This window comes from Entelurus aequoreus, linkage group LG03, assembly GCF_033978785.1.
Source record: "Entelurus aequoreus isolate RoL-2023_Sb linkage group LG03, RoL_Eaeq_v1.1, whole genome shotgun sequence".
In the NCBI taxonomy this organism is placed as follows: Eukaryota; Metazoa; Chordata; class Actinopteri; order Syngnathiformes; family Syngnathidae; genus Entelurus; species Entelurus aequoreus.
Window position 1 is genome coordinate 55,538,283 of NC_084733.1, and position 144,179 is coordinate 55,682,461.

General features: G+C 40.9%; 8 protein-coding genes across 13 annotated transcripts in view; 3 read left to right on the top strand and 5 right to left on the bottom strand.

The window, feature by feature from the left end:
* The window catches only part of prima1 (proline rich membrane anchor 1), a 60,155-nt gene extending 44,811 nt beyond the window's left edge, over positions 1–15,344 (bottom strand). Inside the window, 4 exon segments of the mRNA XM_062040579.1 lie at positions 2,309–2,441; positions 13,772–13,802; positions 13,804–13,914; positions 14,945–15,344. Of these exon segments, the coding sequence (XP_061896563.1) occupies positions 2,309–2,441; positions 13,772–13,802; positions 13,804–13,914; positions 14,945–15,043 (374 nt within the window). The 5' untranslated portion in view covers positions 15,044–15,344.
* A 38,009-nt stretch (positions 15,345–53,353) lies between these two features.
* LOC133645722 (protein FAM181A-like) lies at positions 53,354–57,342 on the top strand. The gene is made up of 2 exons (XM_062040580.1): positions 53,354–53,708; positions 56,347–57,342. Exon 2 carries the CDS (start codon positions 56,409–56,411, stop codon positions 57,144–57,146), a length of 738 nt encoding a protein of 245 aa, XP_061896564.1. The 5' UTR covers positions 53,354–53,708; positions 56,347–56,408; the 3' UTR covers positions 57,147–57,342.
* A 107-nt stretch (positions 57,343–57,449) lies between these two features.
* Positions 57,450–86,971, bottom strand: LOC133646641 (ankyrin repeat and SOCS box protein 2-like). 2 transcript variants are annotated; one of them, XM_062042223.1, is made up of 8 exons: positions 86,691–86,971; positions 77,657–77,826; positions 77,414–77,569; positions 71,621–71,866; positions 71,381–71,552; positions 66,210–66,771; positions 65,986–66,139; positions 57,450–57,654 (listed from the first exon to the last, which is right to left on the bottom strand). In XM_062042223.1, exons 1-8 carry the CDS (start codon positions 86,798–86,800, stop codon positions 57,524–57,526), a joined length of 1,701 nt encoding a protein of 566 aa, XP_061898207.1. In that variant the 5' UTR covers positions 86,801–86,971; the 3' UTR covers positions 57,450–57,523. The 2 variants fall into 2 exon arrangements, with proteins under 2 accessions (XP_061898207.1, XP_061898206.1); XM_062042222.1 differs by lacking the exon at positions 86,691–86,971 and adding an exon at positions 80,345–80,597.
* On the top strand, positions 78,673–101,056 carry si:ch1073-416d2.4 (coiled-coil domain-containing protein 42 like-2). 3 transcript variants are annotated; one of them, XM_062042224.1, is made up of 10 exons: positions 78,673–78,902; positions 94,625–94,827; positions 94,906–94,948; positions 96,268–96,444; positions 96,525–96,682; positions 98,013–98,095; positions 98,168–98,340; positions 98,411–98,521; positions 100,568–100,684; positions 100,758–101,056. In XM_062042224.1, the coding sequence occupies exons 2-10, from the start codon at positions 94,724–94,726 to the stop codon at positions 100,944–100,946; spliced, it is 1,155 nt and encodes a 384-aa protein (XP_061898208.1). In that variant the 5' UTR covers positions 78,673–78,902; positions 94,625–94,723; the 3' UTR covers positions 100,947–101,056. The 3 variants fall into 3 exon arrangements, with proteins under 3 accessions (XP_061898208.1, XP_061898210.1, XP_061898209.1); XM_062042226.1 differs by lacking the exon at positions 78,673–78,902 and adding an exon at positions 89,154–89,172; XM_062042225.1 differs by lacking the exon at positions 78,673–78,902 and adding an exon at positions 93,703–93,778.
* Positions 101,057–101,283: 227 nt separating this feature from the next.
* On the bottom strand, positions 101,284–112,222 carry ddx24 (DEAD (Asp-Glu-Ala-Asp) box helicase 24). The gene is made up of 8 exons (XM_062042221.1): positions 111,196–112,222; positions 109,284–109,706; positions 108,987–109,140; positions 108,373–108,879; positions 105,725–105,800; positions 103,051–103,239; positions 102,841–102,970; positions 101,284–102,766 (listed from the first exon to the last, which is right to left on the bottom strand). Exons 1-8 carry the CDS (start codon positions 111,977–111,979, stop codon positions 102,492–102,494), a joined length of 2,538 nt encoding a protein of 845 aa, XP_061898205.1. The 5' UTR covers positions 111,980–112,222; the 3' UTR covers positions 101,284–102,491.
* An 11,994-nt stretch (positions 112,223–124,216) lies between these two features.
* serpina10b (serpin peptidase inhibitor, clade A (alpha-1 antiproteinase, antitrypsin), member 10b) lies at positions 124,217–129,808 on the bottom strand. Of its 2 annotated transcripts, none has more exons than XM_062042229.1 (5): positions 129,766–129,808; positions 129,026–129,655; positions 124,825–125,098; positions 124,613–124,757; positions 124,217–124,542 (listed from the first exon to the last, which is right to left on the bottom strand). In XM_062042229.1, the coding sequence occupies exons 1-5, from the start codon at positions 129,785–129,787 to the stop codon at positions 124,351–124,353; spliced, it is 1,263 nt and encodes a 420-aa protein (XP_061898213.1). In that variant the 5' UTR covers positions 129,788–129,808; the 3' UTR covers positions 124,217–124,350. The 2 variants fall into 2 exon arrangements, with proteins under 2 accessions (XP_061898213.1, XP_061898212.1); XM_062042228.1 differs by having other exon boundaries at positions 124,613–124,760.
* Positions 129,809–133,820: 4,012 nt separating this feature from the next.
* atxn3 (ataxin 3) lies at positions 133,821–143,811 on the bottom strand. 2 transcript variants are annotated; one of them, XM_062042231.1, is made up of 11 exons: positions 143,685–143,811; positions 143,210–143,374; positions 143,086–143,130; positions 142,919–143,004; positions 142,768–142,834; positions 142,612–142,699; positions 142,404–142,533; positions 142,153–142,316; positions 140,744–140,885; positions 135,881–135,936; positions 133,821–135,796 (listed from the first exon to the last, which is right to left on the bottom strand). In XM_062042231.1, the coding sequence occupies exons 1-11, from the start codon at positions 143,706–143,708 to the stop codon at positions 135,750–135,752; spliced, it is 1,014 nt and encodes a 337-aa protein (XP_061898215.1). In that variant the 5' UTR covers positions 143,709–143,811; the 3' UTR covers positions 133,821–135,749. The 2 variants fall into 2 exon arrangements, with proteins under 2 accessions (XP_061898215.1, XP_061898216.1); XM_062042232.1 differs by lacking the exon at positions 143,685–143,811 and adding an exon at positions 143,567–143,657.
* Positions 143,812–144,056: 245 nt separating this feature from the next.
* Positions 144,057–144,179, top strand: part of ubr1 (ubiquitin protein ligase E3 component n-recognin 1) — an 82,271-nt gene continuing 82,148 nt past the window's right edge. Inside the window, exon 1 of the mRNA XM_062042230.1 lies at positions 144,057–144,179. This exon is cut by the window's right edge and continues 99 nt beyond it. The gene's annotated coding sequence lies outside the window, so the exon portion shown is untranslated.

Below are 144,179 nucleotides of genomic sequence, written 5' to 3' on the forward strand. Positions count from 1 at the left end.
CCCATCTCCCTTGTGGAGGGGGAGTTAAACAGGTCCGGTGGCCATGGTTGAAGTGCTGGCTGTCCAGAGTCAGGACCCGGGGTGGACCGCTCGCCTGTGCATCGGTTGGGGACATCTCTGCGCTGCTGACCCGTCTCCGCTCGGGATGGTTTCCTGCTGGCCCCACTATGGACTGGACTCTCACTATTATGTTGGATCCACTATGGACTGGACTTTCGCTGATATGTTAGATCCACTATGGACTGGACTTTCACAATATTATGTCAGACCCACTCGACATCGATTGCTTTCGGTCTCCCCTAGAGGGGGGGCGGGGGGGTTACCCACATATGCGGTCCTCTCCAAAGGTTTCTCATAGTCATTCACATCAACGTCCCACTGGGGTGAGTTTTCCTTGCCCTTATGTGGGCTCTGTACCGAGGATGTCGTTGTGGCTTGTGCAGCCCTTTGAGACACTTGTGATTTAGGGCTATATAAATAAACATTGATTGATTGATGTGAGAGTACCTTGCCACTAATCTCGTTGTAACCCCCTAGAAGAATGACAATAAAGGTTTATCTGAATCTCAATAAAAAAATACTAACTTGCTCAAATTAGAAACAAGCATTTTGTGATGATGTGTTTAAAAGCTGCACACTGATATATTATTGATTATTGATTAACTTTTGGCATTTTTAGCACTCTAACAGACTCAACGCATATAATTGTATCATTAATACATTTTTAACATTTTAGCTATCTAATAGATTGTATGTTTAATTTTATAATACTGGTGCATTGGTGCCTAATGTTTAGTGTGTGTGTGTGTGTGTGTGTGTGTGTGTGTGTGTGTGTGTGTGTGTGTGTGTGTGTGTGTGTGTGTGTGTGTGTGTGTGTGTGTGCGCGCGCGCGCGTGTGTGTGCATGCGTGCGTGTGCCATTGCGTTTGTTATTGTGCCTTGCTTCATTGCATTGCAGATTGACGCTCCTTTAAAAAGTACTTAAATTGATTTAGACAAAGTTTAGCTGACCAACTTTGGCTAAAATGATAGTTAAATCTATTTTTCACACAACTTTACCTCATACTTGTTAGCTGGCTAGCAAGGCTAACAATCTTATCGAGTTGAGACCGCATTCTCCAGATGTTTGACATTCCTCCGCTTTTAATGCTCCTGTATTACAGATATAGTGTCATTAAACGAAATTTGCTTTTCAAAATGAGCAAGGTATTCCAGTTTTTAACAAGAATTGGAGGAACTATTCCCACACTTTCCAGCAGACACCAAAACAAATACATTTCTGTTTACCTGTTACAGGGGGCGTATGCTTTATCAGTATTATGCAGTAGCATGGATCCAAATCTGTGCACTACAAAACATGTTTATTGTAGCCATTAATCCTGACTTCCTCATTTAATATTTAAAAAATCAGCACAAATTGTTTTATTCATTTTTGTATTGTAGGTATAAGTTTGTTATATTTTGTGCTCCTGAGTTAATGCTGCTGATCAACTTGAATTTAATATTATTTATTGAGTTTATTTAATTACATGTTTTAGTATCAAATGGTTTGAATTGGTCAACATTTTTTATAGTTTATATACACTAATACTTTTTTTTAATTTAAAGCAAATGCATGCACTTTAAATATTTTCCATTACACACTAAACATATGTTAAAGTTATTGTTTGTTGTAAGTTGATCTATTTTACCTTCTTTTATCTTTTTTTTTTAATGTTAATACGGATAAAATGTTATGCAGGGGTGTACTTGTACCAATTTTTTAGACAATTAATATTATTTATAGTCGTGGCGGAGGCGTGAAGTGTGTTGTTCTTCCAACGGGGGCGTAACAGAAAACAACTGAGAAGCACTTCGCCTGTTATGGTTCAACTTAATGTAGACCTGATAAAGTTTTATGTTTCCAGGATTTAACTGCTGGTTCGCTTTGGATTCAGAAAGAACAACTTTCCCCATCGTTATGGTTATGTAGCGGCTCTGAGTTGTGTATCGATCTTCCCTTACTGCCACCTCTCCGAGTGGGGCATGAACCCACGTCACCCGATTGACAGGTAAGTGTGTTAGCCACTAGGCTAAAAGCCTAGCACACTCTTTGGAGTTGTCACGGAGTGAGGTTTTTTTAGTAACGTACACCTGGCGTAGCCTTGAGTGCTGGCCGCCGATCAGTTAGACAAAGAAACACAAATATGACAACCCACTTTTTTCCCTTCCGATTTTTTGGCCAGCTCAACCATACCAAAGGTCTGCACCCTACATGATTCTAACAAAAGCATGACGACAAGTTTGGTCAAGAAGAAGTGACAACCAACCTCTTGATGGCCTTGTAACAGATGATGATAGCTGAGAGTAGGAAGAGGGCTGAGGCACAGCCTACTGTTCCTAGCACTATAAAGTCCATGTCCGTCCACCAGGGTCTCACTAAGGGCACCATAGGTTCTGCCACTGGGGAGAAGAACAGAAAGAGTTCATCAACACAACATCAAGAAAAAACCCCAGAAGATGATTCAATGATATCCAATGCTTACAGAAGCACCCTTACACCACAACAATTACTGGTGCGTAAACCTGCTCTTTCCACATTAGATGTATGCTGGACGAGCCACTCTGATGTGATGTTGTGTGCTCCAGCAAATTCAAAAGTGTAGTCCAGCAATCATCATCCTATCTGCCTATCTACAGTGGCACCTACGTTTCCGTACGACCCATTTCAAGTATGATGCGGTTTTCGACGAAAGTTTGTTAATGCTGTATTTTGTTACACCCTATGGGGTTGATTCCAGTTTTGGGCAAGACTCAGGTTTTTTGGAAGGCTAGATAAGTTCCCAGCCAGTCATTGTCCCAGATTTCTTCTGAATTATCCATGCATACATATTCATCACCTTTTAAAGACTTCCCTTTAGAGCAAAACCTCAGGCCTGAGATAAAAGAATGGGAAGATAATTATGTAGTTATGAAGATTAAAGTAAAACTCAGTTACATGAATCATTCATGACGTCTCACCTTTTTGTAAACAGTCTTGTGAAGAAGTTAAAATGTGCTAAATGGGTCTGCTTGTCATACAGTGCATCTAGAGAGTATTCACAGAGCTTCACTTTGTCCACATTTTGTTATGTTACAGTCTTATTCAAAATGGAATAAATTCGTTTTTGTCCTCAAAATTCAATACACATAATGAAAATGTGAAACTTTTTTTTTGTTATTTAATTTTGCAAATGTATTAAATATAAAAAAATGACATGTACATAAATATTCAGAGCCTTTGCTCAATACTTTGTTGATGCACCTTAGGCAGAAATTACAGTCTCAAGTCTTTTTTAATACGATGCCACAAGCTTTGGACACTTTCTGTCATGGCCCATTGCCCGAGTCATGTTAGTGATGTTTAGTTTGGTAATATTATCCTTTACTGTCCATTTCTGTTTCAGTGCCCTCTTTAGTTTTTCTTGTTGCCATGGGTGTTTATTTCCTTCACCTGCTTCTGATTAGTGGTCGGGACGCTTACCTGCTCCTGATCACTAATCAGAGAGATATTTATACCTACCTCGCGCCATACTCTGCCTGGCAGTCTTGTTCGTTACACGCGACAGTTGGTGTTTGACTTTATGCTACTTCCTAGTTTTTGTATTTTCACTTTCCAGGCTAAAGACTCTTTTCATTGCTATGCTAAGCTAAAGCTAACCTCAAATATCACATATGTTGCCTATTGAGAATAAATCAGCATCTTACCTGCACACTGCTTCCTGACATCCTTTTGCATCTTGGGGAAAGGACCACCGCAACATGCCCATTCCTCTTTGAAGTATCTCTCAAGCTCCATCATGTTGAATGGGAAGGGTTGCTTTTTATCCAGGATGTCTCTGTACATTGCTGCATTCATCTTTCCCTATATCCTGACTAATCTCCCAGTTCCTGCCACTGAAAAACATCCCCACAGCATGATGCTGCCACCACTATGCTTTACTGGAGGGATGGTATTGGCCTGGTGATGAGCGGTGCCTGGTTTCCTCCAAACATGATGGCTGGCATTCATGCCAAAGAGTTAAATGTGTGTCTCTTCAGACCAGAGAATTTAATTTCTCATGGTCTGAGAGTCTTACAGGTGCCTTTTGGCAAACATTTTTTTGTAAGAAATGGCTTCTGTCTGGCCACTTTACCATACAAGCCTGATTGGTGGATTGCTGCAGAGATGGTTGTCCTTCTGGAAGGTTCTCCTCTCTCTACAGAGGAATGCTGTAGCTTTGACAGAGTGACCATCGGGTTCTTGGTCACCTCCCTGACTAGACTAACAATGTGCAGAGACATCCTGGATGTAAACCAACGCTATCCATCCAACTTGATGGAGTTTGAGAGGTGTTGCAAAGAGGTATGGGCAAAACTATAAGTTGTACCTATCTTAATGTTTAACTACACTAAGATAGGTGTACCAAATTTGTGGCATTGTTTTCAAAATGACTTGAGGCTGTAATTGCTGCCAAAGGTGCATCAACAAAGTATTGAACAAAAGCTGTGAATACTTATGTACATGTGTTATTTTTTTGTCATTATGCGGTAATGTCTGTAGACTTTTAGGCCAAAAACTGTTTTTTTATTTATTTTGGAATAAGGCTGTAACATAACAGGTGTACACCGCCTTCCGCCCGATTGTAGCTGAGATAGGCTCCAGCACCCCCCGCGACCCTGAAGGGGATAAGCGGTAGAAATGGATGGATGGATGGATAACAGAATGTGAACAAAGTGAAGCCCTGTGTGTAAATACTTTCTGGATGTACTGTATTTCCTCACAACACAGCACAGCTCGTCAAAACTTGAAGGCAGGTGTGTGGAAGCTTTTTTCACCAAAGGCCGCATGCTGAATAATCAAAAGTTGCTGGGGCTCATTTTGATATTTTTCATATTGCAAATAGGCTTAAACCAATCCAATATGCTAAGAAGTTATTTATATTGTAAGATGACAACAACCTGAATATCAGTTGTTGTCTTAGTATTAACATTTCAACATTTTCTGGATAGGTAAACCCGTCGCTCTATAAGTTGGTGGGAAGCGCCGTGCGTGTGATTGTGTGTGTGCTGGTCACGTGGGCATTGATGTGGGTGTGTGTATACTTTTAGGGAAGTGTTTAAAGAGTGTGCACTTTATCACTGTCACTGAGATTTCAAGGAGAAGAAAGAAAAGGCTGGAACTGCACTTTTGTCAAATGTCTATATTACACTGATATCAGATGTGACGCCACTCTACTCCTCGATCGCTACACTCTGTTTGTATGCTATGCTACGCAACTTTATATGATCATACTTGCCACATCCAAAGCATCTGTTTGCTATTCTGGTCACATGGTTCCATATATTGTACATCTGCTGTGATAGCCTAGTGTTCTAATTAAATCCACCACAAAACAGATACTAGATTTTACAGTAAAACATGTCATCAAACAACAAAATGCCCATTCCTACCCTCCCAGCCGCTACAAGGAGGAAAAAAGCCGCAAAAATACCACTTTGTGCAGGCAACAAAACAAAACAACATGTTTGCCAAGGTCTTAGCGGAAATTTTTTTCGAAAAGCCTTTGTCGACATACTGAACATGTTGCTTTACTTCCAGACAAACATAGTTAACCATTTTTAATTGAGGTAGTGCACATGTATACTTCTCACGTCTCAAAAGGATAGGAAAAAGCAGATATTTTTGCCCCTTCTCGGTGTTCTCATTTTGTTCACTTCCTGTGTTTAACATACATTACCATTGTTCAATAGGGAAAGAAAGGATAAGGAATGTGGTTTAGAATTTAAAGCATGCACGTAATATGTTGGTGGTTAGCTCAGGCGCAAACATTTTAGGAAGAAAATGAAAAATAAGAATACATTAGTAGTGGAAGTGGTCATAATTTGGGAAAAAGTCTCAGTTGAGTGAGAGTTGTAACAGGCGACTTGACAGTGTTTGTCTCACCCCTCCCACCTCTGTAAGAGTCCATGTCAATCATGACGGTTGTCAGCAACGAGGTCTTCGGGCCTGTACCGCTGTCATTTTCTCCCTTCTCAGACTGACGTGTGTGTGAATATAAATGAGTGATGAGAGCATGATGCAACACACGTGATGTGCTTTGGTAAAGAGGCCAACATAACTGAAATAACCAGTCACAGGTAAACTAGGCCAACAAATTTGGCTTATGCCATCCAAATGCAACATCAGCGTTGTTATCGGTCATAGTTGTTTTGTCCACGATGGACTTGTGCATGGTTACTCACAATGATGTACACACGCGTATGTCCTCTGTTTTTAAAGATGATAGTTTTCAGTGTTTCAGGAGACTTGTTCAAACTGCCACCAAAGCCTCGTTTTGACGTTTTTTACCATGCGTTTGGCCAGCGTGACAGATATAGCCTACTTTGTCTTGTTTAGAATGATTGGAAGAGGTGGTCTAGGGCCCGTTACGATTCCACACATACTGTTATGTTTCACTAAAGGGGAGGTGACGGCTCAGACACCAGGGGGCGGTATATACAAAGATTTATTATATATATATATATATATATATATATATATATATATATATATATATATATATATATATATATATATATATATATATATATATATATATATATATATATATATATATATATATATACATGTATATATATATATATATATATATATATATATATAAAATAAACAATACTAATAAACTATAGAATGGTGTGTGACAAAATCCAAGAGTGTATGTGTGTGACTATGTGTGTAGATTAGCTGAAGTGTGTGTTACCAAGTGTTGACGAAAGCGAAGGAACTTGAGTCCATGGGAAGAGAGAGATCCGTCTCCAAGCGGAAGGTCGAGATCTAAGGGGGCAGTCCGATAAGCAGGGGAACGACGACGAGGAAATGACGAGACACACAGCAACGTCAAACACGGGAACGGAGGTCTGCGGTAGGATGAGACACAATGAAACACGGAAGGGAAAACAGACAGAGAGAGCAGGATTGCATCAAGCAGGATGATCGCTTACTGTACACCATAGAGAAACTAAGTTCCCGCGTGGATCCATGGGTCCGCTGGTCCTTTATCCAGCTCGCCCTCATCAGTCCCAGGTGTGCAGATAGGAGATTGCGTGCAGGCTTGTCGCTGCGTGGGCGTGCTGCGCACAGCGTGAGCAGGGGCGTGTCCGAGCGCACTGTCAGCGGAGAGAGAGCGCATGTGGGCGTGGCCCGCGGTGCGCTCGTCAGGACGAACAGATGAGGGCGCATTGGAATGGCCCTGGCCGTGACAGTATCCCCACCCTTAGGCGAGTCACCCGACGAGCGCCGGGGAGCATCAGGATAGTCACGGTAGAAAAATAAATAACAAACTCAAAAGGTAAGGGAGGGCGGAGGGGAGAAGTGGTGGTGGGTCGCCGGCCCAAGTGTCTCAGAAGCCATCGGGGACAAGTCTGGTGGCGGCGGCGAGTACACCGCTGCTGCGGCCGGCGAGGTGGACGACCAAGGAACGGTCGACTTCTTGGCCGTCGGTAAGGCGGACGCAAGTGGCGCCGTGGTACGGCCCGCCGGACACGAAGAGGAGGGCACATCGTCATCTGAAGCGAAGAGGAACAGGAAGACGCCGTCGTGGAAGCAGCGGACGTCATCGGCGTGGAAGCAGCGGACGTCATCGGCGGCGTGGAAGCAGCGGACGTCATCGGCGGCGTGGAAGAAGACGTCATCTGCAATGCAGGCATGGAAGCAGCAGACGTTGGCGGCGCCGGAGACGAGGAGGACGGCTGAGGATCAGGCCGAGGTGCTGAGGTCGGCGCTGCAGCCCGAGGTGCTGAGGTCGACACTGCTGGCCGAGGAGCTGAGGTCGACGCTGCTGGCCGAGAGGCAGAGGTCGGCGCTGCCGGCCGAGGGGGAGAGGTCGAGGCCAGCCTGGAAGCTGGCGGAGACACAGGGGTCAGCCTGGAAGCTGGCGGCGACGCAGGGGTCAGCCTGGAAGCTGGCGGAGACGCAGGGATCAGCCTGGAAGCTGGTGCTAGCTCGGAGGATAGCTCGGGGACAGGTGCTAGCTCGGAGGCTAGCTCGGGGACAGGTGCTAGCTCGGAGGCTAGCTTGGGGACAGGTGCTAGCTCGGAGGCTAGCTCGGGAACTGGTGCTAGCTCGGATGCTAGCTCAGGGACTGGTGCTAGCTCGGACGCTAGCCCGGGGACTGGTGCTAGCTCAGACGCTAGCCTGGGGACTGGTGCTAGCTCGGACGCTAGCCTGGGGACTGTTGGTGGCTCGGACGCTAGCCTGGGGACTGGTGGTGGGTCGGACGCTAGCCTGGGGACTGGTGCTAGCTCGGACACTAGCCTGGGGACTGGTGCTAGCTCGGACGCTAGCCTGGAGACTGGTGATGCTGGTGCTGGTAGCGGGGTTGGTGAGTGCGGCCAGGCAAACTGAAAGACCGAAGATAGCGGTCTTGCTGGCCGCAGCTGTGCTACCTCACCAGCACGGCTGTCGGTACCATTCCCCCCTCCAAAGGCGGATTCCAGACGCTTCCAGTAGACTGAGGAACAGACACTGAGGGTGGAAAGAGGGTGTCCAGGCGGTGAGAAAATTATTTCTTGCCCATATTGCTACTAAACATGCCTTTCCACGACATGTCGACAGAACAAGACAAATCCTCCCGTGTGGAGCGAAAAAAGAAAAAGACATCGTGAATGGGGCAAAAAGAGGAGAGAAAAAAATAATGTCACTGGGGGCGGGGCTAATGTCACTGGGGCGGGGCTAAAGTCACTGTGCCGTCAGGTCCCTAATCAATTTTGGCGGGAACTTACTGTTATGTTTCACTAAAGGGGAGGTGACGGCTCAGACACCAGGGGGCAGTATATACAAAGATTTATTATATATATATATATATATATATATATATATATATATATATATATATATATATATATATATATATATATAATAATAATAAACAATACTAATAAACTACAGAATGGTGTGTGACAAAATCCAAGAGTGAATGTGTGTGACTATGTGTGTAGATTAGCTGAAGTGTGTGTTACCAAGTGTTGACGAAAGCGAAGGTACAAGGCAGTCCATGGGAAGAGAAAAATCCATGTCCAAGCGGGAGGTTGAGATCCAAGGGGGCAGTCCGAGAAGCAGGGGAACGACGACGAGGAAATGACGAGACACACAGCAACGTCAAACACGGGAACGGAGGTCTGCGGTAGGATGAGACACAATGAAACACGGAAGGGAAAACAGACAGAGAGAACAGGATTGCATCAAGCAGGATGATCGCTTACTGTACACCATAGAGAAACTAAGTTCCCGCGTGGATCCATGGGTCCGCTGGTCCTTTATCCAGCTCGCCCTCATCAGTCCAAGGTGTGCAGATAGGAGATTGCGTGCAGGCTTGTCGCTGCGTGGGCGTGCTGCACACAGCGTGAGCAGGAGAGTGTCCGAGCGCGCTGTCAGCGGAGAGAGAGCGCATGTGGGCGTGGCCCGCCGTGCGCTCGTCAGGACGAACAGATGAGGGCGCATTGGAATGGCCCTGGCCGTGACACATACTGTGCATACATGCATGCACATAACGTAGCTGAGTCACAGAATGACTTGCAAGTGCTTACTAATGATCACCAACACAATTCAGAATTCCGCATATAGACTCAAAATGATCCAAAAGTCAAACACTTGGCATGTGGCCTCATCCGTGACTACATTAGTGTGCGTCATTCAGGCCTAATCCCAATGAACCCCCTCACCCTACACTTTAGCCCTATCCCTACATTTTGTGCGTTCCCGTAAAGGTAGTGGTGTTCCAATGACTCTTTGAATGTAAGGGTAGTGGGCATAACGAGGAGTAGGGGGTATGAATCTAGCCCTTCAGAGTGAGGCGTTTCAAATGCTGACTTGCTCAGGTAGGGCCAGAGACAAATGCACAACTTCTGCATAAGTTATATAATATATTACATGTTATTTTGGAACATTAGTTTTTAATTTTAGCCAGCCAGCCACGCTAGCAAAAGTTAGGCTAAAATACTAAATAATAATAATAAAATACTAAAACTTAAACGCTTGTGAATGTGAAAATATTAACGTTACATACCTTCAAAAAATTCACAAGAGATAACAGTCGTAGATGACGGCTTCTTCCCCGTGTAGTTCTTCGTTTATTCATCAACCGAAGCATGATGAATGTAAAAAAAACAACAACAACGATTTCAGCCGTTCTCTCCACTGCTGTCAGGTTTATTGTATAATGGTGGGGCAAGAGGGTTGTACATTACACCACTACTAATAAAGTACAGTGGTTCTATTGAATTTTAAAAGGTACTACTGCCTTTGGAAAACATCCACAAGTGCTGCCGTGCGGCACTGACATTGCTGAGCCGAGGTGTGGCGCATTCGTGTGTCAAAACGCACACACTGAGCGCACACAAACAGAAAATATGTCCAAAGGAATAATGACAAAACAACAGCAATTCTACTCGTAATAGAAATACTGCACCATTCACACTAACTTAAATATGGTGGTATGGGGCTAAACTCCTTACTCATGGTAATGCTTTGCGCTTAAAATGTATCTTTGGCCCGCAGTTCATTGGCACATTTACACATTTTCAAAATTTGGCCACACCTGCCCTAGATAGTTTGGTTGGCTTTTTGGTGCTCACTAAAACTTTGTCATGTCTGTGATCATGTTTTGTTTAAGTTATGTCCTGTTTGGTTTTTGGACTCTTTTTGGTTCCTGTTTTCACTCCATTTTTTTGTCACCATAGCAACCATTAGTTTCACCTGGTTCACATTTTCACTCACGCACCTGTTGCCAATCATGTCAATACTATTTAAGCCTGTCATTTTCAGTTGGTCGTCCTGGCGACATTGACATTATTCATGCTCTGCTCTAAATGCTTCTGTTCACTCTGCTGTAACCATAGCTCATGCTTCATACTATACCACAGTAAGTCCTTTTGTTTCATGTCCATAGTTTTTGCCCAAGTGCTAGCTTTTGTTTCATTAGCCAAGTTTGTATCTCCGCCTTGTGCGCACCTTTTGTTTGTACCTTTTTATAGTCATTATTAAATCATGTCCTTACCTTCACGCCATGTACGCTCCTTCTTCTCTTGCATCTCGGGAAAACAAACCCCCCACAGTCCACGTCTTGACAACCTTAGCATGTTTATTTGTTTATCTGAGTGTTTTAGCCTTTTTGGTGAAAAAAAGTCACAATGGAGATCTGTTTATTTTTGGATGTCCCCATTAGCTGTGCTCTCAAAAACAAAACAAAAAAACTATGCCATAGGGCTTTGTGTGTAACAAAGTACCGTAATGCATTTGCCAGCATGTCACTCCGTGTCATCAAGTGCCCAGACAAACATTTCCATACAATATTGACTCCAATGCTGTGCTTTTTTCATAGAGTACGACTGCAAAATACAGTGATACTGCAAATAATGAGTACCTTAACTTACAAGTAATTTGAGGTGCGAAATGTCTTTAAACATGTTATGCTTTAGGTTGTGAGCATACCTCGAGTTACAGTAGGTAAGGTTGTATTTTAGCCTCATTCCAACGTGTGACTGAAGCATTAATGAGTGGGACTTCCAGGACTAGCTGCTGTGAGCAGATGATATTGTATCGTCTCTTTGTCTTTCTGACTCATCAGGTCTTATCAAGTTGGTACATTCTTAAACGTATTCTTCACTCACGCTTTAAGTTAGGGATGAGGCAAAAACTAACCCAGACCCACTGTACAAGCGTTACAGATTGAAGTAATGTTTGTAATAAGTCTGTGCCAATTCAGCAATAAAGAGTTAATATATTGTTACACGTTGTTGTTTCTGCTTCGTCTACACAAGAAATAAAAATAAGTTTTAATTAGACAGTTGTGAAGTGAAGTGAACTATATTTATATAGCGCTTTTTCTCTAGTGACTCAAAGCGCTTTACGAAGTGAAACCCAATATCTAAGTTACATTTAAAGCAGTGTGGGTGGCACTGGGAGCAGGTGGGTAAAGTGTCTTGCCCAAGGACACAACGGCAGGATGGCGGAAGCGGGGATCGAACCTGCAACCCTCAAGTTGCTGGCACGGCCACTCTACCAACCGAGCTATACCGCCCCCCAGTTGACACCTACATTTGAGTGCCGTTCTGAGATAGACACAATCCTGCCATTCAACTACCAGCACAAAGACAGAGAGGAAGCGTAAGACCAAATCAGAGAAACAAATAATTAAAAATATGTTCTACTGTACATTTTAGCAGGCTACCCGATGAGTCAGTCAGCATTGCACAATCTGCAGCCAGCCTCTGCAGCATGCGTCCACAAACAATGAACATTTATCCATAAAAATATTGAGAAGCTGCATATACCGTGGTTCAATTTGTTCTGTCTACTCCTGTCTCAACAACCTGAGCGGTCGGAAAATTACTTTTGGTACACAGACATACATATCACTTTTGTCAACTTCACTCAACCAAATAAAACAATATTACATGTTTGGATTGTGGTGTTTTGGAAGGGCCAAGCACAGATGAAATTGATTTCAATTAATTTCAGTGGGTGGGGCTGATTGGAGATATGCTTGTTCTGAGTTATGAGCTTGGTTGTGGAGCGCAAAGTGCTCGTAAATTGAGGTACCGCTGTAATCCACTATGGGGCCAAAAGTGACACTATTTTGATAAAGAAGTGAGAAACACAACTCTCTGCCTCTTTGTACTCTTGTTGTTTATTTGTGCAAGTATTAACATGTGATTCTCTTTAATAATAACTCCTTGATTCCTCCTGTAAAATGTATGTTTGCCTATTTTAAGCCGATGAGGTTTGAAATAGGCCTCAAATAAAAAATGAACCGGCCAACGCAGGTTTACACAGAGGCCTATTTCGCACAGTTTATGCCCGACTTAGGAGATGCATTTTCTAATGTTAGTGTTTTGTAGGCTCACTTGCGGTGTAAACAAACCATCAGTTGTCAGTTTAAAATGTTGTTTCCTAATTTGAGCATTGCCATTGTCAGCATCACTTGAGCCTACAGTCAGATGATTTTGGCAGCATTTGTTCGGTGACCTTGACGACAGTCACAACGTGGAGGGTGGGGGCTTCCATGACTCCCACTGGGTGTGTCAGGGGAAAAAAACAAACAGTGTTCCAAAAAAATCATTGTAGCAGATTGATGAAAACCTTTCCAGTGCTGCCTGCTGATGATGAAGTACTCGTCCCTCCTCGTATATAAAAGGGCTGAGGGTGAGTGATTCTAAAGAGTCACGGTAATAGCTCACAATGGCTGCATCATCAGCAATGCCTGTCGCCCATATCTCAGCGCACTGTTCATTAAGGGGCTCAAGACCAGGTACAAATCATACCCACTTGCAGCGGGCATGCAGGCAGGTGAAACATGTTGGTCCATCAGTGGACTTCAGAGACGCTGCAACAACAAACACTTATCGCTGCCAGCTCCAAACTTCAAAACAAAAAAAAGCTGAAACAAGCATGCTGCCTCATTAGTCTCTTATCTCAATCGAATTATAGCTCATTTAATGAAGTTATCTGTGTTTTAATCAAGGGGTCCTCAGAGGGAAACCCTTGCGATGAGCCAGTGAGCTTGGCGGCCCAGCAGGCTTGGATCTCACAGGCAGCTGGGTACTCCCCAAGGTCAGGCCACGCATAAATTAGCTCTGCTGTCAACATTCTGCCGCCTCTCCTCACATGCATGGGAGTACACGTGCAAAACTCAAGAGGACGGATGACGCATTTTTGCACGAACAAAAGCCCTTCACATGGAATTCTGGGAGTGAGGCGGGTGCTGGATTCTTACCTGTAGCGCCCTGTAGCCGCGGGGGAGGTGGGCGGAGGCGGCGGCGGGGGAAGGGGCGGGTATCTTCTACATTGGCACGCCAGCTGGCACTGTTGGCTAACTTTCTCTGCCACGGTCCGCGAGCATGACCTCTGAAGTTCTCCCTTTTTGCGGAATGAGGAAGCACATGAAAAAGACTTGAGAGGCTGTCCTCACGCACAGCGCCAACGTTGTGACTGTAGCACATCTCCAGCTGCACATCCCTGTAAGAAGCCACCCACCCACCACCGAGTGGGCTGCAGGCCGCCCCCCCGAGGAGTGTGAGTGGGTGGACTTGCAAACTCAAGCAGATCATATTACACGTGAACCCTGCTAACAGTGTGTGTGCGTGAGCAACAGCTCATCTGTAGGCAGCAGTGTGCAGGGGCACAGGTTACACTACTCAGCACTAGCATATGCCTGCTGCACCTTCGTGCTGGGATAACCCAATCGTGTTGGCAGAAATAACTAGTGTGTGTCTACCATGCACATGAGTTTTGTCTCTATTCATGTGCATGAAATGTGTACCACCAGCAACCCAAGCATGCATTACGGACACACCATTAGGTACACGTGCACTTAAAGTGCTGCTTTTGTAAATGTATTGATTTAACTATAAGCTTTTTGGCATAGATGCACATGCACAGTACGGGCACTGCTGACTTTAGAAAGACAGAACAGTGCCATGTTCTGACAGTCTTGAAGAGGACTTAACGTAACAATGTGTATTATTTTTGTTGATGTTGTGTAATACAGGAGTTGTATGCTCAGTTTTGACAGTTTTAGAGAGGTGTTAATGTAAAAATATGTTTATTATCGTATCATACGGAAAGGTGTTTCCGAATTATTTCTGTTGGAGACACAATACACAAGCTGACGACTTTAGAATGACACTAAATTGCTCAGTTTGGAGAGGAATTAATTATTATTGTTGACAATTCATAAGTGTACTGTATCACACTTGGTGTTTTGTTTTGTCCCCACAATGTAATCCCAATATGGCTGCATATATTAATTGTAGTGTACACTAGTGGGCAACAATCATAAAGCTGGCCGTCATTACACAGTCAGACCAAACTGATGTGTGGTGTAGAATGATGCACGGCTGTAGTTTGTCATGCGTGGGGGAAAAAGAAGAAAAGTGTCGGATCTTACCTGGCAAGAGAGTAAAAGAAGCGAGAGAAGGCAATGACCGAGGAGAAAAGGCCAGCAACTTAAAGTGAATGGCATCAGATCTTGGAGCAACATTCCCATTCGCGCTCTTCTCGGTGATCCAAGCTGCTGCTTGTCCGACTAATGGATGCAGCATTCATACAGGCGTCAAGGCTTCGGGAGGCAACCTTCCTCCACCGTGGGCTCCGATTCCAAATCGGCGGCGATGGAATAGTTTTACGCCACAACAAGCATTCCCTCTGCCGTTGTCGGTCGCGTAGGACAACAAGGTGGGATGAGCGGCCAGTTCCTAAAATAAAGCCACATCTCTAAAGTTGCTCTCCCTCTCTTTTCATCCTTTTTGTTTTCGTATTGTTGTGATGCCTTACATGATCCCTCTTCGGCTGCGAGCAGGAGTGCAAGTGGGCCACTCAAGCCATGGAAGTTGAAGAGAGCAGCGAAGAGAGAGAGAGAGAGAGAGAGAGAGAGAGAGAGAGAGAGAGAGAGAGAGAGAGAGAGAGAGAGAGAGAGAGAGAGAGAGAGAGAGAGAGAGAGAGAGAGAGAGAGAGAGAGAGGGATTGGGGGATTGGGGGATTGAGAGAGAGAGAGAGAGAGAGAGAGAGAGAGAGAAGAGAGAGAGAGAGAGAGAGAGAGAGAGAGGAGAGAGAGAGAGAGAGAGCTGGCTTTGACAATGTAAACGTATGTTTCCCATGTCCAATAAAGCCCCTTTGAATTTAATTTAATTTAAAATAATTTAATTAAAAGGGACAAGCGGTAGAAAATGGATGGATGGATGAATTGAATTGAGAGAGATAGAGTACATATATGCATCTATATTGAAAGGTGTTGCACAATTATCTAGTTTATTTTATTGTATTCTATTATTATTTTTATTTTAATTAGTGTTAACATTTTTTTTAAGGTGCGATGTGAAATGACTCTGTTAACATATTTCTTTATTACAATAGACCTATATTTTAATTGTACATAGTTTTAATTTCGATAGGTGTTTAAGTTTGATACATTTTAATTGTGGTTGATTGTGTTCTAATGCTGGCTTTGGCAATGTAAACGTATGTTTCCCATGTCAATAAAGCCCCTTTAAATTAAAATTGAAATTGAGAGAGAGAGAGAGAGAGAGAGAGAGAGAGAGAGAGAGAGAGAGAGAGAGAGAGAGAGAGAGAGAGAGAGAGAGAGAGAGAGAGAGAGAGAGTTAGAAGAGGACAGAGAGAGGGAGAGAGAGAGGGAGAGAGAGAGAGAGAGAGAGAGAGAGAGAGAGAGAGAGAGAGAGAGAGAGAGAAATTGATTTGAAATTAAATTGAAATTGAAATTGAATTGAGAGAGAGAGCTAGAAGAGGAGAGAGAGAGAGAGAGAAGAGAAGAGGAGAGGGAGTGAGAGAGAGAGAGCGAGAGAGAGAAAGAGCTAGAAGAGGAGAGAGAGATATAGAGAGCTAGAGGAGAGAGAGAGAGAGATCTAGAGAGAAAGAGGAAGGGAGAGAGGGAGACAGAGAGAGAGAGAGCGAGGGGTAGGGTGCGAGAGGAGAGAGAGAGAGGAGCGAGGGAAAGAGAGAGAGAGAGAGAGAGAGAGAGAGAGATGCTGCAGGATTCCTCTTAGAACTTATCTAGTGCATGCAGGGCAGAGCTCGTGCACCCATTCTCTTCCCTACTTCCAGAAAAAAACCCAACAACAACAAGCATCTCATGCATGTGTGAGCTTCTCTCCAAAAAAGTCACCAACTCATCAAGAAGGCCCTCGTCTATGTGGTTGTTTTAATGCACAGTGCTGAGTCCATAAGGATGACGAAAGCCAATTAAAGTCAAGTGGAGAGAGAGAGAGAGAGAGGAGAGAGAGAGAGAGAGAGAGAGAGAGAGAGAAGGAGAGAGAGAGAGAGAGAGAGAGAGAGAGAGAGAGAGAGAAGAGAGAGAGAGAGAGAGAGAGAGAGTGGTGGTGCTGATGCTGCTCACACTCCAATGTCCCAGAGCATGCTGGGATAAACAGCACTGATGTAACCTGGCATCCAGCTGAAAGACACTAATAAGATATTTATAAGAGATTTATTTTTGAAAAGCCACACAGCTCAGTTTCTGAGAGAAGGTGATGGGTCAAAGCATGTGGACAAAAGTCTTGGGACACGATGTTAATGAACGCTAACAAGTCTATTTGTCCACGTATCATTCCGCACACTTTTTTATTTTGAGTGCAACTGCAATACGAGGCACCACGGGGCCAAAGAAAGTTGTGAGTGTCAGCACTTTGATAAAGAAGGTAGTACGGAGACAATCGCTTCCGGATGCGCCGTTTTGTGGGCGGTCTTAATTACGTGGCTCACCTTCGGCAAGTGCATCTACAATGGAACTCACTGTAAGATGCTGGCAGGAGCGTCTGTTCGAATGCTCCAGAAGCAAGAAATGCACAAATATGCATATTGCAAAACGTTTTTAAATATATACAGTACTGTTACGGTACAGGGAGAAGAAGATGGCACAGAATGCAGGGACGTAGTTTTAGCTCTATTTATTATATGTACAAAAGTATGGAGTGTGAAAACTAATCCAAAATGTGTATGGTGTGCGACTATGTGTAGCAATTATCTGATGAGTGTTACCGGAAGTGTTGAGCGAGGTGCGAAAGTCCAAGGGGGCAAGGCAAGCTCGGAGTTCCGTGGGCAGGCGTGAGGTTAAGGGCAGGGGGCAAGGCGTCAGAGTCTGTGTCCAGGCGGGAGGTCGAGATCCAAGAGGCAGCCAGGGAACCAGAGGATTAGGGGGACACGAGACACACAACTCGTGACGCGGGAACAGAGAAATGCTGCTGGAAGACGACAAGGGACACGAGACAAAGGAACATGGAGGGGGGAGAAACACAGAGAGAGAGAGTGTGCATAGAGCTAGAGATATTCGGCTTACTTTAATGGAACAGGTCGCTACGTTCTGGCCCGGAACACAGGTTTGAAACTGGCTTAAGAAACCAGGGAGCTCATCAGCGGCAGGTGTGTTCAGTGCTGACTGATTGGTGATTGAATGCAGCCGCCTGCTGCAGCTGGAGTGTTGCGCACAGGCGCGCACAGGCGCACACAGGCACGCACAGGCGTGCGCAGGCGCGCGCAGGCGCACGCAGGCGCACGCAGCACAGCACACAGATGAATGCGCACTGGAGTGCGCCCGGGCCAGTACAGGCCAAAAGTTTGGACACACCTTCTCATTTCAATGCGTTTTCTTTATTTTCAGGACTGCTGTTCTTAATGTGTCCACTGGATGTCGCAATAGCAATTCTGTTAGGCAAGCAAATAGTTTATACCGGGTACAGCAAGTATACCAAGCAATATGTACACGGTAAAGCGGGGCTGTGACTCTTCCCCTCAACCCAACTTAAAACAAACAGGAGTAAAATAAATGATTGATAACGCCACTTAAAATGCTGCATGAGACACTGCGCATTGAAATAGTTCTCTGAAAATGATTGTCTTCTGTGCATATTTAAAGAAAAGTGAACAGTGGGAATGAAAAATGAGGTAGTTGATACACAGAAGAGTTTTTATTTATGCTTTATTTATTCTGTCTATCTGTCTTGGCCCTGTGATGAGGTGGCGACTTGTCCAGGGTGTACCCCGCCTTCCACCCGAATGCAGCTGGGATAGGCTCACGCACCCCCACGACCCAGAGGGGAACAAGCGGTAGAAAATGGATGGATGGATGGATGGATAGTTTTTTGTTTCAATCCGAGATGGGCTGTGACTGTGTTTAATTGCTTTAAGAGATTAAGTCTAAATTCATTTTGTTTTTCATGGTGTTTTTGAAACTGCACCATTGTTGTTCCTCAGAGTTCCTCAGAATTTTCAACTAATTTGAAGTGTTTTGTCAAGAGGATTATTTGTGATTTGTACATTTTCAGAATGTGTTTGTTCTATTTTGAGCCAAAGTAAAACAAAGAAAACAATCTCAAGTTACTGTAGTTGTATTTTTAAGTTAATATATATATATATATATATATATATATATATATATATATATATATATATATATATATTATATATATATATATAATATATATATATATATATATATATATATGTATATATATATATATATATATATATATATATATATATATATATATATATATATATATATATATATATATATATAAATATAAGTTGGAATAGATTTTCCTCCATGCGGCCGCTGAGCTAAAATGAGTTTGACACTCCTGTTGTAAACACTAATAACAGTACTTTTTTTACTTTTTCATATACATTACATATAGCTGACGTGCAAGCTGTTTTTTCTTCAATTTTATATACTGTAACTTCTTATATTGAAACACATCGTATGTTATTCAATCGGGTTGTTTGTGATATCATTACGGTTGTTATTTGTTTGATTACATTGAGGTACATCACATATGTACATTTTAAGAATTAACGTTTGGAGTATTGGGTGTATTATAGCTATAGTTACACACTTAAGGATGAACTTGGGTTAGGGACACTAAAAGTATCAAAGAAAAATTAAGATACCACATCTGCATGTAAAAATAGCCCCGAAGAAAATGCACTAAATTCACGTAAACAGTATCCGGGATCTTTTATATTTACCTCGGTTTTAAGATTTGGCTTGAAAATAGCCTGCAGAAAAAGGAATAAATAAGCATTAAGGAGTCAAAGTCTGTAGAAGATCTTAGAGTTGAAATAAGAGAGTAACATTTTTGCAGAAGAGTCCTGTAAACACTTGCACTCTGTCATATAAAGCTTTTTTGTAGTAAGTATTTAAAAACATAAGAGTGCGCCTGGTATATAGACAGGGCTTTTTTTTTATAAATTGACAAAAATCCAATAGGTTATCAGGAATATACAAGATAGGAGTAATAGTCCAGCCACTAGCCCTTAGCTTTCTAGAAGTGTGACCCTCAAAACAATGTAGTTTAATACCCCCGCTGTATCTATTTTTTTTACTGTAATGCAGGGTCATTTGAACACGTTGGAGAAAGTGCTAAATATTGGCGTTTTAGGTGTTGCAAGATCAACAAATATTACCCGAGTCGAATTTTCATACCTTAACTTGACAAGGCCAAGCCCTTTGAACGTTTCATTAGTGATCATGATTGACTGCAGCTGACAGTTTCTCTTTAGCAGTTCAAAATTATTTGTTTGACAGCACTCCCATTATCACAAGGGAACTACCATATGTTCTCTTCTATCCCGTTTAAATACTTGTCCGTAAATTTCCCGTGTTTGTAATTTTTCTTAAAAAAAAAAAAATCTTCTGCAGCTAACAATGGTGACAACATCCACACTTGTGCCACATAATCTGCAGGGCATTGGCAGTTGGCAGTCAGGCCTTTCCACCATCCCCCAAATTACCTTATTTGTATGTCCCAATGTTGATAAGTATAACCAATACTCAAAAGGTGAAAGTCCAAGGAATTCGGTGAACTGTAGATTTACACTCGTTGGGGAAAGTCTTTTGGAGATTTTTCTGAACAACTGCAGATTCCAAGATCATCTGGACAAAGACTTCGATGTTCAGAAGCAACCAGGAAACCAGCAATGCTCAAACCTGCCATGAACTGGAAACTGCTGGAACACCAGTGTCTTTGTCCACAATGAAGTCAGTTTTACGTGAGGGTACAGACTAAGAAAGAAGCTCCTTGCGCTGCATGTAACAGAGGCGATAACCTCACTTCATTGCACTGTGCACTGAAGTGATATATTCTATTCTGGTCTATATTTTACATCCAGTCAATATGAGGTTTCCCAACACTTTTCCCATACTTGGATTCATCGGGGTTAGTTGCATAATAAGGCCGGTGGTCTTACCAAGGCCCAGTTATGAAATGATCCCACAGCCATGTAGTGTATGTGACATTCACAGTTAACTGGTAGTGAGAATCAAACCTTGGTGGTGGAGCTCATTGTTGTGCTGTCACAATAACACAAGAGCTGCTTGTTACATTTCTGTCTTCATCCTTGTTGGACAGCCACAGCTCTCACTATGCCGTGTTACATGTACCTTCTACATTCATTCAAAGAACATTAACAATAAACCTGTTGTACAGCAGTTCATCTCAAATGAGCTTTACGGGGTTGGTCTTCCACACCAAACTCCCCCCACAAAGTTGGAAGCATAAAATATACTTAGATCTGAATAAAATTAAAGATTCAGAGGGAATTTTTGAACATGTGTTACATCAATGTACAACACATTTTTACACTTGCACAATTCAACATGTTTGAAAGGGAGTACGAAAAGGCAATGTTTTCACTTCTTTTGTTGAACATGTTATATCAATCAATCAATCAATGTTTATTTATGTAGTGTCTCAAAGGGCTGCACAAGCCACAATGACATCCTCGGTACAGAGCCCACATAAGGGCAAGGAAAACTCACCCCAGTGGGACGTTGATGTGAATGACTATGAGAAACCTTTGGAGAGGACAGCATATGTGGGTAACCCCCCCCCCCCTCTAGGGGAGACCGAAAGCAATGGATGTCGAGTGGGTCTGACATAATATTGTGAAAGTCCAGTCCATAGTGGATCTAACATATCAGCGAAAGTCCAGTCCATAGTGGATCCAACATAATAGTGAGACTCCAGTCCATAGTGGGGCCAGCAGGAAACCATCCCGAGCGGAGACGGGTCAGCAGCGCAGAGATGTCCCCAACCGATGCACAGGCGAGCGGTCCACCCTGGGTCCCGACTCTGGACAGCCAGCACTTCAACCATGGCCACCGGACCTGTGTAACTCCCCCTCCACAAGGGAGAGGGGGGCAGAGGAAAAAAGAAAAGAAACGGCAGATCAACTGGTCTAAATAGGGGGTCTATTTAAAGGCTAGAGTATACAAATGAGTTTTAAGATGGGACTTAAATATTTCAAATTAGGTAGCATCTCTAACTGTTACTGGGAGGGCATTCCAGAGTACTGGAGCCCGAATAGAAAACGCTCTAAAGCCCGCAGACTTTTTTTTGGCTCTGGGAATCACTAATAAGCCGGGACATATGGTACAATACAATCGGCAAGATAGGCTGGAGCTAGACCGTGTAGTATTTTATACGTAAGTAGTAAAACCTTAAAGTCACATCTTAAGTGCACAGGAAGCCAGTGCAAGTGAGCCAGTATAGGCGTAATATGATCAAACTTTCTTGTTCTTGTCAAAAGTCTAGCAGCCGCATTTTGTACCAACTGTAATATTTAATGCTAGACATAGGAGGACCCGAAAATAATACGTTACAGTAATCGAGACGAGACGTAACGAACGCATGAATAATGATCTCAGCGTCGCTAGTGGACAAAATGGAACACATTTTAGCGATATTACGGAGATGAAAGAAGGCTGTTTTAGTAACACTCTTAATGTGTGACTCAAACGAGAGAGTTGGGTCGAAGATAATACCCAGATTCTTTACAGAGTCACCTTGTGTAATTGTTTGGTTGTCAAATGTTAAGGTGGTATTTTACATGTAATATAGTAACAAGCACATTCATAATAACATCTGACATTTACGTATGTTGCTCATTTTAAGCATTGGGCGGCGCATTAATTTAAAAAATGCATCACTGCTTTCATTTTTTCTTTCTACAAAAACACTGACTACAACTAATGTAGACATGAGAACCAACAACCATAATAAAATATCACTTACTGTACAATATCTGCTGTCACTAGGATGCAGACTGCTAGGATGTTATAGTAGTCATGTTTAGAAGGGTGGAGTGCCATCTCCAGGTTGGGGAGGAGATCTTTCCCCAAGTGGAGGAGTTCAAGTACCTCGGAGTCTTGTTCACGAGTGAGGGAAGAGTGGATTGTGAGATCGACAGGCGGATCGGTGCGGCGTCTTCAGTAATGCAGATGCTGTATCGATCCGTTGTGGTGAAGAAGGAGCTGAGCCGGAAGGCAAAGCTCTCAATTTACCGGTCGATCTACGTTCCAATCCTCACCTATGGTCATGAGCTTTGGGTTATGACCGAAAGGACAAGATCACGGGTACAAGCGGTCGAAATTAGTTTCCTCCGCCGGGTGGCGGGGCTCTCCCTTAGAGATAGGGTGAGAAGCTCCGTCATCCGGGAGGAGCTCAAAGTAAAGCCGCTGCTCCTCCACATGGAGAGGAACCAGATGAGGTGGTTCAGGCATCTAGTCAGGATGCCACTCGAACGCCTCCCTAGGGAGGTGTTTAGGGCACGTCCGACCGGTGGGAGACCACGGGGAAGACCCAGGACACATTGGGAAGACTACGTCTCCCGGCTGGCCTGGGAACGCCTTGGGATCGCCCGGGAGGAGCTGGACAAAGTGGCTGGGGAGAGGGAAGTCTGTGCTTCACTGCTTAGGCTGCTGCCCCCGCGACCCAACCTCCAATAAGCGGAAGAAGATGGATGGATGGATGGATGAATAGATGCAGAATGACTCATAATCCTCAGGAAGAAAAAAGGGGGGTGGAACCAAACGTCTTTTTGTGTCTTTCTCGCCATTTTCGAGTCTAAATTGAATGCCAAAGTGTACCAACTTGTCGGATTATGTTCACATCTTTCTAATATCAAGGTGAGAGGCATTATTTATAAACGAAAATGAACATCCACAAGCTAAGAGGCGAGAAAGCAGCTTTCGATCTCATGACGTTATTATAGCAGCAACAAGCTAGTTAGCTGTCTGTGACAATGCGCCGCTATAAATAATATGTCTGCATTAATCCCTCTAATAACAATATAACAAATACTTGTTCAAAATTCAGGTCACGAAATGTAAATGGAGTATTGTTGCCACTTTTTAGATGTCTTTTTAGGGGGCTTTATAGGCAGAATAGAGGACCTCCCATTGACTCCACTGTATGCGGAATTTTATTTACGTTTATTTACGAATAGGAATTATTGTTGCAAACAATAGGTAAAATTACAAAGAAGTGCAGTTCTCTTTTACCTATATTCAAAAAATATAATAAGAATGTGTGTTTGTGGGCTTAATGACACAGTGGTATATACATCAGGTAAGACCTGTACTCTAGTTGCTGAGAAGTTAAATGCTAAATTAAACAAAATAGCATCTTGGCTGGCATCATCCTGTTTAACCCTAAACACTAAAAAGACTAACTCTGTCTGCTTCTCCATAAAAAAGCTACCTCAAACAAACCTGAATATAAAAATTAATGAGGAGCTCATTGAACAAGTATCTGAAGTCAAATATTTGGGCATAATCATAGACTATCAGCTGAATTTTAAAAGTCACATTAAAAAAATGTGTAAAACCCTGAAGGCAAAACTAGGCTGTTTTAAGATTATAAGACACTGCTTAATTCTTAGCTGTGCTTTTACTTTTATGAATTCAATGATTCTTTCACACATATTTTATGGCTTAACTACATGGTCCCAGGCACACCAGTCATCAATCAAGACCGTTGAGTGTCTTTATAACCGCGCCTTGAAAGTTCTAGACAAGAAGAGTATACGATATCATCATTGCCAAATTTTAACCAAATACAATATTTTAAGTTTTACCAATTTTATTTTGTTACACACAGTCAGACTGGTTTTTAAATGCTTGGATAACTCTGCTCCCCAATTGCTCTGCAAGGCAATTACAAGACAGCAAAGTGGTACAAGATCTACCACCCGAGCAATGTCAAAAGGCAACTGTTGCGTTCCATTAAGTAGAACATCTTTTGCCCAGACTGCCTTTTCAATAAAAGGACCACAACTATGGAACTCTTCACCGGACACTTTGAAAAGTATACCTGCACTTGTCACTTTCAAAAAACAAACAAAATTATGGCTAGTTGAGCAACAATCGTGTTCCCATGTTTAGTTTTTACTAATTTTTACTAATTGATTTTTATCTAGTCTGCACTTTGTCTGTGTTATTATTATTATTGGCTTTTATCTAGTTTGCACTTTGTCTGTATTATTACTATTATCATTATTATCGACTCATTCTATTTTTTATTTTCCTATTTTAATGATGTTGGATCTGTGTTGTTGTTGTTGTTGGGGACAAGTGTTGTAAATTAGCTTTGGCTACAAACACTATGATGCATACATTGGATAACTGTTTCAGATGTCTATGTTTTTGTATCTGTCCCTATTTCAAATAAACCTCTATAATAATAATAATATTGTTTGTGGGTGGCTTATTCTGACATGGAAAAATACATACATAAAGACAAATTTAAAGAACATATACAGTACATTGAAGAAGCAAAACATATATTAAGTAATTATGAAAAATATGTATTATGATACAACAATAATTCGATAACAATAGAAAATAAGCAGAAATAAATAAAAAACTGGCCAACTTTGGGTACAGACTCAATCAATGCAAGATATAGTACATACATTCAAGGTATTTGAGGTATTATTAACTAATGATAAATTGATGAATGCAGGATAAATTATATCAGATGCTGTGGAATTCACTAAATAATAATAAATGATGAATCAGGATAAATGATATCAGACACATTAACTAATAATAAATTATGAAATTAAAATAAATGATATCAGACACTGGTATTCACTGAATGATAATAAATTGTAACTTTAGGTTACAGTGTAGTCACTAAAAACAAACAATGAACAAATTCAGGATGAATGCTTGCAGACGCTGTGTATAAATGATACATTTGGGATAAATGATAGTGAAGGTATTCACTCATTGATTGTAAATGATTAATTTGGGATAAATGATTTTAGACACTGTGGTATTCATTCAGTGATAATAAATGATCAATATGGGTTACATGATATCAGACACTGTCGTACACAGACTTCTTCTTCCATATACAGTATATACAGTACCAAGTGTGTTTCAACAGAGAAGATGTGCTTCTTTTTTTCATTTTTCTCCATCTATCTACATGTTAATCTTATAATATATTTATTTCCTGAACCTGACCTTAGACTTAGACTTAGACAAACTCTAATGATCCACAAGGGAAATTGTTATACGCAGTAGCTCAGTTACAAAGGATGGAAAGGGATAATGCACACAAGGGCACAAAGGAGGACGAAAATAGTAGGTATAGTAGTAGACCAAAAATGTACCATAATATATAACAATATACAATATAAAAATATAAAATATATATATATATATATATATATTTATCACAACAACCTTACAGCAAGCTATCTATCTATCTATCTATATATATATATATATATATATATATATATATATATATATATATATATATATATATATATATATATATATATCACAACAACTTTACAGCAAGCTATCTATCTATATAGATAGATAGATAGATAGATAGATAGATAGATAGATAGATAGATAGATAGATAGATAGATAGATAGATAGATAGATAGATAGATAGATAGATAGATAGATAGATAAAATATAGAACAATATAACAATTACCATTACAAGATTACAAGACCTGCCAAAGAAAAAGACGGCTTTAAGGAAATTGAGGTTGGATTATTCTCTACTTGTGTCACTTCTAATAAAGCAAGTGGATAATTGCAATGTGCAGACTCCTCTCAATGGGGAAGTGCAGTAAATGTTCAAAAGAGTGCACAGTTTGCATGACTTCATTTGTAGATTGCGTTAGTGCCTTCAATAAAAAGAGGCACGCTGTGTGACATATTCTGCCTATTTTAGGCAGTACATACAACTAGCAATAAGTTGTGTAGTAAAACATGTTCCTGTAAAGCAATATATGATGCAACAAGGAGCTGTACTAAGGATGAAAAAGCTGCTTTTGCGCTGCATATTTAAGCATACACAAGACTTTCAGAAGTACAAAATAGGATGGTGCAAACCGTTGACCCAGCGGTTCCGCTCGTCCATCCTTTCCTTCAGTCTGTCCCAATATTGATTATCTGACAAGCAGCAAAGCACTCCATCCTTCCTGGTTCCTTCCTCCCTTCTAATCTAACAAGCAGCCTCAGAATATACATCACATGAGGAAACCTGTCTTAATAAATTGGTTCGCTATACATTGTTGCCAATTGGACTTTCCATCTCCTTGCACACACTTATGCCAAAAAGATCATTTGAAACTAAGTCAATCAATAAATATCAGTGTTAAAGGCCACAGAAAGTGATTGTTGTGGCACCATTTTGGAGGTGAGAGTGGAAATAGAGTGCCATCTAGTGTCACCAAAAGCACATGATTCCTAAACCCTGCACAATTTGTGATTTACAGTTTTTGATTTCTAAAAACTACGCTGAAATAGCTAAATAATAATAAATAATAAAACAGCCTATTATGGGTGTAACGATTAATCGATGTATAGATATTTCTATGTATATCCCTTAGATTTAACTATATCGATCTGTGCTTGGCAAGTTTGCTTTCCGGAAGACAGGTATAGATCCAATATCGTTTTGAAAGGCACAATCGATCGATTTTATTGATATTAGAAAAAGGAAAATATTGGATATTAGAACGGCAGTCTTTATATGAAGTTCAGCACTTTTAATGAAAAGGACATTAAACGTTAAGTCTATTTGCCCTTCTGTGGCGTCATCGAAACAAAAATGGCGGATAGCTATGGTGGTCGAGAAAAGTCATAACAAATGCAAACACCACAAGACAAGATCATTAATTACAACATAAGGACTTTCAACTACAGCAAAATTGCAAAAGCCACAACAAAAACAATTGACAACACAGTAATATGAAGCCACAACACAACTTTAAGCGACAAAAGGATGCGACAGACAACGGAAGTGACAGCGGAGAAAGTTTTGACGGCGCTTCGACTTTCGGAACACAACACTAAGCGACAACAACTGTCAGCCGAGGAGAAGTATTTCATTAGAAACACATACAGTAAATACAAGAAATGGATCAAGAGGCTATGGAATTTAGGAATTGAGAGACCAACATCATCAAGAGGTATGAGGTAGCATACATGCTTCCGCACAACTGGGATGTGTCCTTCAAAAAATATATTGTCTCTGAATCGTATTAGTAACCACAAACACTGAATCAAATCAGATTTTTTTTAATGTTAAACTGTTCACATTCTTCCTAGTTTCCAGTCAGGGTGATTCACATTTTCCAGTCATTCCATCCTGTATGCATCCTATCTCTTATATGTCTAATTTGATGGAATTTTTCCAAAAGATAAGCTCTGCAAAACCTTTTTTCTTATCAATCTAAGAGCTTAATGTCCTAAAATAAGCTCATAACCTAAAATGTCTTTGGCAACTTGTCTTTTTTCATTGTTTTAATCTTTATCTGGGCTGCTTCTTGTGCTGCAATAACACCTGATTCACTCTCAGGGGATCAATGGAAGACTATTTTAGGCAAAGAAGATGCTGTGACAAAGAAAAGTTGTTCACATCAATGGATGTTGGAGGATAAGCAGAATTTAATGTCTGTGCATAATTAACAAGGTCGGACGTTTTGCATTGGAACAGTACTATATTGTATTTTAGCAGCAGAATAATTTGTAGAGTTGTATGGGTCTTTCAATGCAATTACTGTAATCTAAAACATTAACATTGGTTACAGCTGCAAAAATACCTAAAAAAAACTATGCAGCCACAAGGCTGCATGAGTGCTGCCGGCAGTGGGGAGCTGTGGTTCATGAACAAAAAACAAGTTAGACAATTACCATGTTGGCCATTTGGTTATCTCAATGTGGACTTTGTATGAATGTTCTTTTGTGTGTTCTAGAGTTTTTTGAAGGTACTATGACTTGCTCTCACATTCCCAAAAAAATGCACGTTAGATTAATTGTAATGTACCGCCCCCCTGGGCCTTATTCTGACTTTATTAACAAATTTTCCAAATTTGTTGCTGACCTAGTGACTTATGCGGATAAAATAATGACCATGGATGAATTTTAATATCCACATAAATACCCCGTTTCACCCTTTCCAGTGTGGCGCTCCAAACAATATTTGACAGTTGTGGTCTTCCACAAATAATACATGAACCCACGCATCGTAACGGTAATAGTCCTTTTAGAGGTATCACCGCCTCTAAAGTAATAGTACTGCCTTACACCAAAGTAATGTCCAATCACTGCTTCCTAAAATTTCAAGTTCGGCCTGCCAATATTATCGGCCGATAAGTACTTTAAAATGTAATATCGGAAATTATCGGTATCGGTTTCAACCTACCGATTTTCCCGGGAGACTCCCGAATTTCAATCAAATCAAATCAACTTTATTTATAAAGCACATTTAAAATTTACCGCAGCGGTAGCCAAAGTGCTGTACAATGGGCAGGTTAAAAGATAACACGAGAGAAACGAGCAAACACAACACAACACAACACAAACAGAGCACGATAAAAAATAAATAACTAAAATAAATAGAACATAAAAATAGGTTCACAGCAGGTGTATTATGGGGCGCCATAGCAGGATGGAGATCACTCAGTGTTAAAAGCCATGGAATAAAAGTATGTTTTTAAGAGACATTTAAAAACAGGAAGAAAGGATGCCTGTCTAACACTCAGAGGTAGGTCGTTCCAGAGCTTGGGAGCAGCAGCGGCGAAAGCTCTGTCACCTCTAAGCTTCAGCCTTGTGTCAGGGACCGTCAGTAGCAGCTGATCGGCTGATCTTAGGGATCGGGTGGGGCAGTAAGGCTTAAGGAGGTCGGTGAGATATGTTGGAGCGAGGTTGTTTAGACATTTAAAAACAAACAGAAAGAGTTTAAAATTGATTTGGTAATGCACAGGGAGCCAGTGAAGGGACGCCAATATAGGGGTGATGTGCTCACGTCTGCGGGTCTGTGTTAGCAGACGAGCAGCAGAGTTCTGCACGAACTGCAGGCGGGCGAGGGAGACCTGGCTAATGCCTACATACAGGGCATTGCAGTAGTCTAGACGAGTCGAGATAAAGGCGTGGATTAATTTCTCGAGATCATGTCCTGATAGAAGCGGTTTCACTTTCGCTATTTGGCGTAATTGATAAAAGCTTTTTTGTACGACACTGCTGATTTGTTTTTCGAATTTAAAATCTGAGTCGAACTTTACCCCCAGGTTTGTGACACAGTCGCTGAGATACGGGGTCAGAGTGCCGAGGTCAACGTTGGGGGAGGGAGAGCGACTTGGACCAAACAACATAACTTCTGTTTTGTCTTCATTTAGGCTCAGGAAGTTAGCTGAAAGCCAGGCTTTGATGTTGTGCAGGCAGTCAATGAGACGTTGAACCGTGTTATTTTGTGCCATGGGAAAATAGATCTGGCAATCATCGGTATAAAAATGAAATGCAATACCGTACTTCCTAAAAACAGAACCAAGGGGGAAAAGGTAAAGCGCAAATAAGATTGGGGCAAGGATTGAGCCCTGGGGGACCCCATGTGGTAAAGGAGCTGTGGAAGACATAAAACTGTCTATTTTTACACAAAAACTCCTGTCGGTTAGGTACGACCGGAACCAGTTGAGGGCAGCGCCCTTAATGCCCACACAGTTCTCAAGACGAGTGATTAAGGTGGCGTGGTTGACGGTGTTGAACGCAGCAGACAGATCTAAAAGTACCAGGACAACATAATTACCAGAATCAGTTGACAGGAGGATATCGTTAAAAACTTTAAGAAGCTCTGACTCTGTGCTGTGGAGGGCTTTAAAACCGGACTGGAACAGCTCAGTGATACCATTATCCTCTTAGAAGGGCAACAACTGACTGTAGACAACCTTCTCTAATATTTTAGAAATGTATGGAACAGTAGAGATAGGTCTAAGGTTAGAGAGGAGAGAGGGGTCGAGGCTTGGTTTTTTAAGTAGGGGTCGTACCACTGCATGTTTAAACTCTACTGGAACTATTCCAGAAGAGAGGCTACTATTGATAATGTTAAGGACACTTGATCCAATAGTAGCAAGTACCTCCTTAAACAGGCGGGGTGGGAGGGCATCTGCAGGAGAACCAGAGGGCTTCATATGACTAACTGTGTCATTTAAAAAAGAAAAGGACACCGGCTCAAACTGATGAAAAACAGAAGAGAAATGCAGTGGAACAGAAGGGTCATATGAAGGGTGAGATAAACTGGCTCTAGTTGACACAATTTTGTCAGTGAAAAAATGGAGACAATTTTCACAGAATTCAAAAGAATCATCTAAACCAACAGATTTGGGAGCATCAATGACAGTGTTAATAGTTTTGAACAAAACTCTGGGGTTGTTACAGTTAGAAGATATAATCTGAGATAGATATATATATTAATCTCTGCTTTTACAGTCATCAGTGGGGCGGTATAGCTCGGTTGGTAGAGCGGCCGTGCCAGCAACTTGAGGGTTGCAGGTTCGATCCCCGCTTCCGCCATCCTAGTCACTGCCGTTGTGTCCTTGGGCAAGACACTTTACCCACCTGCTCCCAGTGCCACCCACACTGGTTTGAATGTAACTTAGATATTGGGTTTCACTATGTAAAGCGCTTTGAGTCACTTGAGAAAAAGCGCTATATAAATGTAATTCACTTCACTTCATCTGAAAAGAAAGCAGGCTTTCTTTAAAAATGGCAAAGGACACATGCAGCCTGTCTTTTTTCCATATTCCCTCTGCTATCCTACACTTGCGCCTGGCAGCGCGAGTGACGTCATTCAACCAGGGCTGAGGCGTGGTTTTAGAGCGGCGGCACTTGAAAGGAGCGATCGTTTCCTGTGTTTGTAAACAAATAGAGTTGAACCCAGAAACCAACTATTCAGTATTCAGACATACAGAGGCTGCAGAGTTATCATCACAAAGAGTCGAAAAAATTGAGGAGAACAGAGCAGGAGACGAAGAATTAAACATGCGAGAGCGTTGAGGTGGCGCGCACAATTTAACCGGACACCGAGTGGGAATATCAAACAGGATCGGCATATGATCAGGGAACACAGTGTCGCAAATGTCCAAATTAAAAACACACAAATCATACGAGAGCACTAAATCGAGTGTATGCCCGTGTTCATGTGTGGAACCAGACACAGACTGTACAAAGTTAAATGAGTCAATAACATTCAGGAAGCTCCTGGAAAGCGACTCGTCTGGACAGCAGGTGTGGATATTAAAATCACCAACAATAAGGACTTGATCATATTTGGGCAGGATTTCAGCCAGAAATTCAGAAAAGTCCGTTATAAAGTCTTTGTGGTACTTGGGTGGTCGATAGACGACGGCACACAGGACGACATCAGAAAGACCCAGTTCAAACATGCATAGTTCGAAGCTTGAAAAGGAGGATTGCAGGCGGATCTGACGGCATTTAAAGTCATTTTTAAAAACGACTGCTAATCCTCCTCCTTTTCGACCGGATGACCGCAGAGAATTAAAGTAGGAACACTCCGGAGGCAGAAGATCATTAAGAGGGGCGGACTCACCGGCTCTCAGCCATGTCTCCGTCACACAGAGGAAGTCAAGTCCGTGGGAAGTGAAGAAATCCTTCAGGATAAACGTTTTGTTTGTCAAAAATCTTGCGTTCACAAGACCAAACCTGGCGGGGGCCAGCACGTCCGCAGCTAATCCGGGTGGGGCCCGACACAGAGCCCGCAGGTGGCGGGAATCCACCCCGCGCCTCTGGGGGCGGGGACAGCAGGAGCAACGGCGGCAAGCCTCTTCCTCCAAACCAACGATAGGAACAAGCCAGGAACCGATGGGATCCAGCGAGCGTGGGTGCAGGAGGAGACCGGATACCGCACCATTCCTCCTTCGGGAAGCCACGGGGAGTGCCCTAACTTTCACCAGCTGGCCGCCACGTTTACCGCGGCGCCGGAGACGCTTCCGCCGGGGGAGAGAAGCCAGGAGGCGGGAAAGGAAGGCAGGAATCCGGCCAGGTGAGAAAGCTGACTGGGACGTCGAAAAACCAACGTCGAAGTTGATCATATCCGTGGGAGAGGGGCAAAGATCCAACAGCATTTGGCGGTCATACACAAGCAGTGAGCTGACAGAGACGAAAATAGACGCAAACAGCACAAAAACTAACAGAGCTGACAGTGAGAGACGGCAGGCCAAAGCACATTCTGGCGCCATCTTGGAAAATGGGCGTGACAAAAAAAACAATCAATGCCCCACACAAAAATCTCCCGGGGCAGCCATTCTCCCGATTTCCACCCCGACAACATTATTGGGGGCGTGCTTTAAAGGAACTGCCTTTGGCATCCTCTACAACCTGTCTTCACGTTCGCTTTTCCTCCATACAAACAGCGTGCCGGCCCAGTCACATAATATATATGCGGCTTTTACACACACATAAGCAGGCACGTGCACACATAGGGCCCTATGGGTGCTGGAGCCCCTGCCCTTTTTTGCCTCATCTTAAAAAGTGCCCTCTGGCTGTGTGTGTGTGTTTTTTTTTTTTCTTTGTTTTTTTTCTTCTTTAAACAACATTAATAAATTCCTGTCAGGGATGTAAAAAAAAACAACAACAAAAAACAGCGGTACAAAAACTCCACGTTTTCTTGTAATACCGGGTTGTTTGAGCTTGCCGCTTCCGCCAGGGGGCGAGTGAGTGAGGAGAGAGAGCCAACTGCGCCCTGCGAGTTATGCATACTTGCCAACCCTTCCGTTTTTACCGGGAGACACCCGGTATTCAGCGCCTCTCCCGATAACCTCCCGGCAGAAATTTTCTCCCAACAAACTCCCGGTATTTAGCCGGAGCTGGAGGCCAGGCCCCCTCCAGCTCAATGCGCACCTGAGTGGGGACAGCCTGTTCTCACGTCCGCTTTCCCACAATATTAACAGCTTGCCTGCCCAATGACTTCATAACTGTAGAATGATCGAGGGCGAGTTCTTGGTTTCTTATGTGGGTTTATTGTTAGGCAGTTTCATTAACGTCCTCCCAGCGCGGTAACAACACACAACAACAGCAGTCACGTTTAGTCTACCACAAAGCAGTTCGTCTGCCGTAAACAGCAATGTTGTGACACTCTTAAACAGGACAATACTGCTATCTACTGGTTAGCCTCCAGAACTGTTGTGTTTACTAAGGGGAGGTGACGGCAAACATACACCAGGGGCAAGTGTGAACAATGATTTATTATATATATTAAATATATATATATATATATATATATATATATATATATATATATATATATATATATATATATATATATATATATATATATATATATATATATATATATAATAATCAAACTATACAAATAAACAATAGAGTGGAGTGTGAACTAGATCCAAAAGTGTATGTGGTGTAAGGCTATGTGTGTAGTAGTGTAGGTTCTGCGAGCTTATGAAGGCAGGTCCTTCATTAAGTGCAGGTGTGCAGAATGCCGGTGATCGTTTGCAGCTGGCGGCTGCTGCGGGGCGGAGACGCGCATGGCGTGCTCCTGGATGTGCGCGCCTGTGGGCGTGTCCCGAGGTGTGCACAGACGGATGAGAGGCGTTGGCAGGAGTCTGAGCCGTAACAGTACCCCCCTCCTTATGGACAGCTTCCAGATGTCCTACCGGTCGTACCACAAACAAAAACACAGGAACAAAAGTCAAGGGTGGGCGGAGGGGTGAACTGGTGGTGGGTCGCCGGCCCAAATGTCCCCGAATCCACCGGGGACGAGTCTGGTGGTGGCGGCGAGTAGAATGCCGCTGAGGCCGGCGAGGCGGGCGACCAAGGTACGGCCACCATCTTGGCCGTCTGAAAGGCGGACGCGAGTGGCGCCATGGTGCGTCTCGCCGGAAACAAGAAGAAGACGTCATCGGCGAAGAGGATGACGTCATCGGCGGCGTGGAAGAGGCAGACGTCATTGGCGGCGTGGAAGCGGCAGACGTCATCATAGCCGGAGACGAGGAGGGCAGCTGAGGAGCTGGCCGAGGTGTTGAAGCCGGCGCTGCAGGCCGAGGTGCAGAGGTCGGCGCTGCAGGCTGAGGTGCAGAGGTCGGCTCTGCTGGCCAAGGTGCAGAGGTCGGCGCTGCTGGCCGAGGTGCAGAGGTCGGGGTCAGCCTGGGAGCTGGTGGAGAAGCGGGGTCTACCCTGGGGACTGGTGCTAACTCAGGGGATAGCCGAGGGACTGGTGCTGGCTCAGACGCTAGCCGAGGAACTGGTGCTAGCTCAGACGCTAGCCGAGGGACTGGTGCTAGCTCGGACGCTAGCCGAAGGACTGGTACTAGCTCGGACGCTAGCCGAGGGACTGGTGCTAGCTCGGACGCTAGCCGAGGGACTGGTGCTAGCTCGGACGCTAGCCGAGGGACTGGTGCTAGTTCGGACGCTAGCCGAGGAACTGGTGCTAACTCAGGGGCTAGCCGAGGGACTGGTGCTAGCTCAGGGGCTAGCCGAGGGACTGGTGGCTGCGGCTGGGAAAAGCGAAAGACTGGGGGAATTTGTCTGGCAGGGGGTAGCCTGTCTGGGTGCGGCTGTGCCCCCCCATCAGCACAGCCACCAGTACTATCCCCCCCTCCGAAAGCGGATGCCAGACGCTTCTAGCTGGCTGAGGAACAGTCACTAAGGGTGGGAGAAGGGTGTCCAGGCGGAGGGTAAATTCTTCCCTGCTGATATCGCTGCTGAACATGCCTTTCCATGACATTCAGCAGGACACGACAACTCCTCAGGTGTGAAGCGAAAAGAAAAAGCCGTGGTGAATGGGGCAAAACGGAGGGGAAAAAATAAAAATGTCACTGGGGCGGGGCTAAAGTCACTGGGCCGTCAGGTCCCTAATCAATTGGCCGGAGTATACTGTTGTGTTTACTAAGGGGAGGTGACGGCAAACATACACCAGGGGAAAGTGTGAACAATGATTTATTATATATATTAAATATATATATATATATATATATATATATATATATATATATATATATATATATATATATATATATATATATATATATATAATAATCAAACTATACAAATAAACAATAGAGTGGAGTGTGAACTAGATCCAAAAGTGTATGTGGTGTAAGGCTATGTGTGTAGTTAGCTGAAGTGTGTGTTACCAAAGTGTTGAACGAGAGATGAGGAAGTCCATGGGGCAGGCAGGTGATCAGGGGCGAGAGAGAAGCGTCAGAGAAGAACGTGTCCAAGCGGGAGGTCAAGAATCCAAAAGGCAGTCCGGGGGAGCAAGGGGAACAACAAGGGATCACAGGGGAACACGGGAAGCGCTGCGGGAAGACAACAGGAATATCAGACACAACGGAAATATGGAAGTCGCAGGGGATCGCGGGATGGCCAGACACTGGATGCTTACACAGGTACGGAAGACTATACTCCGGCGCCGCCTGGCAGGTTCTGCGAGCTTATTAAGGCAGGTCCTTCATTAAGTGCAGGTGTGCAGAATGCCGGTCATCGTTTGCAGCTGGCGGCTGCTGCGGGGCGGAGACGCGCATGGCGCGCTCCTGGATGTGCGCGCCCGTGGGCGTGTCCCGAGGTGCGCACAGACGGATGAGAGGCGTTGGCAGGAGTCTGAGCCGTAACAAGAACACTGAAATTCAAGTATTTCTTTTATTTATATTTTTTAATAAAATAAATAAATAAATAAATATATATATATATATATATATATATATATATATATATATATATATATATATATATATATATATATATATATATATATATATATATATATATATATATATATATATATATATATACAGGAAGTAGTGTACAAAATACAAAATAAAACACTGGGTTAATTTTCAAAATAAAATGCACTGTGTTTACGGCGGATCACATTTCTCTCACAGTAGAGGTTTAGATATAAAGTTTATTGTGACTTTGCTATTACTGTGTGGGTTAACAAAATAATAATAATAATGATAATAATAATGATAATAATAACAATAATAATAAGAATAATAATGATAATGATAATAATAATAATAATAATAGTATTATTATTAATAATAATAATAATTTCAGCATTCTGGGGATATAAGATGTAGGTTATCTGTTAGGAATATTACCATCTCTATTTAAACTTGATTCATGTTGATTATGCCTGCAGGACAATGCCAAAAAAAGAAAGGATACATAAAAGGAAGGAGAAGGAGCGCCAGGAAGCAGCTAAGGGTAGCAGACCTCTTAATGCATGGCTAAAACCAAGTACTAGCACCAGATTTCAAGAAAGACCACAGACCTCAGAAAGTGTCACACCTGAGAGAGAGGCAGAGACCTTAGAAGCAACACCTGAGAGAGAGGAGGAGGAGAGTGTAGAAGCAACACCTGAGAGAAAAGAGGCTTTAGATGCAACTCCTGACACAGAGGAAGCCATAGAAATCCCGGTAAATGTTGGGGAGGAAGAATCCACAGGAAGGGAGGCAGATGATACTACTGCAGAGGAAGCCATAGATGAGGGGGAAGTTGAAGGAGCTACAAGTGATGTAGGAGAAGAGGTCTTATCTAATATTGCACTGTTAAAGTATCCTACAGATCCTGCCCACCAACAAGCTTTTAATCTAAAATGTAATGCCAGCTATGTCAAAATGTGTGTTGATAGAGGACCATATCAACTTGTACTTAGATGTCCCAAAAATGCAGATGGACTAGGTTGGAGTTCAAATCCCAGCCAAGTCATACCAAAGACTATAAAAAAATGGGACCCATAACCTCCCTGCTTGGCACTCAGCAACACGGGTTGGAGTTGGGGGTTAAGTCACCAAAATGATTCCCGGGCGCGGCGCCGCTGCTGCCCACTGCTCCCCAAGGGGATGGGTCAAATGCAGAGGACAAATTTCACCACATCTAGTGTGTGTGTGACAATCAATGGTACTTTAATCTTTAATCTTTAATTTCAAAGAAACTGGTATAACACTAGGCCGTGGTTGGAATACTCACCAGACAAGGATGGTATGTTCTGCTTCAGCTGTCGTCTTTTTCTTAATGAAGAAAAGTACAGCAAGTCTGCTTGGAGAGTGGCTGGGTTAAACAACTGGAGAAAAGGGCTTGAAAAAATGTAAGAGCATGCAAACTCAGAGGCCCACTTAACAAGCATGGTGCGATGGAGCACTTTCAAAAAGAGTGCATTACAAGCAGCTCTTGATGTATCAGACATTCAAGGCAAGGTGATGAGAGAGCGAGAGAAACAAAGAAACAGGGAAATTTTGACCAGATTGATTGACATAATTTTATTAGGGATGTCCGATAATGGCTTTTTGCCGATATCCGATATTCCGATATTGTCCAACTCTTTAATTACCGATACCGATATCAACCGATACCGATATCAACCGATATATGCAGTCGTGGAATTAACACATTATTATGCCTAATTTGGACAACCATGTATGGTGAAGATAAGGTACTTTTTTTTAAAAATAATAAAATAAGATAACTAAATTCAAAACATTTTCTTGAATAAAAAAGAAAGTAAAACAATATAAAAACAGTTACATAGAAACTAGTAATTAATGAAAATGAGTAAAATTAACTGTTAAAGGTTAGTACTATTAGTGGACCAACAGCACGCACAATCATGTGTGCTTACAGACTGTATCCCTTGCAGACCTTATTGATATATATTGATATATAATGTAGGAACCAGAATATTGATAACAGAAAGAAATGGGGGGAGTCAGGTTTTTTGGGTTGGTGCACTAATTGTAAGTGTATCTTGTGTTTTTTATGTTGATTTAATAAAATAAAATAAATAAAAAAATAAAAAACCGATACAGATAATAAAAAAAACGATACCGATAATTTCCGATATTACATTTTAACGCATTTATCGGCCGATAATATCGGTAGGCCGATATTATCGGACATCCCTAAATTTTATATCTCGCACGACAGGGAAAGGCTCTCAGGGGTGATGATGAGTCTTCTGCAAGCTCAAACCAGGGCAACTTCCTTGAACTTGTGAAAATGTTCAGCCAATACGATAGTGTTCTCAAACTACATTTAGATAGTGTAAAAGAGAAGAAAGTTGGTAAGAAGAAGAGTTGGGTTTCATTACTCTCAAACAGAACACAAAATGATCTTATAACAGCCCTGGCCACATTCACAAGAACAGAGATAAGAAAAGAAAAGGAGGAAGCAAAAATCTATTCCATACTTGTAGATGAAACCACTGATGTATCTCACTGTGAGCAGGTCTCCTTTGTTGTACGTTATGTGTCTGAAATGGATGTCAAAGAGCGCTTCCTCCAGGTTTGTAATGTGTCAACCACAACAGGTGAGGAGATGGAGAAAACAGTCTGGACCTGTTACAAATGAATGACCTACAGATTGAAAACATGCGTGGTCAAGGCTACGATGGCGCTGCCAATATGAGTGGTCAGTACAAAGGACTTCAAACAAGAATACTGCAACACAATGCCAAGGCTCTATATGTCCATTGCCACGCCCACTGCCTGAATCTAGTCCTGGTTGAAAGTGCAAAATCAAGCCTGCACTTTATCACCTTTTTCAACCTTGTAGAGAAGCTCTATGTGTTCTTCACTGCCTCTTCAAAAAGACACACAGCATTTGTAAAATGCCAACAGGACCTGCGCCCTGGAGAGCGTGTCATTCAACTACAGAAGCTCTCTGACGCACGCTGGGCATGTAGGGAGAAAGCCCTGAAGGCCCTCAACAAGGTGATGGATGCTGTAGTGAAGACCCTCACTGATCTAACAGTCCAAGAGCCTCCAGATACTGCTGCTGGTGATGCAAGAATGTACCTTAATGCCATCGACTTTGAGTTCTTACTGTGCCTTGCAATAGCCACACCAGTTTTTGATGTCACTGCACTTGCCTCTGATGCACTCCAGAACCAGAGTATTGACCTGTCCACGGCATATAGTGTTGTTGGAGGAGTGATGGATACATTGTTCAATCTGAGAACAGAAGAACAGTTTTCCAAACTGTTCAAGAATGCCACAGAAAAGGCAGAGGCTTCTGAAATCAGCATTCCCACAGTCCACCCGGGACAGAAAAGGCAGAGGAAGGTTCCTGCAAAGTATAAACACAGTTCTACTGCAGCCACAGAGAGCCACTCCTTCAAATCAGTGGAAGAGTACTACAGAGTGAAGATGTACTATCCATTCCTTGATGTTCTTTCTCAGGAACTACATAGGATATTTAAGGGAGATGGGAAGACACAGTCCTTCAAAATACTCAGTGCACTCCACAGTTTGACGAAGGCCAGCAACTGGGTAGGTAAAGATGCCATGGGTCCTGACTCTACTGAAGCTGTTCGCACGCTGTGCGAATTCTATGGAGGAGAAGAAGAGAAGCTGAAGACAGAGCTCAGAGTTTTCTATGCATCATTCCATGACACTCTCACACTGAAGGGGATCTTAAGAACACTAAGAGACAACAGTGGACATGACATCTTTCCAGCACTGGAAGAAATGATGAAAACATATGGCACAATTCCAGTGTCCACTGCCACAGTAGAAAGGTCTTTTTTTAAACTGAAGCTGGTCAAAACCTCACTCAGAGGCCTATGCACAGAAGAGAGGCTGTCTGATCTCCTTCTCCTCTCCATTGAAAAAGACATAGTCATAAATCACAATGATGTGATCAACATCTACAGGGACATGGCCCCCAGAAAGTTGCTGCTTTAAGGCCCCCAGAAGGTTTGGCTACTGATTGTGCACTGATTTCACAGCATTGCACTGTTCAATGTTCAATATTAAAGTGCTTATCTTTAACAATAAATAGCCTAATAATAAACCAGTGTTTTGTTGCTTTGCATGTCTTCCAAGCCTATGATAATGTGAATTAACTCATTATGACAATAATTTGTTGACACAAAAGAAATGGCAATTACTTTTACCTACAAAGGACACACAGCTAAGTAGTTAGCTTCCTATTAGCAAATTTAATTTTACATTAATTTCCATATTGTGTAAAGGACCAAAAAAAAATGTCCTGCCCTTTTCTGACTTTGAGCCCCTGCCCCTCTATAATCATGTGCACGTCCCTGCACATAAGTGAATGCAAGGCATACTTGATCAACAGCCATACAGGTCACACTGAGGGTGGCGTATAAACAACTTTAACACTGTTACAAATATGCACCACACTGTGAACCCACACCAAACAAGAATGACAAACACATTTCGGGAGAACATCCGCACCGTAACACAACATAAACACAACAAAACAAATACCCAGAACCCCTTGCAGCACTACAATACACCCCCCCCCCCCCCACCCCCCACCCCACCCCGAATAAGTTTTTCAACTTGTTTAAGTCGAGGTCCACGTTAATCAATTCATGGTAAAGTTACATTGTTTAATGCATCCAGCGGGGCATCACAACAAAATTAGGCATAATAATGTGTTAATTCCACGACTGTATATATCGTATCGGTTGATATCGGAATCTGTAATTAAGAGTTGGACAATATCGGAATATCGGATATCGTCAAAAAAGCCATTATCGGACATCTCTAGTTCGGACCCATTGTCAACAAATTGTTAATAACCAATTATTTAACAGCAGTAACATTATTGCTGCTACAACTACAACTATCTTCGGACTACTGCCCTCGGTAATAGCGGTGTTTCCAAATTATATAGCCCCTATTGTCAGTGTCACTAACAACTCTAATGACGTCATTGATGGTATAGAACCGTTCAATCTAAAAAAGGTCTCTAAGAGACATATCTCTTGGCTTGCGAAGAAACCAGAGCTCCTAAATAATCATGTAGAAAGCTGCAACGCAAATGGCGTGCAACGAAACTAGATGTCTTCCATCAAGCATGGGGTGACGATTTAATAAGCTATAAATACGCTCTTACCTTAGCCAAAACTAATTAGTACTGTAATTGTATTTGCCTAAAAAAAAATGATCCAAAATTGTGTTTTAACACCGTAGTATTGCTAACCCAACCAGGGTCTTCTTCCAGTAGTTCCACCCACTCGGCTAATGACTTTATGCAATTCTTTACTAAAAAATGTTAGCTCATTACAAAGGAGATTTAAGATAACACGACCCAGCTCAAACTGGGTTCCATAAACATAGATACGAATGTATGTGTCACGGCCAGGGCGCATTGGAATGCGCCCTCATCATTGCGCTCTGCGTGTCACACCTCGGGACACGTCCACGACCGTGGCGCACATCCAGGGACTCGCCGTGCGCGTCTCCGCCCTGCAGCTGCCGCCAGCTGCAATCATTTACCGGCAATCAGCATACCTGCCTGGAATGAAAGAGCTGCATTCATAAGCCTGGACAACTTGGAATGCCGGCGCCGGAATATAGTCTTCTGTTCGCGTATAGTATAAGCCACGATCCTGCTTGATGCAGTCCTGCTCTCTCTGTGTTTTGCCCCTCCGTGTTCTCAGTGTGTTTTCTTGTGTCGTCCCCGCAGTACCCTCCGTCGCCTTGAAAGTGAGCTGTGCGTCTCACTTTTCCCCGGATCTCCCTCTGGACTCTGACTGCCTCCCTCGATCCTTGACTTCCCTGGCTTTGGACTCTGACCTGTAGACTTCTCTCTCCCCTGGACCTCCTCGTATCTCGTTCAACATTTACGGTAACACTCAACAGCTAATCTACAACACATAGCCTTACACCATACACACTCTTGGATTTTGACACACACCATTCAATAGTTTATTAGTGTTGTTTATTATTATTATATATATTAATGATATACATATAATACATCATTGTACATTACTGTCCTCTGGTGTCAGTTGCCGTCACCTCCCCTCCAACAACCATAACAGTATGCATTACGGCAAAATACTTTTTCTCGTTTTGAAGAAGTAACATTAGAGGAACTCTTGCAACTCATTCATTGTCACGGCGCGGTCTCAAACCCGCATTTCATCAGCAGCTAGTTCTTCCAGCTCTAAGGTTGGCAGTATGCCAGGACACGCCCCTTCTCGTGCTGGGTGCTTCACGCCAACGCAACGACGAAGCTGCAGGCAATCTGTAATCAACACACTTGGAACTAATCAAGACAGCAGCATAAAGACCAGTGGACCCTTGGAGCCTATGCCAAAACGTCGTTAACTCATCGCAATAAGCATTCTGTCTCTGACTTCCCTCCCGTGTACATGCTCTCTTCTTGTCCTCCTTGTTTCCCGCGTCTCATGTCACTTTAATCTTTAATCTTAATCTTTAATTTGTGCCTCCCGCAGTATCCTTCCTGTTCCGTGTGCTCGAGTTGTGTACCTCGACCTCCCTCCGGACTTTGGACTGCCTTCCTCGATCCTCGACCCCCGCTTGGACACAGACCTTGTTGCTTCTCTCCAGCCCCCGACCGCTCACCTGCCCATGGACCCCCTCTTTGCCGCTGGACTGACGAAGGATCCATCCAACACGCACTCACAACAACCCTTGGTATCATTTACATTGTTAAATTTACACATCGACCTGCACCAAACACTTAAAGTAGCATACACCTCCCATGCACTCATCAAAGGTTGCAATAAACCTGTTAACCTGATCTTCCTCGTGGTGTCGTCTCCTTCCACCCCTCACGTACATAACATTAATGGGACAAAACAAAAAATGATGTCTACTTGACCCGCTTCCTGGGAAGCTCATCAAGGAGCTGTTTGTAAAATTAGGACCATCAGTGCAAAATATTATTAACTTATCACTCTCCTCTGGTACTGTTTCCTTAGCATTTAAAACAGTGGTTATTCATCCTTTGCTTAAAAGACCTAGCCTCAATTCTGACCTCATGGTAAACTACCGGCCAGTGTTTATCTAAAAAATTCTGGAAAAAATTGTTGCAGTACAGCTAAACGAATACGTAGCGTCTAACAATCTTTGTGAACCCTCAGGACAAATCACTCTAGTCAGACAGCCCCCGTAAAAGTGACTAATGATCTATTGCCAACTATGGATGCTGATGCGTCTTTCATGTTGCTGCTTTTTGATCTTAGCTCTGCTTTCAATATCGTCGATCATAACATTCTGTTAGAACATATCAAAACACATATTGGCAGAGGTGGGTAGAGTAGCCAGAAATTGTACTCAAGTAAGAGTACTGTTACTTTAGAGTTTTATTACTCAAGTAAAAGTAAGGAGTAGTCACCCAAATATTTACTTGAGTAAAAGTAAAAAGTATGTTGTGAAAAAACTACTCAAGTACTGAGTAACTGATAAGTAACCTGTTCGTTTAATGAAGACAGCAAAAAATAATGCACAAAAACAAATTCAGAGCCAGGAATATCTCTTAAGCAACTAAAACAATTATATATCAAATAATAATACATTAAAATTAAAAAAAATTAAGGCAAATTGAGCCACAATAACTTAACAGCCCCATAGGCTCATTAGGCAGAAGAAAATAACAAGTTCTCCTTTACGCAAACCATAAACTCTGATAGGTGTGGGCTGCACCTGAGAACACACTGTGCACTTCTGATTGGTGTTTGTATGCATGTGTGAGTGTGTGCGACTGTGCGTGTGTGTGTTTGTGTGTGTGTGTGTGTGTGTGTGTGTGTGTGTGTGTGTGTGTGTGTGTGTGTGTGTGTGTGTGTGTGTGTGTGTGTGTGTGTGTGTGTGTGTGTGTGTGTGTGTGTGTGTGTGTGTGTGTGTGTGTGTGTCTGTTTGTCTGTCTATGAGGCTGCAGTGCGTTAATAAATGTCCCCACACGATGTACATTTGACAGTGATTCATAGCAGGGAAGCTAACATCAGCCTACGGTGACAGCCAAAATATCTACTAACGTTACTTACCGCAATGTGCTTCCTCAAATTTGAGGAAAAAAAAAAGTTTATCAGTTTGAACATCAAATATGTTGTCTTTGTAGCATATTAAACTGAATATGGGTTGAAAATGATTTGCAAAAACATTGTATTCCGTTTATATTTACATCTAACACAATGTCCCAACTCATATGGAAACGGGGTTTGTATACACAGTATATATATATATATATATATATATATATATATATATATATATATATATATATATATATATATATATATATATATATATATATATATATATATATATATATATATAAATATAGTACAGTACACAGTAATGAAAACACAGTTGTTTTACTAACAGTACTGTACTTGATGCTTACTTAAAAAAAAAAAACACTTACCTTTCACTATTTGAGTAGCCTTTGTTCTGCCATTTGAGTACTGGCGAGCGATCTCTGAATCCGGGAACATATCCTTCACGGATTAGTTGAAGACATCCGCAAATGAGAACGGTATGTTGCTTGCAGCTATCAGCATAGCCATTTTTGTCTCGGCATATGTTACACCATCGGGTCTCCATTTAGCAAGGTGGCCCATAATACTGGGCTGTGACCGGTGCTGCGTTGCCGCCGCCTTGTGCTTCTCTGACCGTTCATGAATGAATATATCCATTCGGCCACCGAGTTCAATGGAGAAGTCTGATCTACAAAATTTGCAGGCAGCATACCCCTTCCCCTTCGAGCTGTCCTGGGTGAACTGAAATTCTTGTTTCCAATCATTTTGTAACTTGCAAGCGTACTTCTTCTTCTTACTCGTCGTCGCCTTGACTGTCTTTTCTTCGTTCGTCTGCTTCGTCTCTGTTATGTTTTTGAACATCACTACTTGCCGTAGTTTTGAAGCAATGCATGATGGGAATCCGGATGTTGTGTGTCAGTGTATTATCGTGCCGGCTGGAATAAACACACGCTGGGAAATAGCTCCGTGCCTGCCTACTTTATGGGTTATAGATAAACCTACGGATAACGGAGACATATATAATAGTCTTCTTTTCAGGTGAGAGAGGACGCTAAAGGCAGTGCCTTTAAGGCACGCCCCCAATATTGTTGTCCGGCTGGAAATCGGGAGAAATTCGGGGAAATGGTTGTCCCGGGAGATTTTCGGGAGAAGCACTGAAATTCGTGAGTCTCCCGGAAAATACGGGAGGGTTGGCAAGTATGGAGATACTACCTCAGTAGAAGCATTTAAGTTGCTCCTTAAAATTTATTTATATATTCCAGCTTTTATATGGACTCTGTTTTAGACCAGTTGAGCTGCCGTTTCTGTTCTTTGCCCCTCTCTACTGCAAGGAGAGTTTACCAGAAGGCCACAGACAATCCCTAAAGAGATACCAGTCTGGAGGAAATGCTACCTGTCATGACCCAGTGTGGACCACTCCACTATGCACTGGACGGAGACCTCCTACAATCCTCTTCTTGCCGCCAATGGACTGGACTCTCACATTGTCATGTATAATTTGCAATAATTGTACCCACTTGGCATCTCGTGCCGCCGGTCACCCAGGATGTGGGTTTAGACCAGTGATGTCATTGTGGTTTGTCCAGCCCTTCCAGGCACCTGTAAGGTCTCTACAAATAATCATTGATTGATTGATTGATTGATTGATGAATAGGACTCTAAATTGCGAAGTGGTTGCATTTGGTTGGCGAATTGTGTGTCCAGGGTGGACACACAAGTCAGCTGGGATAGGTTTCAGCGTACCCAGGACCCTCGTGACAGTATAGAAAATAGATGGACGTCTTGCTAAATCTATATAAACTCTACACTGACTACTCTAATCCAAGTTTGATTTCTACAGATACAACAAACATGTTGCTGAACTACTATATTAGCCCTTGTGTTCAGGCTACACAAATATTCTGAATGGTGTTGTTAGAGTTGTATGAAAAAAAGCTGCATAAAATGCGTTCAAGTTACACAAATGAAACGTGAAAGCCTATGTGTCTCCACATATCCACTTAGATTTATAGATGCCATTCTACTTCCTGTCATTCTCTCCACTTGAAAAGCTGAAGCGTGAGGAAGGGAGGCAGGGAGGGGCAAGCGAGAGGGGGTCCTATTGTCATTTGTACCCTTTTAGAAAAACACAGAGGAAGAGTAAGGAGAAGAAGAAGAGAGAAGGACAATGGTGTCACACAAAGAAGGATGTGGGTCCTAAAGGATATAGACAGTCTGAGGACACGTATTGACCTGATGGGAGTGTCTTCACACCAACAAACAGGGACTAAGAGGACCAATCAATCATCAATCATCATCAATGTATTGGGACACCACTGCAGCGTCTCCTCTTTGGGGAGAACTTTCTACAGATTCTAGAGCAGGGGTCACCAACGCGGTGCCCGCGGGCACCAGGTCGCCCGTAAGGACCAGATGAGTCGCCCGCGGGCCTGTTCTAAAAAATAAAAAAAATAAAAAATAAAAAATAAAAAATATATTTTATTTTTTTTTTTTTAATTTTTTTTAAATTAAATCTACATAGAAAAAACACAAGATACACTTTCAATCAGTGCATCAACCCAAACACCCCCCCATGCACACTCATCCACACCCACTCACACAAAAGGGGTTATTTCTTTCTGCTACCAATATTCTGGTTCCCACAACATAGACAACACATCTGCAAGGGACACAGTCCCTGAAGCACACATGATTGTATAGGCTGCTGGTCCACTAACATTTTCATTAATTACTATGTTTTATGTAATTATTTGTATATTGTTTTACTTTCTTTTTTATCCAAGAAAATGTTTTTTATTTATTTATCTTATTTTATTTTATTTTTTAAAAAAGGGCCTTATCTTCAACAGACCAGGTTGTCAATGAAATTAGATTTGTTTAAAGGGGTTTTTAAACCAGGCCCAGTCCAGATAATGTCCAAGTCGGACTCAGCAACACACACCTTCATTCATGTACACAGAAAAAAATTAGGGAACACAACAGATTGCATATAATTTATAAACAAAATTACATTTTCAAAATAAGCATTTATGTACAGTCCAGATTATGTCCAGATCACTCAAATTAGGGAACACAACAACAGATATCATATAATCTATAAACATAATTATACTTTCAAAATAAGCCTTTGAGGACTTCTCATCTTTTTTTTAATGTTTTTTGGCATCATTATCGTTTTCAACCATGTAACTTTCTAAAGTTAGAAAATACTGAATAAATGTTTTAAAGAAAGTAATACTAAGTGAATATCTGTTTTTGGCCTTAAAAATAAAAATTTTACCGAGTACTATAATTAAATTGACTAAATCATGATTGTCAATGAACTCTCCTAAAATAACAGAAACCACATTAAGCTTCATAAACAAACCAATCCTTAAACACATTTTTTCAACTTCCACCCAAAACAAAGACACAATATGACAATACCAAAACAAATGCAGGGTGGATTCAGGCTCCTGACAACAAAATGGGCAATCATCTGACTCTGTCATATTCCATAATTTTAACATTTTCCCTGTGGGTACGAAGTTATAAATAATTTTAATTTGAAAATAACGATTTTGCACATCGATAGTGGTTTTATAGATTAGTTTGAATATGGCATCCCATGGCAACGGGCAGTCAAAAAAGTCCTCCCATTTTCCATTTGTGTTGTATGAGGCAGCCTTCAAAGATTTCTTTATTAAATAAAAATTATATATTTTTCTATTTATTTTAGTTCTTTTTGCCAACTAGAATTTCTTATTAAAGGTTTACAAACTAATAATTTAGTAGTTCCATAATTAATTATTTGTTTCCATCTTTTCCCAATTACTCCAGTTAGTTGGTAAAATGAAAAGCTTGAGCAAGCATCACCATACATAGCTCTAAATTCATCATACTTCATAATTTTACCATTCTCATTGATAATATCATTGACAAAAATGATTCCTCTTTCAAACACATTTTTCCAAAAGAAAGGCTTTCCATCTATAACAATATTAGAGTTCATCCATATTAACTGCTGCAAAATATTGTCTCTTTTTTCTGGCACATAAAATTGAAAACACCACTATGAGTGGATTGTTTCCTTTATGAACCCCGCCATGTTTCCCAGCAGACTCTCTGGGAGGGGATCACTTGTAAAAAAGGATACAATTTCTTTTGATACAGTACATGTTTTTTGTCCAACAGGACATTTGTGTACCACTCAATGTTTAAATACATCTTTAGAACAATTGATGCTTTTAAAGACAGACACATAGCTTCAAGGTTGAGAAGTTCCGGCCCCCATATTCATACTCTTTCTACAAAACCTTTCTTTTAATCTTTTCTGGTTTGCCGTTCCAGACAAAATCGAAGACCCTCCGCTCATAAATCTTAAAAAAGTTTTGTGATGGAGCTGCTAATGACAAAAACAAATAAATAAATTGAGGAATAATTAACGAGTTGGCAATAGACATTTTACCATACAAGGTTAGGGATTTCCCTTTCCATAATTGCATAATTTTGTCCAGCTTTCTTAGTCGATTATCATAATTTACTGAGCCTAGATCTTCCAGATTTTCTGGGACAACAACACCAAGTATGTTAACTGGTCCATCTGTCCACAAAACAGGCACTTTGCATTCCATTCGAAAGGACGTTCCCTTTAGATTTCCGATCCTTAACATTTTACATTTATCATAATTAAGCTTAAGGCCAGATTGCTGTGAAAATATGTCCAAAAGATTAAGAAGGTTCCGCAAACAATGAGGAAAAATCTTATCTTTGTGAATCAGCCTTTTCTGACATGAACTTCATCAAGAACAAACACAGAACACGCCTCACTGATGCACATCTGCAAGACTCACTCAGAGTTGCAGTGTCAAGTTACACACCAGAGTACAACACACTAGTTAACAGCATGCAATGCCAGGCTTCCCACTAACTGACAAAGAAACAGATAACAGATTTGGTGTCCAGTTCAAAGTGTGACATGATTTAAAAATTTGAGAGTTTACTTTTGTATTTTACATGAGTTATTATTTGTACAAACATGGTGCAAAGTAATTCATGATTTGTTAAAAAAAATGTTAGTGGCTAGCTAGTTAAAATGGGATATTGTGATTTCACAAGACTGTCTTAGAAGTGATCATTTGAAAATGTTCAATTTGAAAAATGTGCACTTAGAGAAAATATAAAAATAAAGTGTTGCATATTGATATTTATCTGTTTCTATATATATTTATTGTGAGAAATCATTAAGATGATCAGTGTTTCCACAAAGATAAATATCATTAATTATTAATAATAACAGAGTTAAAGGTAAATTGAGCAAATTGGCTACTTCTGGCAATTTATTTAAGTGTGTATCTAACTGGTAGCCCTTCGCAGTAATCAGTACCCAAGAAGTAGCCCTTGGTTTCAAAAAGGTTGGTGACCCCTGTTCTAGAGGAATTGTTGTCATTTTTTGGGGTCAAAGGTCACCCATGTTAGTGCAGGGAGAGGGTCTGGGTCACTATCTCTGTTCTTCCACACCAGAACTAATCAATTGGTGGCACGCGGGTAAAAATGTTGTATTTAAATCCAGTAATAACCTCATAAGATCTCCTCAGAGGATCTTTGACTGGTATTTTTGCAGTACATTGTTAAAAATAGCAGTGAGATAGAGGACCTTTGACTAGTGTTTTGTATTAGCTTCTGTCATATAGATCTTTGACTAGAGTTTTTGTTGTTGTGTTTGTTTGTTTGTTTGTTTGTTTGTTTGTTTGTTTGTTTGTTTGTTTGTTTGTTTGTTTGTTTGTTTGTTTGTTTGTTTGTTTGTTTGTTTGTTTGTTTGTTTGTTTGTTTGTTTGTTTGTTTGTGTGTTTGTTTGTTTGTTTCAGAAAGCAACAGAAAGCTCCTGTCATATACTACAAGTTTTTCAGCAGGTCATGAAAAACAGCATAGAGCTCCTGTCATAAAGAGGATATTTTACGAGTGTTTTTCAGTAGGTCCTTAAAAACAGCAGAGAGCTCCTGTTATATAAACCAGTGTGCCGCGAGATACAGTCTGGTGTGCCATGGGAGATTATGTAATTTCACCTATGTGGGTTAAAAATATTTTTTGCAAACCAGTAATTATAATCCGCAAATAATGTGCCGTTGTTGAGTGTCGGTGCTGTCTAGAGCTTGGCAGAGTAACCATGTTATTCTCTTCCATATCAGTTGGTGGCAGCCGGTAGCTAATTGCTTCGTAGATGTCAAGGAACACGTCGTGTGACACGATTATGGATTGTCGTGATCACAATATGCAGGTGACAGCGGGAGGCAGCGTGCAGGTAAAAAGGTATTTTACACTTAAACCAAAAATAAACAAAAGGTGAGTGCCCCTAAGAAAAGGCATTGAAGCTTAGGGATGGCTATGCATAACGAAACTAAAACTGAACTGGCTGCAAAGTAAACAAAAACAGAGTGCTGGACGACAGCAAAGACTTACAGCGTGTGGAGCAGAGTACATCCGAACATGACATGACAATCAACAATGTCGGCACAAAAAAGATAGCAACAACTTAAATGTTCTTGATTGCTAAAACAAAGCAGGTGCGGGGAATAGCGCTCAAAGGAAGACATGAAACTGCATCAGGAAAATACCAAAAAAAACAGGAACAGCCACCAAAATAGGAGCGCAAGACAAGAACTAAAACACAACGCACGGGAAAACACCAAAAAACTCAAAATAAGTCACGGCGTGATGTGACAGGTCATGACAGTAGACATACTTTGAGACAAGAGCTATAGTGATGCATGGTTGGTTATGGTTTGAATTCATATTCAACAATTGCGACTTTTTATTGTCTACTGAGTTTTATTTTTTAATGATTTCTGCTGGTGGTGTGCCTCCGGATTTTTTCAAAGAAAAAAATGCGCCTTGGCTCAAAAAAGGTTGAAAAACACTGATATAAAGGATCCTTGACTAGTGTATTGTAGTAGGTCATTAAAAACAGTGGAGAGATCCTGTCATATAGAGCAGTGGTCCCCAACCTTTTTTGCACCACGGACCAGTTTAATGTAGGAATTACTTTCAGGGACCGGCTTTCCACTTGTGCCAGATAAATACAGCAAAAAAAAAGTGCATGACAAATACAACTCACTATAACGCTGAATTAGTGGGAGCCTGGGACTTGTTTCTTTGCAATGAGATGCAGATGGAAATCAGCCTTTGGCTACAATCGGTCACATGTATATTTTATATGTTCATTAATGTGCATTGTATCATGTCACAAAGTTATCAAAAATATAACAAATGGAAAATTCCTATGAGGAGTTTTATTGTACATCTATAAACAAGCTTATTGGTGTGTCTCGTGGGACAGGCGAAAGTTAAGTCGGAGAAAATGCAGTTGTTTATAAATTATTTAACGTTTCTCTGCGGCCTGGTAGCAAATGTGTCACGGACCGGTACCGGTTCCCGGACCGGTGGTTGGGGACCACTGATATAGAGGATCTTTAACTAGAGCTTTTTTTCAGTAGGTAAGTAAATATAGGATATTTGGCTAGTGTTTTGTTGTTAGTCATTAAAAACATTAGAGAAGTTATGATTGATCTAACAATGTATTTAGTGCAGTTGGCAACTGCACTGCATCGTCGTTATGAAGTGTTTATAATATCTTATTTAATAAATAAGTGTGATATTTTGGTAACTTGTTGAGCGACATGAGGCGGGTGAAACTATTAGAGTGTTAATTTTATAAACTATTTCATACAGGCCCTGTATTGGAGCTTTTTGATATCGTGCATGGTGTGGTCAGGAAAACCTTTGGCAACACATATTTTGCCCTCCTGTTCGTGTAAGAAAGTAACATTTATTTGCATAATACCTTTCACAGACCAAAAGCCACAAAGTGCTTCACAATACAGTTAAAATATCTGAAATTACACACAATAAATAGGTCAAAATAAATATACCATATAAAAACAACAATATAAAAACAAAATAAAATACAACGTAAAATCATAGCAGCCCAAGAGTAACTAAATAAAAGCCTGAACAAAAAAAAGGTGTCTTAAGTTTGCTTTTAAAAAAAGCAGCCAAGCTCCCATTCAATTCGGCATAACACATCCTGTAGCATGTAAAGAGGTTACAGACATGGTGCTGGAGGACATGTTTGTTTCTACTATTTTTAAATGCAAATGTTGCCAGGTATGGTCAGGACTCCTGTTTTTCTTCTACACCAAACTCATCCTACTATGCCGTGGTGGGGTCCGGGGTCTATACTAAGTCCTGATTGATTCATTGATTGATAAGGCGGTGTGTCCCGAGATTTTTTTATCCCACGATGCAAAATTTACTGGAAGAACACAATCCTAAGGGGCTACACGTGCACACACACACACACACACACACACACACACACAAACCCACACACACACACACACACACAAACACACACACACACACACGCACACACACACACACGCACACACACACACACAAGCCTTCTTTCCTCAGCCCCCACTTGAATGAGGGGATGAAGACCAATTAGCATTTCACAAGTATCCCTTTCCTCCTCTATTGCCACCTTCCCTGCAGAGTCCGAAGCTTTTCTCCTCTTGTCCTGAGTTGGGCCTTGTTGTTGCCGTTGGCAGGGTGACAGTATTCGAGTGTGCAAACTTGTGCTATTGTCCGTTGGCCAGAGGGAGCCATGGAGACCCTATAATATGACACAGGAAAATGTTTGCTGATGGCAATTCTATGGGCTTTGTCCCCACTCTTTCTCCTTCATGACGACTCGATTTAAGTCTCTAAATGTTTGACTACAAATGCAGGAGTGCTATCCAGGCTCCTTCTGCCTTTGTCCCGTCGGGTTTGAATGAGTAATTCAGCCTTTGTGTGTCTCGATTGAGGGGGCAAATAGAAAGACAAGATTCTTCAGCGTTCAAGCCCCTTTCCATGGTTATGCACTCTTTAGATCGCACCCCCCCTTCCTCCCTTCTTCTCTTCTTGCTACAGCTGACATCACTTGTAGATCCCAACTTCATTCAAAAGCATACATATTTACTACTATGCATGCATCATAGTGCAAATCAAGCCTATTTCCAAAAATCTATACAAGCATAGCCAGAATGACAAATAGCATCGCTTAAGTGCTGGTTTTATTTATCTTGAGATCTCTATGACAACAATTTGCAATGGTGAAGAATTTGATAGCAGGACGCTCGCAGGCTGATTGGGGTCCATTGTGAGGGCCTGAGGTCGCTGATTGGTTCAAGGGAAGCGCCACAACTACAAGGAGTTTATATTCATTCAACTTGCTGAAGTACCCCCAAAAGCAGGCTGGGCACTGCCAGAGAGCTGCATCTAACGCCACTGGTGAGTAATATGATTTATACATGATCAATCATCTTTTTGCATTAATTATAAAATATTTGTATCAATACAAGGGGTTTCAAAGTGTGACGCATGTAGTGAGCTTCCTCTCAGAGAATAGAATACTCCTAAAGTCTCCAAAAAATGAATTTCAGTTTCCCAGCATTTTATACTCTCAGATTCTGTGTCCTCTAACCATAGGAACTAAACAATTTAATATTGCTTGACATACTATTGCATCCAGTATTCACAGCGCTTCACTTTTTCCACATGTTGTTATGTTACAGCCTTATTCCAAAATGGAATAAATTCCTTTTTCTACACACAATAAATACCTCATAATGACAATGTAAAAAAGTTGTTGTTTTTTTTAGAAATTTTAGCAAATGTATTACAATAAAAAGACTAAGAAATCACATGTACATAAGTATTCACAGCCTTTGCCAAGAAGCTCAAAAGTGAGATCAGGGGCATCATGTTTCAACTGATCATCCTTGAGATGTTCCTACAGCTTAATTGGAGTCCACCTGCGTTAAATACAGTTGGTTGACATGATTTGGAAAGGCAAACGTGTGCACTTGTGTGTATATACATACTGCATATATATATATATATATATATATATATATATATATATATATATATATATATATATATATATATATATATATATATATATATATATATATATATATGGTGCCACACTTGACAGTACATGGGAGTGCACAAACCAAGCATGAAGTCGAAGGAATTGTCTGTAGACCTCCAAGACAGGATTGTCTCATGGCACAAATCTGGGGAAGGGCACGGAAAAATATCTGCTGCCTTAAAACTCCCAATGAGCACAGTGGCCTCCATCAGCTGTAAATAGTTGAAGTTTGGAACCACCAGGACTCTTCCTAGAGCTGGCTAGCCGTCCAAACTGAGCGACCGCGTCACTCTGTCAGAGCTACAGCATTCCTCTGTGGAGAGAGGAGAACTTTCCAGAAGGACAATAATTTTTGCAGCAATCCACCAATTTCTTAGTAAAAAAATTGCCAAAATGCACCTGAAAGACTCTCAGACCATGAGAAACAAAATTCTCTGGTCTGATGAGACAAAGATTGAACTTTTTGGCGTGAAAGCCAGGCATCATGTTTGGAGGAAACCAGGCACCACTCATCCCCAGGCCAATACCATCCCTACAGTGAAGCATGGTGGTGGCAGCATCATGCTGTGGGGATGTTTTTCAGCAGGAGGAACTGGAAGACTAGTCAGGATTGAGGGAAAGATGAATGCAGCAATGTACAGAGACATCCTGGATGAAAATCTACTCCAGAGCGCTCTTGAACTCAGACTGGGGCGACTACAGGTGGGAGAAATAATACATTTTTAGATGCATTGCAATTTGGACATGGGCAATGATAAAATTGATTAGTAATTAAAAATGGATTTATTGTAAATAAAGTAATGCAGACGGTTCTAAAATTTGACTGACTGCAGCGAGCCACCTCACCGAGAGATCCGACCAGCTCCTTTTTATTAAAGTGCACTTATGTTCCAGTTTTGCATACATTTTCATTAATTTAATAAATGTGATGGGACTTTCTTCTTACATATTCACTATTTTTAAAAGTTGCCAGTGATAAACGGTTATTTAGTGAAATGAAAAGAAATGTAAAATTGCATCAACATGCATTAATTAAAGATGCATCAATAATCGATTTTTAATGGAATTGTAGTTCCTGAATGGTAATCGTAATCGAATCATGAGGTGGCCAAAGATTCCCACCTCTGGAGGCAACGGTTCATTTTTCAGCAGAACAATGACCTTAAGCACACAGCCAAGATAATAAAGGAATGGCTTCAGGGCAACTCTGTAAATGTTCTTGAGTGGCCTCGCTTGAGCCCAGACTTGAATCCGATTGAACATCTCTGGAGAGATCTGTAAATGGCTGCGCACCGACGCTTCCCATCCAACCTGATAGAGCTTGAGAGGTGCTGCACAGAGTAATAGGCGAAACTGCCCAAAGATAGATGTGCCAAGCTTGTGGCATCAAAAAGGCTGTAACTGAGGCTGTAATTGCTGCCAAAGGTGCATCAACAAAGTATTGATTAAATGTTGTGAATAATTATGTACATGTGATATCTTACGTTTTTCTTTTTGATAAATGTGTAAAAGTTTCTTTAAAAAATATAAATAATCACATCGTCATTATGGGATATTGTGTGTAGAATTTTGAGGACAAAAAATAATGTATTCCATTTTGGAATGAGGCTGTAACATAACAACTTGGGAACAAGTGAAGCGCTGTGAGTACGTTCTAGATGCACTATAACTAAATATAACTTAATAGGTTTAAAACCCAAAAAAGATTTGTTCTTTATTTTTCCTTAAATCGCTGCCTCTCCTGAAGTCATCTGCCACCATTTGCTGTACCGCTTGTCCACATTAAAGGTTCACAGGGAAGCTGGATCCTATCCCAGCTGACTTCAGGTGAAAGGCAGGACACTGTGCCCGGTATTATTGATTTGCAATGGAAGGAAGGAATACTTGCACAAAATCCCTTATCTACAATGTTTTTAAGTGGATTTTAAGTGCACCTTGTGCCATGTGGTTTTTATTGTGATGATCTAAATACAAAAATATTACCACCTGCAGGTTTTGATGATGGACTACAAGTTTTAACATGGATTGATACATCCCACCAACAAAAGGATAAAATGGCGAATGCAGACAGCGAGGTGAGAACTTTGCTCAATTTTGTAAATCTGGCGTCCAGCGATATCAAGGCAGCCTTGGATAAATCGGCGCCATGCAGACGCTCCGTGGACCACAGGAAGTATCTGCAGAAGCAGCTCAAGCGCTTCTCTCAGAAATACTCCCGGGTGCCAAGATGTCACTCACTCCGGTCTGCACAGTGCGCCAAGCCCACGGGCGGCGCTGGCGTGCGGGTGGCAGAAAAGGGTGCGGGTGCTGTAAATACAGACAACGTGGGTGGTTCTGTGGAGCAGGTGCCCATGAGGAAACGCCAACTACCAGCTTCTTTCTGGGAGGAACCCAAACTGCACTCTCAGTCGGGACTGAGAAAAAGTCAGCAGGCCTCGACGCAGACGAGAGAACACAGGAAAAGTCACGACGAGGACGGAAAGGTCTCGAAAGAGGCTCTCAAATTGGAGCGTCTCGCTCACCGTGTGTGCGCCTGCTGCTCTTTCCAATTCCACCACCACCATCATCATCATCATCATCATCATCAGCAGCAGCAGCAGCAGCAGCAGCAACAGCAGCAGCAGCAGGTCATCCAGGGTAACCTCATGGTGCCGCATCCTGCTATCGGACTGTGGCGCAAAGCCGAGCCCGAGAGAGCAGAGCAGAAGATTCACACTCACGTTGTGGTCAAACCTATACCCACCAAGCCCGCCATCCCCTCCCCCATCTTCAGCGTGTTTGGCTTCATTTAACAAATCAGACTAACTATTAATAACGAGACACGTCCTCAAGCACTTCATGGAATACTATTTTTTGCTCACGTCTAGAGGACTAAAATGCACTTCTTCATGTTCTGTTTCTCTGATGCCTCGCAGTAAGTTGACAGGTTTCTACTTTTAGGCTCAAGGCAATGTTTGATACGACTGCTTCCGATTCTTAAATAAACGATTCCCACAAGAAGTCCCGTGGGCTTAAGTTCATTTTTACCCAGAGTCCCTGTGAAATCAAAGGAACAAAATCATCTTTAAAGAAGACAAAGTCATATCTTAGGAGTTTTTAAATAGATAGAATGCTTTACAGATACATTTGATGCAGTCAAAATAGGTATAAATGTATTTGATGAAAGGTATCAGTCCTTCACTGTGAGGTATCTGATCAGGCTTCCTGGCAGAGGTAAGCTTGTGAGGGATCTCAGTCTGCTTGGACTCACTTGGCTGCGAATACTTAATCTGCAAAGGTGCCGCAGTGGACGAGGTGACACTACAGAAACACACACAAAAAAAATATGCATAAATAATATGAATGTGTGCAAAGAAAAACTCTTAACTATTTCCATTCAACATAAGAGCTGTGTCACATATGAAGGAACAGCTCTCTCTACTGCCTCTAGTTGGTCACTGCAGCACCTGGTCCCAATGCTTGAGGAAGAAATATTATTTAATATACAACACTTAAAACCTTTAGTATATCAGTATGTGGGATTAAATTATGGAATGGACTAAACAAAGAAGACAAACAAAGTACTAATATGATCAAGTTTAAGGAAGAGGTACAAGGAAGAGGAATTTTGATAAACGTCTTGAAATGTATTGAAAATTAGATATTATTGATCCCATATGTGAATCGTTATATTTAGAATTCATTGATGTAAACTGTGTTACAAGTTGAGAACAGGGAGTGAATACATGAAACTGCTATGAAGTGGAAAGGGGTAGGATTAATACATTTTGCTTCTTCCTACTCTTTTTTGGAGATGCTGTAATAAGAAATGAAAATATGTGTAATATGGGATGCATTATGTTGAAATTGTATACATATTCAAAATAAACCTTCACCTTAACCTAAACCTAACATTTAATAATTTAATTTATTATTACAATATTATTTAATACTGTACAATACAAAAATACTTGATTTTCAAATTGTTCTCATTTCATTAGGATAACCTTTATTAAGTGTAAAAGTCATGTTTTACCTAACTTTTTAACATTCCCTAAATGCCGTAAGTATTAAGAGAAGTTAACCGCTGTATACCAAAATTAAATTAAAAAATTTTTTTTAACTGAACTAAAACTGCTACCGTCACCCAATGTCATTTTATAAGCTCTATTGGAAGTCATAAATATGGTCTGTCACATATTGTGTGCTCAAAATGATTGGTTATTGAATATGACCCAAAAATCCCTTTATAGTTCAGATTCTATGGTTACCATCACACTTTGACTCTTAGACAACTGGTACACTTCTGTGGTGGAAACGCAAAGAGAATTGCTGTAATCATTGCTGAAAATGGTACGGTCTCACTGAAGTGATTATGCGATGATTTATATTATGCAGAGCAAAAACAATTATGATCCATGAACACAGGCACATTTTGAGAAACTGTCTTCTTGCACATCAGGCAAAATAAGTATTTGATTATACTGATTTCATAAGTTTACCACATTTCAAAGAGAATTTGCATGGCAGGTTGATTTTAACAAAGAGCACGGATTGTACAAAAAAACCCCGGAAAAAATAATATTAAATTAACGCTATTATTTTTTCTGTGATTGAAGCAAAAAAGTATTTGATCAAGAATTATGACCTCTACAGACCAGTTACTGTATGTGCCCACAGAGCCTACAAATAAGTTATCTTAAAACACTCTTTTATCTCATTAATAAGGTAGCATAAAGTGCTTTGAAAAGTCTTTTATAAACCAAACCCACATTCAATCACAATAAAAACTCACTTCAAAATATTAAAGCAGAATTTCTAAGTACAATATTAGCAAAATTAACTTTAAAACGGCACATGCCTAGTAATGGGTGAATATATTGTTGCTGTATCCATTCTGTGTGAGATGTAATATAATACTGATATTTATCCCTACTCAATCCAATGCAAGTAGACTGTAACACATTAATTACAGACGATCACCACATATTTGTGGTTTAGTCTTTTCTCTATTTACATATTATTTTCTCTGCTTTGTAAATAATTACTGTACTTTTTGTATGGTAACTTCAATAGAATGTGCTAAATCTATGAATCCAGTATAGGGTGCTGTATTATAAGTCAATACAAAACATTTTGCAGCAGGAAGCCACTTTGACAAGTGATGTGTGTTTGAGTTAGTGCTGTGCGATACCACTGATTTTGTTTCCGAGTAAAATTCAGGCTGGTATCGGCAATACCGATCGGATACCGATACATATGCAAAAATACTTATATTGTGCCTGGTAAAATTTTAAATGTATTAAGAATTGCTGCTTTTGGGGAATCATCTTCAAACAATATAAAATCACAGGGCATAACAGATAATGGCGTTATTCTGCACTTAATACGTTGTTTTGCCTGTATTTATATTCAACTCAATAGTGTCTCCAAATAACCTACTTAGACAAACTTTATTGATCCAAAAGAAAACTTGTTCCAATAAAATGATTAATACACTTGCTGATTTATGATACTGAGTGACTCATAATAATAACTCATAATAATTGCCAGTATTTTTCTTAAATAAACAAATGACAGACAGAATGACTGAGGACAGCACACTGTGCCGCCAGCAAAAGAAAAATTGGTTCCCAACAATCTTGTTTCATTTAGATAAGATCTCAAATATTTAGTTGTGTTCCTGTTGATAATATACATATTCTTAAATGCCTTGAGCATCAAAAGCATAGATATTTTGATTTGAGAATTACAAACCCCGTTTCCATTTGAGTTGGGAAATTGTGTTAGATGTAAACATAAACGGAATACAATGATTTGCAAATGATTTGCATATTCAGTTGAATATGCTACAAAGACAACATGTTTGATGTTCAAACTGATAAACATTTTCTTTTTGCAAATAATCATTAACTTTAGAATTTGATGCCAGCAACACGTGACAAAGAAGTTGGGAAAGGTGGCAATAAATACTGATAAAGTTGAGGAATGCTCATCAAACATTTATTTGGAACATCCCACAGGTGAACAGGCAAATTGGGAACAGGTGGGTGCCATGATTGATTATAAAAGTAGATTCCATGAAATGCTCAGTCATTCACAAACAAGGATGGGGCGAGGGTCACCACTTTGTCAACAAACAAATTGTTGAACAGTTTAAGAAAAACCTTTCTCAACCAGCTATTGCAAGCAATTTAGGGATTTCACCATCTACGGTCCGTAATATCATCAAAGGGTTCAGAGAATCTGGAGAAATCACTGCACGTAAGCAGCTAAGCCCGTGACCTTCGATCCCTCAGGCTGTACTGCATCAACAAGCGACATCAGTGTGTAAAGGATATCACCACATGGGCTCAGGAACAGTTCAGAAACCCACTGTCAGTAACTACAGTTGGTCGCTACATCTGTAACTACAAGTTAAAACTCTCCTATGCAAGGCAAAAACCGTTTATCAACAACACCCAGAAACGCCGTCGGCTTCGCTGGCCCTGAGCTCATCTAAAATGGACTGATACAAAGTGGAAAAGTGTTCTGTGGTCTGACGAGTCCACATTTCAAATTGTTTTTGGAAACTGTGGACGTCGTGTCCTCCGGACCAAAGAGGAAAAGAACCATCCGGATTGTTATAGGCGCAAAGTTGAAAAGCCAGCATCTGTGATGGTACGGGGGTGTATTAGTGCCCAAGACATGGGTAACTTACACATCTGTGAAGGCGCCATTAATGCTGAAAGGTACATACAGGTTTTGGAGCAACATATGTTGCCATCCAAGCAACGTTACCATGGACGCTCCTGCTTATTTCAGCAAGACAATGCCAAGCCACGTGTTACATCAACGTGGCTTCATAGTAAAAGAGTGCGGGTACTAGACTGGCCTGCATGTAGTCCAGACCTGTCTCCCATTGAAAATGTGTGGCGCATTATGAAGCCTAAAATACCACAACGGAGACCCCCGGACTGTTGAACAACTTAAGCTGTACATCAAGCAAGAATGGGAAAGAATTCCACCTGAGAAGCTTAAAAAATGTGTCTCCTCAGTTCCCAAATGTTTACTGAGTGTTGTTAAAAGGAAAGGCCATGTAACACAGTGGTGAACATGCCCTTTCCCAACTACTTTGGCACGTGTCGCAGCCATGAAATTCTAAGTTAATTATTATTTGCAGAAAAAGGATAAAGTTTATGAGTTTGAACATCAAATATCTTGTCTTTGTAGTGCATTCAACTGAATATGGGTTGAAAAGGATTTGCAAATCATTGTATTCAGTTTATATTTACATCTAACACAATTTCCCAACTCATATGGAAACGGGGTTTGTAATATTAGAGCATATAAATTTGGTATTGACCGTATCGTTCTTTCAGTAACGATCTGCACATGATTAAAGTGTACGTTTTGTACATACACTATTCTATATTGTATGCCTATAATCGTTTATTAACGTGTTAAACAGAATTTAAGATATATTTAATAAAGGAATATTATAGGGATTAGAGGTGTCCAACTTGTTTTTATAGAGGTCCATATGGTAAATATGGCTACTATTAAAGGGCCGCTTGTAACAGTGAATATTAGGGCTGTGAATTAAAGATTAAAGATTAAAGATACCAATGATTGTCACACACACACAAGATGTGGTGAAATTTGTCCTCTGCATTTGACCCATCCCCTTGGGGAGCAGTGGGCAGCAGTGGGCAGCAGCGGCACCGCGCCCGGGAATCATTTTGGTGACCTAACCCCCAACTCCAACCCGTGTTGCTGAGTGCCAAGCAGGGAGGTTATGGGTCCCATTTTTATAGTCTTTGGTATGACTCGGCTGGGATTTAAACTCCAACCAATCTTTGGGTGTCCCACGATTCGATTCAAAATCTTTTTTTTTTTCAATTCAACACGATTCTAGATTCAAAAACTATTATTTCCCGATTCAAAACGATTCTCTATTCATTCAATACATAGGATTTAGCAGGATCTACCCCAGTCTGCTGACATGCAAGCAGAGTAGTAGATTTTTGTAAAAAGCTTTTATAATTGTAAAGCGCGATATAAAATCTAATCCATTATTATTATTATTATTATTAAAGGACAATGTTTCATCAACTGATTGCAATAATGTAAATTTGTTTTAACTATTAAAAGAACCAAAAATATGACTTATTTTATCTTTGTGAAAATATTGGACACAGTGTGTTGTCAAGCTTATGAGATGCGATGCAAGTGTAAGCCACTGTGACACTATTGTTCTTTTTTTTATAAATGTCTAATGATAATGTCAATGAGGGATTTTTAATCACTGCTATGTTGAAATTGTAACTAATATTGATACTGTTGTTGATAATATTCATTTTTGTTTCACTACTTTTGGTTTGTTCTGTGTCGTGTTTGTGTCTCCTCTCAATTGCTCTGTTTATTGCAGTGTTGCTAGGTCGGGTTTGGTTTTAGAATTGGATTGCATTGTTATGGTATTGCTGTGTATTGTTTTGTTGGATTGATTAATTAAAAATATATATATATATTAAAACAATATATTTTTTTTAAATTAATTTAAAAAAATCGATTTAAAAAAAATGAGAATCGATTCTGAATCGCACAACGTGAGAGTCGCGATTCGAATTCGAATCGATTTTTTCCCACACCCCTAGTGAATATATATGACCATAAGTGTTTAATGGCCTCCTTACACAATTTGCATAGGCACTTGTGTTTGATTATTATATTTTTTAAGAAGAGATTGATGGATAATTTGAAATTGTAAGACAAGCAGATATTTGCATTCATTTTGTATAACTGAAAAAATGCTTGGAATATCTTGTATGTATATATATATATATATATATATATATATATATATATATATATATATATATATATATATATATATATATATATATATATATATATATATATATATATATATATATAAATATATATATATAAATATATATATATATATATATATATATATATATATATATATATATATACATATGTATATATATATATATATATATATATATATATATATATATATATATATATATATATATATATATATATATATATATATATATATATATATATATATATATATATATATATATATATATATATATATATACACATATATACAGTCGTATTGTGTCTCGTGGCGCACATTGTTAGTACCGGCCTGGTAATTTGACGTTCAGGTATCGCATTGGGGTTGGGTACGTTTCAATTTGTTACTTTGCACAAAAAACATTAATTATTAAACAATTTATTTCCAATAAATATGTTTTAGTACAAAATAATGCATGTAATTAAATTCAAGTTTGATTTTTTTTTTTTTTAAGTACAAAAACTGTTTGACCCACTGTCAAATGTGATTTTAGCTTTTAGTCAGAAGAACTAATGTTGTCTAGTTGACAGAACAAATTGCCCATCACAACTAAGTAAGAGTTATGACAACTTCAGCTAGAAAAAAATAAAATAATAATAAGTTCAGTTACTTTTAGAAAGTAAGTCACTGTGGGACTTTCAACTAACACCCATGCGCCAGCAATGTGACATCCCTGTGACAGGGATGCAGTATCATCCCTGCAGTGTCGAACATTGAAAATCTGATAAAATAAGTTCAACCAACATCGTTTTTCGTTCTCTTAAGTAATGTTTCCCAGTGAACATTACATGATACAGAAACAAATTACAAGTAGTATCAATTGCCTCCATGGGCGGCATGGCTTAGTGGGTGGAGTGGTCGTTTTATAGATTGCCAATTTGTAAATGGAGGGCCTGGTCAACCTCATGTTGAGGTTCCCCGCTCCTGATAGCTTGAGGTTAGTGATTTGTGTGTGAATGGGTGAATGTGATAATGTATGTTTGTATACATATGCTGAGGTACAGTGATGCGCTATGTAAGTACAGACCATTTACCATGTTGAGCCAACTTGACTTAGGGTTGTAGGAACTTGATAAACTATATTGAGCCAACTCATTTTAAAGTTATCACAACTAATATCTTAGAGTTCATCTTACATCAGACTAGGGTTGTACGGTATACCGGTACCGGTATAGCATCGTGGTACTAATGAATCAAAAACTGTACTATGCTCTGTTTGAAAAGTACCGGTTCCCTGGCATGACGGTTCGTCGTCACGTCATGACATTGCTGGTTTTGCGAGCAGAGGAGCATGTTCGACAGCGCACAATCACAGAGTACTTCCAAGCAGACAAGGTGTGTAGACAGAAAAGGGAAACGGACGCATTTGGCCTAAAAACTGATGATAAAGGTGAAGCTATAACACTGAAACGCCCTCAGGAAGAGGTGCTTTAAGACATGGCTCGCTAGCTAGCGGCAAACGTCCATTCGCAGTTGGCAGTGTTTTAGCTACTTCTAAAACACTAATCCTCGCCTCCATGGCGATGAATAAAGTACGTTTCTTACAAGTATCATCCCTGCAGGATGAGGAATAGTTAAACATGCTTCACTACACACCGTAGGAGGATACGATAGCTAACTGCTAACAGCAAGCTAGCACCATGAATGTAAGCAAATGCCATGGGTGGATCTACACCTGACATCCACTGTAATGATACCAAGTTCAATAGCGTATTTAGTCGATACTAATATGATTACATCGATATTTTTTATCGTCACAAACTCTTTTTTCCTTTTTAAAAAAATCATATTGTGTTTATAAACTCAGGAACACATGAGGACTTTGAATATGACCAACGTATGATCCTGTAACTACTTGGTATCGGATCGATAACTAAATCTGTGGTATCATCCAAAACTAATGTAAAGTATCAAACAACGGAATAATAAGTGATTATTACATTTTAACAGAAGTGTAGATAGAACATGTTAAAATAGAAAGTAACCAGATATTAACAGTAAATGAACAAGTGGATTAATAATACATTTTTACAGTTTGTCCCTCATAATTTTGACAAAATAGAATGATAAATGACACAATATGCTACTGCATACATCAGCAGACAAATTAGGAGCCTTTGTTTGCTTACTTACTACTAAAAGACAAGTTGTCTAGTATGTTCACTATTTTATTTAAGGACAACATTGTTCTTCAATTGTAATAACAAACATATGTTTAATGTGCCGTAATATTTTTTGTTAAAATAAAGCCAATAATTACATTTTTTGGTTGTCCACCTTATTTAGAAAAGTACCGAAAAGTATCAAAATATATTTTGGTACCGGTACTAAAATATTGGTATCGGGACAATACTACATCAGACTGAATGTCAAATCATGTTTTTAGGTGTAATATACTTGACACTATAAGTTGACCCAACTTAACTCAGCCAACGCAACAAGATGACCTGACTGAGTTTAGATGAGTCAAAAAATTTTTTTACAGTGCATAAATAAAAAAGTGTGAAAAATTGGTATTATGTGTAGTTGGAGGCCTGGAAAAAAAATTCTGCTTTGGGCCCCAATGTAGCCTGACTCTACTTTATCTGCACCCGTATTGGTATCCTTTGCCAAAATGTAATAGGTCTACCCTGAACTCATGTTTATGATTGTGACTTGATGTTTCTTTAACTTTTAACCTAAAAATGTGGTTCTACATGACAGCAAACTACATGCACAATAATAAACACATTGCTGTATACATCTCCTGTGCAGAAAAATTAACTTTGTGAGTGACCTACATGACTTCCTCTTTACAGCTCTCCATTCGTGCTGGCTGTCTAGCAGTTGAGTGAGTTTGCCGCACAGTTGAACGTGAGCGACGTGCTCCAGCAACAAGTCTACGATCGGTCCAGCACATTTTCTCATAAGGGATGTTGACATCCATTCACAAAACTGAAAAGCGCCAGAAAAAAAGCAATAGTTACATATACTGAAGACATTGCACACGTGTTATTTCTTGCACCTGTGTCACTTCATGTGGTGGTTCAGTGCAGCTTATGGTGCCAATAGTTCCCATATGGGATTCTTCTGGATGATGGCTTGAGCCGTGCGTGCATGTGAAGCAGGAGAGGGCATCACAGCCGTTATCCAGAAGGCAGCTGAGTAGAGGCAGGTTATCCTTGCAGAGCGCAACAACCGCAGGGAACGTTGCGGCCCAAGATGGGATTGTGGCGTTGACGTCAGCCCCTCTTTGCAGCAACAATGTCACAGTGTCCATGTTGCCTCTGTGCACAGCCAGCAGTAGAGGACAGACAGGGTCCAAGTCCAGGCTGGCACCTGCGTTCAAGAGCAGCTCTGCGGTCTCCGTAGAGCCGTTGGCGACGGCAAAGTAGAGCGCTGTCTTGCGTCCGTCAGCATAGAGCGCGGAGCGAGAGGGGGTCAGCGTGGAGTTGATGTCTGCACCTGTCTTGAGGAGCGCAGCTGCTACTTGGGGCCGATTGTGTTCAGCTGCCAAGTGCAAAGGACTGATCCAACTGTGGCGAAGTATGGTGCGGCTCGTCACAGGGACAAGAAGAGACACGATCCTGGAAACAAAGAAACTAAGTTGAGACAAATGGTAGCGTGACTGCTGCAGTTACTCTGCATTAGGACAGTTGTACTTTCCTAATATAATGAATAGCTTGGTCACAGAACAAATGTTACAGTTATTACAGAGTTGTTATAACCCAAATCCTAATCAATTGTTAATTGATTAGAATATGGATTAAAATAAAAAAACGAACCCTGACAGGGAAAATCCAATACAATTTAAATGTGCGCTATTTTCCTAACCCTTATTGTCTGTTTTTCTGTCTGTCAAAGATCCTCTATAGGACAGGAGCATTTTGATGTTTTCAAGGACCCACTGGAAAATGCTGTTCAAAAATGCTTATATAACCGGAGCACTTTGCTCTTTTTTTATTTACTTAAAAGTCACAAGTCAACAATCCTCTATACCAGTGGACCCCAACCACTGGCCCGGTACCGGTCCGTGGATCAATTAGTACCGGGCCGCACAAGAAATTAAAAAAATAAATAAATAAAATAAAATAATTATTTTATTTTTTATTTTTTTTATTAAATCAACATAAAAAACGCGAGATACACTTACAATTAGTGCACCAACCCAAAAAACCTCCCTCTCCCACAAGCGTTAACCGGTCCGCAGTTACAAAAAGGTTGGGGACCACTGCTCTATATAACAGGAGTGCACAGGTGTTTTTAATAAGGTTCTAAAAAAACACTAGTCAAAGATCCTCTAAATCAGGGGTGTCAAACACAATCGCACAGAGGGCTAATCTTACATCATCGGTAGGGTAAAACTAACCTGTCTCACGACGGTCTAAACCTATCTCACGTTCCCTATTAGTGGGTGAAAAATCCAACGCTTGGTGAATTCTGCTTCACAGTGATAGGAGGAAGAAACGCGACGTCGCTATGAGCGCTTGGCTGTCACAAGCGAGTTTTCCCTGTGGTAACTTTTCTGACACCTCCTGCTTGAAACACACAAAAAACAGAAGGATATACAGTTTGTGTGCGTGTATGTGTGTGTGTATGTGTATACATACATCAGTGGTTCTCAAACTTTTTTTGTCATCCCCCACTTTGGACAAGGGGGAGTTTTCAAGCCCCACCTGCCCCAACAGAACGCTAATGCCAAGCTTAACATTTTCAAATTTATTGAACATCAAGTAACATCAAGTTGTATACATTCAAACTCAATAACATAAAATAACATCAAGTTCAATAATAAATAAAATAACTGTGCAGCTGTGGTATAACTTGCATCAAGTTCAATAATAAATAAAATAACTGTGCAGCTGTGGTATAACTTGCATCAAGTTCAATAATAAATAAAATAACTGTGCAGCTGTGGTATAACTTGCATCAAATTCAATAATAAATAGAACACAAGTGTTATAACTTGCATCAAGTTCAATAATAAATCAAATAAAAGTGTTATAACTTGCATCAAGTTCAATAATAAATGAAATAACTTGCTTGCATCAAGTTTAATAATAAATAAAATAAAAGTGCCACTTTGCAATCTTTGCAAAAAAAAAAAGGAGGAGCTATGCATTTGGCAAGACAGGGCAAGTGAACATGAGTTTTACAGTACTCCAGCATTAGTGGCTGCAATGAGCCTGTTTTGCACTGCACAGCTTTTCAAATCAGGGTTGCAGGCTTGACACTGCCACTCTTAAGTCATGCTCAATGTTCAGCTGAGACCTGTACTTCGTTTTGAGTGAAGCAACAGCTGAAAATCCTATCTCACACAGATAAGATGTGGCAAAGGGGAGAAGAATGGACACAGCTCTCTGCCCGATGAGTGGATATTGATTAGCCTGCCACCCATCCACGCAAAAGTTTGTTCCGCTTAGCCCGGCCCCCATTAGTTACTGCTGCTATGTCTGTCAAACTTTCGCTCCTACCTAGAAATTTAAAGCCTACAGGAAAAATAAGTAATTTACATTTATTTATATAGCGGATTTCACAGACAGAATCACAAAGTGATTTACAGTGTGTATAGAAAATGAAAGCATAGTAAAAAAAATAATCTAAGAATATAATTTAAAAAAAAAAAATTTAAAGTGACATTTCCTCCCGTTCCTCGCGCCCCACCTGTCATGTCTCTATTCCCCACCAGTGGGGCGCGCCCCACACTTTGAGAAACGCTGACATACATATACATATATATATATATATATATATATATATATATATATATATATATATATATATATATATATATATATATATATATATATATATATATATATATATATATATATATTTACAGTATATAGTAGAGGCCAAAAGTTTGGACACACCTTCTCAGTCAATGTGTTTTCTTTATTTCCAACCCCATTGATAAAGCAAGAAATTCCACTAATCAACCCTGATAAGGATAAGTGAAAACCATTTCAGGTGACTACCTCTTGAAGCTCACCGAGAGAATGCCAAGAGTGTTCAAAGCAGTAATCAGAGCAAAGGGTGGCTTTTTTGAAGAAACTAGAATATAAAACATGTTTTCAGTTATTTCACCTTTTTTCTTAAGTACATAACTCCACATGTGTTCATTCATAGTTTTGATGCCTTCAGTGACAATCTACAATGTAAATAGTCATGAAAATAAAGAAAACGCATTGAATGAGAAGGTGTGTCCAAACTTTTTGCCTGTACTGTATATGTGTGTGTGTGTGTGTGTGTGTGTGTGTGTGTGTGTGTGTGTGTGTGTGTGTGTGTGTGTGTGTGTGTGTGTGTGTGTGTGTGTGTGTGTGTGTGTGTGTGTGTTTGTGTGCGTGCGTGCGTGCGTGCGTGCGTGTGCGTGTGCGTGCGTGTACTGTCTATACTGTCTAGCCTACATACATAGATATACTGTATAAGTATAAATACATACATACGGATGCCTATATATACATAGATATATTTATATACATGTATAAATTAGGGGTGTAACGGTACACAAAAATTTCGGTTCGGTACGTACCTCGGTTTAGAGGTCACAGTTCGGTTCATTTTTGGTACAGTAAGAAAACAACCAAATTGGCAAAATCTTCCACCAAAAATATTTTTCTTAGTGGAATATTTGATGTGAAGTAATCGGAACCTTGGATAGGTCAATAATTCATAATAACATTGATTTTGATTCAATATTATGTTTTGAGCAATGACAGTTTGAAAGAAAAAAAAACAGCTTTGTTTTATTAGTCAACATTGCAACTTTTTCTGAATTACATTTAACCTTTAAGCTTTTTTATTTCACTTTTGTTATGTTTTTGTTTATTTTAACAGTATTATTAGAATGTGCCGTGGGCCTTTAAAACATTAGCTGTGGGCCGCAAATGGCCTCCGGGGCACACTTTTGACACCCCTGCTATAGATAATAGAAAATGTAATCTGATAAATCTATGGATAAAAAGCAGAGCCTGGCGACGCATGCGCGTTTATCATAACTCTCTCGCTCTCTCTGTCTCTGCCCCTCCCTCACCAATGCTGCTGCGCGCACAATTTGTTTTGTTTTTAACCCCTTCTTAACCCTGAACGTACATTGAAAATACACGCAACCCTAACTCAAAATGCCGGACATTTGAGGCATTTAAGAAACTCTGCCCTGACAGCTCCGCAAAAGATGACATGTCCGGTGAAAAGAGGACGTATGGTCAGTCTATCGTAGCCCGTTAGCTGCTAGATGCCGTGTGTTGTGCCTCGGTGTGCATTGCTTAAACAACGTGCGTTACGCTACTTAATATGTCCGTGTTGAAACTCGTTCGGTACACCTCCGAACCGAACCGGAACCCCCGTACCGAAACGGTTCAATACAAATACACGTACTGTTACACTCCTAGTATAAATATACTGTATATATATACAGTATATATGTATATATTTTTTTATATATATTTATGTATATATATATATATATATATATATATATATATATATATATATATATATATATATATATATATATATATATATATATATATATATATATATATATATATATATATATATATACATATAAATATATAAATATATATATATATATATTTATACATGTATATAAATACTATATATATACAGTATATTGCCCATCCCTAATAGCACTGTGGCCTATGTCTACTCTTGCATAACATAACGTGTTTATATGCGAGATGAAAGGGATAGAGAGACGAACGTTAGTTCGAGTTCTTATTTAGTGATATTCGCCATGCTGGCTGGATGCATGTGGATTTTCAAATGGTTTCGCAAGCCGGATGAAATACTTCCCCAGGCCGGGAGTTTGACACCCGTGCTCAAAATAACAGAGTGCTGTGCTGTTTGGAAGGACACGCTACAATTAACAGTAAAAAAAAAGACCCCGTACAATAAAAAAGTGCTTTGCTGTTTTTAGGATTCAGCTGCAAAAATGTTAGTTAAACTGAACTGGCGATGCAGTCTGGTGTTTTTCACAAGCTGGATTTGGATCTATCACTTGCCAATAGGATACAATGATGCTCCATTAAATTAAACTCTACCTAGCAACAAGTTGCAATGTGAACAGGAACAGGGATCTCATTACATCGCTAACTTTTAAAATTTCAGTTGTAAAGTATGTTGCCATGAAAAGATTGTATTAATATGAAGATATGTTAAAATTAATGAACCTACTTTTGGTGTCCATTTTGAGCTGCAACATGCAGAGGCAGCAGTCCTGAGACGGCAGGTTTATTCGCGTCTGCATTTTTGGACAACAACAGTGCGACAATGTCTTCGTGGCCATTTTTGCTGGCCTCATGCAGCGCCGTGACACCATCACAAGTCTGCAAGTTTACATCGGCCCCTATAAGGAAAACAAGTGTGCAAACTATAAAGTTTCATACCAACAACGAGCACGCCAGCAATTGTTACCTTTTCCAATGAGGTAACTGACGGCCTTTGAACGTCCTAGTTGAGCTGCTACAATGAGCGGTGTGACGCTGTACGTGTTAGACGGGTTAATCGTGGCTCCGGCGTCTATGAGGATGTCACACATTGTTATGTTGCTATGGGATACGGCCTCGTGGAGCGCTGTCCAACCCTGAGCACATCGCTGGTTTACTGTGGCCCCGAAGGAGAGAAGGAGGCTCACTATGTCCACGTTGTCCAACCTGCAGGCTGCCGACACACAAATATTACCATTAATAATAAATGTTTTTATAGTCAACACTTGAACACACATCACATATCCAATAAAAAGGCTTTGGACGATGATGCAGAGTTTTAATTGACAGTTTTGGAAAGGTATAGATCAGGGGTCGGCAACCCGTGGCTCCCGAGCCGCATGCGGCTCTTTGATCACTCTGATGCGGCTCAGCTGCATATTTGCCGACCCCCCCGATTTTTCCAGGAGACATCCGAATTTCAGTGCCTCTCCCGAAAATCCCCCGGGGTAACCATTCTCCGATTTTCACCAGGACAACAACAGTGAGGGCATGCCGTGTTGGCACTGCCTTTAGCTTCCTTTACAACCTGTCGTCGCGTCAGCTTTATCACCATACTATCTGCCTGCCGGCCCAGTCACATGTTGTATGGGGCCTCTGTCTACACACGTAAGTGACTGCAAGGCATACTTGGTCAACAGCCATACAGGTTACACTGAGGGTGGCAATATAAACAACTTTAACACTCTTACTAATATGCGCCACAATGTGAACCCACACCAAACAAGAATGACAAACACATTTCGGGAGAATATCCGCACCGTAACACAAAATAAACACAACAGAACAAATACCCAGAATCCCATGCATCCCTAACTCTTCCGGGCTACATTATACACCCCCGCTGCCACCAAAACCCGCCCCCCCCAACCCCGGCCACCTTAACCGACGCACAGAGGGGGGGGGGGGGGGGGGGGTTTGGTGGCAGCGGGGGTGTATAATGTAGCCCGGAAGAGTTAGGGATGCATGGGATTCTGGGTATTTGTTCTGTTGTGTTTATGTTGTGTTACGGTGCGGATGTTCTCCCGAAATGTGTTTGTCATTCTTGTTTGGTGTGGGTTCACATCGTGGCGCATATTAGTAACAGTGTTAAAGTTGTTTATATCGCCACCCTCAGTGTAACCTGTATGACTGTTGATCAAGTATGCCTTGCAGTCTCTTACGTGTGTAGGCAGTGGTCGCATACAGCATGTAACTGTGCTGGCACGCTGTTAGTACAGACTGTAGAGGGCGCTAATGGCAGTGCCATCACGGCACACCCTTATTAGTGTTGTTTGGGTGAAAATCAGCAGACATTCGAGAGAATAGTTGTCCTGAATTACGGGAATCTCTCGTAAAAATCGGGAAGGTTAGCAAGTATGACGCTGTCAAGCGCCATTCATATAAAACTTGCGAAATAACGTCTCACTGGCTGCGTGTCTGAGACCCCTGGTTTATACATAGCACAAAGCAAAAAAAAACTTTGTATGCAGTGTTATTTCATTTTAAATTTCAAAAGAGTTTTGTGGCTCCCATTGTTTTCTTTAATTTGTGAAACGGGTCAAAATGGCTCTTTGAGTGGTAAAGGTTGCCGACCCCTGGTATGGATCAAACAATACTGTATGTTTATTATTGAGCTTGTAGTTTGTAGCGATGTGTGATCCTTTCCATCTGAGGCATTGATTTTCAAACTGAGGCACGGGTACCACGAGTGGTATGCCAGGCTCCATCTACAGTTGTGCCAAAGAATCACTTAATTAAAGTACTATGTTTTATTTTCCCATATTCAAACACATTGTTACTGTTTAAATTGTGTGTAATGTCACAGTGGCCTAAAATACTAAATATACTTGATAAATTAAAGGTCTGCCATGATTTCAATGAATACTTAGGCCTACTATGCTACTGTATTTTATTGTTAACCAAAATATTAGGTTCTTAGTATGATGCAGTGCAGTTCTATAAGCAGAGCAATCAAACAAATATGTTTTTGTCATACAAAGAACTAAGCAATTGTTCTGGGCGCCATTCTCTATAGGGCGTTTAGAATAAGAATCAGAATCAGAATCAGAATCAGAATAGTTTTATTGCCATTGTTTGAGAACGGGTTCACAAACTAGGAATTTTTCTTGGTGCAATCGTGCAACATAAAACACATATAACACATATTTGGTAATAAAAAGAGCTGTAACTGAGCTATCAGATCATGTTATAGACTTAGAAGGAATTCAAGGAATTCAAGGAGCTACTGTTAGGAGTTATTGTTCATTTGGAGTTTAGATAGGAAAAAAAGATACATTTTTGGGGACGCCAAGCAAAAATAAGCTAGAACCTCCACCGGATACAGGGGGACGTTGCTATATTTAGCACTTTACATATAGTAAAAATAATCAAAATTAGGTCAATCTATGCTAAACTATCAATTCATGAACATTAGAGGTGGGCTGTATCGACAGTATCGATAAGTGTAGTATCAGTATCAGACTAATACTAGAGTGATAAGATCAATAGTTTTTTTAGTTGTTGTATATGTCTATTTTCCTAAATATCTTTATTTTATGTGTTGTTCTTGTTGGTAAAAAGTGCAGCAGGGATAGGCTCCACCATTCCTGTGATAAGCGGTAGAAAATGGATGGATGGATTTTGTACAATTGACTTTATTTTGCTGAAACAATTGAATGTACTATTGCTTGGATATAGATACGACGTCACGTCCGGCTCACGTAAGATGCCTGTTGGTCAAATGTGTACTGTGTGCCATTTAGCCTTTTTCAAAGAAAAATCCCTTATGCTTGCGTCGTTTTTAGATTTTTTACGAACCGTTCAAAATGAGAAAAGCATAAACGTTTCTTCAGAGTTCCTCGAGAGGTAAACAAGAAGGGTGTAAGAGTGCAAGATTTTACGATAGACGACCAGAAAAGTGGCACGCACTTCATTCCAAAGGGACCAGAGAACACGCGAGTTTGCACTGATCTCTTTGTTTAAAGGCCTACTGAAATGAAATGTTTTTATTTAAACGGGGACAGCAGATCCATTCTATGTGTCATACTTGATCATTTCGCGATATTGCCATATTTTTGCTGAAAGGATTTTGTATAGAACAACGACGATAAAGTTCGCAACTTTTGGTCGCTGATAAAAAAAAGCCTTGCCTATACCGGAAGTAGCGTGACGTCACAGGAGGAAGGATTCCTCACAATTCCCCGTTGTTTACAATGGAGCGAGAGAGATTCGGACCGAGAAAGCGACGATTACCCCATTAATTTGAGCGAGGATGAAAGATTCGTGGATGAGGAACGTTAGAGTGAAGAACTAGAGAGGCAGTGCAGGGTGTATATTTTTTCGCTCTGACCGTAACTTAGGTACAAGGTCTCATTGGATTCCACACACTCTCCTTTTTCTATTGTGGATCACGGATTTGTATTTTAAACCACCTCGGATACTATATCCTCTTGAAAATGAGAGTCGAGAACGCGAAATGGACATTCACAGTGACTTTTATCTCCACGACAATACATCAGCGAAGCTCTTTAGCTACTGAGCTGACATGATAGCATCTGGCTCAAATGCAGATAGAAACAAAATAAATAAATCCCTGACTGGAAGGATAGACAGAAGATCAACAATACTATTAAACCATGGACATGTAACTACACGGTTAATAATTCTCAGCCTGGCAAAGCTTAACAATGCTGTTGCTAACGACACTGAAGCTAACTTAGTAACTTAGCAACCGGACCTCACAGAGCTATGATAAAAACATTAGCGGTCCACCTACGCCAGCCAGCCCTCATCTGCTCATCAACACCCGTGCTCACCTGCGTTCCAGCGATCGACGGCGCGACGAAGGACTTCACCCGATCACAGATGCGGTTGGCGGCTAGCATCGGCTAGGCGTCTGCTATCCAAGTAAGTACTCCGTGTTGTGTTGCTACAGCCAGCCGCTAATACACCGATCCCACTTACAACTTTCTTCTTTGCAATCTCCATTGTTCATTAAACAAATTGCAAAAGATTCACCAACACAGATGTCCAGAATACTGTGGAATTGTTCAATGAAAACAGAGCAGTTTGTATGGTGACACATTGGGTACGAATACTTCCGTTGCCGTCGTGACGTCACGCGCATACGCATCATACATAGACGTTTCCAACCGGAAGTTTAGCGGGAAATTTAAAATTGCACTTTATAAGTTAACCCGGCTGTATTGGCATGTGTTGCAATGTTAAGATTTCATCATTGATATATAAACTATCAGACTGCGTGGTCGGTAGTAGTGGGTTTCAGTAGTCCTTTAAGGTTTGTTTGATATACTTTTAATGTTTAGTATTTCCCATTTAAGTATTATCTTAATATTATTTGTATTTTATCTTGTTTCGGAGTTGTTCAAATGCATTTTTGCTACGAGTGTTGTGTAGCGCACCAAGTCACCGAGTCTAAATAAAATAAACAAAATGTGAACAAAAACTAAAAGAGTTAAGCTTTAACCAAAGACAACAATCATAATTGAAGCGTTCAGCACATAAACAACATTGAGATCCATAGTTATATTTTGATAAAGATGGGGAAACGGCGAGTGCAACAACAACAAAGCAACAAACCCGACTGTAGACGCATAGTTAAATCATCAATTGCAAACTTACTCGAGGAAAAATGATGCATGATTTATCCTAGAGCATCTGATACCAATTTCCTTGACCCATCCACATACAAAGAAGTTGTAGACCTCCATGCTTTTCCAAGTTTTCACCTTTTTTGTCATGTAGAATGACGTCTGGAGCACAAAATAGCTCAATATGTCTCCTTGGGATCACATGACAAATCTTTTGATAACGTATAGGGATCTATTACATTGCATAGTTGGATTTTATGCTCATATTTGTTTTTTGCAGGAAGATCTAGGCCCCTTGCATACTCAGATAGTTCACGCGCTGCTTGTTGCACAACAGCTATATTGGCTTGGTTGACCACCACTGTTTTTCACTTCCGGGAAGAAGTCACGTGACGGAATACAAGCAATAGAATAGAATGCCTTTAATTAATATTATTTGTTAACCACGCTATACTGTTGGATAAGCTCAGAGCAATCAGATTTGACAAAACCTCATCAAGCTGGATGCAATCTTACTTGGAGGAGAGGGAACAGGTGGTAGAGGTGAACGGCATCGTGTCCCACCCCCCCTCTCAGTAAGCTGTGGAGTCCCCCAAGGCAGTATATTAGGGCCAGTATATTAGGAATTGCTATCTCTATTATACCCTTACTACTAGGGAATAATTGTATTATTTTGTTAATATTGTTACATTGTCCTAAAATGCCATATTTATATTTTACAACATTTTTCATAAATAAGCTTGTATATCTATTTATCTTATTGGTTTATTTTAATTGTATTTAAAATAGTTTATTGTTTTACTATATTCAACAACATAAAGACGAAATCACAAAATCATTCTGTGATCTTAAAAAATCTTGAGTGAAAAAAGGTTGATTTCAGTGTCGGCAATACTGTCTCTGTACTTACTTGGCATTGGATCAATACCAGACTTTTCCCACCCTAATGTCCATCTTAGCTTTGTGGTATAAGTGATCAAGCAAAACTGTGTGATAGCGAATACATCTCATTAATAATGTTCAAAGTATTTTGTGGGCCAATGCAAATGATCTGCTGCTGGGCCCACATTTTGGACAACCTTGCTTTTGGTCATGATATCAACGATGAGCGTATAATCCACAAGTCATACCTGCGTACAAAGGGGTTTCTTTATTCTTGCCACTGATGTCAGGATCAGCTCCAGACTCCAGAAGACATGTCACACATGATAAATGTACACCAGATACCGCAAGCAGCAAAGCCGTTTGTTCCTGCAAGGTGCGCTTGTCTGCAGAACTTAGATGCACTGGAGCGAGAAACATCACACAATGCAGGTTATGAAGCAAATACGTCTGTTTGAAAGTAGGAATACTCGTAATTTGCAGTAAAATACATTTAAGTAAGGTCCTCAAGCACTCAGCCTGCCCTCTATATGCAGCATGATGCAAAGGGATCCAGCCTTCTGGGTTCTCCCTCATCAGGCTATGAGGAGATGTGGCTGCTAGCTCATTAACAGCCTCCACATCGCCCTCTCCGATGATAAGGACCACTGGGTCAACATCCCTAAAAGAGGGAGGAAATTAGACTGATTTACATGCAGTTAACCAAAGTAAACAGCACATAAGCCAATCTGAATTGTCCAATGTTCCAAATAGTTATTGAAAATATAAAGCGTGCACATCTAAATTGACTTCCACGTAGTCAAAACATTTTTATTTATGTCAGTGTTTTTGGCCCTAAACAACTGCATACCATATTTTAAACATATTTGATTGCTCCAAACTGCTTGTCACTTTCAGCTGGTATTCTGTGTGTACATCATAGCTGGACCTGTATGTCTGTAGCTACTGGAAAATGTTGTTTTATGTCAAAAACTAGTCCCTTTTTGAGAGACAGACTACAAGTGCTTTTCAATAAATTACTATATTGTGCAAACTTTATTTGAATTCGGGGTTTCACTTTAGATTAAGACCAGTTCATTTTCTGATTACAGTGTAAACTAGTACTGTAGTTTACAGTAAGGCACTTTTTGACAAGTTTTCTATTTTCATGAGATAGTGAATTTGGGTATTTATTAGTTGTAAAATGTGGTCATTCGATTGGATATTGTCACGGCCCGGGCGGATTCCAATACTCACTCATCTGTGCGCTCTGCTGAGTGTACCTCCAAGAGCGCACCTGCGTGCGTCACTCCTGCAGAAGCTGCGCCGGTGCACAGCTGCGATCAATCAGCATTCAACGCACCTGTCGCTAATGAGAAGACCTGCCTTCTTAAACCAGTGCAAACCTGCATCCTGGGCAAGAACGTAGTCATTTGTTCCGGTACAGTAAGCCGATTATCAAGCTCTATGCATTCTCTCTCTGTGTTTCTCCCGCCCTGTGTTGATTGGTCTTGTGTTCCCCTTGTAGTTTCTAGCAGCAAACCTTTGTTCCTGCGTGACGAGCTGTGTGTCTCATCTCCCTGTGTTCCCCTCTGGTTCTCTGGCTGCCCCATTTGGATCTCGACTTCCCGCCTGGACACGGACTTTGACGCCTCCCTCCTCCTCTCGACCTCACGTCTGTCTCTCTGATCTCCGAGCTTGTTTTGCCCCCCTTGAACTACCGCACCTCGCTCAACACTTGCGGGTAACACTCTTCAGGTAATCTCCACACATACTCGCACACATACACATTTTGATTATTTAAACACATTTATATATATATATATATATATATATATATATATATATATATATATATATATATATATATATATATATATATATATATATATATATATATATATATATATATATATATATATATATATATACTGTATGTATATATATACTGTATATATATGTGTATATATATTAATATATTACATATGAACTTAATATATATGTATATGTATATGTATATATGTATATATATATATATATATATATATATATATATATATATATATATACATACATACATACATAGAGTTTAACGACGTCCCTCCTGTCTGTGCCGTCTCCTTCCTCCTGTACCACATAACAGATATACATTCTAGAATGATTGCTAAACTTGATAAACTACTAAAATGAATTAACTTTTCAAAAATATTCAAATTTAATGGGATGCAGCATATGTCTCGATAGGACTCAGTGTTGGTAAATGTAAAAAAAAGAAAAAGAAAAGTGTACTTACAGTTACCATGATGGAACCAACTCTATTCTTCCCCTTTTAGCCAGTAACACATGCACAATTCACAACCTAATCTGACAATTTATTGCACTATTGATTGGACTTGTTAACATTGGGTTAGATTTGTTGATGATTGCTTTAAATGAATTTTCAATTTTGAATGTACAAAACTATATTTTAATTCAAATATCTGACTAACATAATTTTAGTGTTTCACCAAATTTCAATTATTATTATTGTTGTTATAATAATAATAATTACTATTATTATTATTATTTCATAGTTTTTGTATATACAAACTTGAAGTCTTTTCAACTAAAAATATAAATATTTTAGTTACTTAGTTATATTATATTTCCAATGTAAAAATGAAAAAATACATATGTCTTATTAACTTTAAATTGTCATTGTATTATTGTTATTTTGATTATTTTATGTATATTTGTTTCATTAAATTAAAATATAGACATATTTAAAATACAAATATTTTATTTATTTTTACTTCATGTATTGATATCACTATTAATATTATTGCACATGTACTTAGTAATTTACTTTATTTTTCAGTTAACAATTATATTCTAATCAATGGCAAAAACTATCATCAATTTTTTTTCTTTTCATTATTTTTGGGACATCAACATGTGTGCATTATGACTAGAAATAATGTAAACAACAACTCAGAAACAACAACAACAAAAAACACAATCCCTGCGTCATTAGCTGTAATAAACCGGAAGTGGCACTCAAAATGACCAATAAGCTAAATAACAAAGGAACACAATACTACATAATAAAACCACCTTTTTGGCAGACATAGTGCGGTTATGAATAATAGGATGAATATAGACACTTAAATAGACATGTTATATGTCATCGCACGTGTATCATTTAATAAGGAAAGACTCACTCGTCCTTTGATGTCACGTGATTCACTCCGCGGCTGTCTCCTGTCAGTCTGGACGTTACCTCATCGTCGTTATTACATTTACTTCCGCCGTGACGAAACTGGGATAAATATTCCGAATAGCTGAATTTGGTCATGATTAACTGGGAGGTGGTGGCGGTGAACAAACGCGAGCACTGAGGCTGTTCAGCAGGCAGGCGGGCGGTGAGACTGTGGGCTGTCAGCTGTGTCTGCTCACATTATTTTGGGAGTTTATTGTGAGGAGACACACTGCAGGCTTCATCCCTATATGTCGCACACGCATACACCGCACCCTCACCCACACCCACACGCACACACACATTCAGATAACGTTGCCTTGTTGTTTGCATATACGTTTGCTATTTAAACGAGCTGATTAGATAGGAAAATAATATACCCTTCATACACTACACATAAGGAATTGTCAATTTGTTGCATTTCTGATTAAATGTTAATAATCATTACTTGGATGATCTTCTCTTTAGAGCTGTGATTATTATTATTATCCATCCATCCATCTTCTTCCACTTATCCGAGGTCGGGTCGCGGGGGCAGCAGCCTAAGCAGGGAAGCCCAGGGGCCGTATTTATCAAGCTTCTTAGAATTACTCCTAAGAAGTCTGCTAAGAGTTGACTTATGAGTAAAGAAATTATTCGCTGAAAGCTGCACTTAAAAGTTAGTTATCAGCGAAGTGTAGGACTGAATCTTAAGTGTCACACTCAGAGCTGAATTACGACATTACTATGTGCCGTAAACGGAATTTTAGGTGACGTCATTTCTGTGTCCATAGAAATGACCAATCACGGAAGGGAATCCCTTGTCTAAGAATAAAGAAATATCTTAGAAGTATTTAAGTGGACAATGGGAGTGTATATTTTGACAATAAACTACAAAATATTACAAAACAAACAAACAATATTGGCAATGAATCAAAAATAAATGTTTCCTTTTCTTTTTAATTTATTAATTAGGCAACTAATTTGAAACTAGTGTTGTTGCTGATGAGATGACGCCCCCTATTAAATCTGTGACAAAAATAATACCCGCTCTGTCTAAACGATACCGTTTGATCAGCTGCTCGTCATCAAACAAAGCCAGGACATCCTTCCGCTCCCTGAACGTTTGCGCACGTCTCTCTCGCCTCAGTGCCATCCCCCGCTGGCAACTCCTAACCACTTAGGACACCTCTGAAGGTCTCTTAAATATCGTGGAGAGTAGGAGTGATTCTTAGACTTAAGAAAGTTGATAAATAGCTTTTATTCTTAAGTTTGAGAGTAGGACTAAATCTCGCAAATTCTCAGGACTTAAGTGTAAAATGGCACTCTAAGACGCTTGATAAATACGGCCCCAGACTTTCCTCTCCCCAGCCATTTCGTCCAGTTCCTCCCGGGGGATCCCGAGGCGTTCCCAGGCCAGCCGGGAGAGATAGTCTTCCCAACGTGTCCTGGGTCTTCCCCGTGGCCTCCTACCGGTCGGACGTGCCCGAAACACCTCCCTAGGGAGGCGTTCGGGTGGCATCCTGACCAGATGCCCGAACCACCTCATCTGGCTCCTCTCGATGTGGAGGAGCAGCAGCTATAGTTTGAGCTCCTCCCGGATGACAGAGCTTCTCACCCTGTCTTCAAGGGAGAGCCCCGCCACCCGGCGGAGGAAACTCATTTCGGCCACTTGTACCCGTGATCTTGTCCTTTCGGTCATGACCCAAAGCTCATGACCATAGGTGAAGATGAGAACGTAGATCGACCGGTAAATTGAGAGCTTTGCCTTCCGGCTCAGCCCCTTCTTCACCACAACGGATCGATACAGCGTCCGCATTACTGAAGACGCCGCACCGATCCGCCTGTCGACCTCACAATCCACTCTTCCCTCACTCGTGAACAAGACTCAGAGGTACTTGTATTATTATCATCTTCATAATTATCATTATTATTAAATCGTTATGGTATCTATTATTCCTGCACTCTTAATGCACACATAGGCACTACACACACACACACGGTCTCGGCAGCAAACCTGATTTTAAAACGACTCTGTATTTATTTTTACAATTTTTTAAATATATTTTTAAATATTTTATTTTTTAATATTTTTATTTTTATTCATTAAAAAGTTTAAGTTAAAGTACCAATGATTGTCACACACACACACTCGGTGTGGTCAATCAATCAATCAATGTTTATTTATATAGCCCTAAATCACTAGTGTCTCAAAGGGCTGTACAAGCCACAACGGCATCCTCGGTGTCGAGTGGGTCTGACATAATATTGTGAAAGTCCAACACATCAGCGAAAGTCCAGTCCATGGTGGGGCCAGCGGGAACCATCCCGAGTGGAGACGGGTCAGCAGCGTAGAGATGTCCCCATCTGATGGACAGGCTAGCGGTCCACCCCGGAGCAGAGTAGAAAAGAAAAGAAAAGAAACGGCAGATCAACTGGTCTAAAAAGGGAGTCTATTTAAAGGCTAGAGTATACAAATGAGTTTTAAGATGAGACTTAAATGCTTCTACTGAGGTAGCATCTCTAACTTTTACCGGGAGGGCATTCCATAGTATTGGAGCCCGAATAGAAAACGCTCTATAGCCCGCAGACTTTTTTTGGGCTCTGGGAATCACTAATAAGCCGGAGTTCTTTGAACGCAGATTTCTTGCCGGGATATATGGTACAATACAATCGTCAAGATAGGCAGGAGCTTGACCGTGTAGTATTTTATAGGTAAGTAGTAAAACCTTAAAGTCGCATCTTAGGTGCACAGGAAGCCAGTGCAGGTGAGCCAGTATAGGCGTAATATGATCAAACTTTCTTGTTTTTGTCAAAAGTCTAGCAGCCGCATTTTGTACCATCTGTAATCTTTTAATGCTAGACATAGGGAGGCCCGAAAATAATACGTTACAGTAATCGAGACGAGATGTAACGAACGCATGGATAATGATCTCAGCATCGCTTGTGGACAAAATGGAACGAATTTTAGCGATATTACGGAGATGAAAGAAGGCCGTTTTAGTAACACTCTTAATGTGTGACTCAAACGAGAGAGTTGGGTCGAAGATAATACCCAGATTCTTTACCGAGTCGCCTTGTTTAATTGTTTGGTTGTCAAATGTTAAGGTGGTATTATTAAATAGATGTTGGTGTTGAGCAGGACCGATAATCAGCATTTCCGTTTTCTTAGCGTTGAGTTGCAAAAAGTTAGCGGACATCCATTGTTTAATTTCATTAACAATTTCATTAATTTCATTTCACCACACTCGGTGTGGTGAAATGTATCTCTGCATTTGACCCATCCCCTTGGAGGTGAGGGGAGCAGTGAGCAGCCGCAGTGACCACGCCCAGGAAACAGTTTTGGTGATTTAACCCCCAATTCCAACCCTCGATGCTGAGTGCCAAGCAAGGAGGTAATAGGTCCCATTTCATAGTCTTTGGTTTGAGCTAACGACCTACCGATCTCAGGGCGGACACTCGAACCACAAGGCCTTTGTGTGTTGCTATTACAGTATACTCTACAAAATGCTAAGAATTAATCAGCCCTTCTAAATACAATTGCAAATAAACTATAGTTTATAAAGTAGTTTGCAATAAACCAACAAAACATTTAGTTTTTTGTATTACCATTTATTTAAAGTTTGTACTGTCATGGCGGGGGGGGGGGGGGGGGGGGTCGCAGCTTACTGCGGGTTTTGTTCCCCCGGGATGCAGATGGACAAGGCGTGCAGGTAGGAACATGATTTATTCCTCAAAAATCAAAGAAGTACAAAAACAGAAAACAAGTCGAAGGGACAACGTGCCGATCGCACTGGACGCTAAAGCTAACACTTGGCATTGACTAGAGATAAGAAATACTCACGTAACTGTGGCATGAAGCAATCAATGAAGCCAGGCCGACTGACCGGCAAAGGCAGGATTAAATAGTCCCTCTGATTAGGGCTCGGGAAACGGGTGAGCTTCCCGAGCACCAATCAGAGACAGGTGGAAACAATAAGCACCCATGGTAACTAAAAACAAACAAGGGTGCACAAAAACAGGAACTTAGGGAGTCCAAAACTAACAGAATATAACAACACAGGATCCGGGCCACGGATCATGACATGTACATTATAAAAAATAAAGCTGGGGTCAATTTTGAGTCCAACTGCATATACTGTACGCATTCTTCATATCCTATATTTGTTATGTTTTTATACATGTTTGTAAATGTAGATTTGTTAATTTTTTTTGCATATATAATTATGGTCCAAGCTATGCCAAGCAATTTGATTTTGCACCATAATGTATTTTCTGTGGGAATGTGCATTTTATATATAACACAGAATATAGTTATTAAGTCTGATTGGCCACTATATGTAAGTACTGTACAGTAGAAGTGCCTTGGATGAAACCATTGATCAAAGTACTGTAATACACATTTAAATAATACACATAAAAGTACACATTTGCATAATACACTTATAAATAATGCACATAAAAAAGTACATTGCTGACCATACCACAGCCTCTAAACTGACATTTATTTCCCAATAAACAAATAAAATATTAAGAAAGAAGCTATACATGAGGTTTAATTATAATTTATAAATAATGGAGGTTTCTATGAATTGTTATTAAGCAGTTATTATTACATGGATATCAGCTTTTGAATGGAAGTTGCAATGCAAATAGACTTTTGAACACATCCTATTCCTATAGTACAGTAGCGCATGCAGTAAAGTCATAATTTCTGCATTTTGTTGGTTTCCACAAAGAGAAAATATCAACTTATGGTTATGGCAACATCGTTGGCCCTTGTGTGACCTTTTTTTCTTCCTGTTATCTGCTGCAGGGTTTGCATTGTCATTCTTATTCGTAGTACGTGACCATAATGCCTGTCTGCACAAAAAGGTTCCATTTCCTCAAAACAAGTGTGTAGAGTTCTGTTACGGCTGTTGACTCACTGCACACTTCTATCACCACATATACATTGTTGTCTCATCTTCCTACTCTTAAGTCTAAATAGCATGCTTGAAAGAAACAACAAATGTTGATTTGGACCGTTTCCGTTAAGTGAAGTTTTTCGATAATACTTTCAGTATCGTCTCATGGGGCAATACTACAAAAAGGAAACTTGGATTTAAAAAAAACTAAGAGTAGTAAGCGTAAAGCCTGTATAGCAATATAGATTTTTTTTTTGTCTTAACAATTACCTTCAGCTTCTTCAGCAATGCCCTTGTTGTTGTGGAGGTGTAGTTGGGAGTTTCACAAAGGAGAGGATCATGCATTGCTTTTTCGTGTTATCCTTAATGAACCATAGCGCCTTGTGCTGGTAGCGCTCGTGCAGCACCATACCCCAGACACATCTTTCTGCTACTCACTTGTGTTGCCAGCTATTTAGACAATAATGGCTAAGTGTTGACTCATATTAAGTATACATTGGTCCCTCAACGTATAATGTTTTTTTAGATAAGAGCTGTCTCTCAGCTAACTGTTTTTTTTTTTTAATTGAATTTTGCTTTAAGTTGCAAGCAAAATTTGAGTTACTAGCATCCCCGCCATTAGTTGGCGAAGCGAATGTCACAGTGAACCCTGTAAGATACGCCCCAAACATCGCTAGCATTCGCTTATAGCTGGAGATTGACATAACTTGGTTGTCCAACCATGGGAATGAAGAAAGTACTGAGAATAAGTCAATGACATTCATTAAATTAAAGAAATAAATCATCAAAACCTTGACTAAGCATGTCGCCAACTTGGCCAAGCAATTCAATTCTATCAGTGTTAATCTGCACCATACTTAAGCGGAATTAGGAAATGCCAGCCAAAGATGTTAAAATAATATCCATACGGCAATACCAAATAGATTTATTGTAATTAATTTCACTTGGAAATGTTGATTTGACATATGAGTGCTTTAAGTTAAGAGCTTTATCACAGATCCAATTGAACTTGTAAGTTGAGGTATTACTGTATAACACATTTGCTTTACAGGCTGCACACAGACTACTTTAAAGTGTGCCCCTTGATAAGATACACTGGAGTGAAAATGGCTGCTAAATGTGAGGTTGTGTAAATGTTTCTGATTCAAGAAAACATCTGGTTTAAGGGTTATATTTAAAAAGATAGTTAGTAAGCAGAATGTCATAAAGACATGAATTGATTGACTTAAACAAGTTGAAAAACTTGTTCGGGTGTTAACATTTAGTGGTCAATTGTACGGAATATGTACTGTACTGTGCAATCAATCAATCAAAGACACATGAGGAATCCAGTTCATTTATCTTCTCCTTCAGATGAGTGTTTCTGAAAAGTATAGAACTAAAATCTCAGTCAAGAAGCCAAGACGTAGTTAATTGTCTTCTCACCTGATCTGGTGAGAGCGGCTTGCTATAAAAAGAGGTTTCAAGTCCAGTCTGTTTTTTACGTCCACACTCAGTCTCTGGTAAAGAGACTCACATCTGCCGACTGCGATCATCCCAGAAGACGGTTTGTAGTCCACTACGAGGTACAGTGTGTCCGGATGATGTGCTCACAGATGCAGCTGATGAGCCAAAATACGAGTTAAGAGTAAAAAGATGATGTGCACGCTGAGTTAAACAGTTATTGTATCAAGAGGCCTGTCATGGGGGGTTTGTGCATTCTGTGTCTAAATCAGGCCAAGCTAATGTGAAAGAGCTGCAAAGTACAGCAGCAGCTCAGGCGATGAGGACAAATACCTTTTAAGGGCATGTTGAGCACTGTTTGCTCCAACTTGACTCTGAAGCTCCAGAGGGAAAGCTGACGGGAGGTTGTGTCCTTACTGAGAAGGTGATTGGACTGTAATATGTTATAGCAGGAGGGTGATATGCATTAAACCAGGGGTGTCAAACTTGTTTTCATTGAGGGCCACATCGCAGTTATGGCTGCCATCAGAGGGCCGCTTGTAACAGTGAATAATGTATGAATACGCCTCTAGATTTAATTATTAATTATATAAATTGTTTTAGGTAGACTGACAATTTTACAGTAAAAACTTTACATTTACAAAATTTCACTGTAAAATATAGTGTTTTTTTGTTTTTTTTAAAACATTTTACAGTAAACGGAAAAACAGTACCGCTGTTTGTTTGTTTGTTTGTTGTTGTTTTTTTGGGGTGGGGCGGGGGGGTTATGGAAAAAGCTGACAGCTTAGTTGCCAGAATTCTTGTGTTAAATTTACATTGTTTTTTACAACATTATTTTGTTAATGTTGCACGATGGGACAGGGGTTAGTGTATGTGCCTCACAATACGACGATCCTGAGTTCAATCCCGGGCTCGGGATCTTTCTGTGTGGAGTTTGCATGTTCTCCCTGTGACTGCGTGGGTTCCTTCCGGGTACTCCGGCTTCCTCCCACCTCCAAAGACATGCACCTGGGGATAGGCTGATTGGCAACACTAAATTGGCCCTAGTGTGTGAATGTGAGTGTGAATGTTGTCTGTCTATCTGTGTTGGCCCTGTGATGAGGTGGCGACTTGTCCAGGGTGTACCCCGCCTTCCGCCCGAATGCAGCTGATATAGGCTACAGCGCCCCCCGCGACCCCGAAGGGAATAAGCAGTAGAAAATGGATGGATGGATGGATGGATGGATATTGTTAATGGAAAAACAGTACAGTTCTTTTTTTTATTCTGGCAACTTAGCTGCCATTTTTTTTACCGTTAAAAAAAAAAGTACCGTAATACACCTTTAAAAACAACAACCGTAGATTTTACAGTCAAAAACTGGCAGCTCAGTCAACATAATTTTGACGCAAAAAACAGTAGAAGTTTTTTTCAAGTTACAGTAATATGCTGTAAAGAACAACGTGAAATTTATTGTCATTTTTATGAATTTGATGGGTAGTTTGCTGTAAAGTTAAGTATTTTTATTTATTTTTATTTAGACAAAAACATGATTGGAAAGTATGATAATATACTGTAATATTTGTTACAATATTGGATACTATAAAGTTTAAAAGGTATGCAATTTCAAGCAGTATATATTTTTTTTCTGTCAAAATGAAAAAAATCAATTACATTTAGTGGGCCAGATAAAATGATGCTGCGGGCCAGATGTGGCCTCCGGTCCTTGAGTTTGACACCTGTGCCCTTTATATATCCTTAAGGCCTGTGTATTTAGAAAAATAAATAATTAGTTATGCAGGGCTTTTACACTGCTGCAGGGGTCTGGCGGAAATATGAAACGGTTTCTTTTATGAATCCGATTGCGTTTCACAATCATGTCTGCAAAAGTGTGTGCAATGTGCTCTTCCTGCAACTAAAGTGGAAGTGGCTGTATGCGGTTGTTGTGTGACACAGACAAGTCCTTCAAGCGTGTCTATTTAAAGCTGGAGGAACTAAACCAGGGCAGCACGGTGGCGCACTGAGTGGTTAGTGCTTGTGCCTCACAATAAGAAGGACCTGGATTCGATTCCCAGGCTTGGTGTCTTTCTGTGTGGAGTTTGCATGTTCTCCCCGTGACTGGTTGAGTTCCCTCCCGGTACTCCGGCTTCCTCACACCTTCAAAGACATGCACCTGGGGATAGGTTGATCGGCAACACTAAATTGGCCATAGTGTGTGAATGTGAGTGTGAATGTTGTCTGTCTGTGTGTGGCAACCGAGTGAAGCTGGGATAGGCTACAGCCCCCCAAACCACCTACACCCATGCCCCAAAAAGTGCACTCAAAAAAGAGTGAGGAAAAAAACAACTAAAGACACACAAAAGGTGTGGAGAGGAATAAGTAAACACCACAGTTTACTTATTCAGCCGTAGCAGAGCCACAGGAACAAGGAGCGGGAGTGGAGCCAGAGCAGAGGAGATGGACATGACTGGAAGGGTGAAGCATCAGGTATCAACTGGCGCTGAGTGAGAGTGAATGTACTGGAGAGCTTAAGTTAGTAGTGGCCAAACTTTTTGACTTGGGGGTCGCATTTGGCTAAAAAAATTTGGCCGGGGCCGAAAAGCCGACTGCATGTAAAGTAACAATACATGTACACACATACTGTATAGCCTATACATATATATGTGTACATATGTATACATATTATATTGATATATTATATACATACATATATATATATATATATATATATATATATATATATATATATATATATATATATATATATATATATATATATATATATATATATATATATATATATATATATATATATACATTTACTTCTGAAATTATTGTACTTATATAGATATTAAACATGTGTAATGTATTTGAATAAGCATCTAAGCAAATTTGATATCAAAATCACTACACTAACTTCAGTTTTTATTCATATTTAATACAGTCATGTGTGCTGTCTCAGAGTGATCTGTGATCAGGTTTACAAAGCTGTTTTAATAACACATAATACAATTTTGATTTATTACCAAATTTAAGAGGGAAGTTTGTCAAACATGTAAGAGTACAGTACAACATGCGGTAAAGCCATATTTTTTAGATTAATCGCCAATACGTTGTTATATGGATGCACACGCGCACACACACGCACACACATAGACGTACGTTCACAAATACTTACTTCACAACGCTTTTTTTCGCCACACAGCAGAGCGTTGACTGTGACGTAACAACAACCATTTGTACCATAACACTTCAGTTTGCATTGATTCAAGCAAACTAGAACAGACTGTACAACAACACGTAACTTCAACTACTTCAATTTTAACACCCCCACACCGCCCCCCACATCAGACCCTGACAACAAAGCAATATGAAGTATAAACAATAAACCGTTTGATATCAAGAGTATGTGAAATTTCGACTCCAATTTTGTTTACTTCCGTGACGACCTCCTTAAAGTCGTGTAATCAATCAGAATTTTCAAACAGCTACAATGCGCAAAGCATGGGGAAGTGTGGAGAGAGTGTTTTGCATATCTTATATATGTGTGATATTAAATTACACGTAGTGCTTGAACATATTTTATATTGTCCACAAAGTTCACTGAGCAGGAAGCAGTTATGTGCGACAGTGTGTTGACTTTATTTGTTGGTTATAGTTCATTTATACCATGAGTAGGAGAAGTTGTTTGAATTAGGTCATATGAATTGATGCTGTGCTCAAGTCCCTTCTGAGCAAAATTCATGGTTACTGTCCATCAAATCCTATCTACTCCCACTAGGAGGCAGCAATATTGCTCCAATTCAATTCACAGGCGGACAAAGTTTGGGCAAAAACCCTCCTCAGGCCAATCTCCTCGTTAAAACTTGTGATATCTAGTAGGCTGCACTGAGGACTCCATCGGGCCGTAGTTTGGACACCCCTGGCTTGAGTAGTCATGTAGGAAATGGGTATCGGGTGTCCACGAAGGCCTCGTAGCCCGAAAACCAAGCATTGCAACACAAAGCAGAGCTGCCAGATCATGGTAGTTGGTGGTGTACTAACTCATGTGCTAATAAATATTATAATAAAAAATGCATTTTTTCATATCTTAATTCACACCGATTACATATAGTACTGATAAGAGTACCGATGAATACCGGTATTGATAAGGAATATCGATATTGGCATAGGTATCGATAAAATCCTAACAATATAAATCCCTAATTATGAGGACGTGTTAAATTGTTGTAGTGGTGTTATACCTTATGGCTGTTATTGGCGTGTTAAGGTTGGCATCAAAGTTTAAAAAGAGCATCAGAGTCTGTGTGCCTCCGTCAGGACGCTACCTTTTACTCACGAGACGTTAGCTGTACAATATCACCTTCAAGCATGACTTGTTGCAGGTGGCGGTCTGCATTCATTTAGCCCCAAAACTGAACATCGATAGCTACCCCCTTTTTCCAGTCTGGTTACTACTGATTACATTGGCACCGGTGCCATTAAAGAGGAAGTTTCGGTACCCATCCAGCACCAAATTCTGGCAACTGATTCACAAGACACCTAAAGATCCCCCATCCCACACGAAGTACAATGTTGCTGCCCAACACACACAGTTTACATGCACTATAAAACTATTTATTGCATGGGTTTGGTTAAAATTGTTTTTTTAAAAGGCATGTAAAACATTTTATTTTACTTTACTTTTTTAAAATGGGATTAACATATCTACAAAATAAACCCCCTTAAATAATTTGGATTTGTTAAAAATAAGTTTTTTTGCATAGAAATACAAACAAATTCAATATAAAGTGGCCAGAATATGACCTTAAATAATCATATAACCTGTCATTATTAACTTGAATATGATTATATATATGTCTAGTTTCCTTTAGAGTGTAAAGTAGAGATTATCTGATAGACATAGAATTATCATCAATTAATAATACAAATCATAGTAACACAGGATTATTATTATTATTATCATTATCATAAATGCATTTCCTAGGAGTTAAATCTCCTTCTGTCTTTATAAAGTAGTGACACCTCTGGTCAACCAATGAACAAGATTTCGCTACAGAATCTCCTCTCTGGTCAATAAAAGCACCATGAAGATTCTAGCGGGAACTCTCTTTCAACCCTTTCTCCATTACGCTTGCACCTCCTGGTACCCCAGCACCTCCAAAACCCTCAAATCTAGACTCCAAACATCCCAGAACAAGCTAGTCAGGTTACTTCTAGACCTCCACCCCCAGATCACACCTCACTCCTACCCACTTCTCCAAAGTGGGCTGGCTCAGGGTGGAGGACAGAGTAAAACAACTTGCACTGAGCCTAGTCTATAAAATCCGCTACACCTCCCTGATACCGAAGTACATGTCAAACTACTTCCTTAACGTAAATGACCGCCATAACCACAACACCAAGGGGAGCTCCACAAACCACGTTAAACCCAGATTCCGATCTAACAAAGGTCTTAACTCATTCTCCTTCTATGCCACATCAATATGGAATGCGCTCCCAACAGGTGTAAAAGAAAGTGCATCTCTATCCTCCTTCAAAACCGCACTAAAAGAACACCTCCAGGCAACTTTAACCCTAGACTAACACCCTCCCCCCTCCACATCCCACCTCAACCCTAGATTAAAACCCTCCCCCCTCCACATCTCACCTCCCCGGATTGTAAATAATCAAATGTAAATAATCAAATGTATATAGTTGTTCTTATGCTTTCTGAACTTACTATGTTCACTGTTCGCTGTACATATCCTACCAAGTCAGACCTATACACTGTTACAATGTCCATTTCTCAGATGATATAATTGTTGATGACTGAAGTGCTGATATCAACCAAATCTAACCTCCCCCCTCCCTCTACAACCCACCCCCCGGATTGTAAATAATGTAAATAATTCAATGTATATACTCTGATGATTAACTTAATTGTGTATTATGCTGATAGTATATATTTATACCATGAATTGATTAACGTGGACCCCGACTTAAACAAGTTGAAAAACTTATTGGGGTGTTACCATTTAGTGGTCAATTGTACGGAATATGTACTGTACTGTGCAATCTACTAATACAAGTCTCAATCAATCAATCAATCAGAATCAGAATCAGAATCAGAATCAGCTTTATTGTCATTACCCAGGGTAACGAGATTGAGGCCATTCCATACAGTGCGATAAAACAAGTGTACACTCTATACAGAGGGTGAAATGAATATGTACATGAATATCTACATGAAACAGGGTGGTTGGTGGAATGGGTTATTGCACCGAAGAGAAGGCAGTTATGAGGGTCAATGGGGAAGTCTGTTCAGGGTGGTTATGGCCCTGGGGAAGAAGCTGGTTTTTAGCCTGTTCGTCCTGGTTTTAATGCACCTGTAGCGCTTCCCAGAGGGCAGCAGGTGGAACAGGTCAGAGCCAGGGTGGGTGCTGTCCTTGATGATGGCACTGGCTCTGTTGAGGCAGCGGGAGGTGTAGATGTCCATCAGAGAGGGGAGAGGGCGGCCGATGATCTTTTGAGCCATCTTGACCACTCTTTGCAGCCTCTCCCTGTCTGCTGCAGTGCAGCTGCCGTACCATACTGTAATACAGTAGGTCAGCAGGCTCTCGATGGACGAGCGGTAGAAGGTCAGCAGCAGGTCAGGCTTCAGGTTGTACTTCCCTAGGACTCTCAGGAAGTGTAGCCGCTGCTGAGCCTTCTTGATGATTGCTGTGGTGTTGACTGTCCAGGAAAAGTCGTTGGAGATGTGGACTCCAAGGTACTTGAAGGAGTGGACCCCCTCCACACGCTCGCCGTTGATGTAGAGGGGGTCAGGGTCGGTGCTGCTCCTCCCGAAGTCGATGATGATCTCTCTGGTCTTGCTGGTGTTGAGAGCGAGGTTGTTCTCCGAAGACCAGGCCGTCAGCTTCAGGACCTCCTCCCTGTAGGCAGCCTCGTCACCCCTGGAGATGAGCCCGACCACTGTGGTATCGTCAGCAAACTTGACGATAAGGTTGTCACTGTGGGCTGGACTGCAGTCATGGGTGTAGAGGCAGTAGAGGAGGGGGCTCAGCACACAGCCCTGTGGGGAGCCGATGCTCAGCGTGCGGGTGGATGAGAGGTGGGGGCCAAGTCTCACATTCTGGGGTCGGTCCGTTAGGAAGTCCCTTATCCAGGCGTTTGTGAGAGGGGGGAGGCCAAGAGTGTCCATTTATTGCAGAGTCTGTCCGGGATTATTGTATTGAAGGCAGAACTATAATCCACAGAGAGCATCCGGACGTAGCTCTGCTGCTGCAATCAATCAATGTTGCCAACGTTAATCGAGTGTCTTGGCACGCACCACAGTTATGAGCAATGACATGCAAAAGTGAAACTCAAACATAAGTATATTTCTTCATCGTTGTTCAGAAAGGCTGGTTCTGTGTGAAAGCTTAAAGGTAAACTTCGATGACGTCATGATGCGTGTTGAGAAAGTATTCTTAAATTTGCCACCCAGGTGGAACGAACCATTTCGTATTTTTGATAGGGGTGTAGTTAATCTTAGACATTCTTCAATTAAGCAAACTTAATGTTGAACTTTATCAACCCTATTATTTAACTTCATCATTGAGCTCTATTAACTTTACACTAACATTCATGGCGTTTTTTCTTGTAACTTAAACATTTAAATATTAAAAAGCTCTCCTTTACTTTTAACTCACACACTTCCGTACTCACCAGTGAACCGCCAGTACCCGGATGTTATGATGGCGATGAATGAAGGTGTTTAGGGTCTATCCACGACGCACTTGTGTCCTATGTGAACGCACTTAAGTGCTCTAAATGCTAAGTGTAATTATGGAAGTGCACAAATTGAAGCACATTTCCACACGGCAGATTAAAAACAGACTTGCCTCTTAGGCAAGTCGCCATGACAACATAGAAACGATTCCAGCACATTCCCAGTCGTTTGGTGTTTGGTTTCTAGGCAACCGAGACACAAGTCCAAGAAAAAAAGACATCCGGAACGACCCAAATTGACTACTTAGCACATCATCCGGACTTGTGGAGAATAAACGATCTCAGCATGATGACCTCCTCGCTGCCTTTCTTGGTCGACCATGACCGTTTGAAGCTCAGGGTGGAGAAGAAGATGAGGAATATTTTCATAACGCAGCCTGATGATATCAGGTACGTAGGTCTTGGATTTGGTGTTAAAGGACCGTACTTTTATTTTTAAAAAGTAATGTTTTGTTGCTATCTTCTCAGGCCGAGAGAGGAGAATGTTAATTACATACCAATTGTGACTGAGGTAAGTTATTACATAACTTTATTTCTATGTATCTTATAACCCCTGTGACGTCACATAATGTTCATTTTAAAGCATTATTTATAACATTCGGTGCTTTTTGGACTGTTTTAACCAGACAGTTAAAACAGCAAAGACTCTTTGCTTGCAATATCACGTTTTCCCTCAAGGGACAACAATGAGTTAATAGTGATCAATTATATTTTTTGCAAATATTTGATCGAGTGAAATAATGTTAACATTAACACACCTAAGTAAGTAAGTAAGTAAGTAAGTACATTTTATTTATAAAGCGCTTTTCACAGATAAAATCACAAAGCACTGTACAACACATAGGTGAAGTAAAACAACAATTCAATTAAAACAACATGGGCAACATCATAAAAAGGATACAAAGTGGATTAAAAATGATAGTTAAAAGGTGCATTATCTAAAAGCATAACTAAAAAGAGAAGTTTTTAAATGTTTCTTAAAAGTTTCAACACAGTCAAGATCACGAGGGACTGGTGCAAATGTTTCCAGAGTCTGGGAGCTACAGCCTTGAATGCCAGGTCTCCACAGGTTGAATTAAATTTTTTGAACTGAATTATATTTATACAGCTGAGATAGGCTCCAGCACCCCCCGCGACCCCAAAAGGGACAAGCGGTAGAAAATGGATGGATAGCGCTTTTCTCTAGTGACTCAAAGCACTTTACATTGTGAAACCCAATATCTAAGTTACATCTTTAAACCAGTGTGTGTGGCACTGGGAGCAGGTGGGTAAAGTGTCTTGCCCAAGGACACAACGGCAGTGACTAGGTTGGCAGAAGCAGGGATTGAACCTGGAACCCTCAAGTTGCTGGCACTGCCACTCTACCAACCGAGCTATACCAATTCGTTTTAAAACAAGTTTTTGGGATCTTTAGAAGACCCTGGCCTGAAGACCGGAGGCTGCGCCCAGAAGAGTAGAGGCATAGCATATCAGTGATGTACTGAGGGGCCCCACCATGCAACACACAGACTGTCAGGACTAAAATCTTAAACTCTATGCGGAATTTAACTGGAAGCCAATGAAGACTGGATAGAACAGGGATGATATGGGTTTAACACAGACTATAATGCAGCAGAACCTATCAACACTCCAAATCAGTTTACTCTAGTGTTTATATATTTATTAACCCATTATTCTATTTATTTATTTGTCATTGTTAGAATATAGTCCTATATTAAAATTTTCCCCCATTTCTTTGGCCCCAGGTTGCAGCCCTTTTGTCTCAATTGCCTGGCATGCTTAAAAATATTTAAGTTCATCCTTCATGTTTTTGAATGGTTGGCTGTGCAGGATCCTAGCAGGATCCTTAAAGCTGGAGTGAACACGCTACAAAAGACTCTGGTTCTGAAGAAACAAGCAGAGCTGGAAGAGGTGAACAACCTTCTTGCCCTCAAAACAGATGAATTCAAGAGAAATGTGGAGGCTCTGTCTAAGAGAAGGACTGAATTGGAAACCAAACACCAGGAGGTCAATGCAACATCTTTCAACGTTACTGTAAAAAAAAAAAAAATACAGCACATCGTTTTTAAACTGCCTTTCCCCAACAGACTAAAGAAAAAGCGATGAAATTTGTGGAATTTGTGAATGCAAATGAAGCAAAGCGCAGCCGAGCCTTGCAGGAGTACAAAGCTGTGCGGGAACAAAACTTGGTGAAGCAGAAGGAGACGGAGGAGCTGACAAAGCAGCTGCAGCAACTTCAAGCCAGGTGAGACGTTTTGCACTTATAGGATCGACCGATTATCAGCGCCGATAGCTGCCATTTTGAAGTTTATCAATATCGACTGCTTTTTATCTGTATTGGCCAATATTTTTTTTTACAACTACAACAGAAATACATCTGCAGACACTATAAACACTATATACAAATATCATACCAGTCTAAATATTAGAAAGATAGTGAAGAATTAAGTTAGAAGTAATAATCAGTGTTTTATTCTGCAAACTGCGCTGCTGTGTTCAAACTGCAACCCCAAAGGAGGGCTTTTCAGCATTGAAAAATCATTATGTTTTCAACGTTGATTCAACAATTTAAAAAAAAAATTTTTTTTAAATGGTACCTATAATTAAACATTAATCAACATGGATTCTTGAACCTCAACCAAACTAACTAATCTGACCAAAATCCAACATTGAATCAATGTCTTTTGCTATCTGGGTTATATACAGTAATAAATAAAGAAGAGCAGTCAGCAGCACATTTCTGTTACATTGAATAAGAAATTGTCAGCCAGCTTGAAAAAATTATTACCTATAAGCTACATGCATGATGCCAGAATTAGTTTTATTTCAATGTTTGCCGTATTTAGAAATCGTAAATTTCATATTAATCATACTGTTTAGAAATCATTTATGTTAATTATGTTACAAACTGAGAACAGGAAGTGAACACATGTCTTAGCAATTGCTATGAAGTAGAAAAGGGGTAGGATTAAATAAGCTTTGCTTCTTCCTACTCCATTTCGAACATGTTGTAAAGAAAAATGAAAATTTGTAGAATATGTGATGTATCATATTGAAACTCTATACATTTTCGAAATAAACTTCAACCTATCAACCAAACAATATTGCAGGGTTCCTCACAAGGAAACCGATGTATTAAACCCATAAACTGTTGTAAAATTGATTAGCTTTCAAGTTATTGTAATGTATAAAAAGCCATATTTTAACCAATTTTCAGGAGATTCCCCATGTTATGAAGTGCAAATGTTGATGCTCCTCTTAGGCACACGTAATAAAGGTGTTTGTGAAATCTCCTGATGCTTTTTTCTGCTAAATTAACCACAACATTAAAACATTACCTCGCTACTGGTACAACATTTCCAAAAAATAATGTTACAAAAACAACCTAGTGCTTTGTCCAGCTGTTTACTGACCTATACTATTCGTGATTTGCTCAATTGGATATTGGCTCCAAATATCTGTTATCGGCCTCATTGACTACTAATAATCGGTATCGGCCTTAAAATACCCATATTGGTCGATTTCTAATTAAGAAGTAAATTTCCACCCTAATATCTGCTAGTTTCATTTCACAGGAGGCACATTTTAAAGGACAGGATAACAAAACACAAAATCTATGAGGACTACTTGCTGAAAACATTGGATTATCTCCCAAACAGTACGTAGACTTGTGTGGGTGTGACTGCTGCTATACGCACGAATCACATCACACTTGTGCAACCATCTTTAGACCACCTTGAGAGGGACTCTGACTGCGCGGTCACGCCTGTCATCCAGCGCCACGAGACCCTGTCCGTCACCCACCAGCAGCTGCTGCAGCGTCTGGGCCGTGTGGAGGAGGAGGTGGAGCTCCACAGGCGACAACTACACGCCATGAAGCAAGGACACAGCATGCATAAATTGGTCAGACATTTCAAAGACATATCTTCACAAACCTTGACACATCTCATGAACTTCGCTTTTTGTCTTTTAGATGGCAAGTAAGGAAATGTATGAACTTCAGAGGCAGTTGGAGAGCCTCAAAGAGAAGAACAAGCAGGAAGAAGACAAACTTTTGATGGAGCAGGGCCAGTCCAGAAATAAGGTGCTGACAGTTTATATTCAGATTGGACTCAACTAAGATTGGAGATCAATTAAATATTATTCCACTAGATGGCAGAAGGTATATACTGTATATTTAGATAACATTTTTGACATAAATAAATGATAAATGGGTTATACTTGTATAGCGCTTTTCTACCTTCAAGGTACTCAAAGCGCTTTGACAGTATTTCCACATTCACCCATTCACACACACATTCACACACTGATGGCGGGAGCTGCCATGCAAGGCGCTAACCAGCAGCCATCAGGAGCAAGGGTGAAGTGTCTTGCCCAAGGACACAACGGACGTGACTAGGATGGTAGAAGGTGGGGATTGAACCCCAGTAACCAGCAACCCTCCGATTGCTGGCACGGCCACTCTACCAACTTCGCCACGACATAAACATTTTTTTTTAATAAATTGAGAGGCACTATATTAGGGGTGTCAAACTCGTTTTCATTGAGGGCCACATCGCAGTTATGGTTGCCCTCAGAGGTCAGCTTTTAACAATGAGTAATATATAAATATACATTTATATTTATAATACATTCACAATAATATTTTTTTACATAAGCTGCAAAAAAAATATTTACATTTTACTGTAAAAACTGACTGCTCAGTCACCAGAATTTTACAGTAAAAGCAGTGGGTTTTTACAGTATATAAAAACATTGAATAAAGGGAATGGAATGGATAAACAATACCACAGTTTTTAGCGGTAAAATTCAAGCAACAGAGCTGCTAGTTGTTTTTTTTACTTTCAAATCTTGTTGTTTTAATGTTTTTTTTTGTTATTTTTTTAATGTTTTAGTGTCTTATTGTATATGGGGGAAAAAAACAGTACCAAAGTTGATTTTACGGTAAAAAAAACTCAAGTCGGCGGAATTGAACCGTAAAATCTATTGTCAATTTTACGGTCTACAATTTGATAATTTGTTTTGAAATCATAAGTCAAGCAGATATTTAAGTACAGTATTTATCTTTATTTTAACAAAAAGTATTTTTGGAAACATAATGTTTTGATGATATTGAATTTTAAAAGATAAGCAATTGCATGCAGTACATGATTTTTTATGTCAAAAAGGAAAGAACAAATATATTTAGTAAGACAAGATTTAGCATTTTATTACCGCATATTATTTCCAGGCTTTCGCGGGCCAGATTTGGCCCCCGGGCCTTGAGTTTGACACCTGTGCACTATATGCATTCAAGTAGGCTGTATCAGTTAACTACGATATATTTCCTACTAATTGATATATTTTTGGTCTAAAATCTATATTCCGATAGAAATTGCAGCCTCATGCAATAATGATATATATCACAGTATATTATTTTGGAAATAAATGATAATAGAACAATTTCAAAAATGGTTAATAAGGCTACTAATTTGGCTGTTAGCGTATGTGGCAACGTTTTAAATCATGTCCAATGGTATTATTTTCTTAAAACTGTCATTAATCTACTTGCTAATTTACTGTTAATATCTGGGTACTTTCTGTTGTAACATGGTTCTATCTGCACGTCTGTTAAAATGTAATGGGTCAAGGTTAAAGACCTCCAGTGTATAGATACATATTTCCTGAGTTTGTTAAGAGTAGGGACATTTTTATAATGATAAAATCATAATTATTGCAGTATCAACTATATACTGTTACTACTTGGTATCGTTATGGTCAATATTTGTATTGCTCACCCCACCTCTGTTTACTTTCAAGACCTCAAGCTCAGTGATTAACATGTCCAGCATATCAAGCTTTTCTTTGTCCTCGTTAAAAAAAAAAAAAGTGTAATGGTATATGGTCTTGCTTGTAATATATTTGTTAAACTTTATTTTAAACTTTGATATTATTATTGTAATATAGAAACAATATGTAATAGTATTCTTTGCCACAAATGTGACATTGAGACATGCCAGTCATGTACTTTTAAAAGGTTTTAATCATTATTTTAAACACATATATTATTAAACCTAATTAAATATTCAATGAATAATTAAATACAGTACTTATTGTATGTAAAATGTATTTTGTCTAAATCATGTGTCAGGCTGAAGAAGTGGGAAGTTTAATCCTGGCCGTCAACAACCTTGCAGAGCAGTGTTATTTACCGTCCTATGGACCTCTGGAGAGCATGAACGCGTCAACAATGATGGACATGGTGAAGGTAGAGAGGATAGTTTTATTAATAGTTCAACTGATAGTTAAGTTGAGTCCAACTAATCTAACTGGTCCTTCAGGAGTATTTTGCAGACAAGGCCGACACAGAGAAGAGAGCCAGGAGACTGATGATGGAGTGCGGTTCCCAAGCGACCATCAAAACTGCTTTGACGGACAAGAGAGCGAGAGTATCACTGCACAGCTTTGGCAGTAAAAGCCAAATCAAAAGTCCAAGTAAAGTCAGCAGGAGGAGCCAGGAATCGTGTTAAGAAGCTACTATCCTTTACTACTACATTAACTTACTGTGAATTGTTCGGCACATGTATATTATAATGTTGTATGTTGAGATTAATATGAAAATAAAAGGAGTCAGAACTATAGTGTACTGGGAAGTAACATCTGTACTTCGTCACTAGCATTTATCTCACAGCTATGCAGGAGGTTGGTTAATAAAGATAACATTTATTAAATGAATACAGATTTAACATTGAAAATTAAACCAACCCCAATTGCAATATGGAAACACATTCACATGTCAATAGTTTAGCGTATATTATAAATATAAGCAACATTTTTTTTTTTCAAAAACTTAAAAATGAAATCCCATTAACTTTTTTGCCTCCAAATTTTATTCGTAAAGTATGCACTCACAGGGACAGTAAAAAAAAAATTAAAAAATCCTGAAATAATGATCAGTGACAGACCAGGAATGGGCTACGAACATGTTTGCGCTAAAATTTTAAATAACGCTCCCCGTTATTCATTGACATTTTTCATGCGCATCAGAGTGTAACCCTGTCCAGCCATTTTGGAAAATACTATAGTTTATCTAGATGCCATCTTACTGTATGTTGTACAGAGTCATTCTGCAAACAAAAATAGATAATTTTCCTGCTGCATAATTTGTCTATTTACTGTTTTAATATACTTGGTGTTAGGCAACTATAAGAGGATAGATAGACAAAAGAAACACAGGGATTGTGAGGACAAGATGTACTGTACATGCGTGTATGTATGAATGCATGTACAATGTAAGAGGCAGGAGACTGCTCCCTCAGATAAATGCCTGGTCCTCTTTGCAGTTGAGCTTAACACCCTCAGCCCCTTTATGAAGTGAAGTATTTACAAGTGTCTTCTTTCCTCTTTTAAAAAGGTTGTCATTGAGCCCTGTGAGGGTGGTGCATCAGAGACCTCGGCTCTGCATAGACAATGTGATTAAACACAATTCTTACTTTAAGGCATCATCTGTCCACACTTATGTAATTGTACAAAGTAGTGTACACTGTAACTCTACACTCATCCAATGTCATATATTGCACAAAATTTCACAATAAGGAGTGTGATATTACACAAATTAACACTTACATAGCAATGTGAGCTACAATGCTAACAGTGTGCTCACATTTTAGACAAAATGTGCTCATTTGTTGACGAAAAACTAAATCATCAAACTTACAACTCCCACGTCTGTAGATGCCATAGTTCCTTCCAAAGCTTTATTTAAAGTGTGTAGAGAAGCCTGTAGCGACACGCACAAAAAGTGACTGACCGCCTCTTGAATTTGGAGCAAACAAGTAAAAGCAATGACAGATTATCGCTTAAACTCTCATATTACAGTTATAGCGGTACTGAAAAGTGGACCTAATGGTTTTGTCTTGAGACTGTACAACTAAGTTAGAGCATCTGCCAGCATTCACTGTAGAAAAAGGATATTCTTTATTTAAAATATAATCAATTAAAATTGCAATGTAACTTGATTCCAAAACACACTGTCCAATTTTGATCAACCTGATTCTATGTATCCACTAAAGTGTTCAGTGCCTTTCTTTTTGCTGCTGCTTTTTTTTGCCCTGTGGTGGACCGCCAATCTTTTTTTTCTTATTCTGCTCAGCTGAAACCCTTGAGATGGCACTTTTCTCCCCTACGACAGACACTTTATCCAGGCACAGGCGTCCCATCTGAGTGGGGTACTTGGTTTTTGTCACGCTCCTGAACACGGGCTGCGAGATGAGATGCTTCAGGTGTTTTTTCATGCCTTTCACCATCTTCTTTTCCCCACTGGTATCCTCCTCGTCCCTGCCGTTACCTCCTGTACACACCATGCCCAGTTTGCTGCATTTGATTTCTTCTAAACTGATTTACTGTGTGTGTTCTGGGTCTTACCAAGTAAGAGGTCCTCATCAAGGACAATGTCCATGGCCTCTGCTGTTTGTCTTAGCCAGGAGTTGTGGTGCTTTTTCCTGCCATTGAAGAACTCAATCTTTTCTATCTGTCTGGCCAATTCAACACGCTCCTGTTGTGAGAGTCACACACATATAATAAATATATAAGCCTAAAGGACAAATAATAAAATAATGAAGTTAGAGCACTCACTTTGATGGCCTCCATGCAGTGGCTCTCTGTGGGAAAAACAGGAAACTCCTCGTCCTTGGAGAGGTTCTTGTAAATTTTTTTGAAGTTGATTAGGTCTTCTGGACCAATGAGGAGTAAACTCAGACCCTCCTTTGTAGCTCTAGCCGTTCTGCCGCTGCGATGGACATATGTCTCAGAAGTGCGGGGAACCTGGAGGTGGAATTAGGTACATTAAGGGCTTGATTGACTGAGCATGTGCAATCTACAAAATAGTGTGTACTATTAGTGAGCGTGTTGCGTCCAATTTACTAACAGTGCACGCACGATTGAAAAGAGGTGCAGACTGCCTTATTCAAATGAGGATTTTGCGTCTACTATACGGGGCATCACTACGGAAAGACTCATTTACTGCACATTAATGTTATCATGCTCCTACCTGTAGCGTGTTGATATGTTTTTAAATATGCAGGAGACATTTACTACTTTTTATGGGCATTTAGACACGGTCCGAAGTGCATCTACAATGAAAGCCTTTTTTTTTTTTAACTGCCAAAGGTTGGAGAGGCTGCATTTACTCCGCTCATGATGCAAAATAATGCATGCTTAAAGTGTTTTTCCATTAAAAAAATATTTTAAAATTATACATTCTATGTGAAAAAAATTAACGTCATTAAAAAAACAACTAAATGACATCAAAACTATCAATTGAATTTGTTTGAATAAGCCCCTTTTACAATGATACAATTATGTTGCTGAATACTAGGGATGTAAACGTTTAAAATCTCACGTTACGATATTATCACAGTATTAAGGCCTCGGTACAATATTATTGTCCAAAAAAAGCTTGGTGTGTAAAATCAAGTGTCAGATGTTAAGAATAAACACACTTACTGTAATTGAACACAAACATCATGTTAAAATGTTCTAATCATATTTATTACTTCAAACAAGTATTTCTAACTGCAAATAATTGTGCAGGAACATCAAGTAAAAATGTAAAAGAATAACTTACAGTTGATGTCTTTAAAGTAACAATAACAAACAACATCCAGTGTAACAAGTGTAAAACAATGTTCAGTTTAGTGTCTTTCAACTTTTACTTTCTGACAAGCCATGTCCTTTATCGTAGTAATTTTTTATATCAGTCTGGAAATTGTTGATTCTCAGAAAAGTAAACTAACAATATAACATTATAATTTAAATACCTCACAAACTCATGTTTGGCATCAAATATATTTTCTGTGTGACGGTTTATGAGGTGGCGACTTGTCCAGTCCTGCCTTCCACCGAGTGCAGCTGGACTACACTCTAGCCCCTTTGCATTTGAAAAGTAGATGGATGGATTGAGGATGTATAAAGTAGCTTTTTAAATGTACTTTTACCTCCCTGCTTGGCACTCAGCATCAACAGTTGGAATTGGGAGTTAAAACACCAAAAATGTTTCCCGGGCGCAGCCACCGCTGCTGCTCACTGCTCCCCTCACCTACCAGGGGGTGAGGGTGATGGGTCAAATGCAGAGGATAATCTCACCACACCTAGTGTGTGTGTGACAATCATTGGTACTTTAACTTTTATCTCCCGCGTTGAGCATTTTTTGGGGTGATTTCCCGCCGTGCGGTGCCGGAACGACGAGACCGGCTGGCTGTGTGTCGCCTTCCAAATGCTTGAAACAAAAGCGGTGCGCTTTGCTTTGCAGAACGCAGACTTTCTTACCTCCGCCAAAGAGGTTATGTTTTAGCCTGGGCTTGTTTGTCTGTCTGTCAGCAACATAACTCAACCAGTTATGGACAGATTTAATGTCCAAAAAAACTATTAATTTTATCTACAACGAATATGAACAAACTTCACTTCCTGCTTACGGCATTCAACGCCCTCATCTTGCCGTTCCTGCACTGCACAGAAGATTCTGGGAGATGTAGTTTATTTACAGACCCGGCCAACGCTAAAACGCCAGAAGACAACTACACTCACCAAGTTTTCGTTTGATACCGTCACACGTCACAGTATTATTGAGAACACTTTGAAACTGAAATGCAGCAGTATTTATAATGCCATTACATCCCTACTAAATAGACAATGTCTAATATTTTTTATTTCCAAAATGATGACACACGTAGGACGAAGGATTCTGTCTGTCCATCGCCTGTCTGTGCAATGCGAGCACTGATTCTGCAACCGTGTGTGGAACTATCTGTTTGCATATCTTTCTAAATAAAATGCAAATTAGTGCATGCAAAACGATGAGTGCTGATTAATCACATTACGCATGCTAAATAATTATGTTAGCATCTTCTCCAGTGTTGTAGGCATTTTGATGACAAGCATATATTTTGCATATAAAAACAGACGAAAAATGAATTGCACATCTTATTCTGCTCACTTAACAGACGCAATCCACTGTGCACACGTTTAGTAGATCAACTCTGTGTGTGCTATTAGGTTTGCACATGTTTTAGTAAATGCAAACCTTTAGTAAATCAGGCTTTTAGAGTATTTTTCAGGGGACTCATTTTACGGTTGTTTGGCAAGCAACCTTAATAAGTATTCTTCTGAGAGCCCAAAAACAAGCATCAACCATCTCCAACTCTAGCCATTTAAAAAAAAACAGCCTCCAGTAATCAAATGAGCAAATCTGCTGTGAATTTATTAAATAAATCAAATCAACTTATTTAGAAAAAAAACAAAGAGGGGTCACCTGGTAATGAATGACATGTTGGACATCGGGAATATCCAGTCCTCTTGCCGCCACATCAGTCGTCAGTAAAACACAACTGTGGACAAAACCATGAAGGTAAATGTACAGACCAATAGTATATAAGTCGAGGCTTTTGCAAAAAAACTAACACCAACCCACAATGAGGGATACAAGACCTGGAAAATGTCACGTGAAAAACCCAAGTGCATTAAAATATTTTTAAAGGGTAAATAGGACAAAATAACAATTTTGGGATTTTTTTTTTTTTTAACCTCGTACAACATATGTACAAACATATCGAGACACTAATCAAATGTCTGCATTGCTATGATGTACATTTATGGAACCTTGCAAAACTATTTTTAATATTTTGTAATTGTTTAATAAATATATTTAAAATGATTAACTTGGTGATTAATCACTAAGCTCTCTGAGCTGCCACCTTACCGTGGTAGAGGAGTTTGCGTGTCCCAATGATCCTAGGAGCTATGTTGTCCGGGGGCTTTATGCCCCCTGGTAGGGTCTCCCAAGACAAACTGGTCCTAGGTGAGGGATCAGACAAAGAGCAACTCGAAGACCTCCATGAAAAATAAAAGCAAAGGACCCAGATTTCCCTCGCCCGGACGCGGGTCACCGGGGCCCCCCTCTGGAGCCAGGCCCGGAGGTGGGGCACGATGGCGAGCCGGGCCTGTCCCCATGGGGCCCGGCAGGGCACAGCCCGAAGAGGCAACGTGGGTCCCCCCTCCAATGGGCTCACCACCCATAGCAGGGGTCAGAGGTCGGGCGCGATGTGAGCTGGGCGGAAGCCGAAGGCAGGGCACTTGGCAGTCCGATCCTCGGCTACAGAAGCTAGCTCTTGGGACGTGGAACGTCACCTAGCTGGGGGGGAAGGAGCCTGAGCTAGTGCGCGAGGTGGAGAAGTTCCGGCTAGATATAGTCGGACTCACTTCGACGCACAGCAAGGGCTCTGAAACCAGTTCTCTCGAGAGGGGCTGGACTCTCTTCCACTCTGGCGTTGCCGGCAGTGAGAGGCGACGGGCTGGGGTGGCAATTCTTATTGCCCCCCGGCTCAAAGCCTGCACGTTGGAGTTCAACCCGGTGGACGAGAGGGTAGCTTCCCTCCGCCTTCGGGTGGGGGAACGGGTCCTGACTGTTGTTTGCGCTTACGCGCCAAACCGCAGCTCAGACTACCCACCCTTTTTGGATTCACTCGAGGGAGTACTTGAGAGTGCTCCCCCGGGTGATTCCCTCGTTCTACTGGGGGACTTCAATGCCCATGTTGGCAGCGACAGTGAAATCTGGAGAGGCGTGATTGGGAAGAATAGCCGCCCGTATCTGAACCCGAGCGGTGTTTTGTTATTGGACTTTTGTGCCCGTCACAGATTGTCCATAACGAACACCATGTTCAAACATAAGGGTGTCCATATGTACACTTGGCACCAGGACACCCTAGGCCGTAGTTCCATGATCGACTTTGTAGTTGTGTCATCGGATCATCATCGCCTCATGTTTTGGACACTCTGGTGAAGAGAGGGGCGGAGCTTTCTACCGATCACTACCTGGTGGTGAGTTGGCTGCGATGGTGGGGGAGGATGCCGGACAGACCTGGCAGGCCCAAACGCATTGTGAGGGTTTGCTGGGAACGTCTGGCAGAGTCTCCTGTCAGAGAGAGTTTTAATTCCCACCTCCGGAAGAACTTTGAACATGTCACGAGGGAGGTGCTGGACATTGAGTCAGAATGGACCATGTTCGCACCTCTATTGTCGAGGCGGCTGATTGGAGCTGTGGCCGCAAGGTAGTTGGTGCCTGTCGTGGCGGTAATCCTAGAACCCGTTGGTGGACACCGGCAGTGAGGGATGCCGTCAAGCTCAAGAAGGAGTCCTATCGGGTTCTTTTGGCTCATAGGACTCCTGAGGCAGCGGACAGGTACCGACAGGCCAAGCGGTGTGCGGCTTCAGCGGTCGCGGAGGCAAAAACTCGGACATGGGAGGAGTTCGGGGAAGCCATGGAAAACGACTTCCGGACGCCTCAGGAAGGGGAAGCAGTGCACTATCAACACTGTGTATGGTGAGGATGGTGTTTTGCTGACCTCGACTGCGGATGTTGTGGATCGGTGGAGGGAATACTTCGAATACCTCCTCAAGCTAAGAAATATATGATTATTTGTCTTTATATTTTTTTGTAGAATTTTTGTAAAAGGGGTTGTCTTGTATTCAGGATCATCTAATATTCAGGTCAATACAGTATTTACAACACGAATGAACATGAACACAATTGCAAAATAGTAATTGATTTCAACAATAAACACTTGCGTGTGTTGTAAGCCAGTAATTCTCAAACTGTGATACTGGTACACGGGCTCATCAAGTGGTATACCAAATAATACCTTGATTAAAGTACAGTGTTATATTTTTCAACATTCAAACATAGTGTTACTGTTCAAACTGTGTGTAATGTTAGAGTGACCAAAAATATTAAATATGAATACATGGGCCTACTACGCCACTGTATTTTAATGTTGGTCATTATGGTGATACTTGAAGAGCCAAGTGTTTTTTGAGGTGGTACTCAGTGATAAAAGTTTGAGAACCACTGTTCTAAGCGATAAAAGGGTAGCTCAGAGAAGACAAACTAGCAGAAAGCCTTACTTCTCCCTCTCAGCAAACCTTTCCAGGTTTTTCAGGCGCTGCTTCTGGTGCATGTTGGCGTGCAGCGGCAGCGGCGTGCAGTCCAAGATGACCAGCAGCGAGGTGAGCCGCTTGATGCAATCGATGCTGTTGGAGAAGACCATGGTGCGACCGGGATACTGCAGCAAGAAATAGTAGAGGAAGAAGTCCTTCTCCTCTTTTTGGCAGTGGATCTGGGCCTCGGTCAAGGTCTGCACAGTGGCCTGCTTCCTGGAGAGGTCAATCACTTTGGGCTTGGACTTGATCCCAACTTTCTCCATGAGGAGGGCAACCTTGTCCGTCTGCTGCACCTTCTTCTTCTGCAACAGGCGTGTAGGCAGGCTGTGAGCCATGGTGAGCGTGGCAGAGAACACAAAGTTTTGCCTTTTGGGATTAAAGTGAGTTGTGTTGAGCATCTCGAGGAGAGACTCTAACTCTTGAAAGTGACCTCGTTCTACCATGCGGTCTGCTTCGTCAATCACCAGGTTCCTAGAAGAGAGACCCACACCAAATCATTATTACCACAACATTATCTCACATTGGAACAACACACATTTACCCTCTGTTGCGTGTACAGAACAATAAGGGTGACTCACCTGAGCTGCCCGAGGTTGAGAAGATGCGGATGTCTCTCCTTGACCATGTCCCACAGGCGACCTGGAGTGGCGATGACGATTTCCGGCCTGAGATTCAATATCTTTCTCTGCTTTGGTTGTGCCATCCCACCCACTAGAATAGCTGTCTTGATGTCTGTGCAAAAGCAACATTGTTATCCTCTTTGCAGCACTATTCCGCTCAATAAAACACTGGCAGGAGTCGAGAACATTCCCATTTAAGGATGTTAATTTGGTGAATTCCCCAATGCAAACCATGTGAGTGTACAAAGGACTCACCAGAGAACTTTGCCACAGCATCAATGTGGTGTTTCACTTGGACTGCCAACTCCCTGGTGGGGGTGAGGACCAGCCCGAGCAGAGGCCGACCCTGACCATCAGCACTGTTTTTGTCACCCGCTTCAGCAGCGTTGCCTTCAAAATCTAACACCACATCTTCAATGACCTTTACGCATCCCAGCCTCTCATCTTCATTACTGTGCTTATCGACAATGGTGTCTTCCTCAGCAGGTTCATCCTGCTCCGTGAGACTTCCTTGATTTTGGTCCTGCACAGATAACTCTTCAGAACTCCCTTCATTGGCTTTAGGGGGCTCTAGACTGTTTGGCTCAATGTGTTCGTCTGCAGGTTTTCTAAAGCTGTTCTTCCACTCCAGGATGTTGTGGATCATGGGAATTCCAAAAGCTAACGTTTTACCACTTCCTGAAATAAGAGCATTACAATTAGTGTAAAATCTGATCAGTTTCTCATATATTCATTCATTTGTGGCAGTCCATAGTTATGTTTTCAGATTAGGTGTTTGCCCTTGCACAAAAACCCATTGTGTGACTATGTAGCGACCCTGCCAAATTCTCAGCTCACACTTAGCTGTAAGCCAGGAAACATAAAAAATCTAATGTTTTTTAGGCCACATGTTTTTAATAAGGTTAAAAACATGTGGCATACTTCTTATGACACTAACAGAAAAGCTCAGTTTAACCCGTCCACCATAGCCAATCATGTCAATTAAGACGATGCACAATTTAGTGCCCTTTCGGCCAACCCAATTCCACAGACACATTCCGATCTTGTGGTAAAAAGTGTATATTGAGCATAGGGCTGGGCGATATATCGATATACTCGATATATCGCGGGTATGTCTCTGTGCGATATAGAAAATTACTATATTGTGATATTCGAGTATACGTTCTCACGCAGTTGCTTTTAGCTGCTGGCATTACACTACAGGCTCTTCCTACTCTTTCCTGTCTCCTTATCACAGAGAGCAAGCGCACCTTCTTACATACGTCACATACTGGCACGTCATACGTCACATACGTATACGCCCTCGCGGAGCAGAGAGGTAGCAGCATGGGTAACGTTAGCTGTGGTGCGAGTGGTAATATGAGAAAGAAGGTGTGAATCTGATAACAAATGAAGGAAGAATTAATTCCCAAGAAAAACAGCACGGGGTCCATCATCTGGCGGTGGTTTGGCTTCAAGTGGGAATATGTTGAACAGACAACCGTAATTTGTCAAAAAGTAGCATTACTGCTAATATGTAGCATCATTTGAAAAGTCACCCGCTAGCGAATGAAGAGTGCTTCCTCCACATGTCAACATCTCCGTTCAGTGCCACACCAACAAAATGCCGAGACAACCATTTCCACATCAACACCGTATGAAAAAAATAGTGAACAACAGAATGAGATAACGTCTGCAGTAACCTACCACATAGCGATTTGATTTCCTATTATGCAGCTCATTTTTATTTGACAGTTATTGAAATATCTTGTGTGACATCATGCACAAAAGTGCACTAATAGCTTGTTTTAAAATGTCTCTGACAATCTTGTACTTTCTGTTTTGAAATGACATGAATGTTTGTGCCACTGCTTAATAATTGTTTAATAAATACAGTTTTGGTCAATTGACTTAGTTGTGATTTCCCTCTCTGCATGAAAGTTTAAAATGAGCATATATTAATGTAGTATGAAGAAGAATGTTTCAATGTAGACACATAAAATCATCATACTGCTGTGATTATATGCATCAAGTGTTCATTCAAGGCTAAGGCAAAATATCGAGATATATATCGTGTATCGTGATATGGCCTAAAAATATTGAGATATTAAAAAAAAGGCATTAAAAAAAAGGCCATATTGCCCAGCCCTAATTGAGCAACAATAAAACTAAATTAAACATATCTTACCCGTCTCAGCGGCTCCTAGTATATCCATTCGGTCTCTGATGGCTGAAGGCAGCGCCAAGGCTTGAATTGGGGTCGGTGAGGTGAAACCGAGGCTGCTGAGGGCCTTCAGCACAACTGGGGGAACAAAGAGGTCTTTCCATGCACTCATGTCTGTGTTTTCCGCATGAAAACCAGAAAGTGCAGCATTTGTCCAGTTTTTGAACTGCTTTTTAGGCTTTATTGCTACACCTTGGCTTGCTTTGCCGGTGTGGTTGTTTTCTTGTGTGCCCCTTCCAGCATCATTCTGATCCTTTTTCTTCTTTCTTTGAGTCTTTTTCTTCAGTTTTGGTTGTTCTGCGCTGAAAGAGTCCTGTTTTTCATCTGCATCCATCTGTGTCACCTCCACCGTGATGATCTCATCTTGGGTTAAGTCATTTGCAGTAGTTTTCTTCTTCTTTTTAGCTGGTACAGATGTCTTTTCGGACTGCTTGCTGTCCACATCTCCCTTCTCGACTACAGTCGACTTTCTTTTCTTGGCTTTTTTCTTACCTCGTATGCAGTCGTCCTGTGCATTTATTGGAGCGCTTTCGGAGTTCACTAAACTATAACTGCTCAGCTCCTCGAAACAAACCAGACCCTTCAGGTCCTCCTCGGAGAAAAGTCCGGGCTCTAACTCGATCGCCTTCCATTGACCATTAATTTGAATGCTCCGTTTCCGAGACTTTGCCGGGGGGAAACCCTTTTGCTTCTTTTCCGTGTTCTTTGTCTTCATTTCCAGACAATTTAGTTTTAATAAACAAGGCATAAAGTTTAGCTAACCAAATCCTTCCGTGTTTAGCTAGCAACGTGTGTTAGCAATTCTCTCACTAAAAAATAGCTTCCTCGCACATTTATTTGCCCGTCTCAAACTTAACAGATGAAACGACTATCGTTAGCAAAATTACCTTTCAGAAATGCGTTCAGTTGCAATAGGAATTAAATTGTTTTTAGTTTTGACAACAGCCGCACACAACACGAGGGGCCGCCATAGTAGGTCACGTGGGTTGAAAAAACTTTATCTGTAGTGTAGCTGTGACAGCTGACTTTTATTTAAAGGGCCAGTGTTGTTTTCTGGCTAGCTCAGGGGTCGGCAACCCAAAATGTTGAAAGAGCCATATTGGACATCAAATACAAAAAAGGAATCTAAAAAAATTTAAATATTTATTAAAGGCCTACTGAAATGAGATTTTCTTATTTAAACGGGGATAGCAGGTCCATTCTATGTGTCATACTTGATCATTTTGCTGAAAGGATTTAGTAGAGAACATCAACGATAAAGTTTGCAACTTTTGGTCGCTGATAAAAAAGCCTAGTCTGTACTGGAAGTAGCGTGACATCACAGGTTGTGGAGCTCCTCACATCTGCACATTGTTTACAATCATGGCCACCAGCAGCTAGAGCGATTCGGACCGAGAAAGCGACGATTTCCCCATTAATTTGAGCGAGGATGAAAGATTTGTGGATGAGGAAAGTGAAAGTGAAGGACTAGAGGGCATTGGAAGCGATTCAGATAGGGAAGATGCGGTGAGAGGCGGGTGGGACCTGATATTCAGCTGGGAATGGCTAAAACAGTAAATAAACACAAGACATATATATACTCTATTAGCCACAACACAACCAGGCTTATATTTAATATGCCACAAATTCATCCCGCATAACAAACACCTCCCCCCTCCCGTCCATATAACCCGCCAATACAAATCAAACACCCGCACAACACACTCAATCCCACAGCCCAAAGTACCGTTCACCTCCGCAAAGTTCATACAGCACATATATTTCCCCAAAGTTACGTACGTGACATGCACATAGCGGCACGCACGTACGGGCAAGCGATCAAATGTTTGGAAGCCGCAGCTGCGTACTCACGGTACCGCATATCCAACTCAAAGTCCTCCTGGTGAGAGTTTCTGTTGTCCCAGTTCTCCACAGCTTTCTAATTTGTTGTCTCCATTGTTCATTAAACAAATTGCAAAAGATTCACCAACACAGATGTCCAGAATACTGTGGAATTTTGCGATGAAAACAGACGACTTAATAGCTGGCCACAAAGGTGTCCCAAAATGTCCGCTACAATCCGTAACGTCACGCGCAGACGTCATCATACCGAGACGTTTTCAGCAGGGTATTTCGTGGGAAATTTAAAATTGCACTTTACTAATCTAACGCGGACGTATTGGCATGTGTTGCAATATTAAGATTTCATCATTAATATATAAACTATCAGACTGCGTGGTCGTTAGTAGTGGGTTTCAGTAGGCCTTTAAAGTGTTATAATGATGGCAACACATGATGTAAGTAGCCTACTATCAAAATGACTGTGTCGCAGGCTGACGCAAATCTTCGTTTACAGAAATGTTGAAATTTAATATTTACTCTACACATTTTTACAACATTGGAAAACATTAGTAAAACTTCTCAGAGGGTGAGATAATACCTGGAAATGACTCTCTTAGCAGGGCCAAAGGTATAGATGTGTGTGTCCAAGTTAAAGGAAACAACAGGCTGTCTTCTTCTAATGGATTTATTACAATCTTTGCAAGCTGGGTAACGTTTGCTGTGGTCTGGAACAACATGGCGCACAAACAACTATCAGAAATGCAGCCAATATTACATACAGATAATGTGTCATAAACTAAATACACAGAGGTACATAAGTAAAGGAAATTAAATATACTGACAAACGAGGCATAATTATGCAATATGTACATACAGCTTGCCTAAATAGCATGTTAGCATCGATTAGCTTGCAGTCATGCAGTGACCAAATAAGCCTGATTAGCACTTCAACAAGTCAATAACATCAACAAAGCTCACCTTTGTGCATTCATGCACAGTTTAAAACATTTGGTGGACAAAATGAGACAAAGAAGGAGTGGCATAAAACACGTCTTTCTGTGGCAGCGTCGGAGAAAGTTATACCTGGAAATAAACTGTTGAGTCACAGTACACACAACGGTGAGTTCAAGGGCCGCTGAAATTGGTAGGAGAAAACGGCGCTCGCCAAATACTCTCATCAGTGAAGCATAAACACAAACCTATTAAACAGTGGGCTTTCTAACAATTAGGAAGGTTTGTGTTGTGTTTGTCCTCCAACAGAAACCATATTACAACAAAAAACATATTTTTTACCCAATTTTTTTCCCATTTCCATTCATTTTTGAAAAAGCTCCATGAGTCACCAGGGCGCCGCTAAAGAGCCGCATGTGGCTTTTGAGCTAATCATCTCAACATGGCTCGGGAATCTCTGTGAGATTGATACTATTTGATCATATCGATTTAGTCGCAAAATGTGTAAGTCTTATCAGATAAACTTGTTTTTCCACTCTACTGGTACTTTAAAGACGGTCTTTGTTAGGTATACAAAGTCCTGAATTCTTTACTGCGATAGTGTAAAACAAACAATGTGGCTGAACATACAAATCTTTTGTTCATCCATCCATCCATCCATTTTCTACCGCTTATTCCCTTCGGGGTAGCGGGGGGCGCTGGAGCCTATCTCAGCTACAATCGGGCGGAAGGCAGGGTACACCCTGGACAAGTCGCCACCTCATCGCAGGGCCAACACAGATAGACAGACAACATTCACACTCACATTCACACACTAGGGCCAATTTAGTGTTGCCAATCAACCTATCCCCAGGTGCATGTCTTTGGAGGTGGGAGGAAGCCGGAGTACCCGGAGGGAACCCACGCAGTCACGGGGAGAACATGCAAACTCCACACAGAAAGATCCCGAGCCCGGGATTGAACTCAGGACTACTCAGGACCTTCGTATTGTGAGGCAGACACACTAACCCCTCTTCCACCGTGCTGCCTCTTTTGTTCATTAAATCGAAATTAGGCTATTTGTACATTTGCTTCGTAAATTCCACACTTTAATTAACACACTCATAGATAAAAGCAGATAGATGTATGCATTTTAATATTTTCGATCTTTTGTTCATTAAATCGAAAATATTAAAATGCATACATCTATCTGCTTTTATCTATGAGTGTGTTAATTAAAGTGTGGAATTTACGAAGCAAATGTACAAATAGCCTAAAGGCCAGATTTTTTTTTCACCGAATACCAACTCAGAAAAAAAAAAGGCTTTTCAAGTACCACCATAATGACCAACATTAAAATGCAGTAGGCCTAAGTATTCATTAAAACAAGACATAGTTTTTATTTAAATAGTATATTTATTATTTTTGGCCACTGTAACTTACACACAGTTTGAACAGTAACTGTGTGTTTAAATATAGGAAAAAAAACACTTTACTTTCATCAAGTGATTCTTTTGGGGTATCAGTAGATGGAGCCCACGTACATGTACATGTACCACAGTTTTGAGAATCTCACAAATTGTGTTTACCAAGTGTAACTGTTGTAGCACAGTCTGTGATTGATTTTCAGATATGGATGAGGAGTAGGATCAGCTTCTATACCTACATCTTTTGGACATGTTGAAATGTGATTGTTTTCCTGTATTGTAAACTGTCGATATGATTCAAATAAATTGTAATGTTAATTGCAAATACTACACATTTTGAAACCCCTTTTCATTACAGGAGACAAATTTACATTTCAGAAAATGAGACTCCAAACACATTTGCATTTTACAAACAAATGAGTTAAAAAGATACAAGAAAACAATGTCAACTTGTTTCATGCAATGCAAAACAGTTTTTGAACCTCCATTCCACCGTACTTTACATCTAAAAAAAACCTCAACAACAACAAACAAAGACCGCATAACTAGTTTTGTGTATTTGTTTAGTCCTAGGTTTTATTTGCTAACACTGGTGCTACTATTGATCCTTTGGTGAGCTAAACGGTAACCGAGAGACAATCACTCAGCAACATCCAAACATCAATCAATCAATCAATCAATGTTTATTTATATAGCCCTAAATCACAAGTGTCTCAAAGGGCTGTACAAGCCACAACGACATCCTCGGTACAGAGCCCACATGCGGGCAAGGAAAACTCACCCCAGTGGGACGTCAATGTGAATGACTATGAGAAACCTTGGAGAGGACCGCATATGTGGGTAACCCCCCCCCCCCCCCCCCCCCCCTCTACTGGAGACCGAAAGCAATGGATGTCGAGTGGGTCTGACATAATATTGTGAAAGTCCAACACATCAGCGAAAGTCCAGTCCATGGTGGGGCCAGCAGGAACCATCCCGAGCAGAGACGGATCAGCAGCGTAATGTCCCCATCCGATGAACAGGCTAGCGGTCCACCCCGGAGCAGAGTAGAAAAGAAAAGAAAAGAAACGGCAGATCAACTGGTCTAAAAAGGGAGTCTATTTAAAGGCTAGAGTATACAAATGAGTTTTAAGATGAGACTTAAATGCTTCTACTGAGGTAGCATCTCTAACTTTTACCGGGAGGGCATTCCATAGTATTGGAGCCCGAATAGAAAACGCTCTATAACCCGCAGACTTTTTTTGGGCTCTGGGAATCACTAATAAGCCGGAGTTCTTTGAACGCAGATTTCTTGCCGGGACATATGGTACAATACAATCGCAAGATAGGCAGGAGCTTGACCGTGTAGTATTTTATACGTAAGTAGTAAAACCTTAAAGTCACATCTTAGGTGCACAGGAAGCCAGTGCAAGTGAGCCAGTATAGGCGTAATATGATCAAACTTTCTTGTTTTTGTCAAAAGTCTGGCAGTCCAAAACCAAAGCACACAAACACATACACATAGATATGGGTTTTTCCAAGATGGTGCCGCTGTAGTGGCTGCTGGCTACAGGAGCGCTGTGCTCTTGTGTATCCTCCTTTTGTGTTCTTGATGTTTCCCTCTTGTTTTCATGTGGTTTTTGTCTTTTGGGACTGCGCAACACGGGTTGATGGCACTTCTGCGGTGCTTTTTGCTGCTTTTGTGTAAACCTTTGGCCATGGCCATATTTGAACCAGCGGGGGTGTATATTGTAGCGTCCCGGAAGAGTTAGTGCTGTAAGGGGTTCTGGGTATTTGTTCTGTTGTGTTTATGTTGTGTTACGGTGCAGATGTTCTCCCGAAATGTGTTTGTCATTCTTGTTTGGTGTTGATTCACAGTGTGGCACATATTTGTAACAGTGTTAAAGTTGTTTATATGGCTACCCTCAGTGTGACCTGTATGGCTGTTGACCATGTATGATTTGCATTCACTTGTGTGAGTGAAAAGTCATTGATATTATGTGATTGGGCCGGTACGCAAAGGCAGTGCCTTTAAGGTTTATTGGCGCTCTGTACTTTTTCCTACGTCCGTGTACCACTCCGTACAGCGGCGTTTTAAAAAGTCATACATTTTACTTTTTGATACCGATAATTTCCGATATTACATTTTAAAGCTTTTATCGGCCGATAATATCGGCAGTCCAATATTATCGGACATCTCTGTCAGGCTTGTCCCTGACAGTTTGGTTATGTTTTAGTTTTTCCTCTGTGTTTGTCTTTATTTCCTGTCAGCGCTTTTATTTTGGTTGTTTCCTGCTTGTCTCCCTGAGCGCTTTTTCCCCTCAGCTGCGGATGATTGGCACCTGGCCACACCTGGTGTCAATCAGCCAGCTGCTATTTAAACCTGCCTTGCCATCCAGTCTGTGCTGGAGTATTGTCGCTAATACTTGTCGATGTCATTGTCTACTACTTGTTGTTGTTTGCGGTAAGCTGTTCCTGTTTGATAGTTCCTAATAGCTATTTACTAGTGATGGGTTGATGAGGCGTCATGAAGCGTTTCGACACATTGCAAAACTGTATTGATACTGTGTCACTAAATACTGACATCTGCTGGACATTAAAAATCCCTACAGGCAACCTATGGACCGACTCAACTGACACTGATTTTATGACCTGGTATATACAATAATATAAACCAAGTCATTGTATTTCATTTAGGCTTATTTCATATCTTCATTTAAATACAAATATATTTTTATCTTTTTTAGATACAGTCAATAAATAATGTGAACATGTATCATAACATGGAAATCTAAAAGAACGTGTTGTGAATGAGGATGTGGACTGGGAATTGTTTTTTTCATTTTTTTTACACATTTTTATAAAAAAAAACAGTTTTTCCAACTTATTACATTTTAGACGATTTCTCTTCTTAGTTATTATTTCTCCGGCTGTAGAAAACACCCGCTCACAGGGCACATAGGAGGCGTCAGTGCGACACAGTTCGCATATCGGTCACATGACCGAAACAGCTCATGGTCGGTCACGTGACTTTCTAAAAGCGGTACGCGCACCGACACAGGGTATTGCTCTATGAGCTCGACGCATGCGCCGATGCATCGGTGTTGCCGGACCCATCACTAATATTTACAGCTTGCTTTCTCCTAGCTCTTTTGTTTCGTGTTTTCCTGTTAGCTGGATCTTGTTAGCCGTTAGCTGTATCCAGTTTTTCTGTTTGCTGGTTCCTGTTTTCAGTTTGGCTATTCCTAGTTCCTGGTTTGTGTTTTACATTTATTTTGAACATTAAATTATGTTATCCTGCACCAATCCTGCCTTCTCTGCATCTTGGGGTTCGTCACCAACACCTTGTGACAGAATACTCCAGCCTAACACGAACCCTGCAGAGATTTCGATGGCGGAGAGGCTTGACAGGATTCTGGTGATGATGGCTGAATTGAAGAATAGTTCGGCCTCATTCCAAGCCCTCGGCCACCCACCTCTGTCGTCTGTGGGCCTATCTGGTGACGTCTGGGATCCGTCCCTTGAGGGGGGGTTATGAGTAGCTGTGCAGCTGGGGAGGCACAGCTACTTCTCACCCCAGTGGGTCTCTAGCTGACGGCGCCATCCTCTTCGGTGGGCCAGCAGACGGTGCCATCCTCTCCGGTGGGCCAGCAGAGGGCGCCACCATCCTCTCCAGTGGGCCAGCAGAGGGCGCCACCATCCTCTCCGGTGGGCCAGCAGAGGGCGCCACCATCCTCTCCGGTGAGCCAGCAGAGGGCGCCACCATCATCTCCGGTGGGCCCTCCCACGCCGGCAGACGAGCCGCCTGCTCTTTGGACTCCGCCCACGCCGGCAGACGAGCCGCCTAATCTTTGGACTCCGCCCACGCCAACGACCTCGTCTTCCTCGTCTCTGGCTCCGCCCATGGCGATTACCTCGTCTTCCTCGTCTCTGGCTCCGCCCACGGCGACGACCTCGTCTTCCTCGTCTCTGGCTCCGCCCACGGCGACGACATCAGCTTCCTCTTCCCTGGCGGGCCGTGCCACGGCGTCGCCAGCTTCCTCGTCACCGGTGGGCCGTCCCACAGCTTTGACGTCGTCTCCAGCATCGTCGCCTACGCGACCTGCAGCTGGCCTGACGCGCTGGCGGCCAGTAGGCACCAACATGCGGACCTCTCGTCGGCCACGGATGTGGTCGTTCCATGGGCGACCGCCTCGCCAATTGTGGCGGCGTTCAACTCGTCGTCGCCACCTGACTCTTCCCCGCTGGTTGCGGGGACACTTGGCCTGGCGGCCCACCGCCTTGTCCTCCCTCCACTCTACCTTGACTTTGGACTGGTTTTTTTTGGGGGGGGGTTTCTTTCTAGAACGTCTGGTATCTGTTATCAGAAGGGGGGCTACTGTCAGGCTTGTCCCTGACAGTTTGGTTATGTTTTAGTTTCTCCTCTGTGTTTGTCTTTATTTCCTGTCAGCGCTTTTATTTTGGTTGTTTCCTGCTTGTCTCCCTGAGCGCTGTTTTCCCTCAGCTGCGGCTGATTGGTACCTGGCCACACCTAATGTCATTCAGCCAGCTGCTATATATTTAAACCTGCCTTGCCATCCAGTCTGTGCTTGAGTATTGTCGCTAATACTTGGCGATGTCATTGTCTACTACTTGTCGTTTGCGGTAAGCTGTTCCTGTTTAAAAGTTCCTAATAGTTATTATTTCTCCGGCTGTAGAAAACACCCGCTCACAGGGCACAGAGGAGGCGTCAGTGCGACACAGTTCTCATATCGGTCACATGACCAAAACAGCTCATGGTCGGTCACGTGACTTTCTAAAAGCGGTACGCGCACCGACACAGGGTGTTGCTCTATGAGCTCGACGCATGCGCCGATGCATCGGTGTTGCCGGACCCATCACTAATATTTACAGTTTGCTTTCTCCTAGCTCTTTTGTTTCGTGTTTTCCTGTTAGCTAGATCTTGTTAGCTGTTTCCAGTTTTTCTGTTTGCTAGTTTCTGTTTTCAGTTTGGCTATTCCTAATTCCTGGTTTGTTTTACATTTATTTTGAACATGAAAGGCCTACTGAAATGATTTTTTTTTATTTAAACGGGGATAGCAGATCTATTCTATGTGTCATACTTGATCATTTCGCGATATTGCCATATTTTTGCTGAAAGGATTTAGTATAGAACAACGACGATAAAGATCGCAACTTTTGGTATCTGATCAAAAAAGGCTTGCCCCTACCGGAAGTAGCGTGACGTAGTCAATTGAACATATACGCAAAGTTCCCTATTGTTTACAATGATGGCCGCATGAAGTGAGAGAGATTCGGACCGAGAAAGCGACAATTTCCCCATTAATTTGAGCGAGGATGAAAGATTTGTGGATGAGTAAAGTGCAAGTGAAGGACTAGTGGGGAGTGGATGCGATTCAGATAGGGAAGATGCTGTGAGAGCCGGGGGTGACCTGATATTCAGCTGCGAATGACTACAACAGTAAATAAACACAAGACATATATATACTCTATTAGCCACAACACAACCAGGCTTATATTTAATATGCCACAAATTAATCCTGCATAAAAACACCTAAGTGTTTGTTATGTTAGCTCCTAGCTCCTATGCTAGCTCCTAGCTCCTAGCTCCATATAAGCCGCCAATCCAATTCAAACACCTGCACAACACACACAATCACTCAGCCCAAAAGACCATTCACCTAACCCAAGGTTCATAAAGCTTATATATTTAAACAAAGTAACGTACGTGACGCGCACGTACTGGCAAGCGATCAAATGTTTGGAAGCGCAGCTGCTACTCACGGTACCTGATATTCAGCTGGGAATGACTAAAACAGTAAATAAACACAAGACATATATATACTCTATTAGCCACAACACAACCAGGCTTATATTTAATATGCCACAAATTAATCCTGCATAAAAACACCTAGGTGTTTATGCTAGCTCCTAGCTCCTTTGCTAGCTCCTAGCTCCATAGAACACGCCAATACAATTCAAACACCTGATCCACACACACAATCACTCAGCCCAAAAGACCGTTCACCTCACCCAAGGTTCATAAAGCTTATATATTTAAACAAAGTTATGTACGTGACGCGCACGTACGTGCAAGCGATCAAATGTTTGGAAGCCAAAGCTGCATACTCACGGTAGCACGTCTGCGTCTTTGTCATCCAAATCAAAGTAATCCTGGTAAGAGTCTGTGTTGTCCCAGTTCTCTACAGGCGTCTGTGTATCGAAGTCAAAAGTCCTCCTGGTTAGAGTCTCTGTTATCCGAGTTCTTCGATCTTGACTGCATCTTTCGGGAATGTAAACAATGAAACTGGGGACTTCCTTCGCAAAATACGTCCGCTTTGCACCGAGAACTTTCTTCTTTGCTTGCTCAGCTTCTTTCTCCATAATGCAATGAACATAATTGCAACAGATTCACCAACATAGATGTCCAGAATACATCCAGAATGAGATGAAAACAGCTATTTCGTATTGGCTTCAATGTGGAAGGCATACCTCTGTTCCCCGGGCTATGTCACGCGCATACGTCATCCTCAGAGGCGTTTCGAACCGGAAGTTCCCCGGGACATTTAAAATTGCACTTTATAAGTTAACCCGGCCGTATTGGCATGTGTTGCAATGTTAAGATTTCATCATTGATGTATAAACTATCAGACTGCGTGGTCGGTAGTAGTGGGTTTCAGTAGGCCTTTAAATTATGTTTTCCTGCACCAGTCCTGCCTTCTCTGCATCTTAGGGTTCGTCACCAACACCTTGTGACAATCTCTAATTTAAATGAATGAAATATTCTCATTGAATAGTTTGTTCTTTATATAGTTGAACCACAAACTCACTCAAAAATTATCAGTGGAAATCAAATGTATTAAACCATGGGGGTCTGGATTGGAAGTCACACTCAAAATTTAAGTGCAAAAGCAAACTACACTTGTTGTCTATTCCATTTGCATAGCAGCATGTGAAATTGATTGTCAATCAGTGTTGGTTTCTAAGTGCACGGTTTGATTTCACAGAAGTGTGATTGACTTGGAGTTTCATTGTGTTGTTTAAGTGTTCCCTTTATTTTTTTTAGCAGTTTATTTTATGTCCTTAAAGCCCTACTGAAATGATTTTTTTAAATTTAAACGGGGGATCCATTCTATGTGTCATACTTGATCATTTCGCGATATTGCCATATTTTTGCTGAAAGGATTTAGTAGAGAACAACGACGATAAAGTTTGCAACTTTTGGTCGCTGATAAAAAAAAGCCTTGCCTATACCGGAAGTAGCGTGACGTCACAGGAGGAAGGGCTGCTCACATTTTCCCATTGTTTACAATGCAGTGAGAGAGATTCGGACCAAGAAAGCGACGATTACCCCATTAATTTGAGCGAGGATGAAAGATTCGTGGATGAGGAACGTGAGAGTGAAGGACTAGAGTGCAGTGCAGGACGTATCTTTTTTCGCTCTGACCGTAACTTAGGTACAAGGGCTCATTGGATTCCACACTTTCTCCTTTTTCTATTGTGGATCACGGATTTGTATTTTAAACCACTTCGGATACTATATCCTCTTGAAAATGAGAGTCGAGAACGCGAAATGGACATTCACAGTGACTTTTATCTCCACGACAATACATCGGCGAAACACTTTAGCTGCGGAGCTAACGTGATAGTATCGGGCTCAAATGCAGAAAGAAACAAAATAAATAAACCCCTGACTGGAAGGATAGACAAAAGATCAACAATACTATTAAACCATGGACATGTAAATATACGGTTAATGCTTTCCAGCCTGTCAAAGCTTAACAATGCTGTTGCTAACGACACCATTGAAGCTAACTTAGCAACGGGACCTCACAGAGCTATGCTAAAAACATTAGCTCTCCACCTACGCCAGCCAGCCCTCATCTGCTCATCAACTCCCGTGCTCACGTGCGTTCCAGCGATCGACGGAGCGGCAAAGGACTTCACCCGATCACCGATGCGGTCGGCGGCCCGGAGACGGAGGAAGTCAAGGTGAGGTCGGCGGCTAGCGCGTCTGCTATCCATCTCAAAGTCCTCCTGGTTGTGTTGCTTTAGTCCGCCGCTAATACACCGATCACACTTACGGCTTTCTTCTTTGCAGTCTCCATTGTTCATTAAACAAATTGCAAAAGATTCACCAACACAGATGTCCAGAATACTGTGGAATTTTGGTATGAAAACAGAGCTTTTTTGTAGTGGATCCAATGGGGTCCGAATACTTCCGTTCTCTCCGTGACGTCACACGCATACGTCATCATATCTAGACGTTTTCAACCGGAAGTGTCACGGGAAATTTAAAATTGCACTTTATAAGTTAACCCGGCCGTATTGGCATGTGTTGCAATGTTAAGATTTCATCATTGATATATAAACTATCAGACTGCGTGGTCGGTAGTAGTGAGTTTCAGTAGGCCTTTAATGTTATTTCCCTTTTGGTTTCATGTGTTTACCCTTTGTTTTTGTGGACTTTTCATCTGTACTTCTAAACACGTAATTCCCCTATTGTTGGATAAATAAAGCCTATCCATCCATCGTTATATAAACCTTAAAAACAACCGCATGAAAGAAATACTGCAGGTTCACCCAACAAAAGGTAAGTTGCTGTTCAGTGGTGTTTGCAGCAGATTTATTTCTTGCATTTGTTTTTGTTTTTGCAGCATTAATGTGATTGACAAAGTTTTAATTTACAGCATTTTCCAATTGCATTTGTTTTATAGTGATTGTGCTCATTTATGTCTTTAGATAGTTTCGGACCTTGCTGCGTGGCTACAATTTAAATACATTGTTTAGTTGAACACACATTTTTACACACAATGCAATAAATAAAGCACAGTATGTAGAGTTTTATTCAAGATCACAGGTGGGTGTGGCTTTCAAAGAACTGAACAGCAATAGAATATTACACTAAATTCGGGTTTTAAAAACCTAAATCTGAATAAACAAGTGACGAAGCACATGACACCTAGTTTGTATTGGGGTTAATTACCCTTCCCATGAACAGCAGGGATTTTGTGTCCTCATGATATATGAAGAAGAAAAATGGACGGTTGACAATGAAGGTCTTGGGTAAGGAGTAAGGAATAATGCCAGTTGTAGTCGCAGCTGCTGCGGTTGTCCCTGTCTCGTCCACCTCAATGACAGCCTTGTGTAACACCTGTAGTTCCAAATCAATTAAAGACATTAAAAACAATTATGGTCTGCACATTTTAGATAGGAAAACCAACCTCTGAAACCTGGGGTTCTTTGTCCTTGCTTAGTCCGGTCAAGTTGGCAGTGCGAGAGAAGATACCGGTGAATCCTAGTTCTGGGAGAATGTTGTGCAAAGAGTACGACTGCGCCATTTTGAATTTGGGAATGTTGATCTCCAGTCTACTGTGAGCACAAAGTGGTGAGAGTATTTGTTGCATGCCCTTATTTTCTCTACAATACAACTTACGTTTTTTGCAGTTTTTTGATCCAATTGAGGAACATCTTTGCAGTGAGCTCATCTTCAATAGAACTGTAGTCCACTCCTTTGTTTGGTAGCAAGATGAGCATGGAAACACCCTCCAGGTAGGGCAATTTCAGTACTTTTGCGCCCAGATGAGAATCGTCCATCATTTCAAACTTGTCCTCTTTGAACATCATTTGCACTTGCGGAATATTGTAGTTATCGACGTAGAAGGGTGCCTTGTGTGTGTGGTTGGGGTTAAAAGGCATTTCCCATCCTCCTGGATGACAGAAGCAGGCAGTGTGTGTGTCAGTGTCACACTAAAGAATGTCGCATTTGCATTTCAGATGCGTTCACACTTGTTATAGAGATAATCGATATGGTACTAATTGCCGGTATTTGGGAATCAATGTGGCATTTTGTTGCACAACAGTACCATTTGTCAGTATTTTTGTGTGTTAACATGTAATAAATGTTTTTATATATATATATATATATATATAACATGAACACTGAACTGTGCAATCAAGTTGTTTTCTTACATATCTTGTGTCTCATTTGTAAGTACTTTACTGTGCTGTATTACATAGTAGACTTTGCATACAGTTGCAATTCCAAGGCGTTAGATGGCAGTGTAGTGATAGACCACAGTGTGTTTGATATATTCTGCTGATTTGATATCATGATGTGATTACTCAGTTTTTTTGTCCCATATTGTTTAGACCATCGACTTCCGGCGGAAAATGGTACCAATGTGAGCACCTGTTTGCAATTATAATTTGTCTCACGATTTATACCTAACGATCCCTCCTGGAGATTGCAGATGTGCACTGACCAGTCCCAGTTTGATAGCCTTCACGCTTGCTGTTCCCAAGTATTTTTTCCGCATTCCTCTGTGTGTTATTGATGAAACTAGTATTGTGGTACCTGGCTGCTGAAGTCGACCCCCTCCCTGGTTATTGTTTTGATACTATTTTCTAAGACCTGAATTTTTGTCCTGCCTTTGGAGCAATAAAAAACTCTAAACTGCCCTATGCCGGTGTCTCCCTTTTTGCATACTGGATGGAACCTTTTTGAAAGGAGTAAGGGAAAAACCCAGAAGTGTTGCCAAAGCCAGGATGTCCTCTCTGAATACACTAGTCTTGTTTTTGAGTCCTGAATGTTTAAACAGTAAGTGCTGTACTTACTACACAACAGCTGTTTGATTGTAATGTGTATCTTGGTTGTAGTTTTGACTACCAAATCTGAAAGTGTTGAATTCGTTATGTAAAATGGCTAATGCTAACCGGTAGCATGTCTATGGCAAATCCAATGTTAACTAGCATTGAGTGAGTTCATTTTGAAAAGTGGCCCCTAACTGTGCTTTTGAGCATCTAATTCTTGCTTTGTTGGCATGGAAAATTGTAATTTAGTATCTATTAATACTACCACATATTATGTTTGCATATGGTGACTATTTACATTCCTCATGGAGAAAGTGGACCACCATTTTTAAGTAAATAGGGCTATTTTATCGTGGGCAGGTAATAAAGTAGGTTTGACATTGCATGTGGACTAGATTAGTTCTCGCAAGATAAAAGGCTGTAAATTGGCCCTTGGTATGCAAAGTGACAGCCCTATCCATGGGAAGGGACCACATGTTTAAATTAACGCCAACATTTAAGTTATGACCTAAATCTTTGGTGTTAGGACACTTGGACACCCTCACATCACCTTACATGGTCAGGATGTATGCAACTTGCTTAGCACACACACAAAGACTTGAGATGACATCATTGAGGGATATAAAACTGGTGGTTTGGCTTCTCCAAGATGGGAGAGAGACATCTTTTGACAAGACCTCCTCCAGGTACTGCAGTCCTCTGTAATTGAGACCCGCTTGTAATAAAGCAACTTTTTGTTCAACGATGCGACCCCAATGTTTCCTTTGATCCAGCCACATTGCCGCGTCGCCCTTAGACCCCGGAGAAGGTGACAAGACCAGCAATACACAACAGTCACATTACCTAGAGGCAGTTCGGCCTAGTCCGCTGAGTGCTTGACAGGTCTTTAGCCGGTGCCAAGTCCGCAACCGGACATGACGCGATGTGAAACAAGCGTATCAGAATATGGCACCGTTTGATTATACAAATCGATAGACTTTGGTCTGTACCTATAAAAATTCAGTGTACATCTCTACTTGTAACACTTTGTTCAGTTAAAACAAACTCTGATGCGTTTGCTAGTGCGTTTTTTTTGGGGGGTCAAGTGTGAAAGTAACACTTCAGCTGGGTCTCGGTCTGATTGGTTCATCCATCCATCCAGGTCGCAATCCTGTAGGGAAAACTCAGACCACCCAGTCTCCAGGCCACCTCTCCCAATTACACCCGAGTGACACAAGGTGTTCCCAGACCAGCTGTGACACATAATCCCTTTCGCATTTCCTGATACCAAAATGTACAAAAACCAAAACCAGTGAAGTTGGCACATTGTGTAAATCGTAAATGAAAACAGAATACAATGATTTGCAAATCCTTTTCAATCTATATTCAATTGAATACACTGCAAAGACAATATATTTAATGTTGGAACTGGAAAACTTTATTTCTTGCAAATATTAGCTCATTTGGAATTTGATGCCTGTAACATGTTTCAAAAAAAGCTGGCACAAGTGGCAAAAAAGACTGAGAAAGTTGAGGAATGCTCATCAAACACTTATTTGGAACATCCCACAGGTGAACAGGCTAATTGGGAACAGGTGGGTGCCATGATTGGGTATAAAAGCAGCTTCCATGAAATGCTCAGTCATTCACAAACAAGGATGGGGCGAGGGTCACCACTTTGTGAACAAATGCGTGAGCAAATTGTCCAACAGTTTAAGAACAACATTTCTCAACGAGCTTTTACAAGGAATTTAGGGATTTCACCATCTACGGTCATACTTGCCAACCTTGAGACCTCCGAATTCAGGACATGGGGGGTGGGGGTGGGGCGGGGTTGGGAGGGGCGGGGGATGTATATTGTAGCGTCCCGGAAGAGTTATTGCTGCAAGGGGTTCTGGGTATTTGTTCTGTTGTGTTACGGTGCAGATGTTCTCCCGAAATGTCTTTGTCATTCTTGTTTGGTGTGGGTTCACAGTGTGGCGCATATTTGTAACAGTGTTAAAGTTGTTTATACGGTCACCCTCAGTGTGATCTGTATGGCTGTTGATCAAGTATGCCTTGCATTCACTCATGTGTGTGTAGAAGCCGCATATATTATGTGACTGGGCCGGCACGCTGTTTGTATGGAGGAAAAGCGGACGTGACGACAGGTTGTAGAGGACGCTAAAGGCAGTGCCTTTAAGGCACGCCCCCAATATTGTTGTCCGGGTGAAAATCGGGAGAAATTCAGGAGAATGGTTGCCCCGGGAGATTTTCGGGAGGGGCACTGAAATTCGGGCGTCTCCCGGGAAAATCGGGAGGGTTGGCAAGTATGTCTATGGTACGTAACATAATCAAAAGGTTCAGAGAATCTGGAGAAATCACTGCATGTAAAGGGCAAGGCCGAAAACCAACATTGAATGCCTGTGACCTTCGATCCCTCAGGCGGTACTGCATCAAAATGTGACATCAGTGTGTAAAGGATATCACCACATGGGCTCAGGAACACTTCAGAAAACCACTCTCAGTAACTACAGTTGGTCGCTACATCTGTAAGTGCAAGTTAAAACTCTACTATGCAAAGCGAAAGCCATTTTATCAACAACACCCAGAAACGCCACCGGCTTTGCTGGGCCCGAGCTCATCTAAGATGGACTGATGAAAAGTGGAAAAGTGTTCTGTGGTCTGACGAGTCCATATTCCAAATTGTTTTTGGAAACTGTGGACGTCGTGTCCTCCAGACCAAAGAGGAAAATAACCATGCAAAGTTCAAAAGCCAGCATCTGTGATGGTATGGGGGTGTATTAGTACCCAAGGCATGGGTAACTTACACATCTGTACCATTAATGCTGAAAGGTACATACAGGTTTTGGAGCAACATATGTTGCCATCCAAGCAACATATTTTTCATGGACGCCCCTGCTTATTTCAGCAAGACTATGCCAAGCCCCATTTTGCACGTGTTACAACAGCGTGGCTTCGTAGTAGTAGCAAACCACACCAAAGTGCGCTGTTTTTTGGTCTGTCTGTGAGGACCGAACCCCAAGTGTGAACGCAGGCTTATATTTGAGGTAGCATGAACTTACCTTGGAAGTAAAAGGTGTTGATAATCATGAGTTGGGTCAGTGGATCAAGGCTGGACACCATGTCTGTCACTTTTCCCCCAGTCTTGTCTTTAATATACTCGTTAATGACACGGATACTTGCCTGTGTATCTTCAAAGTTTACTCTTTTAACGTCGCCATTAAAATAGGACTTCATCTGCTCTTCGAAGGTCTTCTCTATGCTAAAATGCTGGCGGGCAAAGATGGACATGCCTTGGTCCGCTATCATGGTTCCATTCTGCGTGATGTTACCATGGAGCATCTGGAACAGCTTGGGGATCAGATCAGGCTGATCAGCTTGAGCCAGCTTCTCCAGGCATAGTCCTTTCAGAATCTCCTCGTACGTGACGCCACGGGCGGCCATGGACAGGGCGGCAAAACTGGTGGAAACGCTTAGAGGGGAGAAAATGATGTTCTCGTCGTGGTAACTGGATATTTTGCGGAAAAGGTTCAAAGCGAAATCTATATTTTTGAAAGAGAGATTGTGAATGCTTGGGCCAGGAAGTGGCATCGGCATCCCAGGAGCCAGGAAGCACATCAGCAGGAAGACTAATCCCAGCTTCATTTTGCAGGCCACCGTTATTTGAGTATGGAAAGATTTGGGCGCACCACCTGAATCATAAAGACACATGTTGGTAATAGCACATTTAAACAATTCCAATATTTCCAACATCTCTGAGTTTAAGCAGAGAATAAAAGACTTCAATCACGCTCATACGTACCATCCAATTTGTGCAACATCATAAGTCCAAGTCTTCTTATTTGGGGAACCAAAGTACAAGTGTGTTTTGAGTGTTACACATTAACCAGGACACACAGGCCTACTTTCACCCCCTTTCCAAATAAGGTCATAGGACCTCAATGTGTGTTTGTGCATGTGCTTTTGTCAAAATAATACAAACATCACAGCAGGCTGGTCTTGTGTTGAAGACTACACTGTCATTGTTTTCATTGTAAATCCACAGCAAATGACTGGCTAATAATTGCATTACTTTATATATTTATATATTAACAGCAATGTACTGTAACTGCGGAGCTGTGATTTATTTTAAGGTTGGTTACAATAAAGTTGCAACTAAATGCTGTAACTTCAAAATTAAATATAAGGGTTCATTACAATAACATTACAACTATATGCTGTAACTTCACACGTTTTTCTTTATTGTTAATTACTATTTTGGTTTAACAGCATACTGCCACTTACTGTAGATGTGCAACGTAATCTACAGAACCTCCTAAGAGATCTGTTTGAATTTACAGTAATTTGTTGAAATGTCACTGTAAATTTTGGTGACGGTATTTTACTGCGAAAACACACTATTTAAAGGTAATAATGTGGCCAGAAATGGTACTGCAATCACGGTCAAAATTCTGTAGTCCCCTCCCACTCTCCATGACTGAGGTTGCCAGATACGCAGCCGAATCCGAATCCTACTCCAAGGAACTTCAAATGGCAATCGACGAGTCCTACGCTGTAGGTTTCTCTTGTTTATGCTTCTTGCAAGATGGTTTACTAAATAATTATGCCACATTTACTGATGTCGATTTCTTGTAAAGTTACGCAGCAATATTTTCGTCGGGAGTCGGGACAGATTGTTGTCATTACCCTGCTAAAATGTCTAATTTGACCGCACGGACCACAATCGAAATAATTATATATGATAAAATATTATATATCGCATAGGATCGCATGGGACGGCGTGACGCGGTTTGAGAGTGGCCGTGCCAGCAACCTGAGGGTTCCTGGTTCGATCCCCAGCTTCTACCAACCTAGTCACGTCCGTTGTGTCCTTGAGCAAGATACTTCACCCTTGCTCCTGATGGGTCGTGGTTAGGGCCTTGCATGGCAGCTCCTGCCATCAGTGTGTGAATGTGTGTGTGAATGGGTGAATGTGGAAATAGTGTCAAAGCGCTAGTACCTTGAAAGTAGAAAAGCGCTAGACATGTATAACATTCTTTGATAGCAAGCCAAGGCCAACACTAAAAAAAAATCACATGCACATAAGTAAAGTTAAAGTCCCAACGATAGGTGTGGTGAAATTATCCGCTGCATTTGACCCATCCCCATGTTCACCCCCTAGGAGGTGGAGGGAGCACTGAGTAGCAGCGGCGGCCACAAACAGGAATCATTTGGTGATTTTACTTCCAATTCCAGGGAGGCAATGGATCCCATTTTTATAGTCTTTGGTATGACTCGGCCGGGGTTTGAACTCACGACCTTCCGGTCTCAGGGCGGACACTCTAACCACAAGGCCACTGAGCAGGTCTAGTAGAAGGAAAGATGAATGCAGCAATGTGCAGAGACATTCTGAATGAAAACCAACACTTCGCATCCAACCTGATGGAGCTTGAGAGGTGCTGCTAAGAGGAATGGGTGAAACTGCAACCAAAGATAGGTGTGCCAATCTTGTGGCATCGTATTCACAAAGACTTTCCTGCCAAAGGTGAATCAACAAACTATTGAGCAAAAGCTGTGAATACTTATGTACATGTGATTTTTTTAAAAACCTTTTCACATTGTCATTGTACAGCCCTTACCTTTGGGCTGATACCGAGGGCGACTGTGTTGACCAGTTTGACGCGTGTAAATGATAGAATGTCCAGTACTGTAGAACTGTGTTTGGATATGACAATCCATTTATTCCAGCTATCTAAATTAAATCAAATGTAAGTTATATAACATAAAGTATGCTAACCTTGAATGGCACATTGTCACAGCATTGTCACGGCAAGACACGACACGTCACGTCACAAACACGACCACGACCACGGTCGAAAACTGTTTGTCCTCCAATCGCCCTGCCCATGCTCACACCTGAACCCAATTTAAGGAGGCTACCATGGTAACCGCACCATAGCAACAGTCACCTCCCTGTCAACACTTCCTGGTTCTTAACAGGAAGTGGGCGGAGCAATCTGCTGAAAAGGAAATTAAACATGCTGAACCCAACAATCAATTAGAGAAAATAAAAATAAAAACAATATAAACAAATAAGGAATTTTGGCTCCAACAGTCATTATGGGCTATTGTCTGTGGAATTTTGAAGACAGAAATGAATTCACCGGTATTGTATTTTGGAATAAGGCTGAAACATAACAAAATGTGGAAAAAGTGAAGCACTGAAAGTTTTCCAAATGCACTGCAAGTTCGAAAACACTTGTTCATGCTATTGAATGAGAAAGTGTGTCCAAACTTTTGACTTGTACAATATTGTCACATGACGAACCCCAAGATGCAGAGACGGCAGGCTTGGTGTAGGAAAACATAATTTTATCTCCAAAATAAAAGTAAAACACAAACCAGGAATCAAGAAAGGCCAAAATGGTAACAGAAAACAGGAACCAGCATACAGGACACGAGGAACAAAAAGACAGCAAGCTGCAAACAGCTACAGAATACAGCTTACCGTTACAACGACAAGTAGTAGCTACAACGACAGGTAGTAATGACATCGACAAGTATTAGCGACAGGTAGTAGACATCGACAATACTCCAGCCCAGACTGGATGGCAAGGCAGGTTTAAATAGCAGCTGGCTGATTGACACCAGGTGTGGCCAGGTGCCGATCAGCCGCAGCTGAGGGGAAACAGCGCTCAGGGAGACAAGCAGGAAACAACCAAAATAAAAGCGCTGACAGAAAATAAAGACAAACAGAGGAAAAACTAAAACATAACCAAACTGTCAGGAACAAGCCTGACAGTAGCCCCCCTTCCGATAACGGATACCAGACGTTCTAGAAAGAAACCCCCCCAACCAAAAAAAAACCAGTCCAAAGTCACGGGAGGGTGGAGGGAGGACAAGGCGGTGGGCCGCCAGGCCAAGGGTCCCCGCAACCAGCGGGGAAGAGTCAGGTGGCGACGGCGAGTTGACCGCCGCCGCAATTGGCGAGGCGGTTGCCCGTGGAACGACCACATCCGTGGCCGACGAGAGGTCCGCATGCTGGTGCCTACTGGCCGCCAGCGCGTCAAGCCAGCTGCAGGTCACGTAGGCGACGATGCTGGAGACGACGTCAAAGCTGTGGGACGGCCAACCGGTGACGAGGAACCTGGCGACGCCGTGGCACGGCCCGCCAGCTGATGTCGTCGCCGTGGGCGGAGCCAGAGACGAGGAAGCTGAAGTGGTCGCCGTGGGCGGAGCCAGAGACGAGGTCGTCGCCGTGGGCGGAGTCCAAAGAGCAGGCGGCTCGTCTGCTGGCGTGGGCGGAGTCCAAAGAGCAGGCAGCTCGCCTGCTGGCGTGGGCGGAGTCCAAAGAGCAGGCGGCTCGTCTGCCGTCGTGGGCGGAGTCCAAAGAGCAGGCGGCTCGTCTGCCGGCGTGGGCGGACGAAAAGGATGGGTGGGAGAGGGCTTGAAATGAGGCCGTAGTTTTCCTCAATTTACCGTAGCCATCATTGCCAGAATCCCGTCAAGCCTCTCCGCCATCGAAATCTCCGTGGGGTTCGTAATAGGCCGGAGTATTCTGTCACGTGGTGTTGGTGACGAACCCCAAGATGCAAAGACGGCAGGCTTGGTGTAGGAAAACATAATTTAATGTCCAAAATAAAAGTAAAACACAAACCAGGAATCAGGAAAGGCCAAACTGGTAACAGGAAACAGGAACCAGCATACAGGAGATGAGGAACAAAAAGACAGCAAGCTGCAAACAGCTACAGAATACAGCTTACCGTTACAATGACAAGTAGTAGCTACAACGACAGGTAGTAATGACATCGACAAGTATTAGCGACAGGTAGCAGACTTTGACAAGTATTAGCGACAGGTAGTAGACATCGACAATACTCCAGCCCAGACTGGATGGCAAGGCAGGTTTAAATAGCAGCTGGCTGATTGACACCAGGTGTGGCTAGGTGCCAATCAGCCGCAGCTGAGGGGAAACAGCGCTCAGGGAGACAAGCAGGAAACAACCAAAATAAAAGCGCTGACAGGAAATAAAGACAAACACAGAGGAAAAACTAAAACATAACCAAACTGTCAGGGACAAGCCTGACAATATATACTTTAATATTATCACAATGTTCAAGTACAAAATAAAAATAAAATACACTCTTAAATAATTAATGAATGTTGCTTTATTCTGAAATGACACCAACATATTTGCAAAAGAATGTGAGCATTCTGAAACAAAAAAGCACAGAAAGTACACTACCGTTCAAAAGTTTGGGGTCACCCAAACAATTTTGTAGAATAGCCTTCATTTCCAAGAACAAGAATAGACTGTCGAGTTTCAGATGAAAGTTTTTTTTTTCTGGCCATTTTGAGCGTTTAATTGACCCCACAAATGTGATGCTCCAGAAACTCAATGTGCTCAAAGGAAGGTCAGTTTTGTAGCTTCTGTAACGAGCTAAACTGTTTTCAGATGTGTGAACATGATTGCACAAGGGTTTTCTAATCATCAATTAGCCTTCTGAGCCAATGAGCAAACACATTGTACCATTAGAACACTGGAGTGGTAGTTGCTGGAAATGGGCCTCTATACACCTATGTAGATATTGCACCAAAACCAGACATTTGCAGCTACAATAGTCATTTACCACATTAGCAATGTATAGAGTGTATTTCTTTAAAGTTAAGACTAGTTTAAAGTTATCTTCATTGAAAATTACAGTGCTTTTCCTTCAAAAATAAGGACATTTCAATGTGACCCCAAACTTTTGAACGGTAGTGTATTAAGTGAAACTGGTAATGTGAAAAAACAGCATTTGCATTTCAAATCAAGCAAAACACGAAGAATGACTTGAAGTTGAAAATGGAAACGTTAAATTGGTTCCATACAAACCTAATATCCTACTGGTTAACATAAATGTATTAATGTTGCATTTCAAAATCTACGACACAGTTAACTTTAATAATACTTAACTGTTCGTTTTTTATGTCAGTGACTGACAGATGAAGGACATTTAATTCTATCATACATACTGATGAAAAGAGAATGTGAGAAGTCCTGCTGGAATAATGGATTCATTTATCACATGCAGATTGAAAGTAGTTGCTCCCTATTAATGTATATGTCAACATATTTTAGGCAAGAAGTTGAAAAAATGAAAAAGTTGCTTTAGTTAGTGTTCTCTCGTGTCTATCCATGATACACTTGACTATAAAATGTGTACTCAAACAAGGAGTACTTTATTAATGTCACTCATTCAGTAAGCAAGCCACAACAACAGAAATATGTTGTACAATGTCACTTTAAAGCAAACTGACTCATGATATTGAATAAGAAAGTAAAAATACTGACGTGCCTTTTAGATGTTTGTTTACCACCAAAAACTACTTCAAAACACTGGTGTCATGATACAAAAGTAGAAGCAAATTTTAACAGTGGACAAGCTCTATGATTTTCCCTCCCACAACAAACACACCCATTTGTACGTAATGGTTCCTTTTTTTTATCCCTCGCAGGGGAATAAACAGAAAACGAAACAGTATACTGCAGAAACAGAAGGCGCCATGGTTTTAAAAAAAAGGCAAATTTGTTTCACTGCATCAAAAGTTCAGCTTCTATGCAGCCCTGATGGCCGCCTGCTGCCTTATTCTCTGTTGTTGTTCTCTAACACCCATCAGCGAACCAAACGGGGAAAAGCCTCCTGAGAGTCCACGTTTTCGCAAAAGGGGCAAAACAGTTTAGAGGAAGGAGCAAAGTCATCACTAGATTAGTGGTAGGGGGCCACAGTTCCAAGCAGCGTGTCATAATAATAAGCTTCGCCAGGTTTACAGGCTGGGCTTTTGTTGTTGGTCCACTTCAGTGCGAGGGTTCTCTGTGGAAAGACCAGCAAAGGACTGAATTAACACCTTCACCTGTTTGTTACTGATCTGCATTGTGTTGTAACATCATGATTTACCTATGGATGCAGTGTTAGCATGTTGAGGAATGTTCGATGGAAGTTGGATCTGTTGCCTAAACAGTTAAAATATGTTTCAAAATCTGACTTTATATATATACACAGTATAAATACACACACACACACACACACACACACACACACACACACACACACACACACACACACACACACACACACACACACACACACACACACACACACACACACACACACACACACACACACACACACACACACACACACACACACACACACACACACACACTTTAAAGACAAATAGAGCTTTTAATACTATCGTTAATGCATGTTGATGATAATTCTAGTTGTGTTACACAAATTTGACTGCAACAAGCAAACGACCGCATCCTCAATGTAATGTAGCGTCCTCGATTGTGGCCAACATCCCCCACCAGCAGTTTTTGCTTATGTTTAGTTATTTTGCACTTTTGTTTTTATTTTGCTCGAAATATTGTATTTAATGAAAGGGAATAAGAAAATAATTTAAATATTTAATTGATATTGTTATAGTGCCGTCCTGTGTTTTTGTTTTGATTATAATTGTGATTAAAAAGTATCTGTATCAGCATTGGTATGATTATTGCTGTTCCTGCAAGTACTTGAAATTGATACACACATTTGTAGTATCACGAAACCTAATGTTAAGTATCCAAACCTAATGTAACGTATCCAAACAACAGAAGAAAAATGAGTCATGACATTGAATAAGGAAGTACATTTTAAAGGGGAACTGCACTTTTTTGGAATTTAGTGTATCATTTACAAACCTTATGCAAGACAAGAACACTTGTCTTTCTTTTTTTAATGTTAATAAGCTTACAATGTAATGCAGAGGTGTATTTACAACAATTTCATAGACATATTATCCTATTTAATGTCATGATGGAGACTGGGGTGGGGGGCAAAATATGTTCTTCTTCCTGGAGGGTGTAACAGATATTTGAGAAGCACTGCCCTAGCCTGTCCTTAAAGTAAACCTAGAATGTTACCCAGTAGAGCAGAGACCAAGCACCTATCATGGAGGTAGGAACCAGACACAGTGTCAAAGCCAATGCTGTTGTTTTTCATTTACTTGTATTTGAATAGTTATTGCAACAGACCCCTGACAAAAGTGCACAGTTTGGACATACAGTACTGTGCAAACATGGTAGGCCACCAAAAATACTTACAAAGAAGTGGCAGAAGAACGTTTTTATTGTATTTAACATGTATTTGTATTGTATTTCACATATTAAAAATGTGTAACAGCCAAATGTGCAAATCTCCTAAAAAGAAGAGGGCCAATTAAAAACAATCTGTGGGCTGCAAGTGGCCCCGGGGCTGCATTTAATTTGTGCCATTATCATGAGCTGTAAAAGTAAATTCATGTATTAGCACCATTATCCAGATCCTCTCCAACAATTGCTTGGGATTATTCCTTGGTCCATGTGCCAATTCAGTTGTTTTTCAAGGCAACCTTGCTAATTGTTTCTGTACTGCCGTTTGTTTTTTTATAGTTTACTGTGTCAAAAATAATTTCTGAAATAGTTCATTAGGACTTTTACACAGAACTGTAATTGAGACAAAATCCTAGCCAATTAAGTGTTAATTGGGTCATATGATTTTCTTTTCTACATTCAAAACACTTCCTTGTAGTCTACATAACATGTAATATTTGTTCTTTGGTCAAAATTTAGCATTGATTATGTTTTACAGGCGGATCAGTGCGGCGTCTGCAGTGATGCGGACCCTGTATCGATCGATCGGTCTTGGTGAAGAAGAAGCTGAGCTAGAAGGCAAAGCTCTGAATCTATGGTCGATCTACATCTCTATCTTCACCTATGGTCATGAGCTTTGGGTTATGACCGAAAGGACATGGTCATGAATACAAGAGGCTGAAATTAGTTTCCTCCGTCGGATGGCAGGGCTCTCTCTTACAGTTTCTGTAAAAAAGCCATGTCTATCGGGAGAAGCTCAGTGTAAAGCCGCTACTCCTCCACAGCAAGAGGGGCAAGATGAGGTGGTTTGGGCATCTAGCCACGATGCCCCGCAAACGCCTTCCTGGGGAGGTGTTTAGGCCACGTCCGACCAGTAGGAGACTACGGGGAAAACCCAGGAAACATTGGGGGGACTATGTCTCCCAGTTGGCCTGGGAACATCTCAGGATCCCCCGGGAAGAGCTGGACGAAGTGGCTGGGGAGAGGGAAATCTGGGCTTTTCTGCTTAGGCTGCTGCCCCTGTGGCCCGACCTCAGATAAGCGGAAGAAGATGAATGGATGGATATGTTTTACAGACCATCTTCAGGCCGCTTTCTGACCGTCTCTTCCGGATGCTCCATTGTGGGCGGTCCTATTTACGTGCCTCCACTTTGACTGCGTCTTCTCCCTGTCAGCCATGTTGTAGTTTTGCGCTTCCATATCACGTTTATTGACAGATATAAGTTCCAACGATATGTAGAACTATATGCTACTTTGTATTAGAAATGGCAACAGCGGAGGATTTTTGCATGCATGTTCATGTACGAGCCAGTCTATCCCACAACAAGAGGGTAGAGAAATGAAGGAACTTAGTAACTACAACTTTGGACTACATTCGCAGACACGTACACCTCTTCCATATATGGAGATTGTCGCTGATGTCCCATGCTGGTAAATGTAACGATTTGAGGAAAATATTAAACGGCTTGTTTGCAAAAAGATAACATTGTTTTGTAAATATCCCCTCAACGCCGCTTTGGAATTCATATTTTTGGCTCTTAGGGGGATCCCAAATACACAAAAAGAGGTGCAAACAGGCAAAAAAAGTTGGATTTTGCATAAAAGGATCACAATCCATACGAGTAGAGACAAGAACACATATGTCTTCTTTTTTGCATTCTAATTTGTAATAATGGACTTATTCTAGGTGGCTAGCAATGCTGCTTATGGGAGCAATTCATTCTGCCTCTAAACCACTCTAAAAGTGCATCCAATACCTGCCAACAATACATTATTTACGTTCCATAACATGGATAATAACCAAGCTGTAACGACTATGTTATTGTAAGAGCTAACACAGAAGAATTATTTTTCTAGCGTAGTAACACATTGCCTTGCGACAGCATGCAACGACATTAGCACGAGGAAAGCTAGCTTCTGTGTCAGCAGCTGAATTGTTTTGCATTTGTAATGACAACACAATGCGATAGGACAACAATCTGTACGGACTGAAAAAACTGAACAATTATATTACAGTATCTGTAAAGTATTATTTCATGTTTTGTTTGTACATAGCTACCTTGACAGTGTATGTAGTTGTACTAACAAGCATGATGTGCTGCTTGTACAGTTTAATATAGGGACTTCCTTGTTGGTGAAGCAATTTTGGGATGGTGGAAAAAAGTTTCTACCAGTGCAGAGTTTGTTAGTGCAAACAGTTTGTCTTTCCTTGTGATGCCGTTTCTCTGAACACTGTCCTCCTCGCCAGATACAAAAAGCCTTTGCATCGATAACATTGTCTGCCTCTTAGTGCAGCAGAAGCACTCCATTTCTGTCGGCATAGCTTGGCTCCAAGCTCCACATTTACAATACTAAGTCATGCCGATCCTGACTCTCTCGGCTTCTTTCTGCTCCAACTTTCACCCTCTCATCGTGCTCGCTAAGCTTCTATAACCAGTAATTCTCCATATATTCAGGTTTAAAAACATATGGTTGTGAATCCTCACTTGTCCAAAAATAGTCATCTTTGTTGTCTATTACAAAGTCTGCCATGATTAGAAAACAAACAGAAGAAAGAAGTACGTTGCTATGAGCACTGAAGTCAATGCGACCAGAAAAGAAGTTCCGGCAATGCTTAAAATGACCAAAATATGGTAAATATTGTACATATTGTTATAAAAGTGTCTGTTACTTCTTTCTTATAGGGTGTATATTAAACATTGATGGAGGGTTTTGAAGTTTTAGAGGACTTTGAAGGCAACATTAGTGATTTTCATTAGCTGCAATGTTAGCCGCATCTTGCGAGCATTTTTTGAAATCTTTAGAATCCCCTACCCCAAAAAAAGTGTGTTCTTGTCTTTCATCATGATAAGCTAAATTCCAAAAAGTGCCATTGCCCTTTAGAAGAGGTCATATTTAGATTTTTGTTTCTACATTTATTATTTTATTTTTATTATTAAAATAAATTTGAACATTTAAACATTTACATTTAACAGTCCCTACATTAACATTAAACATTTAAAGCATTTCCTTGTGGTCTACATAACATGTAAAGGTGGTTCTTTGGTCACAATTTTGCATAGATTTTGATTTACAGACCGTCCTTTAGCCACTTTCTGACCATCTCTTCAGGATGCGCCATTTTGTGGGCTGTCCTATTTACTTGCCTCTACTTCAACTAGGTCTTCTCTCTGTCAGCCATGTTGTAGTTTTTAACGCTTATATATGAAGTCTCTTGACAGATATAAGTTAGAACTATACTTTGTATCAGAAATGGCAACAGTGGAGGATGCATGTGCATGTATGAGTCAGTCTGCCCCACAACAATACGATAGAGAAAAAGAAGGAGCTTATGATCCCAGCGTCGGACTGCAATGAACGCAAAGCTCTTTGGGTAAAACTTTACCAGGAATGGAGATATACACTAACGTCACTAATTGGAAAAACTGCTTGTCTGGAGGAAATATAAAGGAAGGCAAGATTGTTTTATTAATATCACTGTCATGCCTCCATGGTTTGATTTAAAATTTTTGAGACTTATGCAGATCCTAAATACAAAAAAACAAATACCAATTGGTAAGAAAAGTTAGTTTTGTATAATAGGTCCCCTTTAATTTCTCTAACATGTCTGTATATTGATAAAGGTACTAAAATACGTTAAACCCACCGGTCGAAGTAAGCCTGCCTCCTCTTCCTCAGCTCCTCTGCTGTGAGCGCCTCATTTTGTACTCTTCGTCCCCCTGCAGCCTCATTGTCCATCTTCACATGTCCACCTCCAGAATCTGAAGATGTGTTGCTCAACACAGCTCCTAATATACAAATAATAATAAAAATGATCACGACACTCTAAAAAAAAAAAACATTACAGTGAAAGTTGCTTCATGAACATTGCTCGTAAATAGAAAAGTTTATATAGTGAAGCAGAGTTCTCCATAAGAAACTGTGTAAATATGAAAAATATAATTCAGCCATGATGAAATATATTTTTGGTGAAGGTTTATACACTTTGAACACAATTTAAAGTGGTATACAGTACTGTATATCAAACATACATAACAAGAGGGTGATGGATCAACTTTCTGTGTAATAAAAAAGTCAAAACAACAACAAGCTGCTGCATGTTCTGTCAACATGAGCACACACACAAAAGTCACTAAGATGCCTTCTCACAAACAAAATCACAAAAATCCTGAACTTTAACGATCATATTGTTACAATAATAAACATTAAAAAAGTAAAATGCACAGACATTAACAACGACAAAGAACTGACGAGAAAGGAGCAGACAGAGGGAGGAAAAAGGAACGGGGAGCCGTATGTGTCTGCGTGTTTGTCGTCTGGAAGAGCGAGGGGACACTCTGGAACGTGACAGTAGATAGTGTCTTCTCCTCCACTGTAATATAATTCTGTTCTGGCATTTTTCCTAGAAATGACTGGCTTCATCACATATAAAAATTGATGTTGTTACTTACTGTGCTGTGGTCATGCTTTTGAGTGCCACTGTACTCGTCGCAAAAATAATTTTTTTACTCCACAGCTAGTCCCTCCTTTTTCCCCGCTGGTTTGTTGAGTTTTTGAGACTCTTATTGAGTTAGCAAAATGGACAAAACTTTTCAAAAGGCGAAAAAACTAAGAAAAGGCACACATGCTGGAGTGTTGAGACGTGACTTCTCCTGGCAGCAAGTGAAGTGGAAGGCTCCACCTTTCCAACAATGTTTTGCCCTGCTTTCTTGCCTGCAGGCCCCTGAATGAAGCGTTCGTCCACTGAGACATGGTTCGCACACAGAGGCATATTTGGCTTGATCTTAAAGTGTGTACATCGAAAACTTTGCATATTGAAGGGTTCTTAAATCGAGGTTCCACTGTACTACAAAGCATATTGACATAAACAGACTATTTTTTTTAGAGAAATAAGCCTTTTGAATCTCATGTTTTATGTCAATAAAAGCGGTTGACCAAGTACGTTGACATCAAATAATAAGTAATGATAAGAACCCTAGGACTTGATGAGTTGGTCGACATAGACGGGTTGTCGACATAAACAAGATTGACTGTACACTACAAACATTTTGTTACCTTGCATGCTGAGCTGAATGGCCCTGCGGAGATCAGCTTCCTCATCTTCCACGTCTATGTCCTGTCTGCTCAGCGCTAGAGCTTTCTTCAGCTCCTCCTCTTCCTCCACGACATTGCTCTCCACGTCAAAGCCCATCTCTGTATGGCTTAGTGTTGCTGATCTACTGCAGTTGCCACATGAAGTAAAAAAAACCCACTAACTTCAAGTGAAACAGATTCTGGATCTTCCTCATTGTACAGTATGCTGGTACCCTGCACTTGTCTGAGCCTCGTCCTCTCCAATAAGCCTTGGCCGCTGCTGTTGCTGCACTCTCATGATCCCAAGAATCTGCTCTGCTTCACAGTCTGGAAGGCTTCCACGGATCACAAAAATTGAATAACCTGCACATACATATGCAACTTTTATTAGTGGCTTTACACTGTCTACAAGATCATTAATTTATGTGTCAACAGCATTACCTTCTTGCTGTAACTGTGCAAGGAAAAGGGCTAAATATGTATCTGATATCAACTCTGGTCCAGTCAAAAGTGAATTCAAGTTAAACCACTGCAATGAAGAGTATTTTACTAAATCAAGCTATATCACAATTATTTATTAAAACATGTTAATTGTACCTGTTGTCCAAGTTTGCGAATAGTAAACCAATGCTCCTTGTAATTGCATATAAAGGCATTTTCATTTCTGAAACATAAAGAGTCACAACTGTCAATTGCATTTAGTAGTGCAGATTATGATGTACAAATAAGCTTAATAAAGACAATTTACATTGGATTGATCATCAGGGTCTGGTACTCCCGGCTGTTGAAGAGGATTAGCTCCAATCCCCAAACTCTCAGAGCATTGCTAATAACCTATGATGACATCACACCAAAGATTATTTATGTATGCGTTCCACTCAAGAACATGACAAAAGTAGTCAACTTGGGCCTCACTTGTATGGAAAAGAACCCACTGTCATCCATGTTTCCAGAAGGTTGCTACAAACATCATCACAGAACACTATGTGAATGTTTTAGAAGTTTAAGAATGTAAATAAATGCACCAGCATTCAGTCACCTGCAAAAAGGTCCTATATTCATCGCTGCCCATTCCTCCCTCTGCCATCCTCATCCTCTCCTCTTCGTCCAACTGATGGGCAATGGAGGAAAGATCCACAGGGCTGAAGTACTCACCTTGCAGCAGGTTGTTGAGGCAGTGCTGGGCGCAGAGAGAGCCCTCTTGCTACACAATAAACAATCGTTATGCAATGATCGCACAATGTTCTTCTGTGTTTTTGACAGGAAAAAACTTTGCGACTTCCCTCTACATCCTTATACCTAACTGGAAATAAAGTTTTTTTTAATAATTACTGAATGATAAGTTGACTATAGCATAGTTAACAAAAAACAGGGAAACAATGCTGCCAACACAAACCTAAAATATCGACCGAAGAGCGAACTCTACATATCCCTGGCACAAGGCTCAAACTTTTTCAAACACACGTAGGTAGTTATAAGGTGTTAAAATGTGTAATATGCACATTTAAACTTACTTTCTCGTGGAATATGGCATCCATATTGGACTCTCTCTCTTTCTGTCAAACATTCAACTCTGACCTCACTCGTGACAACTCGTGTGTTTTTCACCACACAAGCAATCCGAGCAGCGCCCTCTAGTGACCTGGGCTCAAACACGCTACATTATTAAAAAAGCATTGCTATTTCCGCATACGATCCAGATACTTTTAGTACATATTCACTGTATAAGAACCATTACAAATGTAATTTAAAAAAATGTCATGATTAAAACACTTACAACATTTTCCATATTAAAAGTAAACCGACGATTTGCATTGGTATGATGTTACCAGCAGGGGGCGTGGTCTCCACAGCTTCAGAGCTAGGATTTGTTATGTTTACTAAAAACATCAACAAAAACAATTCAAAACCTACTTGTTGTAAGTTAGTATTTCATAGAACAATCTAATATTAGTATTTATTTTCGTGTCAAGTATAAATTGTAAATAATTACTAATGCGTTCTATTAC

Coding starts and splice junctions, on each gene's coding strand:
- serpina10b (XM_062042228.1), bottom strand. CDS start 129,787: ATGATGTTGCACAAATTGGATG. Junction 129,656..129,765: donor GATGTTGCACAAATTGGATG/GTACGTATGAGC, acceptor TTTATGATTCAG/GTGGTGCGCCCAAATCTTTC. Junction 124,761..124,824: donor ATCAAAAAACTGCAAAAAAC/GTAAGTTGTATT, acceptor TTGTGCTCACAG/TAGACTGGAGATCAACATTC.
- si:ch1073-416d2.4 (XM_062042224.1), top strand. CDS start 94,724: ATGATGACCTCCTCGCTGCCTTTCTTGGTCGACCATGACCGTTTGAAG. Junction 94,949..96,267: donor ACATACCAATTGTGACTGAG/GTAAGTTATTAC, acceptor TTGGCTGTGCAG/GATCCTAGCAGGATCCTTAA. Junction 98,096..98,167: donor ATTGGATTATCTCCCAAACA/GTACGTAGACTT, acceptor AACCATCTTTAG/ACCACCTTGAGAGGGACTCT.
- atxn3 (XM_062042231.1), bottom strand. CDS start 143,708: ATGGATGCCATATTCCACGAGAAA. Junction 143,375..143,684: donor ATGCCATATTCCACGAGAAA/GTAAGTTTAAAT, acceptor TTTATTGTGTAG/CAAGAGGGCTCTCTCTGCGC. Junction 142,317..142,403: donor GAGGCTCAGACAAGTGCAGG/GTACCAGCATAC, acceptor TGGCAACTGCAG/TAGATCAGCAACACTAAGCC.
- ddx24 (XM_062042221.1), bottom strand. CDS start 111,979: ATGCCTTGTTTATTAAAACTAAATTGTCTGGAAATGAAGACAAAGAAC. Junction 109,707..111,195: donor ACTAGGAGCCGCTGAGACGG/GTAAGATATGTT, acceptor CTCTTATTTCAG/GAAGTGGTAAAACGTTAGCT. Junction 105,801..108,372: donor AGGTTTGCTGAGAGGGAGAA/GTAAGGCTTTCT, acceptor TTTTGTCCACAG/TTGTGTTTTACTGACGACTG.
- LOC133646641 (XM_062042222.1), bottom strand. CDS start 80,478: ATGACCAAATTCAGCTATTCGGAATATTTATCCCAGTTTCGTCACGGC. Junction 77,570..77,656: donor CTTGAGGACCTTACTTAAAT/GTATTTTACTGC, acceptor TTCTCGCTCCAG/TGCATCTAAGTTCTGCAGAC. Junction 71,553..71,620: donor CAGTTACCTCATTGGAAAAG/GTAACAATTGCT, acceptor TTTTCCTTATAG/GGGCCGATGTAAACTTGCAG.
- LOC133645722 (XM_062040580.1), top strand. CDS start 56,409: ATGGCGAATGCAGACAGCGAGGTGAGAACTTTGCTCAATTTTGTAAAT.